The following is a 144,179-nucleotide window of genomic DNA, read 5'->3' on the forward strand; positions in this document are numbered from 1 at the left end:
CCCAAACAATCGCGGCCACTGTGCTGCTGCGGCGGCAGCCAGTTATTAAGTAAATGCATCATGAGGAGGTTCTGGGCCGCTTTCACCAGAAAGGCTGCGGTGCTGTTGTGTTACTAGGACCCCATAACACTCCCCTTGACCCCCCCGCCTCTCAAGAAAACCTCGTGTTCCTTATGTATGCGTCTCATTTCCTCCATGGAAACTATGCTCGCACACTGACCCTGCGCCTCTGTAATGGCTGTAGCTCCCATCTGGGTAATGGAAACCTTATTAGCCGCTGAGCTCACCTAAGGAGAGTGCAAACAATATATGGCTTCATGCTCTCACTGGCCTCCCCTGCCTTCCACTGGCTCCCACTGGACCCTATTGGCCCCCACTGGCTTCCACTGGCGCCCACTGGCCCACAATGGTTCTCACGGGCCTCCACTGGCCTCCACTGGCTCCCATTGACCCCCACTGGCCTACATTGACCCCCACTGGCCTCCATTGACCCCCACTGGTCTCCATTGGCCCCCACTGGCCCACAATGTTTCTCACAGGTTTCCACTGGCCTCCACTGGCTCCCACTGGCTCCCATTGGCCTCCACTGGCTTCCACTGGCCCATACTGGCTCCCACTAGCCCCCACTGGCTTCTACTGCCTCCTACGGATTCCAACTAGCCCCTACTGCCTTCCACTGGCTTCCACTGGCTCCCATTGGCCCCCACTGGCTCCCACTAGCTTCCACTGGCTCCCACTGGCCCCCATTGGCTTCTACTGGCTACCACTAATTCCCATTGGCCCCCACTGCCTACCACTGGCTCCCACTGGATTCCATTGGCCCCCACTGGCCTCCATTGGGCCCCACTGGCCCACAATGGTCCTCACAGGTTTCCACTGGCCCACACTGGCTCCCATTGGCCCCCACTGACTCCCACTGGCTTCCACTGCCCCACAATGACCCACAATGGTTCTTACAGGCCCCCACTGGCCCCCATTGGCCCCCCCTGGCTTCCACTGGCCCACAGTGGCTCCCATTGGCTCCTACTGGGCTGCACTGGCCTCCACTGACCCCCACTGGCTCCCACTGGCTGACTGATCACGCCGTCGTGATGGCATAGGAGTGGCCGTGACACCAGCGGCCGTGTTGAGTGAAGCCTTATGGAGCGAGCGGACAGTGGAGCCGCTGGAGCTGCCAGCACACGCCAGCCGAGGCTTTTGAACGCGAGCGCTAATGAAAAGCGACTATGGAGCCGCTGTAGTGGAATCTGACAAGTGTCCAGGAATAGTCCGCTAATAAAGGCACCCCCTCCTCCCTCCTCCCTCTGCCCTGGAGACAAACCTTAGAATCGGCCCTGTAGAATGTTTGGGCCCGGCGCTGTTAAACAGGCAGAGTCAGACGCTGAGCCTATATAAGGAAGCGGCTCGGCTCCAGGGAACGAAGGCTATTGGTTGGCATGTAAACACTCATGAGGGCACCTCTGGGCACATTCCAGCCACGAGGCCGCTGCTATTCTGACTTTATGTTACAAGAACGCGGTCATTCTATGACACAAGCTGTCGTCTGGGACTTCTTCCTCTTTGATTTGAGACCTGGTTGAAGCTTCCGTCCTCACAGAGAGTCTGTCTGTTTGCTCACATTAAGAGGAGGCTAATTTTAATCAGAGGGGACTTTCTAAGTTCCTCATTCTAGTTCCAAACTGAGGAGCAGAATGAGACACGGTGGGAATTAGAGGAATCCTGTGTATTTATATGTGAAGGAAAAACTATAAAGTTAAATCAAGTGAACTTTATAGTTTTTCCTTCACAAGTTGAACATGAGCTGGAAACGCAGTAGTGTTAATACCTCCCCTAAGTCTCACCATCATAACATAGGAAGACTTGACTTCTCTCCTAACGCGTGGACGGCAGCTTAACGTCTGTGGCGTCGTTATCGCCCTCAAACACACGTCCAGTCCTGTTTCCTACAAAGATTACAGCAGCGCTTTGACCTTATGCTGCGATGGGGCGGCCGAGGAGGAGAACGCACTTCTCTGTTGGTTTCCTCTGTGCTCAGACGTCTAAATGGTCCACAATATAAAGGGCCGAAGCCGGTGTCAGTTTGGCGTGGGCCTCATGTTTCTGCAGACGGGACGCGCAGCACCTCGGGTGAACACCGACTCGCCCGAGGTGATCCGCTGCAGAAATGTGGACACAGTGATGTGTTTTTGCGCGTGGACATTTCCTGTTGCTATTCCCTCCTCGCGCTGGTGTTTATTCAGCATGTTTTACCAAGCGTTTCCTAATAGCCCCGAGGTGGAAGCTTCTCCAATCGAACCACGCGGGACTTTCATTTTAACTCAACAGCTGCGATCCAGGATAAGTATGAGTGGGTTTTTCAAAATCTACTCCTGACGTTTTATCTGTTCGTTCCACGTCCTTTAACTGTTGATGTCGAGCGAAAACAAGCAAATGCAGCGATTTAACTCACGGCAGAGCTTCCGCTGGTTTGCAGCCCGTTCAAAGCGCGCATCCATGAGTTAGGGCCGGGATGCGGATGATCTGGATGTGGAGCGTGTAACGATCAGGTGACGCGACAGCGACTCCGAGCTCGTCCCTCAGGTCCCACTCTCGTATGTGTGTCAGTTGTGGCGTCTGAAAGGCTCGCGAGCAAAGAGGCCCGTCGGCGCCGCGTCCACAAAAAGGCAGAAGCAGGAGAAAAACTAATCTGAGAGAGTCCGATAACAGAAACCCAAAAGGTAACGTTTCTAATCTACCAGTTCTGGAATAGAGCAATTCTCCTGCCACTGATACGCAGCAGCGGAGAAATATTCAACTAATGAAATTCTCTTCATGTTCAACACCTCCGTTTAAAAAGTCAAAGGAGTCATTACAGCGAAATCATCTCCTGCCTCTCACATACTCTCATATGTGATGATAATAAATGACTAACTTTACAGTAGCGCGGCGGATAAAGCTGCTGTGTGTTGAGGTTGCATTCGTTGGGACACGGAGCTAATTTGGCCTGTTTTATGTTCTACGCACACCACATTAATCCAGTGTTTCCCAACCCGCAGGCTCGGCCCTTTGCGGCGGGTCAGGACGTAAACGGGGGTCGTGGGACGATTAATGGAACAGGAAATGAGGAAAAACAAGGCCGCGCCGAATACATTTGTGTCTAATTGTTTGGACTTTGACCCCTTTCGAAGCATCTGAGAACCTCAGAGGGGGATTTAGTGCAGTTATGGATCAAAGACAAGGGCGTCTTTAACAAGTCTCAAATAGACACGATAGAATATAAAACTGTATGATGATGTCAGCCATGGTTTTGTTTAATGCTCTTATCGTCTGACTAACATTCTTCCCACCGATGTCAGCCTGTGGACGACTGTGAGGTAAACAGACAATTACTGCCTGAGGATTGTTTGCCTCGCAGCGCGCTGCTGGCTGTGATGGTTGGAGCCGAGGAGCTGCATCATCCCTGGTCCGGGTCCAGCCGCCAGAACCTCTGTTGCGTTTCCAGTTTGACTCTCTGCTGCCACGTATAAATAAAACATCTCTCGCCTCCGCGAAACCCGGTCGGAGCCGCACTCGACGCAAACCGAGCCGAGAGGTGGAAGCGAATGCGCGGCCGTGCTGTGTGAAAAACGCCAAATAATGCATCGAATACAGCACCGTGTGACGAGAAGACGCCGTTGGCGGCGACAGTCGCAGCTGATTCCTATGAAATCCTTCATCCTGGGCTCCTGGATGACGCTCCTCTGCACCCCCACCTCCCCCAGAGCTCAGCTGTCAGTCTGTTTCTCAGGCCGTCGGCTCGCATCCACATTAACAAGACGCGGAGCCATTAGCTGCCGCGCGTTCACTCCGATTCTGCAGAGACGGAACCTCAGCGTTTACATCTGGAACACAAACAGATATTTATAGCGTGGTTCACAACAGGTCGTGATTAGCTGTGAGAGAGAAGCTCATTAAGGTACTACCTCTATGCATCCGCTCCTTAATTACAGTTCAATAGTTCTGAGAAACTCGGTGAGTGTTTCGACGGATCAGTGCAATAATAGGTGTTTTTCTCGTTTTCACTTGTGTTCCACTCATTAGAACAAACAAACAGTGTTAAGGAGGAGAGCCGCGGAGTTCGTCACATCTTCATGCCTCCCTCGTATCTGGGATTTGCACCAGGCCTCCTGCCTCCATCGGCGGAGGCCTGATGAAAATCAAGCTGTTCGTCAGCCGGCCGCCCAATTAAGCAGCCGGCGCTTGCCAGGCGGCGGCCGAGCGGCGGCGAGCGGGAGATGTGGGTCGCAGCCCCTCTCCATTCAGACGCCTGCCAGGGTCTGTTAGCGTTCCGGGCTCAGTGAGATGTAAAGAGGCTCCGGGAGCGCACGGGGGGCTCGCGACGCCGCTTTTCATCAGCCTCACCCCGGAAACGGCCCCGTGCCCGGTGCTGCAGGGAGACGGGTGAGGAGGGGGAGGAGAGGCTGGTTTCTTCCTCGCGCCCTCCTGGAGAATTAAACAACAGGTGGCGAAGCAGTAACTTTAGTAGGTTGAGATGTGTTTGATCATAAACACATACAAAAATGTGCATTTAATAATACATAGCATAATAAGTGTTATAATAATCAAAATGTCTGATTACGGCACCTGCTGATCCCAGTAAAAGACCATAATCCTTTAATCTTTAATCCCAGTGTGTGTGAGTGTGGGGAATTAAAGCAGCTATAAACACGCTCCATCAGTCCTCCATCAGGTTTGAGTCTGTCCAAGCTCATACAGCAGCCACTGCTTCCTGTGCATGATGTGACTCAGGGGTGCGTTTGGAGCCATCGGTGGCCTGTCGTCACGTGACTGTCTGTGCGACGACTCTGTTTGTGTTGATAATGAGCGTGAGCTTATCGGCTCACGTCTCTGACCTTTACTACACCACTTATGCTGCGTGGCTTATTTGTTCGTCTGATTTATAAGATATTCACAGACTCCACGCCGGCTCGTTATTTACCAAGTGGTTTTCTGCCGACACAGCACTTCAGTGGATAATTTAATAGATAATTAGAGAAAGCCGTAATTAAACAACGAATCCGACAGTAAAACTGCTGATCTGAATGTTTGCGAGTATTTGTTATAGAAAGAAATCTGTGGCTGTGAATAGTGTGTGTGTGTGTGTGTGTGTGTGTGTGTGTGTGTGTGTGTGTGTGTGTGTGTGTGTGTGTGTGTGTGTGTGTGTGTGTGTACTGTATACTGTACTTTAGGCATGGTTTATATTCAGAGATTTATAGCTGAGTACAGTGTGTGCTGCTTCCATGTTTACTGCTCCGTCGTCAAATAAACTGGTTCGCTCTCTAAAATGAGAAAAAATAATGGATGTCATTACATTTTAATAACAAAAAATTGTGTCAAAGTCTGGAGAAAGAGAAATGAACAGATGTAGCACCTTTGTATTCATTACTGTGCGATGGGGAACATGTTTGACTGCTCCGACTGCTGTCAGTCAGCTTGTTAGTGGACCATTAGAACTATTGTGTCACTGCACACGGAGCTCCATTGGTTGCTGTGATCACCAGAGCTACTGAAGTGCTGGAGTCAGCAATAAAACCCCACCATCCCTCCACCCCCCGCCCTCAGGAGGGATGCTTTACATTCATATCTGTACAGTAATGATTAGGTAAAACTAATAATCCATACATAAATAAAATTATATGTAAAGAATAAAATAATTTAAGGGATGTGACAGTATACGACAATGTGACTATAAAACATACAGAGGACCCACAACATGTCACCTGAGCAGCACCAGGCGGCAGTGGAGAGGAAAATCGTTGCCTTGTTAACTCTCAAATTACATTCTCTGCGGGAGTTACTCTGAGGCTTTTAAGGTGGAATGAGTCCAGTCGGTTGTACTACGAGTGCTCAGACGTGTTTTCATGTCTCTATTGGCCAAAACTGAACCTCAGACCCCTCGTCTCTTTTAATGGCCTCCAATTAGAGCTGGAGGTGGAAGTTTATGACAGGAGTTCAGCTCTGGGTTTTAGTTCATTATAACACGGGAACTAAAAGGTGAGAGAAGTTACAGCACGTGTGTAATGAACAGACACTACACAAGGATCAGACTATTTGAATATTTTATTAATATGTAGAAAATGTATTAGAAAAAGGAACTACAGTATATAGTACATGTTTAGGTCAAACTAGAGCTAAATATCCAGGTTATCCAATCAACATGAGCGTTTCAAACATTCAAGATCACATTTTGTCGTCGTTTCCATTTCAAATCATTGTAGTAAACACTTTCTGGTTCATAAATCGGACCAAACATAATGGTAATAATAACCAATTGCAAAAACCCATAAAATAAAGTGGTTCTTACCCCTGAGGCCCCTTTACCTAGAACGAATTATGAAATAAGGACCTCTATGTAACAAGCTCAACAGAACTAATCCAGTGTGAGTTTTTCAGTGTCTAGGACTGATTCAATAATTTTAACTTGTAAAAAACTGTAACAGTGACAACTTGCTTTTTCCTGATTCCAGGGGATAATTTCAGGTTTCTTTGTCTATTTAACCTTCAAATGTGTCAAGGTTTCTGAACGTCCTGACGGCAGAGCAATATCACTAAGGTTATTATACACTAGTGGCTGTGACGGATGTTGGAGGAACAACAGTTTGCTTCTTTCTTCACTGACAGAGAAATAATTTATGATTTTATGACAATTGAATGGAAATAAAGACATTGTAACATACTGTACTGTAAATGTGAGAGAATAATTAGACTTATTGGGAAATTTAAAAGCACCTATAGTTTGCCACAACTGAGATTCCTCACAACACTAAGAACATTCAGCTCCTTTTCTGCAAAGCTTCATGAACCTTTGTTACTGATACAAAAATGCAGCGACGCCGACTTCATCTAAGTAGTTAATAAAAGGAGAATATAGAGAATCGTCTACTCTACTGAGAGTCACTATGGAGGATGAGTTGTCACCTTGACACTGAGACATGAAGCAGACTGAGGAAAAGGTCACAGGCTGAAACAGTTTGTCAGGAAAATTTGAGGGTGTAGTCTCATATTTCTCTCTCGTGAACCGTTTCAACAGAGACTTTCTCCAAGTCAACGCAAGAAATGTGTCAGTAAAAATCAAAATATAAGGTGATTATTTACTATTGGGTTTTTGATTGTGATTCAGTCAACATGCAGCAGACTCCGTCTGTCCCTGAACACAACACCGGTGGAAATACAGTGGTTCAAGTGGAAATGGCTCTGAACAGTCTCTGCTCTAGTAGTGGTGGTTTAGAGGAGAGTCACTATTGTTCTACATATAGTAACACAAATAAAAGACCTACACAGTTGCATGAGCCAGATTTTCGGTTCTAAAGAAATAACAAAGAACATAACATAATTTTTTACAAAAAAAACGAGTCATTCTATGAAATCAAAAGCTGCTTGCAGTGATGGCGCCGCGCAGCCGCTTCCCCGCGGTTACATCTATCAATACACTTTGTTTTTATTGATGCGGCTGCGTGCGCTTTGTCCCGGAGCTGCACAGATCATCCTCCTCCCACGAGCGGAGCCGTTCCCAGAAAAGTGCGGCAGACAAACTGTGGCTGGATAACACACCGCTTGCTGCACGTTTAGCCCGCGCTGCTGGAAAGAACACATTTTCTTCCGCGTTTGCTGATTATGACGTTTCGCCGGGGAGCTCAAATAGCGAAGCAAGTAAAAGAAGGGCACAGGGAAAAAGGAAAGGCTTGGCTCCACTCCACCTTCTGTTCTGCTGCTGTCTTTGTTAAGTTCATGTAGACGAGCAGTGGGTGGGGGTGGGGGAGGCCAACAGTTCTGCACTGTGCCCATCCTGACTTTCCTTTGCATAGAATTTAGTGTTCACATTGCATAAAACAACACCTGGGGACACCATTATCATAGAGGTCCCTGAAAAGTGAGAATCTATTAGGAGGAAAAGGCTGCTTCAGTAACTTTGGTGACTGGCATCCATCCAAACACAAGCGGGACCAGTCTCTTATTATGCAAGTCTTTGGTTAAATGTTACATCTATCAGCACCATCTCTGCAAGCAGTCACTGAGCCTACACCAAGGGTGAACACGCACAAAACACCAAATGCCCACAAACTGGAGAAACAACAGCGAGTTCCCACTACTTCAGTGTAAGACTGAAACCGCTAAAACCCAGCCAGATCGATGCTAATGGGGCTTTTGCTGGTGCACTACTTCATGAATGAGGAGTCCGAGTGTGTTGATGTTCAGTTTATATCTTGTGTCCATTATTTTTTAATTATGTTTAACTGAATATAGGCTGAAGAAACCAAGGCATGAAATCATATTAAATAGATGGACTTTTGTCACAATATCAGTTATAAAAATATATATATATCTTACAGTGGAGGGGTTTTAAGGGCATATACAGTATGTTTTGTGTTAAAAGTGTTACTTCGCTCAGGTTAAAACAACGCTCGTCCTCCTTAAACCCAAGGGAAAGGCAGATCACAGACTTAAAGACAAAACAACGCTTCTTGGTTTGCCTTCCCTTTTTTTTTTACAGCAAATACAACCATTGTCGCTTAAAGTACATATTAAATTAGATACAGTGTCTTCTGTCGTCGGGGTAGAAGTACAGCGGGGACAGACAGCTGGAGCTGAGCAGGAACGAGGATACATGGAGGCCAGGTGCCGGTTCACCTGTGCTGCTATTGTGATGCTTTCATCATGTCCAACAACCTCTGATTGGTGCTAGTTTATTAATAAGGGGTTGAATTATTATTTATTTACCTATAAGACATTAGTAGCCTTTCCAGAGCTTTGGCAGTGTTAAAACAGTAACATGCCTTCACTGACAATGACACAGCTACAGTAGCAGCAACACGTTCGCCCGAGCTCCATTTATCCCAGACCCAGAGCCGGCGGGTTGTTTATACGGGGGCCGAGCGCCTCCTCTTGCTGCTGATGCTGCGGAAGTTGTACGGCCTCATCTTCATCTCCACGAAGGGAATGGAGAACTCGTGGCCTTTCCAGTGGTACCAGTTGATGCCCTGCAAGAGCCAGAGCAGAGATTCAGCAGCCGCTCGGCTCCACCGCTTGTTACAGGACGCGAAGGAGCTTCTGAGGATGTTGATTAAAGTGTGCGTACGACGCCGAGAGGCAACTTCTACCCGCGTGCCTTTACGCCTGTCCATCTCCGCTGCCACCTGCTCCCGCTCCACGTCGTGGAAAGACACAGGGCGACGCCGGGAAACCTTTGTAGATCGGCCTAATCGCGGCTTCACGCGAGAAAATGCGGCGTCAAGCAGCTGTCACAAGGACTCCTCCTCCACTCCTTCCTACCACACGCGCACCGGATGCCAGTCTTTGTACTTAATCAAACATGCGCACGCTTGTTTGGCGCTTTGATAACACTCGGCTTTTCCCGTCGGATGAAGCAACATGCTGCTGAAGGAGTCTGAAGCGGAGCCGATGACGCGAGGCGTTTTGATCAGTTAGCATCAAGCTGCATCCTTCTTCTTAAGTTTAATTAAAACTCCAGCGCAGCAGTTACGGTCGCTCAAATTCTGACCTTTCATTACAGCTATTTCATCAGACCAATCATTATAATAAGTGTGAAAATAAATGTCTGAAGCCAGTTTTGTGTAATTTAATTTATAAATGATTAGCCTCTTAAAATGGGAATTTTGACCTTTAATCACGGCGCCTTAACCATGACAGTTTTTAGTAAAAAGCCGAGGCACGGAGCTAAAATGCCATCCTTTCACATGACAGCTGTGGGTTAAAGGGTCAACAAAAAAAAAAAAGAGAAACATAAGCTCAGTTTTAGTGGATGACTGACCTGACTGTGTCTGGACTCGCCGTATTTGCCGTTCAGGTTGGCCCGGTGGCAGTTCTTGTACCACCAGGCTCCTTTGTAGGACAAGGCACAGTTAGTGACAGCGATGTCATTATCTCTGTCTTTAGTGGAGAAGGGCCGGCCCTGGTGGTAGCTGAGAGAGTCACCTGTGAGCGGAGAAAGAGAGAGGACTTCTAAACGTCGGCTCATTCATTCTGCCGGAGTGATCAACACGCAGGGAGCGAGGCACGAATGGGGAAAGTTATGCTGCAGACGCTCCCAGTTTGTGAATTCGAGGGGACGGCGGGTAATTCTGGCATATGGTCGCGATGGCAGACGGAGATAACGGTGGAGTGGAAATATGGAGGAGAGCAGAGGCAGGTTTCAGACATCAGGGAGGAGATAACGTGATGGAGAAAGGAGGGAGGAGGCGACAGCAGATGGCACAAGAAAGATGAGAGAACACTTTTGCTTAAAGGTTAGGAATAGAACACACTTTGATGTAGCAAAGTATGAAGCGCTGTTTGTGCAAACCCATGTATTCTCAAGTATAAAGCATTAAATGCTTGCTACTTGCTAATTTATTCAAAGACTGTTATTCACAGACCAAAACAAAATAGAGTAATGAAAAGAGGACGTTGTAAAAGGCCCGTGTTCCAGTTTAACCCATTCGGTCCCGTACCCGCGGTGCCGTTGTACTCTCCTATCCTGAGCTTGTAGAGGTTCCTCGCGTCCCCGATGGAGAACTTATCATAGTTGGCGTAGACTGACTCCTGCCCGTCTCTCATGTCGATCCTCAGCTCGTAGCGGCCCTGAGCAGCGATCCTCTGGATGTTGTCCAGGCCTGCAGTCAGACAGCACATGTGACACATGAGACCTGCTGCACGTTCATAAAATGAGGCCTGAGAAAAGTTACCTTTGTCTCAAGAATGATTCAAATCTCTATTAAGAGACAATAGGAGCTGTGATATGAAACAGCATCGACAGTCACTTAGTAGCGAGTCATCTTAACAGGACGCGATTCTCTATGGACACAGCCCACGGCTCAAGATACGAAAATTATTGATATGAGAGAATCGAGGAGTTTGATTGTATGGAAACGTTTTGTCTGTTGAATGTCAGAGAGGAAAAATGGAAGAAGCAAAGAGCCGGCGTTATTGAAAGAGACGCGGCACCAGTTAGCGTGGTGAAAATATTGGCTTCAAGCTCGATTACCTTTATTGTATCTTCACATTTCACTCCAGAGTAAAAAAGAACTTTTGAGCTCGACAGAAACTGTATTTGATTTATATGGCATTTCATTTATATCAGCTGAAAAGGAAAAAGTCCCATCTTTTTTCTCCCAGGACATAGACTGTAGTAGCACTTTCAGCGTTCTGCAGTTGTCATGACAGTATCGAGGACATCTGTCCTGCAGTAGCTGTCCAGATGTTTGCAGCAGCTGCACTGATGCACCGCAGCTACGGTGAACAGCACGGCTGCCACTCCCAGTCAGCTACGCTAAACCTGATCAGGTTCCTTTGTGAAGAAAATCAGGTTCCACGCTGATTAATAAGGTGCTACAGTGTAAAAGGTAAAACAAGGTGTGTAAATTGTGTTGCTGTTGTACTTAGTGACACTCCACTCCCTGCACTGACTCCTTTGTGAAATAGTTTAACTCCCACCTGCAGCTTTCATGGCTCGCGCCCGATAAGCGCCGCGTCAGATGTCTTTGTCAGCTTGTTGTGCTGGACGTGTTGTGGATGTGGATGACTGACATCCTCGAGAGGTGGACACTGTCGCCGCCCCTGCAAACGCCGCGCGTTGCAGTTTCTCTGAAACAGGCGGCTTTGCTCCTTATCTCCAAGGCGGCAGATACGCGGCCCGTCTGAAGTCCGACGGGCGATAAGACCCCACGCCGGCCGCCGCCCGCCCGCGCGTGGAAGTGCTTCACTATCAGATTACAGGAAGCGCCAATTTGGAAAAGAGCCTCATTCCCTGCTTAACCTTCAGCAGGAGTCACTTGTGCACTTGTTATGAACCCAGACATAAAAAAACGCGAGGAAAAAAAATAAGTATTCCTATGCTGACACTGATAAAGAGTCAAAGTCTAGGAGAGGAGTCTCTGCACTGTCAGAGGAAGCAATTCTGTGGTGAGAGTCGTGATAAAATCATGTTTAGCCCTCACACATTCCTAACTATTCTATATACTATATATATACAGCTTTTCTGAAATACAGTAAACGCATTTTGACACAGTACCAGCTCTAGTACCAGCGTGTCATCGTCTCACTTCAATTTAGCCGTTCTCAAATAATTAGACAGAAACAAGAGGGGGGATTAAAGAAGGTGAACGGGTCAGTGAGCCCATATTGCACGCAGCCCCTGGTTTCCCTCTGTTATGACATCACCGAGCTGCCACTGTGCTTCTGTATCTGGCTGAGGTCAGTGAGTAGGGAGAACAGATCGCCCTGCAGCAGCAATAAAACCGGCCCCTCTGAAATGGCTGCAGATAATAATGAAAGCTTCATTTCCGTATTCCTTCACCGTCGGCCGTTTAAGTGGCTCTTGCTTTCGGTTTGCGTGGATTTAATACCATTGTTTATGGCGCCGTGGAGTCCAGTGTATTCCCGCTCCGTGCGTAGAGGCGGCGATTAGCTAAATGCTGAGTAGAGCGATTCTCTGGGCCACGACAGAGACCTGATGTGTGGAAAAACCACTGGAGGCCATTCTGTTCTTCAAATGCGTTACAGAAGAACATTTCCCAACAGCTGTAATGCAGTAAATAATGAGCTGCAGCTACAGCATCTACATCATGTATAGTGATGACTGTGGAGCAGCTTCACTCAGCTGCATCCACATGGAACCTACAAACGGGCCGCCATGTGTTTTATCGTTATCTGTGATCCGGTCACACATGGACAAGACGTCGACGGCAGCAAAGAGCAGCTCTTGATGCTCCACAGCCTGAGGTTACATTAAGCTACATTCACGCAGCACAAAGGCCAAAAACCACAGGCAGGAGGGAGGAAAGCCACTCTTAGGAGTCGCCAAAGAAGTAAAGCAGGACCCTGGAGATGGAGCTGCCCTGGACTGTTATACGCTCAGAATGGGGGGGGGGGGGGGGGGGGGGGGCAGATTGTTACCGATTCAGCTGAAGTGGAAACAGGTCAGATGAAATGACGAACGCAGCGAACCGCACGTTCTCTGGGGTTTTACATTATACTGTACGGACCCTAAACAGTGGAACCGGGACGAAACTGTCGGCGATGTGGCGTCCGAGCCTTTCTCCCATCACGTGTACAGTGGCATCTAGGGAACAAATCATCTCTATCAGGAGACGGCGATCCAGCTTCTCCCGCTGTGATGAGATGCTCCGCAGGTACAGTAGTGTTGTTGAGGGAGCGCAGACAGCGTTACTCACTTCAACTCTCCTAAAATAACCCGTGTAATAGCTAATCTGATGCAGCCTCGACGATCACGCTGCATTACACCGTCAGCTGGAGTTTATTGTCTAAAATCCTCTTTATGCCTTCACCTATTATAACGGCCTTCTCTCTGTTATAATGTGCTGAATAAAGTATCCCCGTCCTGTTAGTTAATTTCTCGAATCAAAAAACATTCTTCACAGGTCCTTGATGAAATATTCATGTAATATTTTACTTTAATCATCTGCGCCAAACAATAACACACAAACTGGCCCATGAAGAAACATGACTCATTTGCACATTTTCTAATGAATATAATTATATTTCATAATGAGATTTGGTGAGGAGGTGAAAAAAAAGAGTCAGCAGTCCATCAAAACTGCGAGGATGTTCTGTTGTTTTGTCTTTGAGTCAGAGCGAAAACAATTACCAAGTCATTTCAGGGAGAGATGAGCTTTCAGAGAATCCAGTAATGAATCAAATAGACTTTGTGAAGTCAAGTGCTGAAAGACGAGATGAGCGAAAATGGAGGATCCAGCAGGACGCTCTCTATCTTCATACAAAGTGGGAAATCTGACCAGAAAGGCCACGCTGCTGGCACAGGACACTGGGAACGTCTTCCCCGCCATAAAATAGATGTATCAATTAAAAGCGTGAAGGCACTGACCCCTTATTGATCGGAGCTATTAAATCCATTTCAGTGACGGGATGACACGCAGATAAAGAGCATAATCCATCCTTCAGAAAACTGCGGTATAGATTGGTGAAATGTCACAGGCCAGAATGAATCACTTACCTTCAAAATGCTGCTGAAATATATAAACGAGGAAGAGGAAAGTACAGCGGCCGACTGCACAGAGGATTCCAAAACTCACAATAAGGCCAAACCTAAATAAGTATTGAGTGAATATTGTATGTAAATAATATATTCAGATTAGATTATCTATTATCTTTTAATCCTATTCCCTCCTCCATGATATTCCAGAATGTCACTTTTGGACCTGGTGACATCATTCACCACGTGAAGCCCTGAAGCCCACGGCACTAGACACTAGAGCCTTACCGAGCCAGAACTCGTCCTCCAGGTTCCCAAAGCCGACCCGATAGTCGCTCCATTTCTTCGAGAAGTCTGTCAGGCCGTTCTGACGGCGCTGGAACACCTAGAAACACAGAATGGATGCGAGGTGACGTCAGCTTCCCTTTCCAAGCGACCAAAAAAGAGGTTTTCAGGTTTGGTCACGGTGACTTACAATCCAGCCTCCTTCATCCGTGGTCATATCACAGTACACCTGCACGCCCTGGCTCGGGTCTCTGTTTATGTAAATGGTGTAGACGCCACTCAGCATCTCTCCGTTCAGCAGGTGTTGAGCACAATTCTGAGGCGTCGCAAACAGACGACTCCCTGGAGGGAAGAGAAGCGGAGGAACGGCGGCAACCGGTCAGAATTTACTGTTCTGAGAGAGTCGCATGCTCTGCAGTGATTTACCCAGGATGCAGAACTAACGCTCGGAATAAAAGGCTCCATTGTTAAACGATACAACAATTATCACTTTCATATAAATCTTTTTTGAGCTCTCCCACTGACAAACCCGTGACGAATCATTACAGTATCAATCCATCAGCTGCATTGATGGCATCTTAAAGCTCGCAGCCGAACTGTCGTCTCTGACAGAGATTATTAAGTGCATCATTTGGATGTTTCCCTCGTGCAGTTTTGGGACATTTTCTTTTGACGTCTTCGCATACATTACGTTTCTGGTGATTAGTCCAATTACACACTGAGCCCATGGGTGACTGACGCACACAGTTCTGTTCCAGGACTGTGGGATATCAGCCTGCAGGCCCAGCCTAATGAAAAAGTCTCCCTCACTGAGCTACGAGAAAGGACTGTTTTTCACAGTGCGGGCCCATTATTGTGCACCTTGGATATGGAGACTTTAAAGAGGAATGCAGTGCAAAGGAAAAGCAAGAAAAGGCTGCCCATTACTGTGGACTGTGTGTGTGTGTGCTGCACCTGTAGTGAAGGTAGTGGACACCACAGCACTGGTGTCAAGTCCCCTCGCAGCCTGGAGCTTGACCGTGTACTCTGTGGTTTCAGCCAGGCCCTCCAGGCGAATCCAGGTATCCTCTGCATCCAAGATCAGCTCCTAACGGTCACACGCAGCAACACACGTAACACCGACCAGAATGAATAATGCAGAACGGCACGTGTGAGTTTTAGACAAAAGACGATGGCAGTATTGTGGAAGCATAATGCTTCCTTTTTGTTCCAGCAGCACATTATTGTCAAGTTGGCACGAGAAAGAGCTGCAATTTCAGTTCAGATGCAGTAACAGACACCTGTTGGTCACAGAACACAGTTTACCTGTCTGTGGTTCCACGCGGACAGACGGACCGAGCCAAAAGAACATAAAAAATAACATAGGGGTGACGGGTGGGAGGTGACTACGCAGAGAGACAGGATGAAAGACTCGTATGAGGCAGCCAGCTGAGAAGCGTCCAAGGACTTAGGAAACCAACGTCGCTATTTTTGGTGAGAAACTCGGTACAGTTACTTCTCTTTGTTTCTCCCAAATCCTCTTTCACTGAGCGCGTCTTAAAGAGCCAAGGCGTTCGACCGGTTTCCCCCTCACATGCTGCAGAACGTGCACATGAACATGCGAGTGTTGATTTGGGTGCATGTGTGTTACAGTTTGGCCTGGACACATATTAAAAATGAACCAGACAAAATAAAATATTTAGCCACTTTGGGGAAACAAATCCAGTTTTCAGGCAATGTGTCCGTGTGAATAATGCAGGGAAGCAGCTGGTAAATGGCGTCTCTGTCTCACAGGATCTGACATTTTCCCCACTGTGTTTTCAGGGTCAAATAAGATTTCATATTATAGGAGATGTGGCCGCTCGCTATCGATTGAACTGCACTGTATGTGTGCGGCGGTCGAACGTCTGCCACAGACACGTTTGTCTCTGTGTGTGTGAATGCTGAGATCTTTATCATTCCATGCAGGACATCACCAGCAGTGATACATGCACTTACAAATGAATGAGTACAGTAAATGATAATCAGATAAGAAATAATCCCACAGCTACTCTGTTTAAACTTAAACTTATGACAACTTCATTATGGTCGTTTCACTGCAGAGGGATGAGGCAATCTTTCAGCCACACCTGAAATAAAACGACAACTGGAGGAACTTCTCAACTGATGCACCTTCATAAGTGGCGGCGGTGACTGTTTCGCCTCTGAGCATCAGTGGAATGACTCATTTGTGGTCAAATCTGAATTGAAGACGCTGCAGTTGTGAGGCAGCTCACGATAACGTGAATTTAATGTAAAAGAGCCCAATAAGTACATGTGATAAGTCGGGAACTGACCTTGCAGAATTCCTCCCATTCTCATTCTCTTCTAGGTAAAAACTCCTCCATAAACGAGGACGTCCTTGTGTTTCTTCCATATTAAAAAAAACTACAAACTAACAAACTATTACTGTGACAGTTGTACTTAACATTGGGCAGCACACCAGCACCTACACTGACTGATTTTAATATATTAATATATTTCATTTGACTTACAGTGGAAAAGCAACGTGGGTTGTTGGTAGAACACTGTGTCTGTCTGACTAACAGATTATGACAGAGTGGTGGAGCTGCATTTTACTGCAAATGTTGTTTAAAATGAAATTATTTGCTTGAACTCAGGGAAGAAATAACAAGCTTTTCATGTGTGTGGAGTGTATTCTGATTGGTTAAGACTAAAGTAGTGAGTGTAATAATGGAACGGTTATATATTAATATATTCCTTCTGGGTATTGATTTGCATGCTGCACTGTCCCAATATGGATAATGTAAAAAGAAAATACATTATACAAACAACAAGTTGATTTAGTTTAAACATGTAAATGTATGCAGAGCCCTGAAAATGGCAAATACAGGAAGGGACCGACATAGTTTTACTTGTGTAAATGTCAGAGCATATTATGCCATTGTGTGCATAACAGCCATTATGCTGAAAAAATATATCACCAAATGGTGGGAAGAGCAAAACATGTGGTCAGTAGTAAGACATAAAGACAGACACCATGTGAGAAGTCTTTCAATCTTTGTGCGTGAGTGACATCCGATGGTCAACCACACAGCGGTGCCTCCCTCAGAGTCAGTGTGGTTCAGCTTCACGGGACCTGTGTCTTCAGAGCATCATTCACAGGCGTGTCATGTCATTACTCAGCCACATCAAAAAGTTTAATCAAGATAAACAATGCCTCCGCTGAGGCACATTAAAGTAATATCTCCATAGGACAGTTGTTTTGACTGTGTAGCCCTCAGTGTGTGTATCAGTGTGTGTGCGTGTCCCCTCCACACATCAAGGGGCTGCATGATTGAAAGATCCCATTTTGAAGTGCTGCTGATAAATTTGTTTTTATCAAATTATTCAATTATTTTACGGAACACTGATAAAATGTAGTTGAATTAAATTGGGAACATATTCTGCTTTGCAAAAACTCAAGAGGAAGCTTGAATATGTGCAGAATGAGCTGCGTTGGTTACATACTTTGCGGTTGCCATCCGCAGACTTGTAGGTAAGCATGTAGTTGTCAATTTCCGCGATTGGTGGTTGCCAGGAGATGAGAGCGCTGCGGTGATTTACTTCGCTGGCTGTCAGGTTCAGGGGCGCGTCCATGGCTGCCGGAAAGACACCAAGAGGGAGAAAACGCTGAAAGCAAGGAATCGGTGCAGAAAAAAACATGCACATAAATCTTAAGCGTTAAAACACTATGGTAATATGTGTTTGGTTTGGCTTCCTTTACACCTGCAGAATAACACTGTGAAACACTCAACAAATCCCACGCACATGATAACAATGATAATATGATAACAAAGTGTTTGGACAGACTCATAGTTTCCTGAATAAGCTGGACTTCATCAGCATTCACCATTTCTAGTCCCAAGGGATGACGCTATAGTTAGCGGTTATCAGGCTTTGCAGAAATAAAAGAGCAGTCCTCTGGGTAATAGGTGGTTTGTATTCCTCACATCAGGCATTCCTCAGTCCATTCAAATGATCAAGGACAAAAAGACACATACATACATACAAAAAACACACCAAACCTAACAAATACTACTGGAAAAGCATGTATGGCCTCAACTGTCCAATCACTTACTGTAAGTGAAAGGATCAGGAATAGTGAACCATTCTTGCACATGCATTGAAGGTATATTTCATGCTGCAGGTAGAATGTGTCAGTAATCATAAGCCTCCGCAGGACTGACTGAAAAGAGCAGCAAGACACTTCCCATGTTTACCATCACGGCTTCAAAAGCATCCGCGGCCTTGATGGCAAGGCCACCCAGGTTTTACCGCACGTTGCATCACACCATTCAAGCATATTCTTGGTCCCTGCACAGATTTAAAGAAGGCTTGATTGTAGTGCCTTTGTTGGTATTTTAACCACATCACAAGGAGGCTCACCTCAATTTCCCCACCTTACATCAGCCGTTTTAAAGTCAATATCTGATGTTCTGACATGGCAGGAGCAGCATTGACACGCTGTAACCTCATTTTGGTGCGTGATAGAAAATAGATGACCTTATATATGAAAATCAGTTTCGCAGAGTTACATCATGACACTGGGGCACGTCGTCAGCCAGCCGCCCGACACAAATCGGTGTGAGGGAGGCAGCGGCGCTGAGGCAAATGTGCCGCGCTGCAAAGCGCCGTGAACATGGGATGAAGATATCCATGCAACGACTTCCTGCCTCCTGTCTGACTTTTATTTCAGGACGTCTGGGGCTCAAGTTTTAGCTCAACATCTGAACCTAGATTGAACCCAAAGGCTCTATGCATCAGGACGAAGGAAATCCCTGGCCATCTACGCTCTCCTCCTCCTCCTGTGTGTGTGTGTGTGTGTGTGTGTGTGTGTGTGTGTGTGTGTGTGTGTGTGTGTGTCTGTGTGTGTGTGTGTGTGTGTGCGCGCGCCCTTATATGGTCCGATCAATAGCAGCTCAGTAATTAACAGCATGTGCCCTCCTTGATAACCTCCTGAACGACGTGTGAGTCGCCTGCTCTCAGACACAGTGATAGGTGGAAACTCATTGTGGGACGCTGATTGAAAGACTGGGATCATAAAGGAAAATGTTCATTAAAAGAAAAAAAGATGAGTGCGATGCTAAATCGTGTCGTCTCTGACCTGCTCTCCATCTCATCTGTGCTTTCCTTCATCCTCTATTGGCTCTTCCCTTCAATCCCCACCACAACCCGGGGTCTCCGTGCCCCTGCATGTGTTTCTCGCCTCCCCTCCCCTCGTCTCGCCCGCCCATCCTTTGTCCACCTGCTCCTTATCTGACAGCCTGCCAGTCTAACTAAAAGTGCCTAAGAGTGAACAGGGTTTATCTTTTGTTCTTTCCATCCCCTCGTCTTGACAAACACTCCTGCTGAATTATGCGCATGTAGGGGACAGATGAGAAACAAGAGGCGGGAGTCGTGTAATAGCCCGTATTTTCTCTGTCCATATCTAGTCATAGTCTGTCTTCTCCTCTCTCGTGCTCTCCTTCTAATTAAACCTGAGCGTGGGGTTTCCAGAGCAGGCGAGCGGGTGTCGTCTACAAGGTTTATATAGTGCGACTGAGATGAACAGGTTGGGTTACATTTTATGTCTCATTAACACACGGCATTAACATTGTGACAACAAAACGCACAGAAGTGCAATGGGCAGTGACGGTTTGTTACAGGAAAACAAAAAGGAGAAAGTTCTCTTAAATATCACATCTGTGCAGATCTGCAGGCAAATAATTCTGCCTGAATGATGTTTTAATAATCTTTTGTATTTATGAAGTCCACTGAAGTTCATCAGACGCCGAATGGACTGAACTCTGAGAGTGAATTCTGATGGTCAAATTAACACCTGGTCACTACTTTTGAGAATATGAATGGACGTGACAGACCATATTTAATACTGGTCTCCATAAGCTCCATACATGCTGTGATGCCACTTCTTCGCTTTGTTTCATCCTTTGATACAAAGCTGGTTTGCATCTTTTGCATTTGCATTACTAAACTGAACTGATTTGTTCGGATGTTAACGAAAGCAACGGCCACTGATGTACAGGAGGCACCCGAGCTTCTAAAGAAGAAAGCGAAAAGTTCTGCGACACCGAAATCTGACACCTTTTTCTGAGTATGTTAAAGCTGAAGCTGGAGGAACAGAAGCCCTCAGGCAAAAAACAAGTGGGAAAAAAATGCATCACCAGATCCAAAAACAGCAGCAGATCTTTGCACAGATATGTGTAAGACTGGTATCATTTATGTCTGGAATCAAAAATAGAGTGAACATATATGCAAAATATTATAATAATAAATGAAAGAACTCACTAATGAAGCTATTACATTATTTTTGTTGCAGCTTCTTCTTATATTACTGGACAGTAGATGCAAATTACAGTCAAAGAGAAACACTTATTTTTATTTCCTGTTAATTAATTGGCCTTATTCTTGACTACATACTGTATGAAGGTTGTATCAGAAACAAACTAAGCATAACTGTATTTACTTTAACAGACTACTGGATATTTACCTGATATGTTTTCATTTCAACTCAAACATCCACCTTTAAAAGTATGAGGAGGCTCTAGTCCCACAATCTCCCCCCTCCCAGACCAAAACTGTTCCTGTAGTTTTTTAGTGTCGTCTTAATCTACAGGAGCAGTACGTTTATTGGCTGGTCTTTGTTTGACTTACTGATTTGTAGATGACCTCTGTCCCGTCCCACAGCAGACAAACAGTGATAGGAGGCTGCTATCAGCTTATGCTAATGCCCGACTCAGTGCTTCAAACAGTAAATTATGATCAGACAGTCTGGTGAGGTGTTTCGGAAGCATGATTTTTACCATAAAACAATTGACGGCACAGATTTTATGGGACTCGAGCTCTTAAAGGCACATTAAACAGTCGAAAAAACCCCAATTGCCTGAAGAATGAAGATTATGTTTCTGTACAGCAGCACTCTCAGCACTTGGTGAACAACTATCAGCCAGAGCTGAGTGAAGCTGCCCGCAGCAAGAATCTATGCTTCTTTAAAAACTTGCCAAGCACCTCTCAGCAAGTGGGCTCAGACACATCTGAGAGAAAAAAGTCCCGGTGCTGCAGCCAACAGGCTTATGGAGACACCCATAGCAAAATCCCTTATTTTCCAGGCCTATAGCTTAAATATCAGCCTTTGGGGAGCCAAGCTGTCTTACTCTGTGTTGAACTCTTGAGGCATGGAGGCCAGACAACAAAACAACTCTCAGCTGTAGTTAAGAGGCTTGGGAGTCAACAAAAAAGCCCTCCAAACCACCAGCATCTCCCAAAAAAAAGCCCTGAATGGCTGAGGCAGCCTGGGCCACATTTTGATATGAGCCAGGCTCATTCTTTTTCCCTCCGACTCCTCTCTCTGGGTCATGTGCATGGGGAGAAGGCACCCTCACCGGAGGAGAGGAACAAGTAACGGCCGGCAACTTTCACCTTTACTGTAACACTCATTTGCATCTGCACAGGTGCTACAGTTTATAACACACGGACTTACTTTTCTCACAGCTAACGACTTTAGCTTGGCTAAACAAGGCTTGATATTTAAAACACCATCCGCGTCCTTCTTGCCTACATCACAACTATTTTCCCAAATCCCTTTGCCTGGGTTTTGAGAAGCCGAGGTACATGACGTACTCTACCAGGCATCTGCTTCTAAATTAGAAGCACTTTAACCTGCCAAGGACGTTTATGCATGAGTTACTATGTACGGCTCTGACATGGTGGTTGCTACACCTAATGTGCCTGAGCGCCGTTTGTGCAGTCTCGCTCTCATCCGTTGTCTTTCTGTTTCTAGCGCCTCATCTTTGCTGCATTGCAGGACAGGTAGCTCTCGTACTCCTTGGGGAATAAAAACTCCTCTGCTGAAAAGTTTTTCCTCTTTCCCTGCAAGAAATCCTAGAAAACAGAGGTACAACTTGGCCAAACTGGAACAGTTCCTTCACCCCTAACTTTTCTCTCAAGAGACTTGCTGATATATGTGGGTGTAATTACGGTGGAGGTGGATCAGCGGGAGATGAAACAGCCAAATGTTAGATTTCAAAATGTAGATAGATGTTAACATTAGTTAACATCTAGAGAGAAACTTTTGATGTGTTTTAAAATTGCAGTGCTGCTTAACAACATGCCTCAAATAAACTATCTCTAACTAATCATATGGCAGCTTTCCGAAAACGGACACAGTTGGGTCGTGAGTCAGCCGAACAAGCCACAAGCATCTGTTGTGGCGTCTGAACATAGTTAGAACTTAGAGCGATGATGAGGACGTTTTTAAAGCTGTCATCACCACCAACCACACCATCCAGGAAACTTTAAACAAAGAGCTGCTGTAAAAAAACAAGGCTTTAGGCTTCAGGTGGGTTTGATTCACATCCGCTGGTAACCATTCTGACATAACCATGGCAATAAGCGGACACATATTTGGAGGGAATCCATGCAAATATGCTCAGGACACTTCACTTTCACACTGAAAGACGCTTCCCACTGTGGGACAGCAGCCATAACCACTGAGTCACTGCGCTGAGAGCCAATAAAAGAAGGCCCCATACGTGTCTGGAGGTTGGTGATGACGGTGCCGCTGGTGAGGGGTCCCTTGGTGGCGTAGAGGGCCACCGAGTAGGTGGTGCTTGGCTTAAGGTTGGACAGCTGGTGCTCCTGCTTGTTGCCTTCCACCAGGAAAGTATCAGCCGTCACTGGGAAACAGAGGTAACATTCACAAAAGCTTCAGACAGTGTGTTTACTACGTTTACACCATCCCACACAGCTTCTGTTTTGACTGTCATTACATTAAATGTGTTACATTCACACCAGGCTTTGAGAAATTGCTGTTTTGAAAGTCAAAGTCAGCACTGTTCAAATATCTTTACATTTTTTTAAGTTCAGAAGTTTCTACACTAATTATGCTTTTACTAAAATATTGTACTGTACTATAATACTGTATTATTGAATACTCTTATATATCTAAATACCAGGAAATAGAAAATGCCAAATCAGTACTAATAAAAATCAGCTTACTCAGAAACAGCTCATATGTACATGTTAGGTCATTCACAATAAATTAATAATCTACTGTATATTTTGTGTTTATTTCAGCTTTCCCTTTTGGGGTCTAATATTATAATCCAACTGGGCGTGTAGCAACTGCTTACACTAACTGTTCAGTGGTTCCACCAAGCACGATGGACTGATACCGTATGAAAACAAAGCAGATGCATGTGAACAGCCTTAACGTCACAGTGCTCTCACAGGCTAATGGGGAAACCTTAATGGCACCTATTACAGCTCCGCATGCCGAATTCGCTGGACCTAAAACAAATCTGCTCATTATGCTTCGACTCCGTGAGCTGTTAGCGCTGTGATTCTGTTCTCAGAGAACAGTGTTTGTCTTTTTCTGCTGCAGCATGTTTCCTAACTGAGATCCCATAGTTCACCTCGAAAAAGAAATCAGTAGAGAAGCTGGTAGTCGGTGAAAGGGCACAGACAAAATCTGGGCATCTGTGAAGCTACAGTGTTGATGATCTCATGCAAATGACTAAATTCCATTCTCTGAGCTAAACCTACATACTCATTAGCTGATAAGCAATTAATAAAACTCACCCTGGTTATGCGTGAGCGTCAGAACGTAGTTGTCGACATTGGACAGAGGAGGATTCCACCTGAGCAGGGCTCCTTGTGGAGTGATGTTCAGAGCCGTCAGCTCCGCTGGCATGTCCATGGCTGGGATGAAAACATGCATATACACCATTACAGCAGGTCGTGAAGGGAGATAATGGCAGGGGGACAACAATCCCCACAGTCCATGGTGTGTAAAGCTTTCTTGTTGTCCAGAGACCAGAGACATGTTCATTCATTTTCTTGTTTAATAATGAATATATAGGACCATCTTATAAATAATGCATTTCTAAGAGAATGGAAAGCAGAGAGAAGCGATGAGGTCACTTCCATGTCAACACCACATGATGCAGATTAATGATTTTTTTTTCCCACAGTGACCACACACACACGCACACACACACACAGTGGCCACTGTCCCTACACGAGTAAATATGAGCAGTTCAAACCTTTTCCCCCCTGAGCTGCATTAATTTAAACCTCTGCCTGCTAGTGCGAATCTGATGCATCAGGAGGGATTGCTGCCGAAGCGACTGACATATGTGACCTCTAGTGATCACAGATGAGCCCCAAGGCCTCGCGCCCGCACGGTGGCTCTGTCAGCAGCCTGCTGGCGATATATTTTTGAGAAGGCTACATGGTCAGGGTCAGTGAAGATGCTCACATGATCTGCAGGGATTGTTTTATTGATACGTGTATGCGTGTGCAATACCAAACACTCTAGATCACTTGATCTCTAGGTTTGATTCTATCCCACGGATTTGTACACAGACTGTAGATTTGTTGTTAATATATGCAAGGTGGCTATGATGTTATACACAGAGGGTTTGATATAATTACAGAGACCAAAGATATCAAAACCACCTAAAAACATTTAGTTGCTAAACATAATCATTGTAATTAGAGTGACAGAGCTTGGCTTTCATGCTGTTTAACAGCAATGTTCATCACTGCTTTCTTTCTAATGCATCAAACAAATGGTGCAGATCCTGTAAAAAAGTCTCACATATTCCTTTGGGCCCACTGTTTCCCCACCCTCTCAATTTCTTTCTCCGACGGCTGGACATGACAAAATTGAGTCTAAATGTAATTATACCTTTAACCTGGGTGTTGCAGGCCTAATCTGTCCTTGGTCACGTTATTCTGGCTTGGAGGAGGGCATGGCAGAAGAACACTGAACACCGCATGTGCTTTAAAGCTCTGCCCAGAGGAGATAATTAATATTGCCCTGTCCTCATCAGAATAAAGAAAGAAATAGTGCGTTCATTAACGCACCATGGTGAGTTATTCTTCCTTATCACAGCCCCAGATGAACAAACCTGATTAAAATCATTAGTTTAATTGCAAAAAAGGTTTAAGTGAATTTAATGGACGCTTGCCAAGTCAATTAGATGGGCAATAAAGATGGAGCGGAGACGGCCAGAAAAGCAGAAAATAAACGGGTCATCCTCCTTCATCAGGGCCTGTGATAATCCAATAATCATTTTCCATTCTCCTGGCTGCACCGGTGAATCACACACTTGAGGCGAATGCGTCACGCTCACCTGCAGATCTGTAGCTGATAGTCAGGCTCCGGTGCTTTAGATAATTGCTCTGGACAATGAAACCCACAGAGCCAAACACAGCGTGTGACTGCCTTGCATCTATGTCTAGAAAATGTACATTGCTCATTTAAATATGCGCCGTTATTGTGAATAGCACTAGCAGGCCCTCACTCCCTTCCTGCTACTGTAACCAAGTGGATAAGTGCCACTAAAAAATAATAGAGCACTTTGTTTAAATGACCAGTGTTGCACCTGTAATTGATGGTAATGTGAGAGGCCTCTTTCAGTACTTGAGCAGACACACGCTGTTGAGACTGTGACACATAACCTGAGAGCTGCAGGCTGCTGCCCCGAAGACCAACAAAGCCTCATCATGGCCTCTTTCATTATGATGTCTGTAATAAAGTTTTACTCACTGGTTCTAGTTTGCCATTTAACAGTAGCTTCATTTTAATGCAGCTTCAGCTCAACTGTGATTTTAGTGGACATTTAACTAAGCATCCGTTTAAACGCTACAGTGAAGGCTCCGTCATCCGTCTTCCCCTTTAATGATCTTTCTCCAAACTTGGGTTTGGGGAAGAGTGATACTTTGCCAGGGGTCCTGACACATTGCTAATGAGCCCCTCATTAGCCTTTAAACAGGTCTTCGCTGAGTCAATTTAGTGTCAGCTCCTGAGTTCATCTTAGATTATCCGTACCTGCTGTGTTGGAGAGATGGAGCGCTGTTCGGATCCCCGCTTTTCCTTCCCCCTCTGACAATAACTGATTAGGAAAGTGAAGTAAGCACCAATTGCAGCGTTATTCAAGTCATTACATACTTGGCTAAGCAACGCTGGATTACTCCGCCAAATCCCCTGTTTATGTATTGTTGAACGTGGTATTAAAATGTCCCCGGTTGGGCATTGTGCAATGTGAGGAAAATGTTATTTACCGTTTCTAACAAGCTCGACTTTGGAGTTATGTTCTTTTCAGGCTATTAGTGCCCTACAGGCTCTGCTCAGTGTAAATACACTGGCGGAGGGAGCGGATGATATAGAATCGGGGGGGAAAGGCAAGACAAAGATGAGAAAGCGAGCGAGAGCGCGTTCGCTCCTGAACCGGCGGCTCCTGGTGAATGGGCTCTCATTGGCATGCAAACACACCTTCTGCTCGCCTCGGCTCGCCAGCGTCGCCGTCTCTCGCGCGCCGGAGATTATTCACGCGGCGCCGGGAGAGCGCTTTAATCTGAGAGTTAGTGCAATTCGTTCGCGGGGAGGAACGGCGCCTCATATTTAGTACGCGGGCGCGTGAGCCTGCGAGTGAGATATTATGTTTGCCTAACTTACGACTGGGTGTTGAGACACTGAAGGCTGAGAGCTAAGGAGCTCCTCCTTATGATGATGAACCAGAGACACGGGGGAAGAAAGCGAGGGAGAGGACTGATTGGAGAAAAGAGCCGAGCGCAGAGGAAAGATGAGTGATGAAATACTACAGAACGGTAAAAGATAAGAGAGGAAGGCAGGGGCAGCGAGAGGAGACTGAGCTGGGAGCAGGTTACCAATTACTGCCTCGTGGACTGGACAGTTTCATCTAGAGCAGCGGCAGATCTGCGCCTTCTGCAACGTCAGCTGTTCCCCGCGATTCTGTCAGATGTCCGTTGGCGTTTATTAAGCGCACAACTGTTATTGTTATGGGGAGAACAACCGGCGTGAAAGGCGAAGAGGACTCAGAGGGATCCTTCATTCACTTTACATAGCAAACATTTTGCCTGTGTGACGCCCACTCGCACCAGCAGCATCCATCAAAAAGCAGCAGCAGAACCAGTGAGGAACAGGATTCAAAAACTAAGCAACGGCCTGAAGGAGCAACGCTGCCAAACATATACTGTAGCTATGTTTATATATACTGTATTTATATATAGATGGCTTCATTTTCTATTAGAAATTGTCCTTTTGAGCAGCAGCTGCAGCTTTTGTTAAGACCTCCCCCAGAATCGGCTGCCGTGAACAGCGGCATCCCAGCATCCCTTTCATTGTGGCTGTTACCTGTGAAGACAGAGGTTTTGACCACTTTGCTCTCTTGACTTTCCCTGACAGCAACCAGACTGATCTCGTATTCCGTGGCAGGAAACAGACTGGACAAGGTGTAGTTGGTCACATCGCTGTCAATCACCACGCTGTCCACTCGACCTGAGGGAAGGGAGGGAGAGAGAGAGGCAGCATAATAATCACCACCGGTAAATTTAGTAATAAAGATGATTAGAATACAAAATAATGACAAAGGCGATAGGTCAAATTAAACTGCATTAGAAGGCATTCTACAGGAAATGCCATGTCCATTTAAGGAAAAACAGGAAGGCAGATTTAAATCACCTCTGGCTGACTGGTACGACAGCTTATAGTATTCAAATGGGGCCATGGGTCTGATCCACGAGATCGTCACAGAGTCCTCTGTCACGTCCGACACCATCATCTCCTTAGGAGAGTCCATGCCTACAGGAGGGATAACGTACGATCAGATGATAAAAACTGGAAATGTACAGCAGGCGTTTCATATGTGCCACTTTATTCTGTTCCCAGAAGTACACAACAACAGGAGCAAATGATATGAAGCGGGTTCCGCCATTTACATAAACATCTAAAAGAACGGTGCCCTTGAAAGCCTCTGCGTTTCCGTATTCTCCGCTCGGTCCATTTTTAATCTCCTGCTCATTACATTTACATAAATAGGCACGTCCTTGGTTTTGGAAGCACATGCATTTTTAATGCAAATTTGTATTTATTGGAAAAACACCATCAAAAGATACTCCAGGAGAATTTCAGCTGCGTCCAGCTAAAAGCACAATGCGCCGCACCACAATGGGGGGACATTAGCATTGAGGCTGAGCAGGGTTTACACAGCGGAAACTCCCCCTCCCCGCTGACAGTTTGTTTTATGCGTCTCCCGAGACGCGGAAAAGGTTAGGACAAAGGCGCGGGGAGGAAACAAGTCGCGGGAGGTCCCCAGCAATTAGTAAGAGAAACAGAGGTATGAGGACGGCTAACGAGAAAGAGACAAAGACGGAGGGGATTATCATCCTCATCTCCTTTATTGCCAGGGGGCGACGCTGGCTGCACTTGTAAAGCAACCGCTCCTCCCTCTTCAAACAATAACCTCTGTTATTCACAAGCACTGGAGGAATTTAATGCTCCACTTATACTAAACATGCTAGCATTTATATAAGCTGTGATTATTCATTCATGTACAGTGTTTCTTACTAATTACAGTGAGTCTGTAACACGGGCTGAGAAGCGTGAAGCTGTTACCCAACACTGTAATCTATGCTCCGCGTACATGTACAGCTGAGTGTGCTCTGTGTAGGCTCATAAACATGCAGACCTCAGTCTCAACTCCATCTAGGCTCCCTTTACACTGATCAGAGTTTATTATCGCCGCCCGGTGAACCACGCCGCCCTCTCAGCAAATCAGCAGTTTGAACAGAGTAAATGTTCAAACAAAGTGGGACACGGGCGTTATTACAGTGATCCGGGCGCGTGGGTCTCGTCCGGGATCTCTGCTCCTGTGTGGGTGAATGTGAGGCGTGGTGCTGTGCGAGGCCGGCCCACAGCGTAGGTGCCTGTGGCTCTGATGCAAAGTTAACGTCGCTATTGTTCGTCGCCGACTTTTCCCTCGTCTCTATTTGTCTCCAGCGCTTTTCTCATGTCATGATTTAGCTGTTGTCCTCCTTTCCGTTGGGCCATTGTCTTTTTCTCTCGTTCACTCGCCCTTCCAGCGAGTGAGAGCTCCTTAATAAAACATTCAGCTACAGTATGGTATATGTGGGAGTTAGAACAATTCAAATCAGGTAGAAAATGTGAAGAATAGATTGAAGAACACTGCTGTTCCTGCAGCTGTGGTTCTGCCCTATCCTGTTCCACATCCTTCTTTTTTATTACTATGCCACACATCAGTAGCTCTAATTTCACTATAATGCCCTTAACGTTTCATTTATTCTACTGTATGTGGCAAACCCCATTCTCACTGTACAAGGGCAAAACAAATTAGGACAAAAACCAAAAATAAAAGCTTCCAAGGCAGAGCTCTAATTACAAAACCCGTTCTGCTGTGGTTCTGTGCAAATGAAATTCTCAACCAGCATTTTTTGCAAATACTTATTTAATTTAAAATCACTTTGCATATCCATTTTTTACTCAGATTTTTCTCCACTTTCCTTTGCCATGGTAATTCACTTCCCTCCTCCTGCCAGAAATCATTTCTTTACAATTCCTATCTTCGGTTTTTCCTGCTTAATCCTAAGTGGGCTTCAGGGACATTAATTTAGATCCCATCTGTCTTAATGTATCCCTTGGAGAAGAGCACAAACCCTGTGTCTGGAAGGGATTAGGCAATTAATTAGTTACTGTGAGACCAGTCAAAGACAGCCAGGGTCCCACAACCAAAGACAGCCTGAAACAATAACTTTACAGTGCCAGAAATGTAGGATGACCATCTCTGAAACAACTGCTAAATAACTGCTGAAATGGTGCTTTGATCAATAGAACATAGATGGAACACACACATCGCTTCACTCACATTGATATTGACCTGCATTGTAGCCCATCATTTACTTTCTATCAGCATCTGTGGCGCAGTAATAATATTTCATGACTACTGCACACACAGAGGATGGCATGATTCAAGGATGAGCACTATGACTGTGTGAACCCAACAGCGCTCCCTGGTCCTTGTTTAAGTCACACTTAAGTCACCAGCGGCACGTTTTCAGGAATGAAGTTGCTCACCTGTGGTGAGCGACGCTGTGATAGGCTCAGAGGTAACATCCCCCTGTATTGTGATTAGACTGACGGTGTAGTGAGTGGACGGCAGCAGCCCCTGGACCAGCGATCTTGTCTTGGAGCCGTCCAGTGTCGCCTTGGACGTGTCCGTCTCATCCGCAGAGCTGTAGCTCAGGATGAAGAGATCCGCGGGCGGCGCCGGGGCGTTCCACGCCACCGACACCGAGTCTGAAGTCACTTCTGACAAGTAGAGGTGGGTTACGGGTCGGATTCCTGGAGGGGCGGGGAGTTCAAAGGTCACCGGGGGTGCTTTCAAGGACAGATAAAAAAGCCAGACAGAGCGAAGGAAAAGAGCAGGCAGCTTCCATCAGGACGGAGACGGAAGACAGGTAATTCAGTGATGGATGGAAGCAGTCCTGGACGGTGAAATGCATCGTTAATACCACAGTTGAGAAGATTAGCCTTGGAGGTACTCTTGATGAGGAAGGTGAGACACAGAGCAAACCACAATCGTGTGGAAGCGATGATTTAATTGTATAAAAAGAGAAACTAATGAGATTAGCCACCACACGGATGAAGATGTGAGGGGGACGTCCACGATTAAAAAAAAGGGGGGAAATTATGATGATAGCAGATGCTGTTGTCAGAAGATATGACCCGAACAGAAGCCGGTGTAATGAATATGAACCAGTGCAACACCTGACACCGCAGCAAATGCAAGAAGATTTGAATTTAATTAGCCACTCGTGAATGTATAAACAGTAGGCATGCCCTGCGCGGGCAGCGGGGCCTCGCGCTGATACTCGCAGGAATCCTTAGAATAAAAGGCACGAATGTGAGTGAAACGGCTAAAAGTAGGCTGAAGTTATGATGAGGACAGAGGATCAAGATGAAGCTGTAGATGGTTTGAAAGGCAGTAAGATGAGGCGGCATGACATGAGGGATCAAAAGACTTGGTTTAGTAGCGAAGAAGATGAAAAACTTCAGTTCCGCAGGTGAAGGTCAGACTACTAGTCATGAAAAATGAAAAAAAGACGCAAAGCATCAGTCACAGTCCTGAAAGCTCTTTGTGAAATGTAACAAAAAAAAAACATTTGATACCAAGTGTCATATGCTTAGAATAAGCTTCTCATTGTTTGTTGTGTGGTGAAAACATTTGAAACAGCGCATCACTACAGTATTTCTCAGTAATTCAGTATATTTTAGTTCCCTTTTCTTGACGAACTGGCAACGCGGTTTATTTAGTATTCATTTATTTACTAGGGTCCCACAATTTGGGCGCTTGTTCAGCTCTAGAAGCTTAAACTTTTAATCTTAATCACAGCATAATGTTAACGAACGGAGGCGACATGAGGAAGGAAGGATCTGCGACTGGTGCCTGAATAATGTGGAGTAAGACAGCTGTAATAACAACGCAATGAATAAATAATGAAAGGTTTTGCAGATAACTACTTAGGGAAGCATACAAGCACACGCTAGTTCCAAGAGCACTCTGGGATTTATGTGACAAAGTTTGAGATTATTTCAGATTATTCACTGGATTTCCCTCCGTATTCTGGGTCCAGATGAGCGCACGCGGGCAGATGTTGTCAGTGCGACCGAGCGGAGGGTGGATGAGAAGATGACAGGTCATTAATAGTTTTCCTCTAATTTATGTGGCCCGTCGGTTTCTCGGCCTCCATCGTTCGTCTCCAGATGGTGAGAGCGACGCTACTGAAGGAAAGCACCGATAGCGGGAGATGACGAGCGCGATAATGATCTGTGTGACGATGCCGATGGTCGGGACGGGGACGAGGGGAGGACGCGGCGGCGCGAGCGGCGGAGAGGCGGACGACAGCTGTGACGTTTCACGCCGACAGAAAAAAAATCACATCAAGCTTCCTGTGGCAAAAAACACAATTCAATAAATAAAGACCCGACAGAGCTGAGCGGGTTGACAGGCAGTCTGACACGTAGTCGGACAGGAAGACGCGCTGTGAGTGTGAGGCGGTGCACGGAGCGGTGGGAGCGCCGAGACGAGACGCGAGACGCAGAGAACGAGCTGAAACACAAACACGCGCGCATTTAGATGCAAAACAGAGGCGCAATTAGGAAACGCTTGCAACAGGCTCATTAGCCGACTTGATTCATTTGCCTCCTTTAATTGCTCTTTTAGGCTCCTCTAGTTTATTTCACCGTGACACACCTTCGCCGCTGCCACTTTCATTATATTCGGCATTAACTCAGCGCCGCTAACGCTAGAACTGCGCTCGGCATTAGCGGTGCGACTGAGCAGGCGGAGGGAATTCAGTTTCGCTGTTTCAGTGAATCACACGGGCCGAACTCCCTTATGGTGATTGTTATTGGTTCCACGCCTTGGTGCTGATGTTGCTGAGTTTATCAGCGTCCGCGTGGAGCATCCGAGCAGTCGCTCTACCTGTGAAGGCGTCTATAGTGGCCGCGGTGCTCTGCTGCCTCCCCCTCCTTGCTGCTACAGTGATGGTGTACTCGGTCCCGGGCTCCAGGTCCGTCAGGGTGGTGGTGGTCACGTCTTTAGGCACGGTCCGCTAGAAGCAGAGGCAGCAGTCAAGCATAGATCCTCCCAGCTACTGCGTGTGTGCAGTAATCTGTGGCGTGTGCTTCGTTACCTCGGCGGTGACGCCGGAGGAGGACGTGTAGGTGACCTTGTAGTGGTCGATGGGGCCCTGCACCTCGCCCCAAGCCAGAGCGATGGTGTTGTCTGTGGAGGCCGTCACCGTCAGATCCAGAGGCACATCCAGACCTGACACACGGAAACAGGATTCAACTAACAGCCCAGGTGCTACCAAACAATTTGTTTCTAAATTATTAAGCAGCGGTTCATTATTTACTCGCTTTTCACGCCATCATTTTAATTAGGCTTCGTCAAAGAGCCAATAATGTTGACAACTCACAAAGTGTTTGTCCTACATGTACGTGATTACCACAGTTCTGTCCTGGCTCAATGTTATTATTTTATTGTATGTATGTGCATCACACACACACACACACACACACACACACACACACACACACACACACACACACACACACACACACACACACACACTATGGAGACAGAAAAATGTGCCATTTTGAAGAAGAAAAGCAGGCGATTATTTGAGTTTACCACAGTGTTGCAGTAAATTCATGCCATTCATTCTTTAAACATTTCATATAAAGAAAAACACTTTAAGCTCAATTTAAAAACAATTATCAAAACGTGTCCTTCCACACAGTGGCTCTTGTGTTACAGGGCTGCAGTGCCTCACATTGAATTTTGATATTCTACATTGATATTTTAACACCACCCAAGATTCCTTGATAGTTTTTATATTATTCAGATTTTTGGTGCAGCGCTGACATCAAAAGAGAAATAATGAAAAATCACAGATTAAACAGTTTGTTTGCAGAATCCATTTTTCCAATATTGCCTCCGTGTTAATTTAGCAATCTCACATACTGTATTTCATCTCTTTGTATTAGATGCATTCCCCCTCGTCCCTGCAGCGATGCCCGTCAGATCATGAATGCTTAATTCTCAGTTAATCTTCTTCCGCGCTGTTTCTTGAACATTCGCTGTTTTTTTGCACCTTGTTGTCAAATGTAGATGATTTTAAAAACGCAGCAGTGGCTGTACAGTAAGTGCAGCCACCGACGATGCAAAGTATTCCTTCAGCGCTCACGTGCACAAGCAGACGGGTGGCGCTGTCATGTGATTTAAAGCTCTTTCGCAAAGATGTGACAGATGTAGTGCTTTTTCCAAGTTCAAAGAGAGTGCACAAAATAGAGGGGGGGGGGTGTTGAAAGAGCCTGTTCAAAAGGCAAATGGAGGCATCATTTGGCAAAGTGCAAAATACCTACAGCCATTAAAATAACAACAGCTGCAGCAGCGACATGCTCGACAGTGGACATGACAGGAAGGAACGTCTCACAAAAGGTTAACCCGGGGCTTCATTTTACAGCCAAACACAATAAAAACTCTAATATCTGATCAAGCAGCAAGTACAAGGAGCCCATTAGTGAAATGGTAGAGGATGTGTAATGGGAACGCTGACTGGAGCTGCTGGTAATAAAACAGCCACACACCAGGCCAGAGCAGCACTAGTCCTGCCAAAAACTCATTTGCTTAATTTTAGTACAATGTTTGTAATGGTTGGCGCGGGGGCAGCGGCTCGCGTGACGAGCAGCGGGTTCGGAGCCTAATCGACAAATGGGCCACATACAGTACGCCGCCGCGGCGCCGCACGTATGCCGCGGCGGCTGGCTACGCGCGGACACTCACCGGTCCTGGCGTTCATTGTCGCCGGCGTGCTCTGGTTGCTGTCTTTCATGGCCGACACTCCGATGCCGTACTCTGTGCCCGGCAGCAGGTCTAAAGGACAGAAAGAGGATTTAACACATGCAGTAATATAACGAGAAGGAACATCACACCCGCCTCCTAACACAAGGCACATATCCATTTGAGGGACTTTGAACCGGCCCAATTAGTAACGCAACGCAGGTAGATTTACATAGAGTATGATCTCTGAATCAGCTTCTCTCTCGTGTGCCAACGGCATAACTATTCAGTGACACAGACGCAGAGGAATGAGCAGGTGTGACAGTGATTATTAGAGGACAGAATAAAGGAGCGGTGGAGAAAGAATCGGGGCACAGAGACATTGATTGCAGTGGCCAAGCAGAAGAAGACAAGGACCTTTAGCTTCTATTCTTATGCTGGCCGTGCCCTTTCCTCCACCACAGCCTTTCAGAATGAACATCCCAGCTGACCCCTGCTTTCTGACAGCCTTTCAATATGCCCGCAGGACAACAAGCCATTCCACAGATACCATCAGTAGCCTGTCAGCCGAGCGTTAGCTCTGCAGATTCTCCTGCCATGTAAAACACGCGTGTACCCGCCGGATCCACCGTGATAACACTGTAGGCATCAGACGCAGGAGCCCTATAGGTGATGAACAATCGAATGCAAACGGGCCGAGTGAAAGGAGAAGAGCGCCGCGCGGTGCTTTACTCACCGGTGAGCGTGGTCTTAGTGGTGGCGCCCTCATTTCGCGGTACGATAACTTTGTCGTACTGGTCTCCCGCTAAGGTGCTGTAGACCACCTGGTACCCATCCACCTGCATTTAAACACACGCAGACACTCACTGCAGCAAACGGCGGGTCATCACTTTAAAATGTTAAAAAATGGATTCAGGCTTTGCTCCGCCTGGCTGGTGGGGCAGAGGAAAACGCTGCATTTTGCACAGGGCCAGTGTGATATTTGGCTCTCTGTCAACACTCCGCAGGATCATGAGGATGCATAAATTTGCAGCACTAACAGGCGCCGAGACAAACTTGTTTCATACGTCTGTGTGTGCAGCAGTTAGTGGAGCCTGGAAATATCACAGTGACTACGGAGTGAAGAAACGGGCTTTAGAACATTTGAATTTTAAGTCAAACTTTAAGTCATCGGCTGCACCCGGAGATGTGTTTGTTCCGTGGTGTTGCCAAGCAAACAGAACACCAGAAGAGCCAGTGCTCTTTGTGGTGAGACTGTACGGCGTTGGAGAAAAATAAGACCAAGACGGTTTGTGGGAGAAATAACGATCTGCTTCTGAGGAGAGGAGTCGAGAGCGAGTGGGTAAGGTCACTGGTGAGAAATTATAGATGCTACAAAACGGACAAAATTCCCTCAGAACCCAATAAGTATTTTGGGAAAGTTCAGACCTTTACACTAAAATATGCAAGCATTTGTCTTTCTGTCATTCTTTTTATCTATGAATACTAGAAGTACTTAAATCTTTTTATATTATGTATGTGCAGTAAATCAAATGCATCTATCTATATTATCTATAACCTGGTATTAAATATCTAACTGAAGCATGTCCTTGTGCAATTACCTCAGCCTCACTATTATCCCATTCCAGCTCCAGGGTGGTGGAGGTCTTGGACACGAGCCGTAGGTTCTTGGGGGCATCGATCTCTGAGAAAAACGATAAAGCTGACAATGTTGGGGACACTGAGACCATATCCCAGAGAGTGTGAACATGTAAATATGAGCATCACACAAAGTATATTAAATATCATCGTACAAGAGTAGAAAATCAAACTACAGTAACGTATCTTTACTAAGGAACTAAGGTTTTTATCTGTGGCTTCAGTGCAGCCAAAAATAAACGAGTAAATACACAAACCTACACACAATACTGGGAAAAGGGTTGTGGAGCCTTTGGTGTTGCTCATGCTGCTGTTTGTTTACTTTGCCCAGTAGCCTTGAGAGCTCATTAACAGGCAAAACACATGGAAATTAAGAAAAAATAAATAAATAGCAAAAACAATCACGCATTTGACTTGAGGCAAAGCTTTTAGAAAACCGCTGTAAATACAAAACACACAAATAAATACAGACAAGAGCTGCAACTAACACTAACGGGAGTGTTTCCGGGGGACACTTAAAAGTGATGAACACGGCGGGGACACCGGGACCGGCTCCGTGTGGCCACTGTGGCTCGTAAAGTGGAAGGCGGTCGTCCATCAGAGGCGTCTCACACTGTTGAGACGTTTAACCTCAGCTCTCCTCAGGCTCCACCTGATTGTTGTTCTCACACCTCTTTTTAAATCCTGGACATTTACTGTCGGCTCGATGCAGCCGGGCCACATTTTCTTAATCTCCCCGTCTTCATTCACAGTTGCAGCTCTTAGTTTGAGCTCTTCGAGCCGCCGGAGTCGTTCCGTACTCAGAGTAATGTTTCCGCGAATAATTCAGTTTCTCCCGCACAAACTTAATGACAGCGACAAACCAGCTTGAGCAGATGCTCCCAACCACATCCAATGCAGATAAACAGTATGGCGGCATTAGGCCTTATGTCATCGCTGTTCTATTCCCAGAGGGGAGCGAGGAGTCTCACACACCATCAGCACATCTGCTTGTTTTCAAACCTCACCGGTAGTAAATTCAGTGGAAACAGATCCGCTCTCATTTCCTCTCCTCACACCGCTGACAGACACCTCGTAACGCGAGCCAGGGCGCAGCACCTTTGGCGTGAAAGAGAAAACGGACAGTTTAGTCTCTTTAATCTTTTTGCATGTTTTTTTTTTTATTTTCATTTTTATCTCCAGACACAGACGGTTGGCTGAGATTAGATTATTTAAACCTAGAGCCAATTCTGGGCAAAAATAAACTGTCAGACTAACAGAAACTGGCTGTTCGGTCCCCAAATGGCAGATGAGTCTGCATAATGTGCCTGTTTAATCAGCTCTGCGACCTCAGGACATGAGCTAAACACACACACACACACACACACACACACACACACACACACACACACACACACACACACACACACACACACACACACACACACACCTGCAGGGAGTACTGGCTCAGCGTGGGCTGCAGGCGGAAGGTCGTCCGCGGCCCCTCTCCTCCAATGAGGCCGTAACGCAGCACGATCTGATCAATCTTGGCTTTCGGCGGCGTCCACTCCACAAACGCCACGGTGTCTGACACATCTCGCACAAGCAGCTGAGTGGGGCCATCAATCACTGTGTGAAAAAGGAGCTGAAGTTATAGGCTGTGGTTGTTATTGGTACAGCCCTTCCTGACTACTGCAATGTGTGATGTGTGATATGTATATTTAGAATTTATGGTCAGATACCATAACCTTACATTTCAGATAGGACTCATTATCAAAACAACTGCCAGCATTTGCGACTAATACAGTTAATCAATTACTGTTTCAATTTACTAGTATTTATCTATTAATTCTTATTTGTATTCAACAACAGACGCTTCTCGAATGTTCAACTTTATCAAATCAAACCTGCTCAGAAACTAAATCTTTCAGTCAAATTACAGTTAAATCAAATGATCAAATCATCAATAAAACAGGTTCTGGGTTGGATGCGTTTCAGTCAGAATTCCCATTCACTTGAAGTGGAGGGATGTGGGTTCACGCTCGCACCGGCTGCCTCCAGCCGCTGCAGCAGGACTGCAGATGGGGATTTGTTATCAGGAAACACTGTTTACAACCAGGCATGAACAACTTATCGGACCTGACACGCTGAGACGACGGGCTTTATCTGCGCAAGGTGGAAAACATAAGCCGTGATTAAAGTCTCTCCGTGCAGATTTAGGAAAACAACATGTGTGAACCGCTGCAAACACACCAGGCGTGATGAGAAAAGCCCGTTTTAGAACTGACACGAGATTCACTCATTTCCAGCATCAGTCACAGTAATGGGCTGATACAGATGGCATCATTAGCACAGTATTTTATTAACCTGTTGATGCTAATTGCCGCCTTCCTTCTGTTGCTTTACACAATTTAACTTGATTTTGATGTACAGTAGTTATTGTTTCATGTATCTATGTAAATTTGATTCCTATTTTTCAGTCTACTACAAAAAGCTGTACTAGTATTGCAGAACTTTACATTTCACATACTAACGTATCTGTCTTATAGTTTTTCTCAGGAGGAAACTGAGATGTTGTGTAGCAGGATGTCAGGGAAATGCTGACCTTCCTTTCTCACAAAGACTAGCAACTTAAGATGCATTCATGCTTTGTTTAGAAGCTTGAATAACTCCACAGTTTAGTTTGAAAAAGGTGGCAAACCATCACTCAATGTCAAAGCTTAAGTTTAAACTGCACACACCTTCCTGTTTGTGACAGCGTAATTAGTCTATGCTGTTGCCCCTGGGGGGATTCTGGTGACTGACATATTTCACTGTTATGCTTTAATGTCTTTCTTTAAACTTCTGAAATCTAAATAAGTTCCAGTTTCCAGCTTCTTGTGTTGCAGGTCCACCTTGATCCTTGATGTATTAAAAATTAGCCCCTTGGGTGTCGTCCTAGAAAACAACCCAAGGTACGTAGACAGCAGCGGAGAACCAGTTCCCATCAGCTGTACTCTCCCTGTGGGTCTCCTCTGACTCCTCGCTGCGCTCCCTCTGTCTCCGAGGAAGGATAAATCGTGCTTTTAAATAATTGAGTAATTTCAAATTTGTCTTTTCCTCTTTCTTTATCCAATAAGGTGTCCTGTAGTGGGCCGTTGTGAAAAATGTATGAAAGCGCAGCATGAATTATTAATAATAACTTAATTACAATGCACAAAATGAACAGAAATCTGACAGGGAATTGATGGTGTTTTGATTACAGACATTGGTTATAGACAGAGCTTGAATTGGATCTTTTACACTTGTCTGGGTGATGTCAGCAGGGGGAGGGGTGATGCTAATACTTATTGCTAGTATATGTTGTGTACTGTGTGTGTGGGAGGAAGTAGCTGATTAGTAGAGCAAGTTTTTCTCTGCCACATGAATATGTGTTATTTAATATTTTTGAACTGTTGAGGTCAAACAAGCAGCTCATAATTGTTATTTTCAACCCTCTTCCCATTGCTGAAAGTGTAATAATACGTTTGTTAATATATGTGCAGTAATTGCTGGGTGCTCAATCTTTAGTGAGGCAGAAAGAGAAAGGCAGACAGGCATGATTTTAAAGCCGTATCATATCCTAATGCAAAGCTGTATCATGCTTCATTGTACATACAGGTGGTGAGAGTAGCGGTGACCGGCTGACTCCGCCCCCGATCCCTGAGGGCCACCAGGTTGACAGTGTACTCCTCCCCTGGCCTCAGACCCGTCTGCACAAATGAGGTGATGGTGCTGGGCAGCTGCGCAGTCATTCCTCCATCATTATCCTGAGACACAGCACAATCACATCAGGGAGGAAAGTGGGACGCTGTTTGCATATTTCAAGTAAATGTCAGCTTCTGTGTAGCACAAACTTCTCCGAGTGAGATGAATCATCTGGCAATTAAAAGTCAATCCTCGCCAGTGTGACACAAACTGTGGCGGCTGCAGCTAATTCTTATGCCATTTATAACTTTCTGATCTGAAAAGTCAGACTTTTTTTTCCCCGTTGACTTCATTTGAAATGTATGGACGGTTTAGTAATTTAAATTCCCAAACTAGGTTACTTGGCAGAAAAGGCTCTTTATGCTACGCTGATAGTTCTCCAGCCATGTTCTGCAGAGGCAGCATTTCCAAAGGCCCCGTCACTCATCCATATGGAGCTCCTGCTATTCCCAGCTGTTCCCCGAGCCTCTGTTGCACATGGACTTCCTGCCAACAGGCAGATGTTACACCTACTGCTGCTCCAAGATCCCCAAAAGCCTTGCTCTATGAAGGCTCGTATTAAAACGGAACACATAACAGCTTGCTCCTTTCCTGATTCAGAACTGTAATTGGAGATGTAATCCATTTAATCACCTCGGCTAAATTAGCAGAGCGGGCAGTAGCAGAACAGCGGTAATGTTCCAATAACAAGTGGTATTCTGTCTCAATAATAACACAGTTAAATACAGGCAATGATGCTAAATTATACAAAATAAATCACTGTGGCCATTCATCACAGAAGCATGCAGCGATTTAAAACCCTCCTATTATTTATAGTAGATGCAAAAAACAAACATAACAGTTATTGTTAGTCATGATTACACTTAAATCCAATAAAAGCACAGCGGACATGTATACAGCAATTAAAAATGATAAGGCATAATGTAAATGCATCCACCTCTGTTGTACTGTAGCTGGCAGCGGTCTGATACTCGTTATAGTAGTTTAGAGCAACTTTATCGATTTATTACAAGGCTGAACTGTGTTGAGCAGGTGGAGGTTAGTTCTGTGAGAACACTGGCAGCGTGGAGCAGCGTTTCCTTTGAAGGTCGCGTATCCACTGTAGCTGTTTTCTACCAGCGCTATCGGCAGCTCACCCTCCCTCCTTCCCTGCCTCTCTGTTTCCTTTTTTACCGGAAAGGGGTTGATCGCAAAGGCCAGAGCTTTCATGCCCGCTTTCATTACGAGATTGTCAAAATTCACAATCCCCATTGCTGGATTGGATCCGCGGTGGTGGTGGTGGGGGGGGGTGCCAACTCGTACTGTAATATGATTTCCCCCGCGACTGGAGCAGCGGAGGGGAAGCAACGGGGAAGAACATATACATGTGCAGAAATGGATTGGGAGAGGGAGAAAGGGGTGAAGGAGGAAGAATGGGGCGGGCGGTACCTGGAAGCGTTGGGGATGGAGGATGGAAAATGAAAGCAATGGATTAGGATGGAAGGGTCACAGTGGGTGACAGATGATAAGAACGACACAGACAAGATTAAATAGAAGATAGGGCCAAGAATCAATCAAATGAAGCTGGGCCCAGGCCCATTTCTTTTTTATTCCCTAATAGGGCTTGGAATAAACACAAAAAGCATCAGAACAATCAGATTTACGGCTTGAAGTCAGACCAAACCAAAGGGTATCTCCCCCCGAGAACACCTTAAAGGAGAAAACCAATTACTGTGAGAGGGCAAGAGATTAGAGTGCAGACACTACCTGAGTTTACAGCAGCTGTCATAAGGAGGAGGGCTTTCGCGTTGTGCCTTTGAACCCGCTCCTATTGTGGTTTTATGAAGGGGTATTCTGGAAAGGGTTTAATGGCTCATCCATCTAATAGCCAATAAGCTTAAGACAATCCGCTTGTCTAATTTGGTACGGGCTCCAACTTGAGCAAACCCCCAAGAATCCACCACGTTATTTTTCCCGCTGCTTCCACACAGACGTTCAGAAAGTCGTTTGGAATTGGATTTGAAAACTTCTCCTTCCTTTAGCTTTTTATAACACTCGTCCTTCAGCAGAGTCCCGCACTGAGACCAACAGTGAGCACATAAAGTGAGCGTTCGCACAGTCTTACTCTACCTTGGGGAGGAAGCTGATCTCCCATCCATCGAAGGAATAGTGAAAGGGCTGCCAGTGGACTTCCACGGACGTCTCTGTGATGAATTTGAAGACTAAACCAAAGGGATTGGACAGATCTGTAGAAGAAGAGACAGAAGGTCTTCAGTGATGCACTCCCCTTACCACTAATCACGATTCTGTGTGCTACTGCAGCTTTTATGTTTATTTTTTTTTACTTTCTCGCTCCTGTGCAAAGAGATTTCCTAATCTAATCATCAGCCGTCATTAGCATTTATAAATTCTGGTTAAAAAGAAATAAAGACAGAGTTAAAATAACCAGTTTGGCTCAAAACACTGTGTGTGAAAAACATTTTTAAAACATTGTACAAAATTGGGTTTTTAATCACCAAGAGTGAGTTTTGATCTTTCATTACTGGTGTTATTTAGAGTAATAGCTGTGTTTAAAGCACATCGTGTCCCGTGAGGCTCAGGCGTTGATGGGCTAACGGCTCATGGGTTGACAGAAAAAGCAGGTCCATGGGGGGGAACAGAGAGAAATGAGTAGTAAGAGATCCGATTTCACTAGACACATCAAGCAGCTTTATTTGCTCAAATTTACCTGAGTAATTAAATATAATTAGTTATTTATTCAACTTTTGCAACACTGATTTTTGGCCTAAACAAATAACACCAGTTTTAATTACAGAATGCAAATGCTATTTCATTCAACATCAGCTGTGCAACTATAAATCTGCCTGGATGATCAAATATTATCTTTCATAATTACTATAAGTTTAATAAAGACAAATGGTCAAATCCCATCACCATTAAGAAATATTTGCTTTAGGCTCAAATGCTCCACTCTGACTTTAAATTCAATACACTTTCTAGTTACTGATTACTTGCAATGTTAATGATGTTAATTTAACCAGCCCAGTAACAGAGCCGTGTTTTGAGCAGTGGAAGCGCATGAAGCAAGTCTTTTTCCCTGTCAAGGTGTGATGAGGCGACATTAACATGACACATTCAACCACATGTGGCTGTGTGTGCGTGTATTGTAGTGTGGCTGCCGCTAAGCAGGTGTTACACGTAAGAATTGCAACCATTTAGCACCAAGCAGCAGCCAGTGTTCTCGCTTGACAGGATGTACCGAAAGTGAGAGGCAGACTGAGCGCACATCTGCATGGCTGACAGAATGGGTCGAGTCGTTTTGGGTGGGAGATGAAATTTAAATTTGAAAAGATGCTTTTGTTGCATCAAGCTAACACGCTAACGCCCAACGAGACCCCACCACCGCCGCCACACTCACAGGTCAGGACGGTGATGCTGTTCGGGACGCTGATGCTGTTGTTGATGACGGCGAAGACGTTGACGTTGTACTCGAGGCCTGCCTCCAGGCCGGAGATCCTGCAGGTGGTGCTGTTCCCTGGCATCCTCAACTCCAGCTGTACGCCTGTGAGAGTAAACACACATCAACTGTGGATTTGTGAAGCTACTGAGAGTTAAATTACTGCACGCGATTTGTTGCTTTGGAAGGCCAACACAGCTCCGCGCTTACCTCCAGGGCTGCTGGGTGTGTAGGTCACCAAGATATCGGTCAGCACAGCTGAGCCCACCCACGCAAGGTCAATAGTGCTGTCTGTTGTGTCCCGTACAGTCAAGTTGATGACGGGCGCCACTGTTAGAAGGGAACAAAATCAACAGCAACAGGTGTAAGCACGAACCGTTTTCACTTTCAGCAGTTCACAGTTGCTCTGTTTTCACATTTAACCTACCAGAGTTAGAAGTTTGGAAATTTGTAAAAGCGACATAAAGAACTGTGAGAAAAGACTCTGCCTGTTCTGTTTTGGATCGCATCAGCTTGCATTTGTATGCTCCTTAAAAAGTTAAAGCAATGACACAGCTCACTGAGAACATCTCACACACGATCAGGTCGCATTCCAGCCCATAAAAGAAGCCAGAGAGGCTGAGCATTGGGAGAGGCGCTGTCATTCATCCAGGTTGAAGGGGAGATTGTCACGCCGTAAAACCCGAGAGTTGGCGCTGAATGTAAATGTGGAGGCATAAACAAGAGTGTTTACAGCTCCCTCTGCCAAGAAAAGACAGTACGAGTGGAAGCGGGTGAAGGACGGCGAAGAGAAAACACAAGGTAGGACGCGTAAAAGTGTAAGCACAGAGGAGGAGGAGAGAGGAGGAATGAGACAGCTTCAGGAGCGTAAATGACTCATGGATGGGGTGTTAAATGAGGCCGAAACAAGAAAGGGGGGGGGGGGCAGGCCGAAGGAATAAAGGAGCAGCAAGCACAATGGTGCCATAAACAACCTCTCAGCCCCTCGTCTCTACAGCCTGTGATACAGGAGCACAGCACCGACTCCTCCTCAGGGAGCCGTCGGGTACTTCAGCAGCTGCTCGGGCTGCTTCCTCGCACCCGCGACAGATGGCTCCATGATGGAGAGCAGCTCAGTCATTACCAAACAGTGAACTTGTGCCTGGCAACGACTCCGGCCGCATTCACTTAGCTGCAGTGGAGTCCCTTTATTAACGGGACGGAGCGGGTAGGGAAGGAAGGAAGGAGAGGAAGCAATGATGCGCAGCACTGTATGATGCTTACAGTAACACACATGCATTAAATCCAGTAGAGAGTCAAGTTCAGACTAAAGGGAGGACTTTGGAAAAGGCCAAAGATCAAATCTGAAACTCACATTCTGAAAAAGCCTCCAGGTAGAAATTAGAAAAAGAATCAACAAAAGCTTGAAAGCATTATCTCAGCTAATTATTTGTTGCTCCACAGACACAGTGTTGTGCTGCGCACAGACCAGATCAGCTTTACTCTAATTCAAATTCAAACGCTCAAGGTTCGTCCTGGCGTCAGTTTCTAGAGGGTGACGCGATGAAGGTTGTTCATGAATCCGGCCTAGAGTGTGTAGGTCTCATTAGAGCTAATCAGCATGCCATCATGGGCACATGGAGCAGGAAGTACTCAACCAAAGCCTTGACAGGGAAACTCCAGCTGTAGCTTCAGAGCGGTCCCTAACCTTGGGCCTGCTTTATGTAAGAGCGTTTCCCTTGTTAATGCACAGACTGCGCTAGGGTTTCACTAGCGAGTAGAGCATTTCTGACGCTACGAGTATTACTGTAAAAGTCATTTTTAAACATGCTGAGATTAAGCAAACTATGAATACACAAACTGCAAACATGCAAAGAGTCCAGTCTATCCACACCACCTGTTACCGTACCATGATTAATTACTGCTGAGAAGTAAATTAACTGCAAGCCTGTGGGGATTTCCTGAGCTGGAATACAAATTTGATTTCTAATCCCACACTTCGCTAAAGCGCCCAGAGGCAGATATTGGGTAAAAAAAATAAATAAAAAACACCCTTCAATGTGTTTCGGGTTGGAAAATGTGGCTTCACACATTGAGGAGGATGCATTGTCACAGAGCAAAAAAAAAACGTTTGGGATTTTGAAGGATTTTTGACACAAGCTGCAGCACAATTCCTGTCAAACTGCGATAACAGTCTCAGTCCTCGCGCTGACGAGACAATAAATGACAAAGGAAAACACCAGGTGCTCTTTGTCTGTGCGGCTCAGCTTAAGGTGTGCGGCTGTATTACTTTTAAAGCGTCTCACGCCCACACACACTGCAAACCAAGCACTCACCAAAAGGACTCTGAACTCCCCGACTGGTTTAGCTTCTTCGTTTGAGTCGTAAAAAGAGCCGCCGCCAGTCCAGAGCCCAAGTTCTATATTTACTGTATCGCACTACTATCAATCTGACAGCTCTCAAACAAACTGACAGTTATTATAAATCCAATAAGGAACCAATGACATACGACATGTTAGTAACCAATGCACAGGCCTAAAAAGCTGCATCACAGCGAAGAAGAACCTAAATATGAGCTGTCACCGGTGTCAGAATGTCACGGCCGCGTCGCAGCCTCTCAGCCCGACGGTGGAACACCGGCGCTGTCACGGTGACGCGCCGCCGCCCGCCGCTCTGCGGGTGGATGTGTTTTCACGTAAAGACGCCGACGTACCCATTTAAATTCAACAGGCTCTGCTGTTTCTCACAGTGGCTGGATGTGGGCCGCCGTAGCCAACACACATCACGCCTCCCTCAGCTTCTGATAACGTGAAATACTTAAGCCGCTCAGCTTTTAGGTCTCTGGTGACTGAACCGCTGCGTTTAGTATTCAGCTACAAGACCGGCTCCTTGAACTTCTAATTGTAAAGACATAATCAATTTGAACACCCCCACTTGGTGCAGGTATTAAACAGAGGGACAGTGCATGGGCGCGAGCCTCAGCCATGTGATTTTCTGTCCCTGTCGTTCTCCAGCTCGCTCCACTGTCCGTCCTCATCCATCACGCTGCTGACAGGCGCCTGAAATGGCAAAGGGGGATGTAATATTTCGGTTTGGAGAGGCGGCGCTGAACGAAGCCAAACACCGCACAGAAAGGGACTCAGCTGCGGCCAGCGCCGCAGTTCTGTCTCCGGATGAATGTGACTTTTGACAAATGAGCGCTGTTACGGCTTCTGCTGTCCAGCGAGTCCCGCGGCCGCCACCTGCGTGTGGACGCGTAATGGGTTTGTTTGTCACGACTGCACGCGTCCTGAAAACGATGCGGCCTGAGAGTCCTGCTCGTATTTTGGTTCTGATCTCAGACACATGCGTGAATCCCTGCAGCAAACCAACACTATAGTATTCTAAATTTCCACAAAAGCCATAATTTGAGCTTCAGGACATGGGATGGATGTTTTTTTTTTATGTTTGAGGATTAAATAATTAATAAGGCATTCACTACTGTACGTACAGTATGTCCTAATGGTACATGGTTGACAGATGGTTTACTGTAAGCTCTTTATTCTTTATCTTAATTTAGCCTGCATGACAAGTCTGCACCCAAACAAACCTCAGAGACAGAGGCAGCAATTTACGGAACGGGAAATTTCCCATCCAGCACTCTACCAGAAAACAGCCGGGAGCCCCTCCATCTAACGCCGGCGCCCTCACTGCTCCTGCACAGGAATTCAGCCTGAACCGTCCGCGGGTCGCGGGTGTCATTTCGAAATCTGTTTAAGGCCGCTTTCACTTGATCCTGGTCACAGTGACAGCGAGCGTTCGGGGAGGACAGCGTGTTCGCTCCAGGGAACCGAACATCAAGTGTCAGACAAACCAGCTTTGGAGTCGGTCAGAGGCCTGAGCTCCCTACCGGAGTTGCAGTCGTCCCCGGCGAAGCCCTCCTGGCAGGCGCAGAAGCCCTCCCTGCACACGCCCTTCTTGCTGCAGTTGTTGGCGCAGTACACCAGCGAGCAGTCCTCCCCCACGTAGCCGGGCCGGCACCGGCACGTGGCGTTGACGCACAGCCCCTGGTCCGAGCAGTCGTTGAGGCACCTGCCGACCATGCAGTCGTCGCCGGTGAAGGCCTCCTCGCACACGCACTCCCCGTCGATGCACAGGCCGCGGCCGGAGCAGTCGGCCGGGCACCTCGGCTCCGAGCAGTTGTCGCCGCCGAAGTCGCGGTCGCACACGCACTCGCCGTCCACGCACGCGCCCTGCCCGGAGCAGTTGTCCGGGCAGCGGGGCTCCGAGCAGTTCTTCCCCGTCCAGCCGTCCTCGCAGATGCAGCCGCACAGGTCCAGGCTGAAGCTGCCGTGGCCGCTGCAGCCCGGGATGAAGTCCAAATGCCCTGAGCGGGAGAGAGGAAGCGTTTTAGGCAATATTTGCGTGGATTCGTCGCGGCCGACGCAGCAAAACTAAGACATCAGAGGAAGCTGTTTCGTTTCTGTCACAGTCCTCCCCAGCTGAGAGTTTCGTCCTCATCCTGATTCACATGGCGACTGCTGGAGATAATCACATTCCCACTGTCGAGATGGAGCGTTTTCAGAAAATATTTGAATGAGGTGACGGTGTCAATGGAGCAGATCCTTCAGCCGTAATGCATCATATTACTCTGTCCATGCCAGTCCCCTAATATTATCATGGCAGCATCTCCTGAATGGGGAACACGTTTTTTTTAGCAGCAGCAAAGGTTTCCTCTCAGCTTTTAGACCAAGGCCGCGCAGCAAAATAAAAAGTTGCCCTCCAACATCAGTATTCTGCTGCCGTCTCTCTCCTCCTCATTCATTGTATAAACAGTTTTCTCTGCCGAGCACCATATACTGAGACTGTTTTGAATGTGTTTCTTCTCTGTCTCTCCGCTTCCAAAAGCCTAATGACTGATGCCACATATTTTCCCTGCGAAGGCTATAAATAAAGTAGTACATACAATACAGTATAAACAAACAGGCAACATAAAAAGGCGCATCCTGCAACTTTGGTGCGGGTGTTTGGAGGGACTCACCCATGGCTGAGCCCTCACCGCAGCATCCGGATCCACACTGAGCTCTGAGCATAGACACCTCCCTCTCCAGCATCTCCACCCTGGTGGCCAGCTGCTGGATGGCGCTCGTTGCCGGACAGGCGCACGCGGCTTTGGGGATGTTGATGCGGTGCGTGAACGTCACCTGAGTGAGCAGGTTTGTCAGGATGAAATGCATTAAATTGACAGCGTGCTATATGAGTGCTTTTGTTTGCGGGCCACAGTCTGATCTCATCCTCTGCGTCTGCTCTGCTTTCCAGTGCTGTCAAACCCATTGCTGCTCAATGTCAGCATCCTATCGGACCAATGATCTTCCATCCTTTCTCTCTTAAAGCAGTCAATCAAATGTTTACATGTCTTTGCAATTGTGCTTGTCGCTCTTTGAGATGCACAACAAACCGCAACTCACCCCCTGTCCATCACCTACACAAGCACCGAGACGCTGTCTTTAAGGTTTACTTGAACTTTTTGCTGCCTCGATGCCTTCATGACAGCGTCAGCTCTATGTTACTGAGATATTTGATTGATATCACCAAGGAAATGCCTTGTGTGAATAAACATCGTGTACAGTGGAATCCTTTCAGCCAATGCTGAAGCACCGACCTGGCTGTCAGCATCCATTGTCTGCTCGGTGTATTCCGTCGGTCCGTTTGGATCCATTGGACTCTCAACAGATGATCTGGATCCCAGCTCAGCATGGGAACCTTTAGAAAAAAGAAAATATAAATGCAGCATGTGTGTGTGTCTTTGAGGCAACAGTGAGTTTCAACCCGAACACAAAGAACCCACTGGTACCGGGGGGCGGCGGCACCGAGGCGTCCAGGTCGACGGTGCACAGAGACTCCAAGGGAACGTTGATGTTGTAGACGTGGTTGAAGATCACGGGCTGCTCCCCCAGACTCTGGTTGGAAGGCGAGGGCGCCCGATCCCCTCCCGCCGCCTGCCTTCGCACTCGGGTGGTGCGAACCAGTTTGTTGCCTCCTGATGGAGCAGCGTGAGCGGCACCCTGGAGCGGGAGACAACATGTAACACAAGGCTCCGCACGAGGTTTGGACTCAGGGGTTTCCAGCAGTTGTTTTCACTCTGTCTCGTGGTTATAGATTAACTGAGCGAAGACGCGAAGAACCAAGGGGCATAGAACAAAATGACTCTAATAGACAGCATATTAGGGATTTTCTTGTTTGCTGCAATGCCAACAAAACAAATTCTTTTAATTAAAAATTTGGGTCATTTGCTAAAGACTGCGGTGCAGTGTTTCCTTCCTTTGTGACTGGCAGGGAGCTCAGAGAATTTCTTTTGATGCGCACAGTAAGCAAGCAATATCCAGAGGGACATGAAAGATAAGCGGACTATTTTATCACAGGCAGACGCGCTTAAACATCGGTGGATCAGTAGCTGAACATACAGACAGCAGAAGAGCGAGAGGAGGAGCCGGGTGGAGCAAAGCTGGCAGAGTTATAGTCGTAGAGGCACTGAAGCCAGAATAGACCTGGAGTGAATGTGTGACCAGAGTCAAGTGATTAACACGGCTTCTAAAAATATTAGATTGCAAATAAATAATGAGTGTGGGGGGAATAAAAGCCCCGGGCAGCTGCAAACAGAACAGAATTGGACGGGGCTGCTTTGTCTCAACCCGTTTTACCTGTAGAGCGAGAACGAGAGCCAACGCCAGGATCCAGGTTGCCGTGGGCACGGTGGCCCCGCGATGCTGCTGCGACAGAGGCATGCTGGGAAGACACCTCAGCACTCCTGTCCACTCGCACCTGTGGAGACATGAGGGAGGTGTGAGTGGAGCTGGATGGAAATGAAGGCTCGGTGGCCGCGTTTTCTGCTGGAGCTGCAGTTACAGTATGTACTGTGTGTGTGTGTGTGTGTGTGTGTGTGTGTGTGTGTGTGTGTGTGTGTGTGTGTGTGTGTGTGTGTGTGTGTGTGTGTGTCACACTGCCAAAAGCTTATCCCCTGTAAATGGTAAATTAATGCCTTTGATCTGCTGTAAAATAATTGGCTTTAGAACAAAAAAGACACTCTTAGAGATTATGGAAGTGACTGAGACCCTTTGAATGTATTTCACTGTGCAATAGCAAATATTTGATCTTTCCACTCGGGAGCCGTATGGAAATATTGCTCAGGAAAGGCGCTGATAGATGTCGTATTTCAGTAGAGACATGGTTTGAGTGATGCTGCTCTAATCCCCTCTCCACCGAGGAAGGGAGCGAGAAAGAAGCCACGCCGATGCGGATCCTTCGAGCACTGAGACCTCGCTCTAAAAAGGCTGCTTGAGAATATCACCTCGTTCCACAGGAGCCAGGTGCGATGACAGAAATGAGTCTGTATTCAAGAAGCCCCTTTCTAACTACAGTACAACACACCTCGCGTTGGTGACGCAGCCTCCACTCATCTGGTGCCACGTGGGATCTCCTTATCCCTCATAACTGGCTCTGGCTGTTCGGTGATCACTGAGGGTGCAAATGTCTATTTGCACATAAATAGAGAAGAGAGAAACCCCCCAGCACGCCGTGCATCCGTTTGAGCTTGTCTCATATGTTTTGTTAAGCTAATGCAGACTCAGGGTCCCTGACGTGCTGCTCGCACAATGAGGATGCTTCACATAGTCACAGCTTGTGTGTGTGTGTGTGTGTGTGTGTGTGTGTGTGTGTGTGTGTGTGTGTGTGTGTGTGTGTGTGTGTGTGTGTGTGTGTGTGTGTGTGTGTGTGTGTGTGTGTGTGTGTGTGTGTGTGGTGAAAGGAAACGCATGACACATATTGTATCACACAGGACCCAAAGGTGAAAGACAGTGGGTTTATGTTCCGATCATCAACATGCTTCACCCACAGCGTCACCGGCGCCTCCATAACGCGCTCCGGCCTCCAGCACACAGCTGGCGCCCGCCGCGTCACGAGCCGTTTAACCGGCGGCGTCGCCGGGCAAACGGGGGCCGCGCGGACGATGAAGGAGCCACGGGCGAAGCCGACTGGAACCGTCCCGTTCGCATCCATTAACCCAAGTAGCGTCTCCTTGGCTCGTCTCCATCAATGATAACAAATGGCGCCACGGTGCGCGGGCGCTTGAGTCACTTCCTGTAACAGTGACAGGAGCGACTCATGGGATCAGCAGCAACATTTGACGGCGATGTCCCCATTGACCTCTGAGTGAACAGATCTATCTGCATTATATTTGCTAGCACCAGCTAGCCGAGCCGCGACAGACCAAGCCTGGCACACGCTGTGTGGTTACTGCAGCATTGCCTGGGCTGCATTTGATTTAATTTGAACAAATTGCAATGTCAATTTGAATTTCATTCAAAAGTGACTTGTGGAAGAAGTGACCCAACCATCTGAATCCATTTGGTTCCTGTTATGGTATATGGACGCAGACTTGCTACCAGATTTTTTTTTTTCTTTAACAGGATGAACACCATTACCCCACACATTATATGTGCATTACCCAAGTACAAACACATTCTTAGACTTTGAGTCCATGATCCTGTTTTCTGACGCAACATACTGTAATAACTGGTTTGTGTCTTCAAATTCTTGACGTTTCACAAAATATTGACTGAGTTTACATATAATATGAATATTTTGTCTGGTTAATTAAATTTATTTGTCATTTATTTCATACTGTATCGTCACCTTGTGCTAGGTGATAATAATTAAGCAATAGGACTTGATTTACCTGCATAACAGGTTCAGATAGGTGGGAGGTCAAACTCAAACATCCTTCAGGACCCATTTGTTTGACAGCACACTGCCACACTGGAAGCCATGACACTCTAAATGAAGATAAGTGTCACTGCGAGGACATTGTCATCAAAAAATGAAATCAACTCAAGTGTTCTGCAGATCCTGATGGGACGAGAATAAGAAGAGGGAGCTCTGTGTTCAGCCACAGATCCAGAACGCTCTGCTGCTGTCACAGCGAGTCTGAATTAGTGAGCAAAGCCAGTGATACAGTAGTAGAAATAATACTAAGAACTATAGTGTCTGTGTATGTTTTTATATATATATATATATATAAATCCACTGGCAAAGTCAAAGTCAGTGTGATTATACCTTAGTCACTGGGTCATGATGAAGGCAGATGCCGAGGAACATTTCCAGGCACAACGACAGGGGATTTTTCACGGAGGCTCAATTAAGGACAGACCCACTCGTTGGGAGTGAAGCACATGCTGCAGGCGCTAAAAACCTGCTACATCTACTCTCCAGTTCCAATAAGAGGACACGCGCGCACGCACTCCAACGTCCACGGGAGTCGAGGCGCGTGTCCTCGAAGCGGAATGCGTCCAACGCATCGCACGCGTCCTCGCCTTTCATTTCAATAACAGTCCATCTGTCTCCGTGCTAATTAGATCTGTCAGCGCGGAGCCTCTCAATCCTGAGACGCTTTCCACAGGTGTGTGTACATAAACCCAAAAAAAAAAAAAAAAAAAAAAAACGTCTGTGGAGCATTTAGGTGCGTCTCCTGTTTACTCACGGCTAAGTGTTGTGGACGTGGAGGAGAATATCATTTTAATGGCTTTCAGAGCGCTCGAACAAGGCTGTCACTTCACGTTCCGCCAGGTGATCTTCACGAGAGACGCCGGAACGAACGCGCCCCCCGCACGGCTGAAATTAAACTGCCCGTTCCAATTATGACACAGACACAATCCCCCGTCACAGAAACCAGCTTGGTTAAAAGATTCCTATAAAAAAAGGGCTTTGAGCTGGTTTTTCATCTTTGTTAGATTATATTTATCGTTTTTCTTTTTTTTTTTTTTTTTGGTCTTTCCCAATATCTTTTCCTTTTGTTCACAATGTGTTTTACAGCCTGGTGAGTTGATATGAAAAGACGATTGAATTTAAATATCCGTGGTGTAATTACACTGAGATGCTAATCCAGTGATTTGTGGTGTGGCTGATTCAAAGAGGCCTTTATCGCATCCAGTGGTGCAGAGACGGATTCAAGGACGGCAACAACTGGCTACACACGGGAGGGAAAAGCAGCCAAACCCCAAACCCACTGAGCAGGTGAAAGACTGGAGAAGTAATAAAAATGATCAACCGCCGCCATGAAGCCTGATTCTGTGACGAGCCGTTTACTGTCTGGCGGTTCATGAGCTGTGACCGTCCAGTAAAGGCGTCACCGTCGGACAGACTCTGGGGATGAATGGAAGGTGTGCAGTGTTTGCACACGGAGTCAAAGCTCCTGCTCCGCGGCGCTGAGCTGCTCTGTGCGTTCCTGGAGCTCACGCGAACTTATCTGACCTTGACAGACGCCGTGAACACCCCATTACGCACCTCCACCTGGTGGACGGGACCTATCGCTCACCGCTACAAAGACCATTTACCGAGCTGCTCATTAGGGAAATATCGCTCCGGTCCATAATCTTTTAGGCTTTTGTTCGATTCCAGTTTGCCGACTCGCAGCTCGGCGCAGACAATGGCCGTTCTCTGAATCACCCGCCGATGATTCACCGAACTCCTTTCTGTCCTCGCGCTTCCTGGCGCTTCTCTCCTGCGGCCGCTCCGTCGACAGCTTTATTTGTGCAGAACTGCCACCGACTGCGTGTTTTTTTGTTTAATACTTTATTTGCGGTAAAGTCCATATATTGCGCCCCCCGTCTGGCAACAACAACCCTGCGTAAAATCACACATCTTGCTGATTTTAATCGTCAGTCGAGCGTGGACGCGAGCCTTTTGACCCTGTCTGCACATTCAATGCGCTCGGCTGCTGTCGCATTATTCACAGCTTAAACATGCTGGCAGTTTCAGTTAATGTTAAAGTTGACCCAATAATAAAGTATCCAGGGGCCCTGTGTCACTCAAGAATGATAGCACATCTTTTTTGTTGTTGTTGTTGTGTCTGTGTGGTGTCACATCAGAGGGGAGCTTGAGCACAATGAGACTCCATGATGCCGTGCAACGTGTTGTCTTTCAAGGCCTAAACCAAAGGATGACAGGTCATTATTACCACAGCAGACCCAACAGCTGCTGTGAACACTACCCCCCCACCACTAGCACCACAATGATTCCCTCACCACGGATGCGTGAAAGGAGCCATGACTTGTGGGAGTGTATTGTGCTCGTAGCTCCCCAGCGAAGCATGCTGCAAAGCAAAATTCACAGCGGGTCATAACGTTTCTATTCCCGTGGGCTTTTTTCCCATAATGTGATGTGTGCACGGTAATTTGCACCTGGTGGAGGACGTTCAGACACGCGCATGTATTCACTGTGTATATATACACAATATGCAGACAGTATTTAGTGAAAAGTGGGAATAAAAGGGAGAGAATGTGAGCAAAAAACAAGAAGGAACAACAAAAATTAGCACAAATAGGAACAAAAGGACTGTGAAGGCAATTATTACAGAGACATAATAATTAGGAAAAGAGTGGGTTAATGAAAAGGAGAGGTGAAGAACAGAGGCTAAACAAGGTGAAGCGCCGTGTTCTCATCCAGCCAGGTGCATCATGAGCTGCTCCTCCCACACACTGCTCATGATCACAGCCCCTCACAGACGTGTGGGTGTGCGTATTAGGGGGTGTTTTTACGGTTAGGGGACCGTGGGAGATTATCGTGCCTGCTGGATTATACTGTGGAAAGCTTCATTAGCGCTCACAGTGTGCGTGCGTGTCCTTTTCCATGGCCACGGGGCTTTTCAGACCGCCGCCTGCCGACTAAGTGCTCGCTGTCTGCCCTGTAGACATATGTCTCAATGTGCGGCCCTGGAGGGCTAAGTGGGAACAAATAAGTCAGCCTTGGGAGCAGTTCACTGTCACCGTCCCTTTATGAGACGAGGAGGAGGCCGGCGAAAGCGCTTATGGAGCAGTCGCCGTGTGTAATCCGGCTGCAGTCCCAATCTGCAGCACCTCTGGAGCTGGAGCTGAAGCCGGAGCTGAAGATGAAGAGCGGCGAAGGGCGGCCGGAGGACAGAAAACATCCACATCGTGTGGGAATCTCACCGCTGTGTCATAATGTGGAGTCAGGAGAGGAGCGAGCGGCCAAGTGGACAATTTTCTGCCACTCTCGCTTTCTCTCGCTAGTGATTCTATTCAACTTTCAGAAAAGCACCTTTGCTCTCTTGCTGGTCCATTTTCTCCTATTTGCTCCTCTTATTTTTCATTATCTCTAGATGTCATTTTCATCTCCTTTTATCTCTCTGACAGGGTTTTCATTTTCTCTCTTTCTCTGAGGATTTCCTTTATCCCTAAAAGTCATTTTTGCACTCTGCACAGTAAATCTGTTCTTCCAGTGATGTGCTGTATAATGATGGTATCTGTGGAAGCCACATGCTGGAGAGATGGAGGCACTGGATTTCCGTTCATTGCTTTCTGTGTCTTTCTATGCCACCAGCTCTGTTATCCCCCCCTGTCTCACCTCGTGGAAGTAAAGCCATAACCTCCATTTGCACAGGTTAATGTGCAGCCACCTCAACATGAACACAAACCCAATAGCAGGTTTCCTTGCGTGGGTGATTGCTCACTCTCTCTACTGTGTCTTGTGTGTTCCTCTATTCCTTCTTTGTCCCCGCGTCTCTTTTTAGCTCCCTCTGTTTCGCTCTCTCTCCCTCTCTCTCTTCACCTTTTAAATTGGACTCTGGCAACATTACGATGCTTTTCTCATTATTCCCATCACTCTGGCCAAATTGCCTTGTCTTTCAGGACCATTGGGCTCTGTTCATTGGCTGCTCCTACAATCAGGAGCCTGCACAAGTCTTTTGCAGTCTCAGGGCTGTTCCAGAGCAAAGATGGGACCAAGAAATGGATTCAATTCTATAGCAAATAATAAAACCTCGGGCCACTGATGACGACTCATTCCACACTGCACACACACACGCTGTGACCGATTTATCTAGGAAGATGAACATGCTCGCAAGGAGCTGAGATAACACACAGTAAAGCTGTGCTACCTCGTATCCCTTCTTCTGGAAGTTTAAATTAAATTTATTCAGTTTAGATAAAAAAATTATGACAAAACAGCAACATCTACATAAAGACACAACATTGTGCAGCAACAGTTGCCAGAGGCTTTGGCTGTGGCACAAATACTGAAAACTTTCCATTTTCTAACAGGAAGAAGACAAATGTCTATCACTGAATCAATCAGCTAAATATTTAGCCTTTTCTCTGTGCATGTGATACATGCAGCCTAATCAAATGTCATTTATACAGTATGTCCTGTAGCTGGATCTGACTCCTTTATTATGTATCAAACAGCCATTAAGTGTGATAAAGTTTAACAATAGTATGCAGAGTTAAATTAAACTCAATAGGAAGCTTGTCATTTATTGCGAGTCTCATCTGCATTTGTTTGTAATTACAATCATAAAAACACTCATGTTCACGTGCCGGCACAATCAAATCCACCTGAAAAAGTTTCATCTTACATTACCCATAAATCGAATGAATCTGTACGAAATCTTTACGTCTTAAATTTGACGCATTCTTAATAAATTCTCTTGCACTGATTTGGTGTCAGACTTCTTGGATCAGGTCACCTTTTCGAGGCCTACCGGCGACGGAGCGGCTCTCTCAACGGGAGCAGACAGAAAACAGGACGCATTAAGACGGACGGCACAAAAAGAAAAGCACTGAATCAAAACTGGGAGACAGTGGCCGAGATGAAAAGACGACCGGAGGAGGTAGACAAAACGTGGACGAGAGAGATCTGGGAAAAGAGCAAAGCAGACGGGGGAGCGAGCGGGCGAGCGGGAGAAGAGTGGATGAGCGAGCGAGAGGGGACAGTAAAAAATGTGGAGTGGAGGTAAATGCTTTAGTCCTTTTGAGTTCACCCAGCTATGAGTCAGGACGAGCTGAATAGATTTCCTCTCTTTCACTGTCTGCTGCAGCTGAATACCCACTGCTTTGCTTTTCTCTTCTGACACAATACACAGCTTTTAGCAAAGCCATTTTCCATTTCAGAGCTGCCTGCTGGTCATTTTCAACGGAACAAAAACACAAACTAATAACGAAAACAGAAAAAACTGCAGAAGTCCCAGTAAAATAACCCAAAGTTGTATTCTGTGCAGAGCAAAACAAACAACTTCTTCTTTTCCAATTGGGCCCAGTTTGACGGGTCTATTTGTATTTGTGTCACCGGTTGAGAGTCAGGTGCCGACTGTTGTCGCTCTTTTGTTGCTTCCTGTCCTGCGTCTGCCGGAGGTCCCCTCCTTCACGGGGAGTTTTCCTCTCCTCTGATGCCGAGTGCTGCTCATGTGGGATTTGTGGGGTTTCCTAAATAACTCCATAAAGGCGTCTCTTTTATTTCACATGGTAAAGCTTCTTATGCCTGAGCTCTGCGTCACTTTGCATCCGTCTCCCTATAAGGAACCTGCGTAAAGCACATCAAACGGGCCGTCAGACGGCGACGCGCGTTTGTAGTCGCTTCCCTCTCACTTTCTCTAAATCCCCCTCCACTATCTTTTCTCTCAGGCATGACCTAAAACAAAAAGGGACCAAAAACTTCAAAAAGCTATCACCTCGTGAGCCGCTGTTGTCTGCCGGGCCCCTTCCCTTTTTTTCTAGCGAGCCATTCCCCTGCTTTCATCTTCCTCTTTCAAAGGCTTCCGTTTCCTGTGGGACAGAAGTGACAACATATTCTCCTGTAGCTTTCATATACAGTAAATAAGGGGGAGAACCCCCCCCCCCCCCCCCCCCCCCCTCCGCTATCCGGTTTTCTTCTGTCTTCTGCGATTTAAAGGTGGGTTGAAATGACAAGCAAAAAAAAAAAATTTTTAAATCCTGCAGCCTGAGCTGTGAGGGGACGATAAAGCGGCTATGAGGGATCAAAAGGACTGACACGCTCTTGTGTCGCTGCTGTCTGCTCAACGCCACGACAACGAGGTAAGGAGTGCTCCCGGCGTTCACCGGGGATTGCATTCAATTAACAAATAAACAGCTCAATGGCAGCGCAGCACAAAAGGCGGCATTATGCTTTATTGACAGGAATTATTATGGGTATTGGCTTGTGCCGGTGCTGACATTAAACTGCTTTTATGGAGCCCGTTACTATATAAACACACACTGCGGCGCCAACAAAGAGCATGTTTCACACATGTTCGAATGACTTTGGGGATTTCTGTCAATACTGTGCCCTGAACTCCCTGAACTACAGAAATAGTATAACTTAATAATTGAACGCACACAGATTATCCCAGTAGCAGAATCGGTTAGATCTGGGTCATACTCAGTCCGACTGTAAAGCATATACATTATTGATCCACTTATGATTGGAGCGCTAAGACATTTATTATTGATTAAATCTAAGACTGTTTGGACAGAAGAGCGAGGCTGAGATTGGTTAGACCTCCACTACTGAAGGGATGTGAAACCTTCAATCCGTTACATGTAGACAAATATGTGGATTGCTCAGGTCTTTTGACTGCTGCACCGTTTAATGTTAGTTACACACAAGAGCACAGGACTATGTCCAAGTCCAAGCTTCAGGGATTGGTTCTCCGAGTGTCAGAATGCTCACTCAGTAAAGGACTTGTTGTTTCATTCTAGACAGACGACTGTGGATTATCACACATCCTACTAATGAACATCTAATCAGATCAGGCTTTTAAGGTAGGGTTGATATTTTGCAGCACGCTGCAGTTCCATTACTGTTTTGACAGCATTGTGCTTTTGTCACTTTGTTGCAACTTCCTTTGATGTCCTTTTTTTTTTCTGAGAGGCTAAATCTTTTCAACACCAAAAATGAACCTGCACACAGGGAATGTGCTTGAGAGGTGCATTCATTCCATTCATCTCTTAGAACATTATCCCCACGGATCCTTTGTCGCTGTGACTTTAGTTGAAGCCAGACTAGGAGACAACTGCATTTTAATTAAAGACATTTGTTGCACTTGGACACTGCACGGTAAAGAAAAGCACTCCGGCATCGCAGCCGCATTTTAAAGAAGGAAAGAAGTTCAGGTTCTTAAGGGGTCGGGTCACGCTGTTAAGACATCTAGAATCGATTGAGCTACCGCAGGGTCAAACTGTAGGAGCTTCCAGTACAGAGAGGTAAGGTCAGATTGAATGGGTTATCTCAGCTACATCTCTGTACCAGGACATCAGATGGAGATGCTATCGGTTCCAGGAATAGCCTGGTGAGAAAAAGACACAAAGGTCCAGTTCATTAGCAGGCGGCCTGTCACAGTGACGGAATGCTCCCACCGTTTTCTGCCGCAACATCTTAAGCAAAAGCACACACAGAATAAAATCTCACCAGAGAGGGAGCAGCTATAAATACAAAGCATTATTTAAAGGGCAGAATTACTCAGACGTTCCTACAGTATGTAATGAAAGTAGACAATGTAGTTTTGTTATAGTATAATTCTTCTTCAGTATTAATAGAAGACTGTCAATTTGAAACACTGAAGGTGGAAGTCCTCCTCGCTGAATCCCCCAAATAAGATGTAAATGAGTCGGAGCACTAGTTACTGTAGTTACACTCTACTCTGCGTTACAGTGTTGACAAATTCCCAGCGGAAACAACCTATTATATTACTAAATCCGCCAGTAAAAAACTGACAACTCCCCTGATGTACGTGGTGAAGTCTGACTTGTTTCAGTAGAAGCTGAAAGAACTCCACCTTTGCAGACATGAAAAGCGTTCTCCTGCGTGTCTGTCCTCAGGTTGTGGTTTGCAGCCTCGTGTAACGTCATGTTTCCTACAGTGTCACAGACTCACAATGTTTACTCCCTGTAGTAAAGACGCACTCCCACGGCGCTTGTAACAGCCAGAAGTGTTTTTTTACACCCTGCTTGATTGTGTGACATGTGGGTGTCATGAAGACTTACACGCCGGCGTCGCACTCTACTGTTTCCTGCTATGAATACCTGAGTGCTGTCAAACGGAGACGTCTGATTGGACGCCTTTAGCCCGGGCTGAGCGGACGTCTCCTCTTTGGAACCAGGTGCTGCTCGGGATGCACGGCTCTCTCCCGGCGCCGCTGCCATTATCAGGACTGACACAGGCACACGGGCCGTAATCCCCATTGATTAGAAACCTGAGATCAAAGGCTTCCACCGCTGTCACTCTCACCTCCTGGCTCCCTTTGCTAATGCTGCCTCTGTTTTTGCACAGCCGCCCTCCTTTCACTCCCAGTCTTTGTGTAGATGGTTTTATGGCCCTCGCTCCTTTTGCACTTGATTAAATGCGCTGTAGAGGCCTATAACCAAACACTGAGCTTAATTAGAGCCCCTCCATCAGAATAAACAGACCCGTTCTGAAACAAATGCTCTCCGACCACATAATATTTAGTAGCTTTGCAGATTCCAAGTCGTGGCTGGCTCTGCGGGAGGCTCCTTGTCTCATATTTGAAAGCTGCAGGAGTTACAAAACCATTTAATCAATGGGAAGGTTTGTATTAAATCAACAACAGTAAAACAAATGGGAGCCATCGTGGTGCTTACTCTTTCATTTTGCTTTCTGTCTTTTTCTCTGTCTGCTGCAATTGATGCCGCAAGTAGCCTGATAATAGGATAAAGATGTCAGCGATGTTGCCCCAGCTGCTTTCCATGTTCACTCCAATACTGCCAGCTATTGGAGAACCAATCTATAAATATATTCGCAGGCACACCACAGCAACTGGCTGATGATTGGTGTTAGCTTCATGTGTTTGAGTTTAAACTAGCCAAGTACGAAATGTTGAGTCCTCCACTGAAGAACCATGTGCTGTACAGGGTTGTAATAAATGATAGCTACACTAATTTCTTCTGTTTGGATTTTTCTGGATACAGTTACAGACAGTACAATGTTAAAAACTTAAACCTGTGTGGAATATCACGACATCATGTCTCTACTTTGTCCAGTCCTTTGGCTGAAAACTTAATTAAGCAACGATGACGCCTTAGCCGTATAACCTGTGTGTAATTAGGCCTATCCCCAAACCAAAGTGACACATGCTGTCGCCTGGTGAAGCTGCTTTAAGTCATTGCTTATGGGTTAAGATGCAGTGGACATCTCTGCCAACTGCTCTACACCTCTGGTGGGTTATGTGGGTGGAAATATTTACTGTATATTCTGTGCCAACACTATCAAGACGCACATAATGCAGCACCTCAGAGTGCTATATTAGATTAAACATACTGGAACTATGCAGCAGGGAACACTTAGCACAAACATCTAGTACTACAATGTACACAGTTAGGAACAGGTGGGTTGGGTGATAAAATTCAGCTCCAGCAATCAGCATTCATGTTATTAATTTGAAACAGAATTAAAGAAACAAATTAATTGGGGATTTTGGAAATGGAAATATCTAAAACATCTTTTGACGATCTCTTTGCAAAAACAAACAACCCCAGATAACAAAAAGGAGTCAAACACAGGGTCTTACAACACAAACAGCCGAACAAATGCTCTCTCAGATCAGGTGCTCATATCACATTTGTCTTAGTTTGACACTAATCCTCCCTCTGTTGGTTCAGTCAAAGGTGTGTGAGTGTGCGTGTGGGTCTGTGTGCGTACCTTGTGATACCGAGGTGACAATTCATTTGTGTTCTTATTAGACAGCCAGTTGTGGTGATGAATACATACATGGAAATTAGTCCGAGATGAGGGCTAATTGTCTGATTAGATGTGCTTCAGGTTGATAGATGCACAATAAGCCCATGCACATAAAGTAGTCATTAAGGAACATTAGACCATTAAATTGAACATTACAATATAGCCAGAGGGAAAAATATGGATGTTCATTAATGTGTCTCTCCACGTAGCCGTGTGTGTTTATATGTGTGCGTGTGTGTGTGCGTGTGTGCAGTACCTTTTCTGAAGACTTTGTTCTCTTGTTGCCACTCTCTCTGACTTTGCACCTGTCCAGGAGAGGGGAGAGATGAAATTAGCATTACCCCAATTACACATTTGAACTGCATTCTCCCCGCATTAAGAGCTCAGCGTTCCCTGGGAGTGACTTGGAATGCAAATAGCTCAAAGCCGTAGCACCTCCAGCACGGCGGAGGCGTTTATTTCCCCCACACGGCACATACAGTACTGCAACACCCACAGGTAGGAACAGTCATTCACACTTCACTTGGTCCTCATAGGTCGGCACGTCTGCTAAAACACAGAGATGTTACTGTAAACTATCAAAGCAGCAAACAAGTGCTGGCTCCGCAGAGGAACAACGCGGCGCCGGAGGGGAAGAGTAACACACGTCCGTGTACCTGGGCAGACAAACGCTCACAGACTCAGGTGCGTCCACTGCCGACAGTATGGAGATCCCTCCACCGACATGAAAAGCATGCAGTGCATCCTCTCCTCTTTGCGTGTGCTGCAGAGGCGCCTTTGTCGCAGCCACCTGCTGAGGCCTGGGCACACAGCAGCGCCGTCGACTCAGAACCGGGCCCGGCCCGCTCCTGAGGGCTTCGCGTTCACCCTCCGAGAGATAAAATGACACGCTTTGTTGGCCAGGTTGATTTCAGCTCAGAGGAATTGCAAATTCTCTCAAATAGGTTTTATGTTCACTGGTGTTCACCAGCGAATAAGGTCGATTAGGCGAACCATGCTCTGCTGTTGGTTCCTACTATGTAGTACGGTAACGGCAGAAATTAACATATAAATTAAGAGTGTTTCATATCATCAATGACATTTGCACATTTTAGATCTTAATGGATTTTATTTATTTTATCATTCATACTTTATGCTGTATTTTATTTCACAAAAGCAAAACATCTCCTGAGAGATAATAAAATATTATTATATATAACGTTGTTCTGAGGAGGTTTACAATTTATAAAATATCATTTGACAGCAATGTTCATTAATGCAAGAAAGCAGAGGGTGGAAAAAGAAATAGTGTTTATACTGCAGAAAGAAAAATGTATGAACACATCTGCTACACATATACAGTATGTGTGTGATTCTATAGATGGTCCAGAGGTCCAGAGGCTCTTTACATAACTAGGCTGCATTTGTTCACACACTTTTTATCTCCTGATGGACTTTAATTCTTCAGCACAACCATGTACAGGTCATGTCAAATGATTAGAATCTCAGAAATAATCAAGTCAGCTGCAGCCGTGAATTTGAAAAATGCATAAAAAAAACCTAGAGTCAACAATTCCCAGACCCATCTTCCACCATAAATCACTCATGAATATCAAATCTGAAAGCTTAAAATCATTTTCAGTGCCACGCACGCACACAAATGCACACAGGCTTTTTGTATTCCTTTTATACGCCGTCCCACTGAGAGGGGAGAGAGTTACAGATGATCCTGTTTCCTTTCTCCGACGCCTTTGTAGTTGTGAGAGCAACACAGAGGAATGCTTGAATATAAATCATATTGTGTTCTGGCAGTTTATTTGCTTGCCCAGCACCCATCCAAAAATGCTGTGGTGGCGAAAAAACACAGGGCTTAAGAAATGCAGAACGCAAATGAATGCGTATATTTAATTTCAATCCCACCGTCGCGGGTTGGAGCCCGTCCGAACAGCGCCAGCGAGCGCCGGGGGAAAGTTGAGAATGGGCTCCTGAAAAGCATGTGGCTCCCACAAAACACGCGCGAGGGAGCCGGGCTCCCGGAGTCTCGGAGTTTGCACAGTGCGGCGACGACTGGGGGTGAAGAGCTTTATTGTCCCTCCGCTTGTTGACTTGCTTCACAGCTCCATCTGCTTTTGTTTGACGGCCAATGCAATGAGCAGTTTGTTTTATTTAATCAATGACAAAGACAAGTGACAGCAGACGCAGTCAGCAGAAAGCGGCATATGCCAGGAGCAGCCCATGCTGCAGCGCGCTGTTTCATTTGGACTGAATAAACTCAATGATACTATTTTTAACTTTTTACATCCTAAATGCACATTTTTTAAAACTTATTTTATGGAATATTCTTGGATTAAAGGCTTTTTTTTCCCCTAAGGGAGTCCTCGAAGGCAGCAGCTCCCATTGCTTTTAAAACCCTGTGGTTATACAGTACATCTCCTATAAAATGTTTAATATACTGTACAGGTTTGCAATCATTTTGAAGAAAACGCAATTCACACGTTGACCTGCTGCGTGCAGGATGTCCTCAGCCTGAGCAGAGGTGTTTCCTGCATCACAGCTTTTTAATTTGACTGACACAGGATTGTCCACACGTCAGATTTCAGCGGATGAGCGTGAAATATTTCCTACGAGCATCATTGTGCGCTGGGAAAGTCAAACATCTAAGTGGAGCGAGGGAAGGGGATAAAGCTGGCAGTCTCACAGTTGCGAGAGTCTAATGAATACTAAGTGGCGCAGACATGGTGTTTGACAGCAGTTTGTGGAAAACGGATCCGGGTCCCATTTCACTTATCGATTTCACTACATATTTTGTCGCTGCTCTGTGGCATTCAGCTCTGTCCGAGCTCATTGCGCTTTCGCTGCAACAGTTGCTCTACATGTACACCGGCGGGTTGAAGCTGAAGTTAAGACAACTGTGAAAACATGAATTCACAACATTAGCTCAATATGCGCTAAGTACTGTATACGGTATTCTACTGTGGTTTTAAATGAACTATGCACTAGAGGCATGCACTGTACACAACAGGTCGCAGAATCCGAGCAACCTGAAGAATCTGGACCCTAAAGATTCAATAAGGGCTTGTTGGCTGCAGAGTTATTTTACCAAATTAGCAGAATCCATAACCACTGTGACAAAATTTTTGATAATTAAAAGCAAACTGAAGTGCAGTCAATTAATTGGTTCAGTGGTTTCAAACTTTCTCAAGAACAAAAATAAAATAAATGTCTTCTTTTTAATGTGCACATAAATCTAAAAACACAAAAAACTGATATTAACGTCTACGTTGGTAAAGCTTAACATAATTCTGTACCCAAGCTGCTGGAGCCACTACATAAATCATATTGGCTTTATTGAATTGAGGAAGTATGAAATATCTCAGATGATAGATAGTTGGTATTTAGTGAAGATGGCACATACACAGCCACTGGTGAATTCTATTGTGTGTGTAAAAAAAAAAAAAAAAAAAAGGAAACCATAGAGAGATACAGATAATAAGACTGAAAGGCATCCGCTCTCTGGCACACACACACAAACACCGCACACCATTGTACCCTACAGTAGGTTTGGCTCTCGTCTCAGCGTCAGGCTTGTCTCTCAGTGTGCAATTTTCTATCAGTGGACGATCCCATTTCCGTTGTTTTGATGCAGCAGATGGATTCCCTCCCACTAACCATTCATCACCTGCCACGCTCAAACCTTCCTGTGCCCCCTTTACGTCAATGAAAAATGGGTTTCAGACCCTCTTTTTCCTCAAGAAAATAAAAGTTGTTTGCCATGCCATCAAACGGGTCTCATTGAATGGTCAGGCTGGAACTCCTGAGCAGCACAGGTTTTTATTGCATTTTGTATTTCACAGCACTGCAGAGGGACCGTCCAGGATCAAATAATGGTCATGGCTTAGCCATAAATTAATGAAAAGACATTTAACGCAAACAGGCTGCATGCCTTTAATTATAAAGAACTCATTTAAAACTTCCCTTACTTTTATATTAATAAAAAGGCCAACTCAGTTTAAATTATTCCATAAATTATTATTAAAAAAATGAGAAGGATTTATTTAAGTAAACACTGTTCATAACTCACAACAACAGCGGTGGGGGTAACAGGACAAATATAGCTTTCCTATTTCGACCGGCGTAATTAATCAGTTTGTTGAATACACGCAAATGTGTTTCAAATGCCAGGATTTAATTTAGAAATTGCTCCACTGTGTCGGTAAAAATAATGAAACCAACACTGTCAGAGCCCATTTATGGAAGTGAGGGCAGCTGAAAATGGGACATTTGCTATCTCTGCAGAGCAGGAAATGGGATTGGAAGTTAACTACACTTACAACAGCGGCTGTTGCTTAATCTTCACGTGAAGTGAAATTTCAGTGATGGGAAGCAAAACTTTGATTTTGTGGCTTTGAGTTCATATGCAATGAATAAGCAGTATAGGGGAGCAAGAGAAACTGTTTTGTTCTGTTCTGTTGACTCTTGGGCAGGGGGTGGGGTTTGTGGTGCCCAGGTAGCTCCAGAGAACCAGGGTGGGTCCAAGCAGACCCAGGAGTATATGGGAGTGGGTGTTTTTTGGTGTACTGTGAAAAGTGATGACTGAACTTCATGACTTGAAGAGTTCTGCCAATGGAGGACACCAGGAGAAACTGCATCCATGATTTTTGACCTTAATGACCTGAAAGATGCACAATTTAAATAGAGTATGATGAAACATAATTTTGCATCTCTTGATGAGAACTGTTACAGGCAGTTTGCTTGATTTGATCACAAGCCAAAAACCCCGAGCCAGAAAATAACAGCTGCAACTTAGCAGAAAGTTGGTGAGAATCACTGTGATTCGACCGTGTTGCCTCATCAAATTGCCTTGCAGTGGTTGCTTTTTAGGCTTATTTACTTCCTAATCATGCTCAAACTGGGATGTGAATGCTTTTAGCTATTAGGCACATTTTCAGTGTAATGAGCTGCAATTTGTTCTCAAGTTAGACTCCTCAACTTCTGGAAGTTGAATTATCTGATGCTTTATATCACTTACTGTGACGATTTAATCTGATTTGTTTTTCAGTCATTCATTCTCTGTATATCTGTTTTCTAATGTGATCAGAAATTATCTAAATGCAATCTACTAATATGCACAATTCTAAAGTGCCACCTTATTTCCTTGTGCTAGAATATATCTGCCTCTGGCCAAAGCCTTGCAGCCAGATACATTTCCCTGTTCAGATGATGTAATTTGCAGACCGTTGTGGCCAGGACGACATTCTAGTTTGAGCATTCAGACAATCTGATGCCAAAATGGCACCAAATGACATCATGTGCCAAATGCAGAGACAGGTTTTAATGCAGAGTAGATGGTAGGAATCAGGGCAGAAACATGCTCTCTACTAATAGGAAACACAGAAAGTGCCCACCAGACTCTTAATCGGCACATTCCTAAAACACTCCAACCACAATTATGTGTCATGTGTCCACAATGACTGTCGTGAAACTACAATGTAAAATATAACAGACTGGAGATGTGTGGGTGAAGTGAATACTTTATTGTGCATTAACATGATTAAAACGGCAGCATAGCTGCATCTCATTTCTTCCCACACAAACCGTACTTGCACTGGCTCGTACCGCGATACGAGTGTGTGTGACTCCACAGGCTTTGACTCAGGGATGAGGGTGGTAACACGCGCTGGTCAGGGCATGAAGCAAATGTATAGGCATAGAAGAACGCAGGCAGATACAGCACAGAGCATACTGTACACAGGATTATATTTTGCTGTATCAGAATAAGTAATGATGTCACTGCATCTGCACAAGATAAGTGCTGTTCACGTGACGACAGTTCCCACATAAATCTCTCTTTAAATCGCAGCCACCGAACCCAAATCCTTCTTGTACCAAGCTTGTCTGCACTGTTGAGAAATGACTGAGACAAATCCCATCACCGGAGGTAGTGGCAGGAACACTTTCTTCACCCTTCGCCCCCTGTGAAGTCAGATGATGAGAAGCGCTGACAGTGGAACAGAGATGTGTTTTTGAGTGAGGCTATTTCTTTTAACTAATCAAAGATTTTGTTGCAGCTCCTTATTTAGAAATGATTCATAACTTCGGGAGCTGGCAGACCCATATGACAAGACTGGCGTATGATTCAATCGAAAATCTGCTGTTTTCACAAACCAGTCTCTGATTATTTCCAACCAGCAAGTCATCCTCAACAGAACTACCTAAAAACCATAAGCGCGTAGATGGATTTGAGCCTTACCACAAGGTGAACGCTGACTTTCCTTTTCATCTGCCTTCTCTCTTTGTTTCTTCCAAGGCTTTTAAGTATCTGCTCTCTAATGCACTTTTCTATCACAGGCCGGCAGACAGAGGTCAATACAGCAGCCATTTAAGTTGTCACGCTAACTCAAAAACCTTCTCTGCAGGTAAATACTTTGGATGAAAGCCCCATTTACCTTTCACAGCCGCCTCATCAAACACATGTTGTAGGACTTAGCATTAAAAATGGGAGAATTAATCCCCTTTGGTTTCTCAGATCTATGTGGTTTTAGACATACAATGCAACCAAGCAAGTCTGGCTGTGTTTGCTGCTTCAAATTCAAAACGTGATCAATCAAGGGGCCGCGCATCACGCCTTCATGCCTTGTACCAAAGCAGCAGTGAACAACCAGTAATCTGAAAAAAGTCCTGTATAAAGGTGCGAGGGAAACTTAATTGAATCAAGACATTAACTACATCGTCAGTGCTGAGATGAAAAATGGCGGCAGAAGGAAACATCAGTTCTGGAGCGATGAGGAGACTGTAACCTTCTTCTAATTAGTACACAGAACAAACAAAAATGTCACACTTCTACTGTGTTCTCCACACACAATGACATTTCTTAGAGACTGATGACTGCTGCTCTTTTAATTACGCCACCTCGGGGTGCATACTCTTCCGCACAGCCCAGAGTAATTTAACCTTTTTTAATTTACTATGATAAACACGCACGCAAGTTTAAGTTTTTTTGTGTAATTCATTAACCCTGAGCTTGTGATCTGCAGTTGAAACAGTAAAAGAGGCACTTTCCGGCTGCGCTAGCATGAGCTCCGGTTGGAGTAGCAACATGCACTGTTCCACATATTACACACAAAAGGCTCCATCGACCTCCCCTGTGCTCGCTGGCTCTCACACATACTCATCACGGTTTTATAAGACAGGACGCCGTTGCCAGAGCAGTGTGAGGAGGTTAGGGCTGCAGGTCTGGCTGTGGGTATCCTGCAGGATGACTGGGATTGTAAAGGGAGCGTGGGAGAGAGGTGGAGAGCACCACTCAATCAATTCCTATTGAATGTCACTCCAGTGGGAACATAAGTGATACAGACCTACAGGATATAACAAGTCTGGGCATTTCTTCACATCTGAAAAACAGCGGCCAGCTGGGCTTATACTAAAACTGAAATTGCTTCAGAGAAGTCCGACCACTACAACATTTGATAAATGGCGATTTACCTATTACGTGCTATTGTACAGCATGCAGGGGCAGCACTTGCTTAGTCGATAGTGCGGTTGTTAGAATCGCTGGGGTCAGAGTGTGGGTGAAGGCATGCACACACTGTGGTGTGTGGAAAGCAAAGAGATCCTTTTTAAACCGCACAGATACAGATAGTAAACATAAAGGTCTAAATTGTGCAAGCAGAGCTTCATTTGGTTTAATCTGGACAATCTCCACCCATCATAAAACTCATTACACTACACTTTATGCTTATTAAAGCAGAGGGGAGTGAAAATATTGAACTGTGGAAAGAGAAATGAGAGCTTGAGGAACAAAATACTGTAGGACAAACTGTAAGTCAAATGTTGGGGCTGGGGATGTCAAATCCAACACAGTTATGAAATGAGTTAATCAGGTTCTGGAAAGGTTAATCATGTTCTAAATGCAGCCAATTAGAAAAATTGGTCTTACAATAGTTATACAACTCAAAGTGTTTAATGGGTAAAAATCTCTTGTTAAATGCTCTTGATTTAATAAAATCAAAGTGAAACCTGTGATGCCTGCTACAGCTGAGCCTGGACCCACCATCCAAATACATGTTCACTCTGTCCTGATGGAGGAGGCGAAATCTGATTTCTGATGGAATTATCAACAAGGATTTGATTAAACCTAAAACAAAAAAAAGAACCTTTACCTAAATTCATGACACATTCACAGGCTGAATTCAATTTGTGGTTAACCAGGCGTGACTCGATCACAGCCGCCATCACTGCGGTTGTCTGATGTGGAGGGGAAACTAAAAGGACGCAACATTAGCATCATGCTCAATCAGTTTGGTTTCAGAAGGAAGGAGCAGAGCTGTGCAGCATTGTGCTGTACAGTGTGTGCATCCTATTACCAGAGTAACTAACAGGTTAAGAAAGAGTAATGGTGTCTGAGAGCACAAATCCAAACTGAACACGGGCTCAAAGTCCGTGTAGACCCAATAATTTACTTTCCCAGTGTCCACCACACTTTAACAACCGCAGGCACCACTGAGCACGTTCAACAGCTGTCGAGCATGCAAATTCCTCTAAATCCTTAACATTCAGAAATATCATCACTGCCGCATGGAGGCTGCTTGACAGCTTAATAACACAGGAATCAGCCTTTTTCCCCCGAAACATTGAAAACCGCAGCCACTAAAATAAAGATAACATTTAAATGAGTCAAACAAGACAGAGTTCAGGTGCAGCGGCTCCGACTGCTGACGCCTTGAATCTTAAGATTCTTCTGATTCATTTTTAGACAAATCAAGAGCTTTCGCATCAAACCCTTAGAAGTCTACTTCTCCACATAAATGCATTACAGTAGATTAAAGCTTCGTGCAGCCGTCGAAATTAAGAGCAACAGTGGAAGACAACAAAAGGTCTGATAATCTGAATACATCCCAGTTTTGGTCTGAACAGAATATCTGTTCAGTCAAAATCAAACACACACCCGGGTATAACCGCTCTTAGCCTTTTGGCTAACCAGATGAATCACCTGCTGTAGATGTGGTCAGGTTTTTATGAATACATTAACTGCTACATTGGGCCTTCGCCAGAGCTTTAAAATCGAAAATACGTGAACCCAAACTGAGTGTCAGGTACGACAAAAAGGAAAAGGAGAGCTGTATATGAACGATATCCTTTTCCTCTAACAGACTTTCCAATAATATCCAGAGATGCCTCAGCTTGAGCAAAACTGTAAGTGTAGTGAGAGGGAGCTTTGATAAAACTTTTTCTATTACCTCAGTCGTTGAAGCAAAACCAGTGAGTAAACGTTATGGGTTTTATCGATTCCTAGGAAGCTTTTAATTCGTCGAACAGAATATATATTCTTATTTTCAGTGTGATGTCAAGGCTTTTTAATGAAGCTGCTTAAAACAGGAGTGTAAGAATGGGGCTGCTGTCTGCTCAGTATTATACAAGTCTGCTTTGCAACAGAAGTCTCACAAACAGAAACTTTTAATTTTCGGGCTTTTGCTTGGTTTTCCAAGTCACTTTGTATAAAAGCGTCTCCCAAATGACTAAAAATTGGCTCCATGTGGTGTCTGACAAACTATTATAGTTTTGAATAGCCCAGAAATACACACACGCTCGCCTATAAAATCAATGATACAATGATTAAAAATATGCAAATAGTAACTTCTGAAACCACAGATGAAAATCAGAGAGCGGCTCCCCCCCCATCCCATCCCAGTTCACTCACTCCGGTTGCCTGTTTTTGTGCTGTCATCTTGCTTCAGTGATATTTGCCACCACACAGAACAGAGATCAAGAGCGCGTCTGCACGGATTCGTTCGCTTTGTTATGACACAGGATTCTGCTCCGGTGCTCTGTGCTAAATGAGCAAACGCGCGCAGACACTGACGCGCCGTGACAGATAGCTCTGTGCGCACAACTTGATAAAAGACGGTGTTATTTTTAGATTATTGATTCGCCAGTTACGCAATGAAACTGGTCTTTCAGAAGCCTCCCCGCAGCAATCAACTTTAACACGCAGCCCCGTTCGGCGCATCATAATATGATCAATATATCATCTAAAGTGCTGACGACACAGAAACACGCCGTCATTATCTGGAGAGTAATACAAGAATACATTAAAAACCACGCCGAATACAACAACGCCGCTGCGAGATGACAATGTTTTATATGTGAGATTCCTGAGATGGAGCCAGTGGAAGCACACGGCTCCTTGGAAAATCATCCATCATCCCAGCATCTAGAAAAGAATGAATACATTATTCTATTTTTAGGGAGGGGTTTCTGCATTGTGGGGTTACACTACATGCTTCCATTATCTCCCAACAAAAATGGAAGCGGTCCAGATGATACACAAGGCAGCAAATTATCTTATCAGTGAGGAAAGTCATTTACAGACGGGGTCAGAAGTAATGGAAAGTCATTTCCACCAGGGGCTGTTTTCCATGTAGGATAGCGGCCGCGCTGCCATCTGAACTAGGACAAATGGCTGCCTCTCGCCCAAATCACTACAGTAACCCAGACTAAGGAGCTAAGTGGCCCCAGCTGAAGGCTTGGATGGCTAAATGCTTCCCTTGGTCACAGCCACAGTGCTGTCGGAACAAGCTGCAGTGTGAATTACAGCACAAAGCATGTTTGCAGGCTGTAAAGGCCTGCTTTATGGGGATGCTACTGTACACAGAAGGTGTTTGAATCTACAGTACAAACAGGAGATCCAGATCAAGTTTCAAAACTGGGGTTAATATTTATACTGAGCATTAACTAAGCATTAGTAAAGACAAGTGATTTTTGGCAAGGAGACCAAAACCAGCTCACGTGAACATTCCCATCAGTAGCAAAAGCTGGAAGCAGATAATGAGTGACAGAGGTCCTAGAAAAGAAAAAGCGAAGGCTTGAATATTTTAATGCTGATGTAAAAGTACTGGACATTTTAATATGCAATGCAAAGCACATTTTTGAAGGGACGTAGTAAATCTGCATAGTTTCATACATTTTACTAGATACATTGAAGCACAGTTGTCATTTTGCTCTACCTAAGCTCTGACACTTAAAATGTTTCCTGATAAAGCTTAGAAAATATTCAAATAGTATTTTAGTCAAGTAATGTAACTCAAACCAAAACATATTGTGATCTTACTAGCTTCATAGTTATTGTACATAGTTCATAGTTATTTTATTATATTATGCTATGACCTGTACTTTATGTACAGTATGAAGTATGTTTTTTATGGAATGAAATATTTGGCTGTAAGCTAAGAAATATTGATACTGACTTTCTGGAGGAGACGTTTTAGAAAAGACGTTAATTAGTTCTAAAAAGTTCTGAAAAGTATAAACACAAATTCAAAGAGCAAACATAAATCAAAAGTGTTTAGGTAACAAAGTAACTCACTGAGTGATGGAGATGTAATAAGTTTCGATTTACCTCACAAATGATGATGGCAGTAGTGACGGGGTGATGCATTAACACTGACAGGGCACAATTAACACAATAATCAAATGGCTCATCTAAATTCTGTGGGCATCGCTGACAAATGGTCTTCGGGAGTTTTTCTCAGCTCTGCCATTAATTCTACTGTTACAAGGTTATAATATCTCAGTTTTTAAGTTGGGACTTTATTTATTGTTTGAAGGAATAAATCACAGCACGCTGTCTGTCAAAGGCTGAGAAATGCTGTCAAAAGCCCATCATTTTTGATGCAGGAGCTGGAAATAGAACATGAGGCGAACAACAGAAGAAATGCGCCGACTGCCTGCAGTACAAAAGTCAGAGACCGGACCCGTCTCCTACGGTCTGACATTCATAGACAGGAAATAAACTGCACGCAGTGTGTGAGTAAATAAGACAAATTAGACCTTCCTTTGATTTCAAATTGCAAATGTTTTTAACTAGATAATGAGATCCTCTCAACAGTTAAGCAGTAAAGCAAGTAATTGCTTTTTCATGGACTCAGATTCTGAATTTCTATCATGTGGTGAGACTAACAAAATCCAATCACTTGGATAGCAATTAAACTCCTCAGTGGACTTCTGACATGGTTCAGTTCCAAGGTAATCGCGCAGCTCACCGTGATCCATATGGAATTTCCATACAGGACATGCATGATGTTTTCTATATTTAGCAGAGCTTACGTTTATTTAAGCCATGTACTGCTGCCTTGTACAATGACTACGTACAGTACACCATGCAAATAAAACTCCTCTTCAGTACAGTGTTAACTCAGTGTCTCTGTTTGCACAAATTTGCATTTGAAAGAAAAAAGTGAACTGATAAAATGAAATAGTTAAACTTAAATATGAAATATTCATGTCAGAATAAAGTTGCATTAGGAAGTATGAGAAACACAATTTGCTGTTTACGGAGGTAATGGGCGTGCGACCATTCTGTTGGACCACTGACTCATGTAATCCTTGGGACCTCCTGCCGTTTCCATCTTTGAGTCTCCCTGTGACCACCCACATATGCTGGGCTGTCCAACAGCAGGAGCAGACTGCATTACTGGGCTGGTCCCAGCGAACGGCTGCTGCTTCGCTCTGACCCCTTCACGTGCGCTTTCCTTTGCCTCCGTGTCTATGCCGGTGCCTATTTGTGTATCCGTGTGCCCTGACTGAGTTCAAATAAGGAAATGGAATCCATTGTGGGATTTTTCCCCCACCCCCAGCGAACCATTTTCTTTTATTACTTCACCTGCACTTCCTTGAGCCACTGGGTGTGCTCCCACGCTGAAAACCCCGGACAAGCATCAGCAGCATCTTTCTTGTGGACAGAAGTGCTGAGTGCCTATTACTTCTCAGCAGACCACATAAAAACCACAGCAATTAAATGCTATTGGCCCATTCAACTTTGTCTTCTTCGAGGAAAAAAAACGGGCGTGAGTGAGCGGGAGAAGAAAGGCGAAGAAGAAAGTCAATTTGAAAGCAAGAAAGAAAGAGGGGCCTCAGCTGATGCTGCTTAACAATGAGAAAGATTTTTATGTCAGTTGCCTGAAATGGTAATAGAGGAATTAAAGACTGTGAAAGTAGCTGTGAAATTAGAGCTGATGAAATACAGCACCTGTTCTCAAAGGGACATGAGAGAGCTCCTTAAGGTACAGTGGGAAGTAAAAGTAGACTGCAGCATGGGAGTTACACTAAAGCCTCCACTTTTAACTAAATTTATACTTGAAGTGATTCTGCTGGTGCTGCATTGTTTTTTCCAGCTCAAGTAAGAAGCACCCTTAGTTATTTCTGTAGGAAACAGCGAAGGAGGGCTGGTGGCAGGGTGTACAGCACAGTGAGCTTCAGGTCATCTCTGCCTGATCTTCAGCGGTAACTTCACAATAAACCAAGCAGCTCCATCAACAGACGCAAACGTGCTCCAACTTTAAAATACCGGCGCCGCTTCTAATCTGAATGCCGTCAATACGTTGTTGATGAACTGTGTGTGTGTGTGTGTGTGTGTGTGTGTGTGTGTGTGTGTGTGTGTGTGTGTGTGTGTGTGTGTGTGTGTGTGTGTCGCTCCACACGCAGCGCCCCGCGGTCGACAATTTCAACAATATAGAAATGAGCTGAGAGAAATATATCACTAACAAATCCAATATGGGCTGCGCTTCTTCTGCAGCTTTACCTCAATGACCCCCAAACTCAAACGCCGAAACTGAAATACTGCCTATCGCCTTTCTTCAGCTGTGCTGTGTGCTACAGCTCCCGTAATGTAATGGAATATCCAAACAAAGATAAGCAAAAATCCAGCACATACTCTGTGAGAAGAGTGGCACAGGGTCTCATTCAAAGCTACTTTTGTCTGTGATGTTGTCAGTCCTGTGACCAGTGGCCCGCCCAGGACGAAGCCCAGCGTTTGTGATTATAAACCATGTCGTAGCAGGATTATTGTCAACACTACAGCCGCTGCTGTACTGTAACCGTGGCTGCTGCCACGCTAGAAGACGGTTCTCATCCGTCACACTGTGCCCTCCTTCAGCCCAGACAGCTAAAAATAAACGCCTCCAACCTCTCGCTAATCAGTGCATTCATGTGAACGCAGGTACACAACGCACAGAAAGCATAAGGAGCCGTACTGAAGATTACTAATGGCTCCTTGTCTCATTAGCAAGCGGATCGCATTAGGTATGCTTCCAAAGCCCGATCTAGACGCTGCTTTGTGTGACCCTTCTGTTACAATCAATGTTTTAATCCATCTCTTTCTTTGTCCCGTGGCATGTTCGTCTTGTGCCCTTTTCTTGCCAACTTTCTGAAGTATTTGTCCCCGTGCCGTTCTCTGACTGAGTCTCTGTCTTTGTCACAATCCCCCTCTGCTGACCAGACAGATATATTCAAATGGAGGTAAAGGACACGGCGCTGCATTATTCAAACCCCCAGATAGGAAGAAAAGTGGACAGTGACAGAATAATTCTGCAGGTCATTTGCTGAGACAACAAATCTGAATACAACAGTAAAGCAGGCGAAAGGCTACCGCACCCAGGAGAGGAGTTAGCACATATTTTAAGCTTTTGCTTCCTCTTTATTTAACTATTTGGCTAGCTGATGTTTTAAGGCATTCTAGAACAAGAACCAAACAACCTGTTTATAATAGTTAACTAACAGATTGGGTCTGTCACTGAGTTTTAAGCACCAAGCACACAGTCAGAGCTGGCGAATGTGTGCTGTGATATCAGGGGGAAAAGCGAATGCCCAGTTAGCTGGCAAGCACTGAAACTGCTGTGAGCCTCAGTTGAAACACTCTACCTGCCATATCCTCCAACCTAATGTGAGAAACCAAATGAGTGGAACCGATACCTTCCAACGCTGCCAAGCTCGTTCAGGTCACATGACGAGGGAGCCTCTGGTTTCAAACGCTGTTTGCGATTGACATAATCAGGATGCCGCTAACTTCTTTGAAAGATCCCAATGTCATACGTGGTGGTTGAAAAGTAAAGAGTGAACAGCTGGTTGCCTGCTCGAATTAATTCACTTTATTTAAGACTGCCTACACCATTTTTACACATGAGTTAGTGTAATAGGGTTTGGCTGTCGGGATGAGTGACGTATTCAAAGCATCTGTCGCGCCTACAGCTTTTCAAGGATGAGCAACAAGCAGTAAAAATAAAAAAGGGTGTTTAAGAACAATGTGGACTATTCTTTAAATGTTACCAGGAGATAAAGGGAAGGATGTGAACAGAAGGAAAATGTGTAATTACTATAGGACATTGGTAAATTTGAAATGTAAATTGCAGGAAATTAATAAATGTTGGGTTTAATAAGAAGGATTTGTTGTGTTTTGTACTTGGTACAGTTTTATCTCAATATGTAGAATGTGGGAAAGATCATTAAGGGATAATTAAGGTCTGGATTGAACGGTGGCATCCTCTAATAAGTTATTATCAAAAATATTGAAATGGAATATCTGATTAGTTGTGCCTCCTGACATGGTGATCTGTTCAGACCACAGGGGGGGAAAGCTTCTGATTTTATCCGATGAAAACAAAGAGGTTGCCAATAGCCTTTGGCTATCTCCATGTGCAAGTAAGCACACTGTTTCCTCACAGTCGGATCGATGCTTCTCGATTAGGCCGCCCTGGCCAAAAGGAATGCAACCGCTTTCCCATTCGTCAGTGACTCAGACCTTCCCCATTAATAAGTGCACACATACTGTAACAAAGCACACCGAAGCTTGTGCCTACACACACACACACACACACACACACACACACACGCGTACCTACGTACCCGCTACAGCGGGTAAACAGGTACCGATATCACAGGCACTGATGTCACAGGCATCAGTGGCACGCAGATGTCAGTTGTTCCATGGCATTTAGCACAAACGTCAGATAGCGCAGAGCGCTGGGTAAAATCAATGGGCATTTGCAACAATCAATGGCCGGGGTCCTATGAGAAGTAATTAGAAAGGCAAACATGCAATGTGGGCTTCTTCCTCCTCTCTGTCTCCGCTTGTGCCCATGGATCCACTTTTGACATATTTGTTAAGATGTGTTTAGTAAATATGACTGCACACTGACTTGGTTCGGCTCCTGTCAAGGTATTCAACCCTCGCTTAAATAAAATATGATCCCTGTGCAGCTTGATTCCTTTTACAGAACTATTTCAAACAATGAAAAGCTTCTTGTTTTATACATCAAGGCTCTATACTTTTTAATGAGCTCTTGAGAAAAAAAAAACTCACCTAAAGCTGTTTTGTTGCATTGTTAGTTTTCCTTTTTTACTTTGACAGACTTTAAAGGAGCCAGAATATTAAAGGAACGGATGATTGAATTATTTTTGTATCCCGGTTCTCACTCGTTGAATCATCAGGTCTAAAGTATTTTCATTTAGATCACTTATTCCCTTTAGTGCGAATGAGGCAGTTCTTATCAACATGAAGTAGATGCACATTGATTGTTTGATAACTGCTTATCCTAACAATGCTGATGGAAGGTTTCACCTTCTGAAATAAGGTTTGGAATAACAAAACATGTGTCTTTTAGCTGTTCTAAGTATCTCCTACATCAAGTGAAAAGAAAACTGCGTCCCACAAGGACCATTCAACTGAAGCACACTGAATTTCTATAATGGCCACTTTGCTGGACTACCCAAACAATCACAAAGACGCAGCACCATTACACGGAAATGCAGTCTCTTGTTATTTAACCCTTCCACATGCCCTGATACGTAGCAATCAGCCCAAACCTCCGAGTGTATCACTGTAATAGACAGCAGAGAGGAATTCACAGACAGACACACTTAAATCAAATGAACACGGAGCTTTGCCACGAGGCAAATCAAGCAGTGCGGAGTCGTCACTTTATACTTGGTTTCCTAATTCTTTACAACTCGGAGAAAGTGTGTCTGCCTCAGGGCTTCTCTACGGCTAAAAAGGAGGCTGTACATTTTGTTTCTGGTTAGGAAACAAATAGATGAGTGTCACATCCTTGGAATTAACAATGTGGACTGCATCTCACGTGGAAGGGCATAATGAAAACCAGGAGTTAATTTTACAAAAACAGAGGCATGAATAATAAGGAATATTATTAGCTAAATGTGCTAAATGCACTTACTACATACTGTATATCTGATGGATTAGAAGCTGTTGCACAACTCAAGTGTAAAAGATCTTTGTACTGCTGCAGCTCAAAGTGAATAAATCACCGTGCTAGGGTGAGCTACACAGTAAACCCAGTACAAGAGGAGTAATAGTGTCTCCAGATCGTTAAGATATTTAGCTCATAGTGATCGGAACAACTCCTCAAGTATGTGCACCGATGCTAATGTGTCTAAAGAAGGTATCCAGGGACACAGGCAGACAGCAAATGGACCCTGGCTTATCTAAAACACGTCTAGCCAAGTTCCACACAAAGCGCCCAAACTGTGATAAAATATAAAGGGGCTTCAGCAGGCTTTAAAGATCACCATAAAGAAAGAAAGCGGCAGCCTCTGATAAAGAACCGTTAATATTGGCACTGAATACCAAACAATTATTGTTTTGTAGTCGCATAAGGTGGCGTGCTGAGCTGCTCTTCATTGTGCGAGCACATTTTCTTGCATGTGCATACACTTTAGGAGGAGAGCAGCGAGGAGAGCGTGCCTTGTGAGGGAAGGCAGCAAAGAGGCGCCTCACTCGCACGGAGGTGCTGCACAAAGGCTGCGCTGAAGTCACTACTCACCTTCAGAGCCCGTGGACGTTCTCCTTGGACCGCTGGTCTACGGAGCTGCAGCTGTCGACACAAAACAGAGATGAGTTAAAAGGTGAAGTCTTGTTTTGTTGTTGTTGGCCTTTTTTTTTTCAATGTAACTTTAAAAATACTGTACAAGTCAGGATAAAGCTACCAGATGCACACCGCCTACAATCAATTCATAGTTCTGAAATTATCTGATTGGTTAACAGGGAGCCTCACTCGAAGGGTTTGGAGGCAATATCCCAGCAATGAAGGTGATGCTACTGTCAGTTCTCATAAACACATTCTGCATCAGTGACAATAAAAAAGTCCTAATCTGTTTCCAATCTATTAACAGCCCTCTCTCTTGGCCATTGCTCCCTCTGTAACTCATACCGTTGTGTTACTATGCAGGCGCGCTGTACACAACCATCCATTAGCATGTATAATTGTTTTAGAGGACACTAGAAAGGCTGCTCATCTTACACTTGAGACTCTCCATAGACGCAGTGGAAACATGCTTGGTGTGGTTGGCAGGATCTGCAATTACAGGACATGACCTTCCCTGTTGCATGAAGCACTTGTCTTATGAGCTTCCTCCGTCGCCCCCTAATTATTGTCCTGGCACTTAGACTTTACAATCAGTGCTCGGTCGAGTTCACGTGTTCATTAAGCACAAGTATAAGTGGAGGTCTGTGTGCGCTGCATCCTAGTATGTGATGTATGCAACGAACATACTACTCATACACTCAAAGCTAGAGAGAGAGACATGATGTAAAGAGTAACTATATCTTATACAGTATACAAACATCCATTTATTTCGTGTTTACTTGAGTTGCAACCACTATAAATGTTACAGCATTGTGGCCCTGATCTGTCTCACTATTGAAATACCAGTGTCTTTTAAACATAGTGACTATGTAGAAGTAATGCACGTGATTTATGACTGCAATGTCACGGGGGGCAAAGTTTCAAACCTGCACAGGAGGACTTCCACACTGACCGCATGATATTTCTGCAACTCTACAAACCACACACACGCACACACACACAAAATAAAACAAATACAGAAATATATTGTTGTTTTTCTACTGCATTCACTGTGCTCAGCAGATCTGTGCTCAGTCCCTGATGTCCCTGTGCCTTTGTTTGGTTTGGTTAAACACATGAAGCGCCTCTACATGACTTGGGGAGACATAAGTACAGGAATTTACAGATGGTGATTATAAATTTTAAATTCCATTACACAAGGACAGAGTGAGAGGGAAAAAAGCCTGACAGTCCTGACACGAGATGCAGTCACATCTGCTGTCGCAGCAGACAGGCCTTCGGTGCGAGGGAGCGAGCTGGTGTGTGGTTGGGGGTGGTTATTATTTTCACAGCTTTCAATTCATCACGTCATTCATTTCTGAGGACATCCAACAGCTTGGGGGGAGCGAGCGGAGCAGAACAAGAGAGGGAGATGAGTGAAGCTCGAGAGTGTGGGAGGTGAGACGAAGACTTAAAAGAGAAAAAAAAATCAGGGCTAAAAAGGAAGAAATGATGGCGCCCGGTCCCGCAGTGACACACGTGCTTCGTTGGACGGACGCAGTTTGGACGCCGGCCATCAAGGAAATCTGGCAGTGGCCGTAGACAGCAGCTGCCACATGCACCGTGCTCTACACATGTACTATCTGTGTTTGATATCTGCCAAAATCACCCACGTAAACACACACGGACGGATCAAGTCTATAGTGGTGTACAGTAATGAGGAGGAACTGGACGCTACTACTCTGTTAAAAGGACATATACAGTAATACTGTACACAGAGGAACTTTCCATTTAAACCTGCTTGTGACGGTTGAATACACTTTTATATTTGCACTTTGCAAAAAGTCACTCAGTTCATTTTGTTGTAATTAATAATCCTCTCAGGGAACGTGGTTTACTCGCTGTTAACCTCATCATTCATACACAAAAGCCAGTTGGCACAGGGACATAATTGCCAATACTGAGATTAAACCGGGAGCAAATGATGCCTCCCCTGAAAGAAAAAAGGTCCAGCGCCCCGTCGTTCTCCTGACTTGTTATTCCCTTCTTCAATTTCTCACTAAGGTGACACAGTGCAGCCGACATGTCACAGGAGCACAGTATTGCACTATGCATATTTCCCTGGCCAGCCCGAAACCTTCTGCCAGACGACAAACTTCTCAGCTATTTGTCCTCATTACAGAACAGCCTCCGACTGCCCACCTTAATTCCCCCGCCTGTCCCTCCCGGGGCTCTTTTCCACCCCTGCCTGGCATGAATCATTTTTACAACCGTCACTTGGCCCCCATCGCCCTGAGACGCGCATGCTTTCAACTCAGCAAGGCAAGTAAATCTACAAGCTTTAATTAAAATAGGCCTTTCTGAAGCACTTCCTGCTCTCTCCCTGTCCCCTTTTCCCCGATGACATAACGGTGCTGGGAACCTCCCTCTGCTGGGGCTGACCCCTAGAAAAAAAGACGGTGTTTGGCACAGTTTTGCGATGATTCTGCAGGAAACAAGCCACATCGTGTCTTACTTTCTTCCTTCGACCTGGTTTGGTCGGAGAGATAATTATGGAAGTTGGGCCGAGGTTCCAATGACGAGAAATGACTCATCATAATATAAAATATGCAAGAGAAATCGATGAGCGAAAGCCTTCGATTGTGGTTTCGCGTGGATCCGGCAGATCTGACGTAGAATAAGTTTCACACAGTGTGAAGTGACAAATAGCGACCTTGTTGTCTTTCAAGGTCAGCCCGTCTTGGGGAAGTAACGATTTGTGAAGCCGAATCAATGAGGCTCATTCAAGCCGTTTTCCTACAATATTGTTCAGGGACTAACTTTGGTGCCATTGATTAGCTGATTTATAGCTTGCATCTGGTCTCGGCTCACAGTGAGCTGCTCATTACAAGAGAAGAGAGAAAAAGGGAAGAGAAGAGAGTGCATAGACTGTCTTAAGCAGATGTTTCAGAAGTCTCAGACCTATTTTACAAAAGACCCAACGCTGGTAGAGACTCAGCATTTTGTACTACAGTACATACAAAAACTTGCAGGGTACTGTAAATGTAGAACCTGGAAGGGAGTTGTAGCAAATCCAATGACCAAAAAAGATTCCTTGCTCATCGTAATCCATTTCAATGTCAAGCTAAAGCATCAACTGCATTCTCAAACATATCCAGCAGCTGCTTGTTTGTCTAATTAGCTAAATATTCCCGCTCGTCAGTGACCTGAGAGCGGCGTGATCAATATTTAGCTTCCTGTCACGAGAGATGAAAACAGTAACATCCGTCAATTCATCAATCTATTCATAGATCCTTAAGTGTATTCTCATACTGATTGATGAACTTTTTATCGTTCCAGCTCTACAGTAAATTATGCTCATGCCATTCGTGCAGGCAGGGAGCTAGCAGGGAATCAGCCCGCCCGCTCTGAGGAACCTGCTCTGTAGGTCTAAAAATGTGAAAGCCTGAGGAAGTCAGAGTTATTTTTGGGCCGAATGGGAAGCAAGATATCTCGGATTAAAGGTGGCACTAGCACATTTCCCAGTTCTTTGTGTCCAACTGGCAGTGAAGTATACTATGAACATATTCCTATGATTTAATATATTCTGGGATCGTATCAAACACTGATTGGACAAACCCATTTTCTATTTCCCCTCCTCCCAGACTTTTCATCTACACTTTTGTCCCCTCTTCTCGCAGGTCAACTCTTTCATCCACTCAAAAAACAGGCACTCGTTGCACAAACTCGCCACCCTCACTTCTCTTTCTTTCTCTTCTGCTTCTCTTTTATTTCCTCTCCTTTCTTATCTGTGCCCCTGAAGGAGTTGTCTGTCTCCTAACCAGCTGAAGCCTTGCTTCCGCTGGCCTGCGCCTGGCTCCTATTATCAGAGCATGACAAGGAGCTGCAGTGTCGACTTGTCAGCCTAATAAACATCCTTTATGGCACCCATCTGTGTGTGTGTTGAGGGAAGTCAGCCAGCCACCGAGCACTGGACCATTGATTTCATGGATGGCACACAGTGCTTACACTTACACTCGTCTATTACGCAGTGGACAGGCTGCAATTGTTTTGCCATGCAGAGCCATACTTATGACACTCATACTACTAAAGGCTTCCCGTTTAGTTTCGGACATGGTTATAAAAAGGAAGGCAGAGAGATAAAATAAATAGGATTAAAGACATGTAGAACACAGGTCACGCAGAGCAGCACAAGCCCGGCAGTAAATATAATCACAGACTAATTTTTACAAAACAGGTCGGGGTCAATAGAGCTTTTATATTTCCCTCCTCATCATAATGTAATCCCTTATTTTTGTTGGTGTGGCCAAGGTTAAATGTCAGGCCTAATAATCATGCAGTGATCTCCATTTCTTTAGGAATCCTGAGCCACATTTACTGGGAGCAAGAACAGCAGGCCACATGTTCAGAGGAGTGTGGGAGAGAAACCATCACCATTAAGAAAACTAGATCAGTGGTTCAGCACCACGGACAGCGACATCTCTCGACTACTAATCAAGCAGAAGAACTGGAGCCAGTAAACCATAATCAGAATGTGCCTCTTTAACCTTTGTCCGCCGGCACGTTATAAATATTCATAACAGGTGGGCAAAGCAGATTTGTCATCTTAGCAAGCAAGCAGCGTAGGATGAACCTGAAAGTTCATTAATATCAAACACGATGAGGAAAATTATAAAATATTCATCCAATTCTCCACATATCTTGATCAGACATGTGTTGTTTTGTTTTTATAGCTGTGAATCAGTCAGTAATTGTTCGAGCATTCATAATATGTGAAATTGATTTCAAAGCTTCCCCAAACATTTATTGTTATTGTTTTTGACAATATACTGTAGGAAGCTCCATGCTAAACCATACTCTAATGGCAGTACCTGGGTCTACAGAATGGTAATGCAGCTTTTTAATTCATAAGCGGCCAGGGTAGCAGTTCGTATTGGAACAGGAACAAGCATTCAGTATTTGTAATCCTCTGAACAGGCCGTCACAACACAACACACAGCATTACAAAGCACTGTGAAGCTAAAGCAGTAAGGCAGGCAAATCCGCCACACCATCAAAGTGTCAAAGCGACCTTCACTTACCCTCAGTATTGATGGCCCAATCATATAGAGAATATGAATTAGTACCTGCAGGGATTTCTTAAAATGGGGCATAATTCTTGGATATGTCTTAAGAAACAGGAATAAATCAACTTGTGACTTCACGGCGTCACCCAGAGAGCTAAGGAAGATGAATTTCAAAAACACGGTTTCCTCCTACCCCCAAATGTACAGGATGCTGTGGTCAGAATAGCGATTAGAGCATCAACTTCACTACAAAAACTGAACGCATAAAAGGCGAATGTGTCCTGTCTGCGTGTTTTCATACAAACACAACAGAACATATAAAATTTGATGCTGAACTGCTAGTGGGCATCTAATGCTTTTATCAAGGCTCTGCACAGCAAACGTTTCATGGCCCCCGTTTAGCCCTGGGACATTCAGGTTCACAAGCTATTTTTATATAATTGAAGTGAATGTACATGTGCATTAATCTACATATTTCTTTTTTAGATGTGCAGTACACAGAATGAAAACATCCAGTATCCAGTTTGGTTGATTTTCTCAAATCAAATGCATATAGAAACACGATTTAAACAGAAATCAAAACATGAGATACATCAGTACTACACTGGAGCTTTTAAAAAAACAGCCAGTGGCTCTTCTTTCTCTGTCCTTATTCAACTTTTCCATCCAGCGATCCACACTATAAATAGATGTCAGTGTCCTTTACTGTTTCTGGTCTCGTAGCAGCTCTGTTATACTTCTGTAGCTCTTTGTGAGCTTCTCTATGTTTGCCTTTAGATCTTGGGTGTACTCGACAAACCAGAAAATGAGTCGAGAAATGCTTTGTTAGGAGAAGGGATGATGGTTTATGGGCAATTCGTGTTTACTGTAATGGCTAAAACTGCAAAAGCCACTAATGTGTTCCTTAGAGATATACAGTATATGTCTGAAACAGTCTGTGCTGCACACACTGTAAGGTAGCCATCAAAAAAATCCATGTGATCCTTAATAATGACTGACTGTTTCCTTCCCCCACATTCTAGGGAATGAATGTAGCTGGACCACAATTTGATATAACGTCTGAAGAAGCCAAGAAAGATGTGATTTAATGTTAGGTGTTTATTTTTTTTCCGAGCGGCTGGGTCACAAACAGAATGACTCATAATGAGCTTTAATTCTCGGATATAAAAGCAAAGATCAAGGCATCGCAATAATGGCCTCACATTATAGTGTTAGAGAAAAAAGCAAAGACGAAGTACGACTGAAATGGAAAATCTCAAAATTGCTCCTGTAGACTGGTGGGCATTTTCATATGTAGATGCATTATCTATGATTACAAGGCACTTGGGTTGAATATAAACAGGAAAACAAACAAAACATAGAAGTGGCAGGAGTGTGGAAAGTGCATCACCATGTAAATGTTTTGTATACAGTACATTTGCACAGTGTTGTCAGTGTCAGCAGTTTGGTAATCACACTGACAGGAGCAGCAGAGCGGGTTTCACTGGGACGTCAGCCTATGCATTACCTATCCAATCTGCTGACAACCTTAGCCGTGGCTTTAGGACACGTCTAGCATGGAAACCCATGCGTGTACATGCATGTACACTGTCCTACCGAGGCCCGATAAGAGCTGAGGCGGTTGTTTGCTCGGCACAATGAAAAGAGCAGCACCATATTCAGCTGAGTAATGTGCAGGCTTCTAATTTCTGGCAGGTGCAGACAGCAAATATGCAACTGAGGAGTTTATATTTAACAAGATGACAAAATCATTTGTCTCAATCTTTCCATCCATTGGATGTCTTTGAGTGATGAGCAGTGGCGTGGCTATGATTTTTCACCACTGTTTCTAGCATCTTGTTAAAGACTGACAGACTATGACCCCATGATCATCTGCCTCCAGTGCTCAGGCTTCCACACTCATTCCTAATCAAGGCCGGTTCTCCAGTAGTTCTCCTCAATGGCCAGATGAAAAAACATTACTGTCCTTTTCTGAGCTGTCAGGAAATCCTCAATATGAAGAATGACCTAACTTTACTTAGCAGGGAAAAATAGTATATAGATGAAAACAATATTTTTTTCTAGCAAACTTTAATAATTTTACATGCAATAGATCTAAGCTCTGAAATAAACAGCCAAACAAAAATGTTCTTGACTTAAACTGGCCTCGGGAAGAATTAGATAGATAGAAAATGAAAATGACTGGCTGAAAACACTCTAAACTGTTTTATTTTTTTATTCATTAAGTTGTAAACATTAGCTCAACATGAATGGAAAATGCAACCTCAAGGTTATAGTGCGTGCGTTCCCCAGTAATGACAGGAACGCTTACATTGCTTCTTTGCTACATGAGCTTTTCCATCCATAAAAAAAGAGCAAAAGAGGACGCACACGTAGAGTCAATGCCGTTTGGTAAGCTGAGTGTAATGACATTAAACAACCTGACAGTGATGAATCCTTTTCATAATCAAACAGTATAGTTATTGACAGGCAGGTCATTTGTCAAACGTATGCGTATATTGTAGTCGTCTCCTCTGTAAAGGTTGAGTCCTCATTGACCAGCGATCTGTCAACCTGTAACCCGACTGTTTTAGGAGCCCCTATAGTAAAAACACTTTCACTTTACAAAAGCTTGATCAATGACGCTTCTGACATTGTTAAACTGGAGTTCTATTGACCTGTTGTGTCGATTTATTGATCAGCATGATGACTAATGAGAACGATGCTATTAATCAAATGTAATTGTTTTAGACCTTATTGAAAAGAATGTCAGATGCCTGGGTTTGACAGCGTCCATACAATATTACAACAATACTAAACAAGCATTTTTCAGGAAGGCTTGTGTAACATAATGTTCTGAAGCTGTACTGATATTTATGCACATTAGCAACAAATGTTCTAGTTCAGAGTGAAAAACAAAACTCGCTATTGAATTCCACTTCTTTTATTTTGGCTTCGCGATGTAACAGATCATTGATTTTTTTTAATACAAGGACATCTCTATCACAAAAGTGCACACAATTCAACCCTTATGATTACCGTGCTCTCATACGACATTATTTCAATACATCTATCGAATCACTCGCGTGTATTTTGTTCAAGCTCCCAATAAAGTCACCTGAGAGGGGAGCCACACTTGGATCCACTGGGATAAACAAAAGATCAATGACAGGGTTATTTTGAAAACAGCAGGGTTGTCCTCAGGCCGGAGAAGGAGATGATCTATGTAGATCTCATTAGCCTCCTATAATGATAGACGTATGACCAAATGATTAATGGCCAGCTGGAGAGACTGGAGAATTATTGACGTGACCTTTAGGCATGCCTCTGTTCAGGAGCAAACGGACCAACATGTCTTCCCGTGAAACGATCCACTTTGACATTTACATCTTTTTCTGTCTTTCCATCCTCCCCTCTATGCTTCTTCTTGCTCCCGCTCTCTTTTCGTCTGTCTAGAAAACAGTCCAGGAAACCCAGACAGTGCTGTCTGATCTGGTCAGATTGTGTATTTCAGAAAATTGCTCAGTCACATTTTGTGCCAGGATTGATAATATTCGTTTTGTACTACAGTATTCATCAGTATTATTCAATACTCATAACGTATTATATTCATGTTTAATGAAGCTACAGATGAGTAGTCATAGCCAATTAGATTTTATGGAGATATCCTTTGTGAAGACAAAAAAAATGGAAGTCAATAACGGCAGAGAGTGTCATCTGTGATGATGAGGTTTTAATGATGGGGAGCTATCCAGTCACCTTACTATAACCCCCAGAGATACAGGACCATTAACAGTGAACAAAAACCTCGGGGAGGAATTAATTCAAAATGTTGTGTGTATGTGTGAGCCCGTGTGCGGTGGAAGGGTGCACAGGTGGTGGAGATAAGACATCAAAATGGCAAGGAAGGATAGGAAAGGGGGAGGATACAATAAAACTATCTTTTCAATAAAGTCCCATTATGTACAAAAAGAAATGGCACAGAAAGGGCATTTGGGGTAATGAAAGAGACAAGGGGTGGAGAAGGCAAGGAAAAGTGTGAAGGAGAGGAAGCGTAAATAAAAGCATGAGCAGTGAGAAGGACAAAGACAGGTGACAGGCAGAGAGGCAAAAATTCCCGGGAAAATGAAGATGGGAAGCTGTCAAACGTTAATGAAGGAGGAGTGGAAGGCGGAACGTTCAAGCCATTGCAATTAATTGGTTTGAACGAACACAGATGTTTGCATTTCGCCTTAGGCCCAAGCTCGACTCCCCACCGTCCACGCCTCTGTGGTCCAGATCATAATCGATACAGAGAAAAGCTGCGCGATTCCCGTATCGCATTCTGAGCATCCTGAACTGACAGCTTCAATTGAAGGGAGTCAGCAGCGCCGGGGTCGTTAATTTGACTTTCCCCATGGGAGCTGCTTAAACTGTGTGAAACAAGGCAACAGGCTGAGCAAAACTACCAGAAACATGAAGGTTATACAGTCATTTTATATTGCACATTTTGAATAGTTTAACAATCAAACGCTGTAGACTGTAATGTTATGCTTTGCATAAATATTTAGATTGCAAGAGCTGTGACCATGCAGCACTTTACAAATGAGGAAATGTCAAGGTGACAGGGAAAGGGTTTGGACAAGCAGATTATAAAAGAAGCACATCGAGATTTTGGATCAAATTTCGCTTCAACTCATGGTACAAGCAGCTAATTAATAATACAGCAGGAACGAAAAGCATTAAATAATGAACAGTTTCCATGTCCCAGCAGGATCATTGTCCAGAATATGAAACAGCCGTGAAGAATAATTCAAACAAAATACTCTGACTTTATTGCTAGAGAAAAATTCTGACCATTAACTGCAGAGTGTACTTTTTGTTAAGAGGCACAGACTGATTCATTTCCTACTTCACATGCAGCCCACTGCAATTTTACTTTACTTCAGTATGTTTGTAAATCAAATGGCAGACTTAGACAAATCTACACGTGTCACAGCATATTTTAGGGGAATTTGCATGAACAAGTAATGAAATCAAAAACCATGGAGAGCAGCAGCATACAGCGGGTTTCTATTAAACTATTTTAATGGGACAGTATCTGACTTTAGCTCAATTTATTCATTAAATTGCATGAATACTGTACATATATGTAAATAATATAGGCTGTTTTTTGGTAATCATTGATCTAAATTTGCAAGACGATCTTTTGGTATAATGAACACAAACATTTGTCATTTTGGTTTATGGCAGTTTGGGAGTTACTGTGATTTATCATAAGGTGGTAAATTTCATTTGAAGTGTATTTTTATTAAGCTAGTCTTATGTCCAGTCTCCCAGAGGCCATTGTCTTTATTGACAAACAATACAGGAGTGATATGTCTTACCCTTCAGTGTAATGGGGGGCCTGGGGCTTACTAGTGTGCTCTGCCGCCTCGGACACGCACCATAATATTTCTGGTGTTGTGAAATTGAGTGCAGGTCCCAGCTGTGTCATATAAACATCTCTGTGTTTCCATCCATCTTTTCGCTCTCTTTCATTCACCATTAAATAGAGATGCCACCGAAGCAATAGCGCCACAAAGAATGGAGGGCTTGGTTTCATCTGCTCATGCTTGAAGAGCATAGCTTAGTACTGTGAGGGCTTTCATTTTGAAAATGGCTCTAAGAGCAAGTGTTGCTGTAGATGTGCTTTCAAGCCTTTGAAAGGAGCCCAGATAAATTCAGTCCTGCTGGTTAGCCTGGTGTTCCCAGTAGTCTTTAATCAAAGGCTCGCTGTGTGTCAATAGTTCTTTGAGATGGGTGGTTTTTTACATTTTTCCTTTTTTGTTTACATTTGTCATGACTCACTAACGCAGAGCCTCTGGAGATTAGGGGCTCTGAGAGAGAAGATGCCGATCTTTTGCCGGTGATGGGAACCCAATGAGGAATAGAGTCAAATAAAGGTGATAAGTGCAACAGAAACATTCCTCCCCCACAAAATCCAATAAGCTGGGGAAACAAGTCTGAACAAGAAAAACAAGGCACCGCACTCAGGGCCTATAGATGAAGAAGCCAACTTACACCACTACCGGATACAGTATGTTCACCTACAGTATAATGTGCTGTATAATGTGCTTACATGAGTCTGAGATCGCATGTTAAGTATGTTTGAAATCCAAGAAAAGAAAGAACTGTCTACCTTGTATATTAGATCAATTAACGTAGAACTAATACTGTAGCACAGCTAGGGTGATTACGTTTGATGAGGCGACAATTAGTACAAAACAAAAAGATTTCATCATGTAAGTAAATTAAACTTTTAACATCCATTTACAGCTCCCACTCGCTATGACCAACACCAGATAAAGAGAACAATGGGTCGATGAAAGTGATAAATGGCTCATCTTGCTACCGTGAAAAGGTCAGAGCTCTTATTATTTAGAACATTGCATCTTTGTCATGGCTCACTGACACTGACCTTGCATAGGTCCACCATCGCTGTCTAGATCGGTGAGTGTGCAGGTCTTCATTTATGGGCCCTACACTCCATACTGACAGTTCATTTCTATGCACACACACACACACACACACACACACACACACAAACACCTTCTAAAAACACAGAGCAGACCTCAAGTCACTGGGCTGACCTTGGTCTACAGCAATCCTGGAGGAGATGCCCTCATTCAGAAGTCCTCCGATCCACAGTGTAATTACTATTCAAGCAATATTTCAGTAAACAAGCATTTGGATTTAGCTATTATTAAATTTTCTTGATGATCTTGCCAATTATTTTGACAAAAAACTTATAGAACAGTACATATAGTAACTATCCAAGCTTTATAATAATAATAAATGTTTATGCATGTTTGTTACATTATTAAAGAAGTAAATGAACATGTGGTTGCTGTTCAGCTGACTGAGATCTGTTGCTGTAACTATTGCTTTATATAGACAATATTCCCTCAAGTACAAACATGTTGCATGTTATACAGGGTGTGAAATATTTTAGGTATGTTCCCTGTGGCGTTTTTTTGTTGCTTTCATTGACTAACAGCAAACTAAAAATACATGTAATACACCTTGTATTTGGACAAAGGTGTGATTTTAAATCCTTTTGTATAGTTTGTTGTCTTTCTAAGATGGAAAGTCAAATACTAAATAAGTAACTTGCCTTTTAAAGTTGAAAATCATTTGATTCATCTGACCCAGTAATTCAAGTTTTATTCAAAGCTGATAATGGCAGTAATATGGTGCCCTGGCTGGATTACGTTGGCTAGTTTATGAACACAAGGTATCAATCATCTATGCTGTCCCCATTTTAACTACTTCCACTATCTATATCTGATGATTCATGGTAATGATACGTTTAGGATTTTTCTGATCATAGTGCTGAGGCAAGCAATCTCAGCCAACTGATGCTGCACCCTGTCATTATGTACAAGGCAACCACAGTTTACATCGGCCGTATCTTCAATGTCAAAACCCTAGGTGTTGTTTTGATTTGGGACAAAACACGTCCTTGATGAGTTATGCACTGCAGAGGCACCCTCTGGATTTATGGGTTGAGTCCAGCTGCATGCAACAGTGAAAAATGGCAAATCAGCATATAAATGACTGCGTTATTGAGAGCGCTAAGAAAAACATCAACCCACAAGTCCATTATATTAATTGGAATCGCCCTTTTCATGCCAGGCAATGGCTCCAGTCGAACTGGGGTCGAGTGGTGATAAATGAAAAGCTGGAGTATGAATATGGCCTTGGCCAATGATATAGCAGAGCATTTGAACAACTGCTCCCTTTTGTTTATACTGACCTTGTAATTAATCAGGCAGTGGCAGGCATGGAGGAATATGTATAGGAGATTGGGGGGAGGGGGGGGGGGGGGGGTGTAGAGTGGAGGAGAGGGATTTATGCCCATAAGAACAAAGCAAAGAAAAAATACTACAGGTATCCTACTGAGGTCTATGCTCACGTTCTTTAAGTATTAAGTGCCATGCCCAAACAAAAAAGCATGTTTTTAGCAAAGGCACAAAAAGCCAAGCCATCAGCAGAGCTGCAATTAATTGATTAGCTTATCAGGCAGGTGATTCATTGACAATCGTTTGTCCATTTACAGGCTCTTCAAAAGTCACAGTTCGCTGCTGTCCTTCTGTTAAATTACCATAAACTGAATATATTTGGTTTCTGGTCTGCTGCACAAACAAAAAATATGTTATGAAGTTACTGGGCCTTGAAAATGATGACAGGCATGTTTCACTTTTTACTCCTGACAGAACAAATGTCGAATCAAGTCATCAAAACAATAATCACCAAATTCAAATATGATGACATACAGTACGAGGAGTGACCCAAATCTTCCACGACTAGAGATTGTCTTATTTATACATCCATTTTCTTGGCCAAGGGACACCAGTCTAAGCACAGAACCACCAGGTCCAGGGGGAAACCAAGGCACTCCCAGGCCAGCTGAAGAAGCCCTTCAGGAGGCATCCCAAACAGTTGTTTGAGCCACTTCAGCTGCCTTCTCAAAGTCGGGAAACAGCAGCTCGGCAAGCGCCCACTAGTGTGTGATCAAAACAGACCTGTAGAAAATCCAACCAAAGTGGACATGCTTGGAATAAATAAAAACCTTCATATTAATCAAAAAGATATTTGCCTGCTGGCTTTCACTATTACTCAGATATGCTTGAACAGACCTAAGCAATGAACACAGGCCAAGCTGGTCAAGAGCTTTTTGGTTCACAAGAACGCTTTAGAGGGATGATATTCATCCCTGTTCATTTCAGTGACTTTTGGGAACACATCAGCTTGGTGTAATGTAGCAGGGGACATTTTACTTTACACCCCCCTGCTTTCAGTAGCATCTTTTAAATGCCATGGCCTTACTGGGTATGGCTGCTGACCATGTTCATATCTTGACTCATCTTCTGATGGCTACTTTGGGATAATGTACCTGTCACTAAGTTAAAATAATCTCAAACTGGTTTCCTGAACATGACATTTAGATAAATTACTTAAATGACTCATACACAGTCCATAGAACTCAATCCAAAGTCCCATAGAGCAGCATGTGAATGGAACAGATTCACATTAACAATGTAGTGTGTGATACCAGCATGTCCATATGGACTAAAATCAAAACAATTGTTTACAGTGTCTGCCTGAATCTACGCGCAAAGACAGTTCTGACTATTAAAGTAGTATTAAAGTATTAAAGTAAAGTAGTAGAAGTCCAATAAAGTGGCCATTTACACTACTGTATATGCAGCTACAATTGTGGCCCCAACACTGAAAAGCAAATAAACAAACTGTGGGGTTTTTGCGTCTGCAACATTAACATTTTGCTTATTTTTAAATGCTCATCTCAAAATTCATTACAGTAGCTAACAAGGTCAAATATAAAAAGTATTTTGCATATAAAATAATTGGGTTTACTTTTTCTATTATAAAAAATAATAGGATGTAGTACTGTGACCTCCAGAATCATTATCAGGCTAAGGAAAATAGACTAATAAAAAGCAAACAACCATAAAAAGATAAAAGTGCCAAGTGGCTTAACCAATAAGAAGCATTAGTCAGAAAGACACACAGCAGAGGAAGAGATGCAGCTTTATTTAACAGAAATGTATTTCAGCTTCCTAAACACAAGTGTGGTGAATGTATATAGCAGAACAATAGTACGGCCAGAAAAAACACATCCAAGCATCAGAAGAATTTATAATCAGGCCATTGATGAATATATAGACTCCAGTAGCTACTGGGGGTTGATAAACAGCATAATGCTTATAAAGCTGATTAATTGTACTGGGCTGTTAAGCAAAATTACGTCCTCTGATTCATTTCACAAAGTGCATTTGAAGAAGAATACACTCACATTTATATAACAAAGTATGTCCTCACTTTTATTTCATTCTATCCTCTTATAAATTCTCAACATATTTAAAAAGGTTGACTTCTGTTTTCAATCGGTTTTCTTTCCTTTTCCTATCGTGCCTCAGTTGGTACTGTGACTTAGAGTTTCACTAAGAAGCCTGACAAACCTATTGAAATACAGAAACAGCCTTTATTCCTGCTGGGCCTTGCCTTTTAAAGTTCTGTTACTACGGACTTTATAATTTGACAGTAAATAGGAAGCATCTCTGGGCAGAAAATCCTTTAATGAAACAAACCACAGCAATAACAAGCCTCTGTCGTCCCAAGGGCCAAAACTTTTCTAATACGGTGCACTGTTTACAATAAAAACTTCATATATTGGCAAACTGTCAAGGCCTTCACTGCGATCAGGCTTTTTACAATTCACTGGCTCAGTGAGTTGAAGTCGTAGAGTGGAGCAGGTTTTCAGTCAAAATGAGGCTTGACCGTGTGTGTGGCTGCGTTTGTTAGTTTATCAGCTCAGCCTGAGTTACGTTCTAGCAAGAGTGCATGTTTTTGGTTTAGCATTTGTGGAGCTTCAAACCCCCAAACCACCTGTGTTTGTTTCTGCACATGTTTGTATTAATTAAACTACCCCTTGCCTTAAATAAGCATCCTAGTCCGTCCGGAGAGTTTCCTGTGAGTTTATGCATCCTCTGGTGCTAATGTGCCTATTCTTTATGGCTGTGTGTGAATGTGTTTGTCTATGTTAATGCACCTCTGTGTGTGTGCTGTCCACTCCAGCCGGCCAGAGTAATGGAGCAGCCCCATCTGGGCCTAACACATGGCCCAGACAGTTCGACATGTCAAGGGAGGAGTGTGCTCCTGAGGGGTGTCTGTTTTTGTGTGTTTGTACCAGACATCGAGGCCATGAGTGCTGAGCCGAGAGTGAGCGGGAAAACCTGCACCTGTTACTGCTTCCAAGACAGTCCGGAGAGAGAGATGGAGAAAAAGCCGAGATGTGGCGGAGCAAAATGCTGTTGAGAGACATAAATACAGAAATAGGTGGAGACAGTGACAGCGGAATGAAGAGCTCGGAGGAGGAGGAATGTGTTAGCTGGGTTTGTTTGACTGTCTGTGTACTTGCCTGTGTCTCTCTCTGTTGTGTGTTTTGTGGATCACAACAACGTGATCAAGGCCTAACTGTATTATGGTGGCAGCTTTTGGCTGCGGTTGAAAAGGCTGATCAATTTGGCTTCTCCTTTCGACGTAGCCCTGCCATGCTGCCCATGACTCTGCAAAACATTCAGCTGCTTGGCAGCACAAAAGAGGCTGGCGGGCACCGAAAGAAGCGAATTGTAGCTTTGGAAAATGAGGACTGTAAGCCAATGAATGAGCTCATTTTCTGCCCTCTCGCACCGTCTCATCTGCACCGGCACAATACAGCACTGTGATGTATATGCTACCACAGAGACGTCCAACTCTGCGAAAATTATCACCAATTTCTCTTTGTAATATTCATAATTCAAAGAGCGGTGCCTATAAACCAGGAAGAGGACTAAATAATCATGGCTGGTCTCAGATTATGATTTAAATGTAAATGCCTTTTTCACAGCGTAAGTTATCTCTGCATTTGGGGACGTGTGGACTCATTTGAGAATGCAGGGCTCATAAAACTCGGATGGGTAGAGAATATCCACCTCATTTCTCATATCAGGAGAAAAGCGACTGCAAGGTGGCACCACAAGTTTAATAGACTTCAGAGCTACAAATTAAAAATGAGCGTTTTGTTAAGTGTTGCTTTGCCATCTGCTTGATTCACACTGCGCTTCCAAAGAGCCTTTCTGAAGTCCGACACATAAACTGACTTACAGTATCTCCAACAACAACAGAGCTCAGAGCCACAAAGCTTGACACCTAACCATTTCTTTTTCTGCAGTAAAAGCCTTGATACTCAGCATGATACGCAACTAACCCCATGAACTCCCACGAATGCGTGCAAATAGACACATACAGAGTGAAACAATGACCATAAAAATGTTGTCTTTTTACTACAACATGAAACATGAAAACATGAAACGCTCACCAAAGGTAGGCTGGGAGCTGAAAGCTGCTGTGGGGGAATGATTTACCTGTTGAATTGGAAGATACCATTCCTAAATACACCATTTTTCACTGGGAGCTGACATTTATCTCCCAGAGATTCATAAAGGACCAGCACTCAGACTCAAAGCATAGCTCACTTCCATGACTGTGTCCGGCTACTTTACGATGCTTGATGCTGTTCTAGTATAATGTCATAAATACATGTGTAGCCCAGCTGAACACTGTCATGAAGCAGTCCGGTTGATCCTGATGATGACTACACAACAGCTTAATTCATATCTAGGGGTAATGGTCTAGTAATATTACTTATCTGCTACCACAATGTTTCTTTCTACCGTCCCTTATGTAACAGGATGGACAGTAGTATTATTTATATTGTCGATTGTGATTAGCAAAATGTTCTCCATGTTAATAGTCATGTAATGCAAATGTTACATTAGCAATTACATCTCGCACGATAGTATTTACAGCGTGTGAGTTAAACTTACACTGTTTCTAAAAGTCACAAATTATCTGGGTTGTTAGCAAATTTGTGTAAAATTATTCATGGAGCAGCTTCCCGTGCGGCTAATAGTTTAGTGTTGCTCATCGCGGTTGCTGGTTTAAATGTCAAACAGAAGGTCAGATCAGCTGTCGCTAACATTAACTTTAATTGATGGCAAGCCAAAATTGAACTTGCTGTGTTTGTGTGATCTCAGAAAGTCTTTAGGGAAACTTTGAGATAACAATAGCGCTGTTAAGCAGAGGCATCACTGTGAACAATCACAGTAATGTACTGCCAAATCAGCTTTTATATACAGTAGTTTCTATCCAAACTCTGGAGTTCAAGTTTTAGACTTTGCCTGATCCATTGTTTTGACTTTGTGCATCAGCATCATGTCGATTTGTAATTAAACCCTTGACCATTGAACTGTTTTTAACTTTCCCGTCTCTCCCTGGTTCTGGTTTATGGCCACTGAGCAGCCTAAGCTTTCTTCCCTTCAAGCCTGCAGTAGCAGCACCCATATGTCGACACAAAGTCAGGAACACAGGGAGGGAGGGATGTGGGAACACTGCTGCTGCCACAGAGCTGAGCTTTAGGAAAGGGCCAGTTGGACTTGCTGAGAAGACTTGGCAGTGTCTTACTTGTTACATGATTTGGCCTTTATGGCTGCAACAGAGGCTCATTCAAATTCATGTTTTTATCATATTCCCATTCAGATGACTTCAGAAAATGTTTTTAGTCAGTTCATGAGTACTTACAGTAGGAGAGATGTAATAGAGATAAATATATTAGTTAGTGTAGTTCATTTTTTTCAATAATGACTCAGTTATAACATGGTTGCCTCCCCAGTCAATGCAGATTCAGGTCAGTTCACTGAGCCCCCTATATAGATCAGAAATATTTACAAATGGCTGACATGGACCATACAGATTCAATTAACTCTCCTATACTGTATAGTATAGTACAGCAGACCTGCTCCTGAACAGCTGTTAATCTGAATCAAATCTTCAGGTAAAGTGTTATAAGCCCTGATCCCAAGAGTAACCCAGTGCTTTGTCTTTTTATTTTTCTGAGCTTTTTTTTTCAACTTTTTGCAGTGTGTAAAAGAACAAATCTCCTCTAATAGCCTGAATGTGCTCAGCTGTTCACAGTGGTGTTGATACTTTCTCTCTTTTACACACACACAGGCACGCGCGCACACACACACAAGCGTGCACACATTCTTTCAAACTCCAGTGCCCTTCATCTGGGCTCTGACACCTGTTCCCATGGAAACACTATCAATAGGGTACCCGCCAGGGTCAGGAAGTCTCTCTCTCTAATTCTCTCTCCTCTGTGCACTGGTCCTTACATTTGGAAATCTGTCTCACTGTCTACCTGTTCATCACTCTATGAAGTTCAATCTGCTGTACCTCCTTGTCTTTCTTGTCCATTCAGTCAGTCTAAAGCAACTTCTATGCACTGATACACAAGTACATCATCACAGAGACCCTTCCCCTATTGACATCCAACTCTCTGTAAAAGGGTTTATTATAAAATACTGTTTATACAATCACAAGCAAATCACTTGACAATTCTGTTGAATGTCATGCACAATCATATATCTTGCTATAAGAAATTAACACATTCACCTCTTCAAAAATCTGACATTGCCAAGTTTTGTAAATACAGTATAAACTAAGCCATTAAAATTCAATTTTGTGAACAGTCAGGAATTTATTCGGGTGGAACTTGACTTAGTGGATTAGTATAGATGGGCATAATTATGAAGTGAATGCAACCATATAATGAGCTTTGGCATTTTAGACAATAGTCATTTAATTAATAAAATAAGAATTGAATGCACGGTTTATTTTTCTACTGTAGATGAACGTGCCATTAAAACATTTTCAATTAATAATATAATTATTGTCTAGAACATAGAATCTTTTCTAAATAGCTACTCAAGAGTAGTAACAACAGTTTCTGTGAGAACTTTTATTTCATAGAAAAATACAAGATGGATAAAATTTGAATTCGGGCAGTTTGCGCCACAGCAGCTGACTGAATCAATCAACATCCACCAGTGACAGAAGGAACAGGAGAAAAGATCCAATTCACACAACATACAAAGTGTGTGCAATAAATCAGGGGATGGTTAGAGTTGTGTCAATACTAGTCCCACTTTTTCCTACATAGAAACTGGTGTCCTGGTCTGAGGTAACCCAGTTTAATCCCACTCCCTGTGGTATAGTGCAGCGCAGATCGTTGGAGAACTGGCCAGTGGCTGTCAGGCAGCCACCTGCCCATGGGTCTCTGACTGGGGAACGGCTGCCGGGTCAAATCCCACTGATTGGGATATTTCTGAATCAGACCTTCTCTTCATTTCCACAGTTGTGATTTTTGAAAATTTAAACCGGACGACAGACCTGAAACAAAGAGGCGTCATTCTAAATCACAAGCAGAGATTTCAAGAATACGGTAAAGAAGCAGTTGCTTTGATTCATCTATTGATATATTATATATTAAAGTTTAGTCATTCTGCATCACAACAATAATTTGTTTGAAAAAAGTGATCATGCTAGGTTTGTTTGCTTGACTAAATATTTCCTCACACAAAAAAATGTATTAATTAACCCCTGGTTAATGATTTCTTTTTTTCCTGAGAATTGCTAATCTCATTTATTCTAGTGAAAGATGAAGGACAGTCTGTTCTGTTTCCGGTTTTGTGCTTATTTGTTTATACTGTAGAGACGATTGCATGAGAACCTAATTTATATTTGGTGCTGAAACAATTAGCCAAATAATGAGTATAATTTTTTATTACGGTACATTACAAATGTGACATTATAGTCAAAAAGGTGAATACCCAGTATACCCAGATATGCAAGCCAAGCAGTGACCAATTCCAATAAGGCGCTAACAAGGCATAGTGTGAACAGCATTAATGTACAAAGCTGAAAATAATAAAATAATTAAAAACCACAGAAGGGGACTTTTTCCAATCTAGATGCGTTTTAAATATTCCTCGCGCGAAGCTTTTACACTATCGCTGCCACTCAGACAGCTTCTGCCACACAGTGGTGGTGCAACCAAAGTACCACAAGACTACACAACAAGGCGACTAGGTGCTAATGATATAGAAATATACAGTAGCAAACAAATGTGAGTTCAGGTAAATACTGTAGAACTACCTAACTACCCCCACAGATAATTTCCTCAGTTCCAGAGGTTACTGCCTCGTATTTATTGATTGCAGAATCACGGAGGTAAAACGGATCAGATTCATCAATAACAACAAGCGCTGACCTAACATTTAGAAAACTCTTAAGGGACTTCACTGCAAACAGCTTCGAGTGTTCGTTTGAGTGGAAAAGCCTCAAAACAGACATTATAAGGCAGTGAATAAAACAGGGTGTAATAATTAATGATGCAGCAAGCTCTAAAAGCTCTCGCTAGAGCAGCTAAGACACCTGTCATCCCATTTCAGAAGGCTGCCATGTAATGTCATGCTATCTATCTGGCTCTGCAGTACATTTTGATTATCTATCAATGTGAGGACTCGGTTGTTTCAATGACATGACTGCATCGCTCCCTGATGTCTGCCAAATGAAAACAGAACAGTGCCATCCCCAGAGGAGCTTAATGATCCACAAACACACACATGCCAACACAAAGAGGTACATGTGCTCACACAGTAACCCACACAGGCACAGAAGCTTATTGATCACTGTCAGATCTGTCTATACACTGGAAACAAGCCTCTAAGCAAGACAAAAATTAGGACACTGATGATTTGTTAGTTAACACAACTATGCCTGACACCCACCCACACATTTACCACACTGTCCCTCACTTTGGCACACTTACGCACATTCAGAGGGAATCGTCAATACCCCCAAACACACACACGAATGCAGACACAGTAATTGACTGATATGGAACAGTGAACAAGGAGTTCTTGTCTGTTTTTGAATTATGTCTGGCACTGGACAATTGTAGATGAGTCTCTGGCCGAAAAGACAGTGTGGGTGTCTGGGAGAGAAAAACAGAGAACAAGGGGAAGAGAGAATCAAGCATGGCAACTAGAAAACATTCTGGCCGAGAGGAGTGAACCGTGTGAACCCCACAACTCCCGCCCCAGGTCTCCATTGTGCCACGCAAATGCTACGCTGGTCAGACAAAGACATAAAATATGAACACACAAGAAGTGAATGAAGGAGATGCTCTTAGCCAAAGTGGAACCAAATAACTTAAGTTGTCAGGGGCATTTTGAGATTTTGGACGAGCCCGCCTGGTTGTCTGGGCACAGAACTGACTGCCACACTCAGTGTAAAAGAAGGCGCCAGAGAAGTGGCAAGAGGGATGGGGAAGCAACGAGTTAAAGATCTGATGAGACAAAGAGGGTGTGAGAGAGAAAGACCAGGACAGATGCTGTCTCTGTGACGCCAGTTGGAACTAACAGCCAAATGGCCCAAAGAACAAGGGAATTAGTGTCCACAGTTACTAGTAACAGGTTGTTTCAGGTTTGTGTTTGAATGGACAGTGTGTTAAATTAAGTAGCGAATGAGGTTCTTCATATAACCAATAAAGTCCTACTGATGTTTTACTTCTCTGCCACTAACACAGAAAAACATCTTTGCATTCATTCACTGTAAAATAAAATGAAATGTAATTACTGATATAAACTGTGGACTCCAGGTTAAACAAGCAGAACAAATAATCAGAACTCTGCACCAGGCTTGTAATAGTATACATTTAAAATGTGAACAGGTATATTATCACATTTGCGGAGTACAACAAAGCAAAGAGAGGAAGATGTGTAGGGACCATGAGGACTGAGGAACGACACATACTGTATCAAAATAAATACAACCCTTGATGTGTGACTCAACGCTTTGAAAGGAGACTATGGAGAGTCTGCACAAACACAGTGGCAGAAAATGTAACGCTTTATCCGGAGCTGTTGACTTCGATTCAAACAGATTTACAAGAAGTTGTGAAAATGAAAATTACACAATGTGACAAAAAACATTTGCACCACTGCTTTTATTTTGCCAAGTATTAAGCCAACAGAAATGTGTGACAAACTAAAGAGTTCATTTTCTGTTTTACAAACAGTGGAGGTTTAACATGGAGGGCATCATTTTAATGAAAGACCTTTTTTTGGGGGGTTCTCCACTTGACACTTGACTGGCATCAGACTAAAGTGTCCCCAAAGAGCAAGTCAAGCTCCATACACCCTGACAGGTGATTTGCAGGTGAGAGGTTTTGTGATCCCGAAAACAGAAAGACACACAAACACACACACACACATTTTATTGCCTCCAGAAAACTATAGTCTCCTAAGCCCAAGTTTCAATCCTCACCGACTGCACCTTTGTGGGTTATACTGAAAATTGCAGCGAGTCTGGGTAAAATCAGTGACCTCTGAATTTTCTTAGTCAAGCAGAGTGGTGCTGCCAAACTGTGCATATAATGAAAGATCCAAACCCACTAATAAAAGGCCTTATATGCAAAGAACTCCATGAGACACAACAAGGGGAAGCAAGAGAATTAACAAAAGCAGAACACAGAATCTCCTATGTGCTGGTAATGTGCGATTTCACCCAATTTCAAGCATGGCTGGCTCAGTAAGATCCCTGCATCCCATTTAAACATTCCTCCAGAAATAACATTTATCCAATTTTCTTTCATGGATTCCTGCTTCCATGCTCTCATCTCACACATGCCTATGGCAACCAGCTGGAGTAGCTTGGATTGGATTTTAAAGGCACGTTCGGAAGAAAGGGATGGCAGAACATGCTTAGATAATGTGACATTTGTAGAATGTATATACTTCAAATTAAATGTATTACACTAATAATACTCAAGTGTGGTGTGTGCATATGTGAGTGTGCCTGCGTGGGTGTGTGAGCGAGAAGAGGGTTTGCTTTATTTCCATAAGATTTCAGGTAATAGTTTCACACAAATGTATCAAGGACGTAATCACCATTCTCACATTTTCGGTTCCCTTTGGCCTGCTGCTCCCCACTCACTAAGAATAGCACCATGCTGTGCCAGACACCTTTTTATTTTGCATTTTTTTCTGGCTTCACTTCCTTCTGAGTGACCACAGACGATGCTGCTGGATGCAAAACCACCACTGTTTCCAGGCACGGGGCCTATCTCAGCCACAACACACAGAAAAACACAGAACCCATCCAGTGAACAGCAACCCTCCCTACTCCGCTACATTCCCTGTACTGCTCATGCCACTAATTAGAAATGAACTGGGTAATTAACCACCTTGTCTCATGACTGGAGATGGAGTATGTCCCACAACACGTCGGTTTTGTCAGCTTACAATGACAGCATTTTTTGTTTGTTTTTTGTGCGGATTCCACTTTAAGCCACCAACCACAAGAGCTTATATTCAAAACCGTCTCGAACTTGGGATGGATGGAGAAGAGGCAGAAAATGGCAAAGCTTGTTGTGTGTGATGGTTCCCTGCCTTATCGCAGAACACAGCTCTCTCGTTTGACACAACTACTTATCTCTGCTAACTGGCATTTTCACACCAGCGTGCTGCTGAGCAGGTAAGGAGACTCTGACGTTCTTTATTGTTAGCAGAACTGCATTTATGAGGTAAGTATAGACTTCTAATCAGTGAAACCCTCACTATTACTTCTATAACATCTAAAAAGGGTTGGATTTATTATTATGTAGGTTAAAATGAATCAGATACTGTGTGTATGCGTTTTAGTTTCAACAGAAAAATCTGTTACTGTTACTATAGTTCACGAAAAGCAATAAAGGTGAAAGTGCCTTTTTGAACGACTGCACTTAAGTTTCTCACATTCACATTTACGGTCCATTGTGATACTGTAGTTATAGTCTAGTTTACATGCCACTATAAACGTCAATATTATTTCCATAATATTGTCATTTTTAATAAAGCTTGCTCTTCAAAGCTCAACACTGTATAAATAAAATTTTATGTCATCATTAAAGTACATTTAAAATGTGAAATTAAAATAATTTATAGAGTCAGTGAGTGTAAACAGAAACAAGTCACAAGAATAACGCAGGAGGGATGTTGTAAGATCATGAAATTACAGTGAGATGGTCTCAAAGTGAAAATATTTTCCTCTTTAGAAAGAATCAAGGATATGCACAGTAGTAGGTCATACAATATGTCCTGGTCTAGTTCTGGCCAAAACTGCGAGAAACCTTCCTGTTATCTTTTTTTTATTTTATTGATGGATATCTAGTTTGATGTGACATGACAGAAGGAATATGCCAGTTTTGACCCTCAAGGTTGAAACTCTGGCAGCCCTCTGACGATCGTGAGCCGAAGAATTCCTACAAAATTGAAAATGAGCTCCGTGCGCGATACCAGAAAGTCAGTGTTATCACTCAGCACCAGCCTGAATAAGAAACAAAAGCGAACCTCTGTGTCTCCTGAAAGAAAACGCGCTTTCACCCAGCTTTAGCTCCCCTTTCAAGCGAGGCCATTCCAAATAATACAAAAACATTTGGGTTTGTACAGCATTGTTGGTTGTCTTTGTGCGACGTGATGAGAGTGACACTCAGACCCGTGGAGCTGAGATTTAATAACAAGGCACTGTCCTCGAAATATCAACCTAAAAGTATTTGATGGATGGATGGATGGATGGATGGATGGATGGATGGATGGATGGATGGATGGATGGATGGATGGATGGATGGATGGATGGATGGATGGATGGATGGAGTTTCATCCGAGCTCAAGCCAACTCAGACCTGACACATGTTTAGGTAAATACAGGAAATAACATAATTTAAAGTGAATTTAGATTGATGGCAAATGTAACAGTAATGAAGACAGTAACAGTGAGAATAAAACAATCTGCTGGCCACATTAGCTCAGTGAGGGAGTACAAGTACCTGATAAACACTGCTTGCAATTAATAGCGTTCTGTTTTTCTGCCTTATTGTGTATTTGCTTGTAATCTGTGTGGCGTTTACTCCGCTTGCCCACACTGGTGTGAGAAAAACAACACTAGCAGAGACAGACAAACACCCACAGCATGCATTTGCATTTCATTCCTCATTATATGTATTAACCGAGCCCACCTTAGTCATATTAATGCATTAGTGTGTATCGGTGACTCACTGTGATCCAGGCCTAACACATGCGTCCTAAATGGTGCACGTTGTACATGATTGTTTTCAAATTCTTCCACACCACATTACACGCACACACAGTCATAATCTAGGACACGCATACACGTTCCCCTTCGATCGCCTTGTCAATTACACAGGGGAAGTGTGGCAGAAAGAAAATGAAGGGAGTCAACAACGCATGGAACATCGATGTGTCCAACCACCACTGTCTGTTTAAGTGGAATTGACTTCTGCTCATTTCCCAAATTACACATATCTGACTGGCCCACCACTGCAGGGGCTACAGGATGCAGAGGGACAGACTCCTGCGCACACACACTCTCCATTTCTCTGCAGGGAATCAATGTCTGCTTAATTATTGGGTGAATTTAATCAGCGACACAGCAGTACTTACTGCCTTGTGACCCAGTAGCTGTCAGGAAGTCATTTGGTTTCCGCCAGTTAGTGTTCAAATACCACCACAATAATTACAAGAACAACAATTTAATTGTTGCAAAGGTGTAGAGATAACAGAAGAACTACCTCTGTATCATGGCCGCTTTGTCCACAGCCTTTCACCTGAAGGTACAGTATTTCCCTGCTGCTGCTGCTGCTGCTGCTGCTGCTGCTGCTGCTGCTGCTGCTGCTGCTCACGTTGTGTTACTGGGAATGGCACAAACTTCTGTATCGCTAATCCTTGACCCAAACAGCAGGGTAATCATTAATAATAGGAATTACTGTCCCCAAAACAGCCTGTTAGCATATCCATCCTGCTAAGCAGAGGCACTAAATTGGCCATTTATTATTATCAGCATTAGCTGTTCATTTTCGAGTCGAGGTCTTGAATTTATGTTTTCACAATATAAAATACAAGAAATATTAGTAATCTCATTATGTGAAAATGTGTCCACCGGTGTGCTTGCCAATTAAATGGCATAAACACATTTCACTCAACCTCTAACATACTCAACTTAATTGAGTGGGGAACAGGATGTGTTATAAATGATGGCTTTATTTTAGACAGATCCTTCATTCCCACCTGAATAAAAATGTCAGTCCAAGAAAAGAATTCTGCCCCAAGCAAAGAACCAAAACTTAAGCCTTGCTTTAAGGCCTTTAAGACAGACTCTCAAAAATATGAAAACTATTTGTCTTCTCACCTATCTCTCTGCAAGAAATCAAATAAGAATGTACTGTAGTTGTGCAAATCCGATGATATACCACAGCACAGTTTGTCGTGCAAACAGCACCACATGTAAGTTGGGTATCGTGCTTTAATAGTTCCACTTCCAAAGTCCCAGGGCGTCTTACTGGCTTCCAAACGCTAGCTCCGACACATGTTGTAAAGACCTATGAATGTAGGCTGAAAAATGTCTCAACACTCTCCAAAGGGATAAATATTGTTTGGGAGAAATCAATGAAAAGTCTTTAGGGGTAATATCATTTAGGTTGGTTCAGCAACAAAACAACTAACAGAATACAAAATTTGTTTCTGTGTAAGACCTGAGATACTGCATTGATTAATGTCACGATAAATGTTAGATTCCACACTGTGGACTATGAAATTCTCTGATCTAAAAATACAATGCAGTCTACAGTAGTGTTCCCCTGTAGGAGTGAGGGGAACAGCAGTGGTGCTGTAGGGCAGTTGTCCAACACCAGACCCATGTTCACGCCCGTCTGATATATCATACATGACACAATTAAAAGATTAAACAACTTCCTGACAGTCTGAGACACAGGTCTATCAGTCATACTTGTTCATCTTTAAACATTTACCAATCCTAAATCAACTGACTGTCTGCATTCATCAGCTTCTGAGGGTTTCATTGCTACAGTGAAACGATATTGAATAATATCAGTATTCCACTCCTGTGGCATTAACCACAAATCTGTGTTGCTCGAGTCAAGCCAATTATTAGGTATATCCCCTGCAAACCAACACACAGTTGCTCTGTTTTGCATATTAAGTAGAAAATCTAATCTATCAAAATGCATATTCTATGGAACTATGTTAATGGGACAACTGGAGCATTTATAATTGCTCCGTGTGCTAGGAATGAGAATTAATTTTTGCATGGGCTAAGGACATATTAAGTTAATGACAACAGTCTGGTAAATGGCAGACGGATGGTTCACTGCCTCAAAGAACCTTGTGAGTTCTTAATCAAACGTGCAAAGGTATTAAAGTTTGGGCTTGTGGAAGCCATGTGGCATGTGTGATCTGAACATTCCATCACACAAAGGGGCCACTCCACCTCCATATGAAGTATCTACTGTACATCCAGACCATTGCTGGCCCAGTCATGCTGGATGATGTCACATCAAGCATAATGGGCATCTCCACAATTACTCAAGCCTGTCACATGAGCCAAGTGTGAGTTTGCTCACGTCTGCTAACAGAACTGGGCACCAGTGACGAACCAGCCCGTTCCGGTTAATGCTGCCATGTGCTGGGCTGTAAGAGCAGATTGTACTTGTAGACATCAGCCGCTCATGCTTGCCTTAGGTCTTTACTGACAGGCGGGTCAGAACCAGTAGCCTGCTAAAGCTAAATATTTAGCCTGGTCCCAGAGCTCCTTCTGTTTTTCTTTGCACAAGAGAGCAGATACCAACCGTGCTCTTGGGCTGCTCCTCTCTATGACCCGGCCAAAACCTGCCTCCTGATAGCTCATGAGACTGTGCTGGGACACAGATGTACGAATGCACCGTCAACTTACATCTAGGACAATATCTGTTAATAACAATAAATAAAAGTAACATTTAGTGTTTTACAATACAAAATTTACAATCTGTTTGTGGACTTTATTTGACAGAACAGAGGCATGAACATGACTTGAATCACTCTGAGCCTTGAGTTGGACTTGCTCCAAAGGTTTTGAAAACAGCGCTGGCCTCCAGGCTTTCCACACTATGCTCTCGTTTTGTGTCTACACTCTGACACTAGATGATAGTTCTGAAACATCAAAGAGACATCTATGTTTTCTCCAGCCTCTCACACTCACCAACAGTGTGGAAATTAAAATGCCAGGTTTGCCTCCAAGTTGGAGAGGTATTTTTGTCGATGTGTGTCCACAGAGCAGACAGTTTATTGGTTCATTGTGTCTGTTCATATGGTGACAGTTGGAGAAGTTCATTAGGAGCACAGCATGCAATAAGATCCCTCTCATTTAAATATAATAATATTTCAACCTTGTTAAAGTTGTTTTTTATTAGAACAAAAAGAAGGACAAAAAAGTAAAAAAAGAGCTTAGAAAATACATATTTCTATTTGTGTCTTTATGCAATTTCTCCTTTTACTAAGACATTTGACTAATAAAGTTTAAAGTACAGTAGATACGTTCCAAAAAGCCCTAAATGTTAACTTGAAGCAGGTACAGAAGCTGTTCAGCTCAGACACACCCCTACTACAGCAAAACCAGCAGACTTTAACCTTTTCCTACATCAACGAGACATCGCAATTAGGAAACTGCACAAAAATGCAAATTAGACACATTTTAGCAGAACGCCGAGAACCTGTACATCCGGATAATTCATGTATTCAGGACACATTTTAGGGCACATTATTCTCCCTCAGTGTGCAGTGTGACTTCCCTCTAAATAAAGGTTACCAAAAGAGGGGATATTTAGATAAGTATCAAAACGATGCTGTGTAGCAGCCTGGACTGCGCTGGATCACATAATCCCCAGTCAACTAGGTATCAAACAATGTCTGCCTCTGACTGCAGCACACTTATATAAACAGAGAGGAGCATATTTACCCTTCAGCTAAAGGTGTCTCTTGAGCCGACATGTTTGTATATCTGAACATCCTTCACAGGTTGCCTGGAGGGGGCTCACGCCTGAACTTTAAGCTTTTTACTTCACAGCAGGGGTGAAGAGGCAACGAGCATGAGAGGTCACCTGGAACACTTCCCTCGCTCACGCTCGCGCAAAGCAGCAACGTGCACATTCGTGATCACAAATACATGAACCTATTCAAACAATCAGGTACACACCAGCGCCCAGGGACCTGCAGTGTACAGTATGAAAAAATATATCTGAGGAAGAAGTTGCAAAACTGTTTCCCAGTGCAGACACTCAGGTCAGAGGAGGAGGAGGAGGAGTAAAGACTGCAAGAGGAAAAGGGAGCTGGAGGAGGAAAAGAAATATCTGGTGGTTTCACAAGGAGGAAAAGGAGACAGAAAAAAGCAAGAAAGGCAGAGAGGAGTAGAAGAACAACACCAAATGTGAAGTAGCATTTGAAGTGGAAGAATTCCAGTTTGGATTCAACCTCTTTGGCTAATGAGAATCATTAACATGGTGTGCCCGGCTTCTCTAAACGCTGGGGGGGATTGGAAGACGGGGTATAAAAATAAAACCTCTCAAGCATATCCCCACAAGAGTCATAGGCCGGGAGCTGGTAAGAAAGATGTAGCAAACCCTGGCTGCAGAAGGCACAACTTAATGCAGCAGCAGATGCCAAGGATGCTGGAAATGGCAATACTTATGCAGGAAGAACACTCGGCTGAACTCCGAACCCTTCAGACTCGGTTTGAAGCGTGGCGGCAGAAGAAGCAATTTAGATGCAGGTGATTTCAAGGATTGAAATAAAGACTGGGGTGAAAACGTCTGTGTAGCACTCTGCGGCGTGATATAAATCAGAGGCTTAGATCAGTCTAACTATGTTGTTCCGTGTGGGAAACCTGCCTTTTAGGAGCATGATGGATCGGAATAGGAAAGGATCTCTAGTCCACTCGAACAGCAGTAAAGCTCACCGACGTCACAGACACTATTTCAAGTGGGCAGTGCACATTCCTCCCTGCTTTTTATGATCCCATCGGATTTGTCATTTTCCCTCTCTGCACATGCGCTTAACAGTAAAACAAAGCCCCCATGGGGTTTAAAAAACAACCCAAGTGTCCTGCTTCTGTAAATTATGAGTGATATATAGTCCACATCTTTTTTAAACACTCCCGCCACTTTTAGCGCACGATCAATAAAGTGGTTAAATCAGGCAGGATCAAGCTGAAAATACAAATGTCCTTCGTCAGTGGTCCAGAATATCGCAGAGAGCTGCGTTCCTGGACAGCCTGCCATCGATTCCTGCTTTTTCCACTCTCAGCACTGTCACTCTACACCGGTGGGGGGGCTGCATCCGTGAAATTTACAACATCTCACTGGATCGGGCTTTCCCAACCAGCAAACACTGCAAACCTGCTATTCCATCAGGCCTTCTGTCACACTGCAATTGCTTTTCCTCACTTATTTTGTTTCTTATGACAAAAAACAAATATGCACATACACTGAGAGTCCCAAGGCAGTGAGACAGGAAAGGGTCTGGATAAGGTCAGCATAATTGGCACTGTCATTCTTTCTGCTAATGAAGTGCATTGTGGCTGAGAAATCATCTGTTGGTATTGGCTGGTATTGGAAATCAAATACATTAAAAAAATGCAAGAAATATATGTCAATATTACAAACATGAAATATGTCAGTATGCTGTGCAGTACCAGTACTACTGCTACTACCTGATCAATCAAACAAATAAATCAAACAAAAAATGTCTCTATGTGTACTGAAACATGCTGAGCATAAGAAATAGGGAACCAACATAACATAAAAAAGGTGAAAGCCTTTAATATACAGGGAGTGGTTTAATCAGAAAGAGAGAAGCTGTGTTTTTGTGGTGCATTTACAACCAGAGAAGGAAAACCCGGGTAAAGAGCGCTGCCCTCTACCTGCCGTTTTATTTTCTCCTACTGTGTGTAAATCTGTGCAGTATCTGATGGATGATGTAGTCGCTAATGAGAGCTGGATATGTCCACATTTAACTGTCTCCCTAACGATAACTAATGGCCGTAGCTTAGCTAACACAATTAACACTGGCGCAGAGGAAAATAAAATTCCCCCAGAATGAAGTATTATGTAAATTATTAATTACCACACAGACGATTGCAATCTTGCTTAGCTGCCCATTGGCAGTCGAATAAATGTAAATGATTTAGAGACAGAGGAGGGAAAACAGTGAACATAATCCTCACACAATGAAAATGTGCGAGAAATTTTAGCAAATACCACCTGCTTCTTAAGCAATGTGGAGAAACTAGTCACCAAAGAAGGATCATATGCAGAGTGCAGTGAAACAAATGGAGGACAAGATGTGTGATGACTTCTATTTTATTAATTCTACATTTGATCTAGAAAGTACAAACTATATAGCATCGAATATTATGCTCGTTTAAATCTGGTTTACACACTTTATACAATAACTTTCCACACAGGAAAAATGCTGCATTAATCTGTATTTAATTAAAATTTATGTGGCCTTTCTGCACAATCTCAGCCTATTTTCAATGAGCGCTGCATGTTTCATAAGCTACAGCTTGCATAAAATTCCATGTTCTCCTTGTAGTAACAAGAGGGAGTGAGTAGTACAGATAAAGACACAGCATAAGGTGAAGTCGGAGACAAAAAGAGTTCAGTATATCCAGAAAGAGAAAGAGGAACGGAGAGGGAAAGTGATCTCTCAGATTCAGTGTCTCCGCTTAATGACACTGGATCCACATGGGAGAGAGCCAAGCGCCGTGCAAGATATGATGAATCCAGAGAAAGATAACCTCGAGCCTCCCCACTCGCATGCTCCACATACACACACACGGCAGAAATCATCTGCTCAGCTCTTTTTCAAATGTGGCTTTTCTCACCTCTTCTGCTTCTGCCGTCTTTGTGACTGTCACTTTCTATCTTGTTTTTACTTAAGCGAGGCAGCCAAAACATTAAAAGCACCCAATTAGACTTCACCGCTCTGTGATTTTCAAAAGTAAACATACACTGGAAATATTACTTTCCCACAGGTTCTACACAACACTGACATTCTAATCGTGGCATTACAATCCACGACAGAGCTGTTGTATTAGGCTGCAATAGATTGTAGGGGGGGTCCTGAAAAAGTGGCCAATAAATGTGAAGTTCTCTCAATACCAGACAGTGGCTTCTTAAACCCCCCCCCCCTACTGTGAACAGTGACAATATGTCTGGCTTTGCCAAATTAACCCACATCAATATATGGCAATAACCTTCACCAGATGACATGAAAGGAAAAGAGGGAAGCGGGGGGAGACTAGTGGTGGGCAATGCTATGGAAATGGGAGTGGAACTGGGAATCTGAGGCACAAACTGATGGACGATGGGACATTTCATAATGTGGAGCAGCACTAGAATACTTAGAGAAATAATGCACATGTTTAATATCACCATGCATCAAAATGGGCCAGTACATCTGAAATACACTGATTTACGTACCTGAGCAGAAAATGCATGTGATCGGGCATCCAAAGCAAAACTCCTTAAGCTGTCAGTGACTGACAGAAGAATTTTACCATTTTATCCCCTGAATCTATAACATTCACGACAATCCTTACAGTCAACCTAGTGCTAAACAAGTCAGAAAGTGTCACAGTATCCAATGAGCTCCAAGGACATGTTCAGCCAAATCCAGCATAACGTCACAAAAGAAAAATAAATTCACTGACAGTTGTTTATCCTAACAATAAACTGCTCCTTTAAACTATTACCCTGCCGATGACAGTTGCAACTGATACCATGCAACGGCATCAATTCATTGTCTCATAGCACATTTTTATTATGACTCTATTAAACTACTTGACTGGCAGCAGACACGTCCACCTGCTAAGACACGCATCTCCCGCAACACACTTTGAAACACACACGCACACGCACGTGAACACATAAAGCAGCAGGACAGGGTCGTTAGGCAGCTATTGTTGTGTTCCTCTCTGCGCAGCATGATAACAGTGTGATTGATACCAGGGTTCCGCCGTTAATCACCTAGCTGGATGACTACCAACGCACAAGCGTCTCGAAAGTGAGGCGCGCACTACAACGGGACACAACTACAAATAAATGTGCACAAAGACGCAGCACTCTCGCGTACGCACACGCACAGGTCAACTCACCTGCTCGGAGTGGCCGGCTGAAAGCTTTACAATTCGCCCCGGATGATTTTCTTCTTTCTAGCTCTCCTCACGCTCGGCGTGCCCGTGGCTTGGCTCTCCCCCTCTGTGGCGGTGCGCGGATGTCCTGCAGGTCGCAAACCTTTCCTGCGTTGCCTGGCTTGAGTGCATCGATCTCTTGGTCAAGTGGTACGTGGTCCTGCTGTTTCCACGGGACTCGGCGCTCTCTCCTCTCCGCCACTCACTCTGCCTCACACAGCTGCAGAGGGAAATATGAGGACAGGCAACGTGGTTGAGTGGTGTTCCTCTCTCTCTCTCTCTCTCTCTCTCTCTCTCTCTCTCTCTCTCTCTCTCTCAGGTTGTCAGCTGGTGCGATGCTATCTCTTCCCTCTTTTATGTTCAGCTGAACTGCATGCTACCTCACCATGCCAGTTTTGCTGCCTTTCCACTGATTTCTCTGGCTTTCTTTCGCCCCCTACCTCATTACTGAATCTATGTATCCGTGTCTTTGCTAGTGCAGCCTCTAGTGGCAGGCTTCTCTCCATGCTGCTCACAGAGCTCGCGGATTTTCTTCACATAGAATTATGAAGGTGTGCATCAACGCCGCCTAAGATACATTTATTATCATTTCTGCATCTGTGCTACCCATTTGAAAAAATGTCTGCATGTTGGTGGCATTTTCATTTCCCACAATTCCCCGCGGCTTTCACACCAAGTTACAAATTAAGAAAAGTATCAAATCTGAAACAATTTGAGAGGAAAAGAAAGGTTGTTAACTTTTAGAACGGTAAAATATATAAAGTATATTTTTACAATACCCAAAACATTCAACCTATATTAATTTACCACCAGATGTTATTTTTTAATGAGCAGTCCCATTTGTTCTATTCATGATTGTTATTTCGACCGTACTTAATGACTCCTTACTGTCTATTGTAATATTGACAGTGACTACTTTTACTGGTGAAGGAGCCATTTGGGCAGAACAATTTTATCTATAAAACAAACCTAGGCAATAATGCTAATAAGATTTAATCTGTAAAACCAATAATGATTACTTGTATAAGAAAATTAAGCTAATATATGACAGAATGCAGTAAATTGAAGCGGACTGCTAGCTGTTAGCTGATGAGCTAACACTTCTCCAGCTTGCTAAAGTTCATATCAGTTTAGAAGGACACATTACTGAGTTTGACATAACATTACAGCTGGTTTCACAACTGGCTTCGGAAAGATTATAACATCGCAATGTGGATTAGAAACAGTCTAAACAAGACAGAATAATAAGAGCGTCTAGCTAACAGCTTACCGTTACAGACATGACGACGATTCAGACACCAACTTCAATCAACAAGGAAAACTGCGAGGAAACGTCTCAGGAGATTTTCGGATAAAAAAATAAATGCAGAAGTACTGGATACTGCACTTTAAAAAATAAAATACAAGTACGATTGTTGAATCGGAACTGTACCAGTTATTATTATATTACATAAAGCTACGTTGAAACCCAAAGTGTGCCGTCATTCCTGGACTGGTGCTCACTATCTCCCCCTAGTGGTGTGAATGGATGTTTACAGGACATATTTACATGAAAAATATCTATTACTATCTGCTTTATATAACAATAGACACATATTACCTTTTACAAGCAGTAATTTATGTCAGTTTAAGATTATAATGGACAGCGTAATAGTTTTTCTCAGCTAGTTACAGCCTTCTTCAGCTTTGCTGGGATCAGATTCAGTTCAGTATCTATTCATTTCCACACTTTCACACATTTACAAGTGAAATATGATGATTAACTAAATGAAGGAATGGATTCCACTGGAAATAAAACTGCATGCGTCATGAAACAAACACTGGTGGCAATTAGGCTGCTATGCAAACATTAAACCAAACTGTATTAGACCTCCCAGATCTTCGAATTGGCATCAAATTGTACCCGCGCAGTTCAGAAAAATCATTACACTACTGTATTGTTTTTAAGTGTCTCCTTTGTGTTCTCGTACAGCAGTTAATCACATCTCCACGCTTCTCATATTTGCTCCACTCATGAACTGCTTTGATTTATTGATAGAACCATTACTGTGTTCGTTCAATTTTGTGTTTCAGTACACGCATAACAGATGCCTGGTATAGTAGTATAATAACTACATTGACTGAATAATGGTGAATACAGGGGTTGAAATTCGAACATTTTTTATTGTATTGTATAGATCATCATCGCTCCCAGCACCAGAGTGTACTGCATGTCTTCTTGTCAAAATTACTCCAGTGCCTTTTTGTGAACTGGCACAATACATGTTCTTTTCCACTTTAATCCAGTCAACGACAAAAGGTCTCAAGTCTATTCAGTTTTGCAAAGACTGGTGGGCAATCGCAAGTTTTAAAACATTTTTAAAAGCTTTTCCTCACTTGTCATGTCCTTATAAAAGCTTTTTCGCCAGCCTTCTATGACTGAGGTGTGCATTTACCATCAGTGTAGTGTTTTTGGTGACAAATGCAGAGCTGTCTCCTTCTCCTTCAATAGCAGTGGTGCTGTTTGAGAGCAACCCACCTGTCAACATATACTGATCAGACAAAACATTATGATAAAGGGAACCCCTGCTAGTGCTGGGATGTATTGGGCAGCAGGTGAATATTTCAGAACCAGAACTGGATCACGTGGGTGCAGCTGTGTCACTTATCTCGGGGACACATGGCACAAACATGCCTCTTTCAGCAAGATAATGCTGCCAGCCACAAAGCAAAGATGGTTCTGAAATGGTCCGAATAGCAAACAACGCGTTTGAGGTGTTGACTTGGCCTCCACGTTCCCCAGATCTTGATCCAGTTGAGCATCTGTGGGATGTGTTGGACAAACAAGTCTGATCCACGAAGACCCCACTTCACAACACACAGGACCTCAGTGATGTGCTGCAAACATACAGGCCTCTATTGTAGGAAACCAGGCCTCGGGTCAGGGCCGTTTTGTCAGCAGGGACCCACATATTAACAGGCAGGTGGTGCGGGTAAACCTGTGCAAAGCATCACTGGAGGGTCCGGCTCCAAAGCAACAAGAATGCATTTATTTATTGAAAATAAAGTAGTTTAGTGACTAATTCACTAATGGACTGCCAAAAATTTAAATAGGTCTATTTGCATGATTGTGGGGGTGTAAAAGCCAAAGGCCAAGTGTTACTTTGCGTCAGTGAAGGGAATATTTTCAGGGATCACACCTGTGAAAGAAAAACATGTTTATTATGTTCTAGATGTGTTTACTGACTGTCAGGTTATGATATAGAAAGGACCCCGGAGGAGAGGGGAGGTTTTATTCTTAGCAAGTCACAAACGTGTGTGTATAAACAGCATAACGTGACAAACAACATCGCTGTCAAAGCGGCGTCACACAAAACAAGATGAAGCAGCCAAAAGGCATCGAGCTTCCAAAACAACAGGGCAGATCATTAAGAAGGTAAGAATAACGCGCGTTCAGCGCGGTAGAACCTCAGTCTAGATAAGGATCCAAAGGCCCATTAGCCCGGAATAGGAGGAGAACCTGACGCTGGCTGTCAGAGCTGATGAACACACTCTGGAGGAGATCAGTCAGCGGCTCACGCAAAGCTCATCAGAGTGAGCTAATAAGAAATGCTCCGCTAGAAAACCCCAGGAAAAAATCAACACACGCTAAAAATCACGCCTCCAGGCACACACACACACACACACACACACACACACACAAAATGGGTTTTCACCCAGTACACGTGCATTTTCAGCTCTCAGCTCCACTGTTTGAATTATCCACAGGAAATGTGCTTTAAAAATAAAGTCAGGGGAAACTTGATAAGATCACAGCCCCCCTAAAAATCAAAGCTCTGGTCTGAATAATGGGTAAATAGTAAAAAGTTCTCCTGTTCAGTACTGTTTGAAGCGGTCCTAGAAACGTTGAAAATGCAGATGTGGCCGTGTTCGCTTGCGTTGTGAGTGGTCAGCAGAACCTTGCAACACCGAGCGTGATGACGCTGCAGAAAGCGCCTTCCCACAACATGCATATACAGTATTTAGCCTCTCGCATTCAGCTGTGAGTCATGCCTTTATGTTCTAATATAATGTAAATGTTATTGGCAAAAGCATCAGATTCATAAACACACAGACTGGCTTCGTGTGGGTTACGCCGGCCCACGTTCTAATACATTGTCTCCACTTCCTGCGCCACAAATGAAAACTGTGATTCCCGAATAACGGCAGCCGCGCGGATTATTTAAAGCAGCCATTTCCATGCGAAACACAATAAACAAGCCGCACTGAGCGCACATCGCGGCTCCAGCGGGCTTTCAATTTATTTACCTCTTGCGAAAGAATTTATAGGGGGAATAAACGCAATAACTGCGTCGTTTCCTGTGGCGTCCGGTCGCGCGTCGCCTCATTGTCGTCTGTTGGAAAGTGGGCGACTTCATGAAGATTGGAGGGTAGAAAACGATTTCAATCACACGCAGACGACCTCGGCCTGTTTCCCCAGTCCTCATCTTCCCACCGAGTCTGGAGCCTTTATTGTGAACGAATGGGAACACGCTACAGTCTAGGAAGGGAATTCCTTTTTAGAACCACAATATGACTGGGCTCGATATTCAGTCTGGTGCCACTGATGCCACATTATGCTCCACGTGTGTGTGTCTTTTAGAATATGAGCGTTGCTGACTGGAGTGACCCCCTCCCTCATTCAATAAAGCTTTGTGTTTCTTTAATCAATAAAGCTTTCTAATTGCTGAAGCGCCAGCAGACCAATTAAAATGTGTCTGGTTGTGAGGCTAATAAGAGCAGGATCGCAGGAAGACGCTGACACCACAGGTAGGTTCCGGCAGGTTTTAATGAAAATAAGTATGAGAAGGGAGCGCGAGGAGGAGCTGGAGGCACATAAAGGGCGCTTTAGCGGCAAAGAGGCTGAGGATGAAGGCCAGAGAGCGGACAGGGTCGTCGGGCAAATAATCGGGTCCAGACGAAGGCAATGTGATCCGACCCGTGCGTTGATGCGGTTCTGTTGCGTTCAGGCGCATCACGTGCCGCCGCCGCACAGCTCGCCGTCTCACCCGCGGTTTGTGCGTTTCTCAGTGGGGAGCGTGGAGGTAGTTAGATAGCTGACACCACGTTCTAGTGCCGGTGGCAAAGCGTCGCCTTCGCGCTGCATCAGTAAATGTCAGCGATTCGTCATCCGCAGCTCGTAAACGTAGTGAACTGTGTCTAAACGTAATTCCGCCGAGGCTGTTGTGGAGAAAACCGTAAAACCTACAGTTCCGTATATTTAAAAGCCCTCGTTGCTATAGGGGCTCCGCTGTCACTTACTAGAAGCGGCCGTTTGGGCCACGTGGTGGTGGAGGGTTGTAAAACCACTTTTACATTTGCCCACTTCTCCTCTTTTACGGCTCTTTAAACCTTCCGACACACTTTGCACGACTAACATGAATAATTGCAGGACGGACGCGAGCGCGAGCCGCGCCGTCGCACCGATGAGCCGCAGACGAAAGGCGGCCCCGGAATCTGGGCACTTACAGGGCGAATATTCAGAAATGGGAGCGTGGTCCTAACATCTGTCACAGAAGTTTAATTGCCCAGGGAACACATCCAGGCTTTTCACCACGAGAGAGGAAACGTTGGTTTCGTTACTTAATTAAAGATGAAAAGCTTCTTTCTTTCGTCTAATTAAAGAACCAGCGAGTTGGGCGACTGCAGAAATCTCAGGTGCCAAAACATCTCCACACTTCACTCCTCTTCTTTTTAGGGCCGCACCAGCAGCGGGAGAGGGTCCATCACTGACTACTTGTCAGCGTTAAACAAAGGGGAGGTGAGGGGGGGGGGGCTCCGTCACCAGGATGCTCTGATTTTAGAGTATTTTTATTCAGGAAAAGACAGAACAGAGACGAGGAGACAACAGAAGATCATTAGAGCAAAGAAACAGGCCAAGTGACACTTAGTCATAGTATTGAAGGCGTTACACCTGCTCACAGTGAGCTGACACTATACGGCACCAGCGTCACCCAGCAGACGACTGGAAGGCTATTTCAAGCAACCCATAATTGCTTCATTAACAGCTTAGGTGTTAAAGAATAATCATTTAAATTTGTTAACAGACGGAGACACGTGTCACATCACAAAGAGTGGGAGTCACCGCTTGTGGAATCTCTCATATCAGACTTTCACTGCGGTTCTACGTCATCAGCACCACGGAGGACTGCATACGTTCCAGTGGACTGAAACGTATGGATTGCGTGGGTCGTGATCGAGGCTCTGTAGCCACAGTGCGAATGAAGTGAGTCAGGGAAATCGAGGCGCTACGAACACGAGGAGGAGCCCCCGTCGAGACCGAGTGGCTCTCGTGTGTGTACAGTTAATTAGTTCGGCCCGTTTAGTCCCACGAAGCATGGCATCAACATATTACGGTGAATGGCAGGAAGGCGGTGGGGTCGAGAGAGGCCTTGAAAAGGACGCGTCTCTGCGTAACAGCATTAGAAGCTGCTCCTCATTCCACCGCTGTCATCCTTCGAACGCGTTGCTTAACCTCCTCCGTCACAGAGCAGCGTTTCGTTAACTTTTCCCCCCTCTCGTTTGAACGTTCCCCGCCTCGCTCACGCAGCTCCTTGCTCTTATTGCTATTTTTATTTATCGCCTTCATTTCCGCCTGGATAAAGCACTTTGTAACTGTCCTCAGAAAAGCGCGGGGGCGAAATCAGAAATGATGAATATGCTCAATTGTTGAAAAGTCTAGAGGCAGAGGGAATGAAATTGGATCAGACTGTACTCGGCCCGTGCTCAGACTGAAGGACAGTGCACCGGTCTCGCGCTGGCAGCGGCTGTCACTGCCTGTCAGACAGCACAGCCCACTCCTGAATGTTTTATCCGCCGGCTTGTGGCTCAGCGTGTTATAGCCGAGGGTATGTCATTTCTTTTTGTCGTCCGCGGATTTAATCCCCCGCTCGCTCTGAGACGGGCTCCCTCGTTCCCTCAGACGTTCCCCTAAACTCTTCACCTCGCCATCCTGCATTCATAACAGGGTTAAAGCTGCTTTCACAATTATGAAATTATAAAATTATGAATTTTTCCTTAACTAATTAGATTTATGTCATCTAATTTTAACTCGATGTGCGTGTGCATTTGCTTGTATCCATGTGTGCAGAAATAAATAATAACAATAAAAACTGTGGCTCGCTATGTGACATTCAAAGGTGGTTGGAAGTGGTTTGCGCATATATTGTTAAATTGCTGTCACTGCTGTATGTATGTGGTAGAGTTCAGCTCAGACACAGCCTGGGGGAAGAAGCTGACTCTGTGTCTGCTGGTTCTGGGGGCTATGGCTCTGTGACGTCTGCCAGAGGGGAGGAGTTTAAACAGTTTTTGTGCAGGGTGTGTGGGGTCAGCAGTGATGCTGACAGCCCGTTTTCTGAGTCTGGCCCGGTGCAGGTGTGTGTCCTGCTTGGTGGCCGAGCCAAACCCCACAGTGATGGAGGTGCAGAGGACAGACTGGATGATGGCCGTGTAGAAGATGGTCAGCAGCTCCTGGGGCAGGTTGTACTTCCTGAGACGGCTCAGGAAGCAGCTCGGTTCTTCCTAAAGTCCACCGTCATCTCTACAGTCTTGAGCGTGTTGAGCTCCGGCTGGTTCTGACTGCACCACTGGACCAGCTGCTCCAGCTCCTGTTTGTATACAGACTCATCATCGTCCTGGATGAGCCCAATGACGGTCATGTCGTTTGAATACTTCAGGGGTTTCACAGACGGGTCTCCTGAGTTGCAGTCGTTTGTATAGAGGGAGAAGATGGTGCCAGACGTGATGCTGCCCAGCCTCACCTGCTGCCTCCTGTCCGTCAGGAAGCTCCTGATCCACTGACATGTGGGATTAGGGACAGTGAGCTAGTTTGTGGTGGAGTGATCCAGGGGTGATTGTATTAAAGGCAGAGCTGAAGTTTGGGGGCGTTAGGTCTTAAGTCTTTGTTGTTGTGAATTGGCACCATTTGAATAAAACCGAATTGACTTAAATTGAATATGAGTTCCTGCCAAAGCGTGTTTCTATGCAAATGTAAAACCGTGTGTCCAATTAAAGCCTCCTCTCTGCACCCCTGCTGTGTCTCACTGGAAAACCAAAAATCTGACAGCAGGTGAAGAAGAAGAAGAAGAAGAAGAAGAAGAAGAAGAAGAAGAAGAAGAAGAAGAAGAAGAAGAAGAAGAAGAAGAAGAAGAAGAAGAAGAAGAAGAAGAAGACGTTTGTCCTTTTCATTATCTTCTGCACGGTGATCCATTCACACAAGCCAAAGCAGATGCAGCCACACAAAGACTGATTCCAACAGACACACAAAACACAAATAGGAACACGCTCATGCATAATTTTCCCAGCTTGTATTTCAGCGGAGTGAACCCACACGAAAAGAGATCAGCACCCACGGTGAGAGCGACACGGAGCAGTGTAAGAGTGACAAAGCGTCGCACAGACGCTGTCACGTGCGCTTTGGTTTCACGGGAGGCCGAATGAGGAGGTGAGCCGTGCTGAGCAACAGCAAGCGGGCGGCTCCGAGAGAGTGACGAAATCACTAGACCTCTGACCCCGCGGCACAAAACCAGCGACACGAGATGCGCCGAGTCCAATTACTGGTTGCAACACACTCCACAGCCGGCGCCGCTCACAGGGAAGAACTCCGCGTAATAACATTATGCACTCGCTGCAGCTCATTTTGGTGATTCATGCCCAAAGTCTTTAGAACCTTATGGCGCTGATCGCTTCGTATTTAGTCATACGCAAACAAGCCGTGTGAGGTTGGCCTGTAATACAGAGATAATGCCCCACAGTGTCCTACATACTGTAAATAACAACCAGTCAGTGACACTGTGCAGCCTCAGACCACAGGGAGCCCACACAAACACATGCAGCTGGTTCACAGCACAGCTGGGCAGGTCCAGTCTTGAACTCCTCCACCTCCAGGCCAGAGCGCCCCCTAGTGTTCCCGTGTTCAGCCTCTAGTGTTTATGGCAAACACACATGAATATTTGCTGCAGATGAACTGGTAACAGGTGACTCAACAGCTGATTTGTGCTGCCGCGGTGCCGGTTTTACTCACAGGTCCGAGCGCGTGTTAGTGCACAAACGTCAACGTCCTTAAATGTTGACCCACTGAATAAATGAATACTGAGCGATGATGCCGGGTTATGCGGCGTGGCCTGTGTGGGTCCTTTCTGCTTTCTAAAAGGGGATGAGTCAGTGAGAGGAAAAGCAGCAGCTCCGCGGCCCACTGAGAGGCAGAAAAACAGTCCACCCAACCGCTTTGCAATGCTGCTAATGAATAGCTGCTTCAGAGACCGATCGCTCCGCTGAAACGCAAAACTGCTCGGTCGGCAGGTAAACGTATCGTATAGTGTAAAAGTGCATCACGAGGAGGAAAGAAATGAGACGAGGAACAACGGGAGGCGAAGAGCGAGAGAGAAGGAGGAGACGAAGACGAGGGGAGGACGGGTTCCTTCCTCCCCAGATAACGAGAATATCAGAATATCAGAGCTCATACAGAGGTGGAAGAGGCTTGAGAGCAACATGGACGCCTTTCTGAGCAGCTTAGTGATGTGCCGGAGGAGAGAGCTCGCAGAAAATAATTGGATTTCGTTTTTTGGCCCCGCAGGAGAAAAAAAAAAAAAAAAAAAAGCAGATGCCCGACGCCTCCTCAAAGCGTCAGCTCCAGGTAAAGTACAGGCCGAGGATGATCAGAGTCCCGGAGCCCAGAGGAGGCGCCTGGTCTTCATCCACACAGCGCTGGGGCTGCGTCGGGACTGATCAGAGATGCCGGGCCGGTCGTGGGGGACGTCGGTGTGTCTTTGCGGCTAAGAACTGCCTCATTCCTCGCAACGAGCTGTTATTTGCTCATCAGCACCTGTTGTTTACTCTGAGAGCGCGGCGGCGCGGCGATTAGCATGCGCAGAGTAGCTCCGCGTTAGCCGGCTCCGCATAATGACGCCGTAATGACCACAGTCAGAACATCTGCACCGAGAACGGGCGAAATTCCCTTTAAAGCATCCATCATGGGCTGGTTTCCACCGGCGTGGAGCATGATGGGACGGCTGCTAATGGCGCATGCTAGCACGCGGCTCCTTTTGAAGCGCTATCACAAACGGCCCCCTTTTCGTTTTATTCATCGTACCGAGACACCACTGCATTTTACTTAGATCTATACATGAGATATCAGTCGTTGCCAAGAAATTAATGCTAAAATGAACTCACATCCATGTCAGTTCAAATCCGTTTAATCGACAGACGTTAGCGCTTTGTTTCTGCCAAGTGTCTGGTCAAGAGTCTGCATTTGAACCTCTCACTAATGTTCCTTTACCGCAGCTTCACAGCTTGTTTCAGATCTTCATCTTCAGACAAGTCTGACTTCTGCTTTTGATATAAAGGCCGTATCATAAATATTAATGTGCACTTCCTACAAACATTAATGGGGGAGTCAATAAATTCCACTGATGGAAATTCCCAGTCTCTTACAGACACTATTTTCCCGGGCGCAGCTGATGAAAAATAGCTGTTTAGAATTATAGGACGTAAAGTAGCCGTCTGGGGACACACACATTTTTACAGTCTATTAATCTATGAATAATTAAAGGCTCTCAGTAACCCCAGAGGAGATTACAGCACTTTGTCTTTCAATACAGTAACTTGTTTAGCGGTGTCCATGTACAGCACGCCGCAGTCTCAATTGTCAGGAGGCTCCGAGCATAAAAAATGAACACCTGCACTAAATTTTACAAACAGCCGAACAAAATAGGTCAAAAAAGAGGCTGCGGAGCTGTGATACCGCTGTGGTTTCACCTTTTATTTTTATTGCGAAATGACAAAGGATCAGCGTTCGTTTCCTCTTAGAGGTGAGGAGGTTTTTCATCCCTTTTACTCAAGAAGGTATTAAAATCATCTGTCATTATTGTGGCACAATCACGAGGCGGGATGGATGACACGGAGGCTCCTCCTCGGCGGTGGAGCGAGGGCCGGGCAGCTGCTGTTATTGCTGCTTTGTTTTCCTCGGAGATCTCCAGCGCTCGTTCCCGGCGCCGGTGACAGCAAACACGGATGCTAAAAACAAACAGCTTCCAATCCCGTCAAAGGTGCCCGGACGGAGACGGATCCCGGGCCAAGCTACTGCCGGCGTCAAGTGTCTCACAGATGGAATGATCCCACGTCAGAAATGGGTCCTCCTCCACTTCCACGTCGACCTGTTGCCGCAGATGTGACCTTTGGGTGCAGTTATTCTCGGTGCGGACAGCGGTGGTGATTATGATGAGAATGATGTCGCCGAAGCGAAAGTAACAGCGCGATAAATAAGGAGAGAGCGACAGCAGCGGAGCGGAAGGAACATAAAGAGAGTGCTCGCACAAAGTGAGCTTTAAAAAGATGATTTAACAGATTTGTCTGAGCGGGAGGGAGTAAACAGAACGGAGGGAATCAATATTAGCAGCAGACTGTGAGGGAAGACAGCTGTGAGAGGGAATACGGACATGGAAAGGTGATAAAATAGTAAATGCAGTAAACAAACTTGATGGGGGATGACGTCTGTGTAGTTTTTGCTGTGATTATTATGGTTCGCTGGTTGAATAGACGTCAGGTCTGGGGTCAGTGTGGGGACTGAAGGGAAGGGAGCCGAGGTTCTTGGACCGAGGTGGGTGTTTAAAGTAGATTAAATAGGTTAAATGCAACTGTTTATGATGTGGCTTGAAATAATCCATAATACAAGGCAATAGATGATATGGCTGGTTTCACTGTAGGCTGAGACCAGCATGGATCAGAATCTTACTGGGAAGCCTGATTACCAACATGTTTATGGCTGTGAAGTAGCACTCAGATTGTTCACACAGCCACATCAGAGGTGGTTTCCCCATTGCCAGACTCCACTTCAATCCACCACAATGAATATCAGCAGAAAATCTAATTACACGTGATGAAATTGGAAATGAATTGTGGATCATCTACCTTTACTGTGTAATTTACGGAGCAAATGGATTCAAAGACTCAGAAGTGATGATCCACGTGAAGTAAACCCCGATACGTGTCCTCATAGAGCTGAAAGTATAATCATGCAATAACATGCTTAAAATAGCAGAGATAGAAAAATTAACATCATTTTACCAGAGAACCAAGATAAACAAATTACGCTGATTATAAATGTGAAGAGGGAGAAAAGCAATTACAGTCCACATCAGTAAAAGGGAAAAAATGACAATTATCACAGCTGACAAACAACAGGTGCAGCTGATGAATTCAGATGTAACAGTATCAGGACTACAAACACATGCAGCCGGTTGATGCATTAGGGCCAAGCAGGTACATGCCAGAACAGAAGACGGGCACGAGCGAGTGTTAAAGGGGTCAGAGATGCCGGAGCGTGAAGCCCTGACACTAATTACTGTAATCTTGGTGTCCGGCACAGAAATGTTTAACATAGTGTTTATTGCCTTCATGTGTCAGGTTTTAAGCTGCTTTATTCTTTATTCACAGGAGAGATTGTGTGTTTTTATCTTTATCAACTGAATAACGGAATAAACTTTGATATTTTACAGAGAACATGAAGTTAGTGTGAAGCAAGAGAACTTAAAAAGATAAAAGAGCTTGTTTACCAGAATAATGAAGAGAACCCTTAAAACCTACATCAGCACTACGACGTTTGTTAATGAAAAAAAGAAAGAATAAAGATGAAGTGTTTCTGCCAAATGTTATTGCTCCAAACTGCAAACAAGATATTTATGTATAGACAAATAAGAAATAACAGGAGGAGACATGCCGAAAATGTGAAAAACAAAAAGAAAGGTAAAATACACTTTGATGTTTCCATATTGCAGATTGACTGTGATCAGGACCAATGCCCTGAAAAACACAGCCAGAAAAAAAAAACAACAACAAAACACAAAACAAGTGTCCACACTTCAAATCACTGGAACACAAAAGCCTCCCTCCTCCCCCCAGAGCCTCAAAATCATCAGAACTGGAACCGAGCCAGAGACGTATTCATGAAAAATGTGGAAGAAAAGCGCTCCCGCAGCGAGTGCTTCATTTTTCTTCAGCATTATCAGCAATTAGCTCCTTCCATTTATCACACAGGGTTCAGCAGACGCACACCAACAGACACACACGTACCCGCTCGCTGGCGTCCTCACAGACACGCACGCATTCTAATTACCAGGACGCATGTAGTGGTGTCAGCATGGACACACACACACGCACACACACGCACACACACACGCACGCACGCACGCACACACACACACACACACACACACACACACACACACACACACACACACACACACGCACACACACACACACAAATCTACTCACACACACATACACACACACACCTGACTGAATCTTGTTTTATCTCACACAATAAAGCCCATGAAGAAGAGGACGTTCCTGCAGCAGAACACGTGAACGCTGACGTCTCCTGACAGAGCAGATCCTTTGGTTGCGATAAGCTCCGATGTTGAAACCTAGTGATTGTTGTTTAAAGGCTGACAACTTTGGACAACGCGGGAGATGGTGTTTGATGGCAGCAGCTGCACGCAGTGATGGAGGACAGTAACTGTAGCGCTCACACACTCACAGGGGAACTAATGTGCTCAACTTCAAAATGTCAGCTGCCCATTATGTGTCTGCGACGACAGCGAGTCGGCCGATCAAAGGATATCCAGGAGCACTGGGGTCGGCCCAGCGCCCAAATATGAATTAATAAAAGTGCCAACAGCAAAAACACAGACGGATCACTTCATTTATTCCCAGGACCTTCACAAGACTTTTATTTTTCTGCTGTTTTTCTATGTTTTCATTTCTTCCAGGCTGCAAAGGTTGGGAAATCCAACACTGCCCCCTGAAGTTAATTCAATGTGCAGGATGACGAATGCAGATGAAAACATTATTGACAGTGATAGTGATAATAGAATTCATGGATTTTTAAAATCTGTTTAATTCTGATTAAGTGATTAAAAATACAACAAAATAAACAACCAGGAGGCCTGATGATCAGTGGGAAATCACCTCCAGCTTCATTTAGAACCAAAACATGAGGCTTATTTTTATATTTCATTGAGGAAGCTGCAAAATTATAACTGGTGACCTTTAGATGTTAAAGGACAAGGGTCTTGGGGGCAGATGTGCTGTTGGATCAGATGGAAAGCAAAGCATCGCCTGCAGTAGCTCCATACTCTGCACCCTATCGTGCAGGTATCGGTGTTGGTGTTGGACTGGTAATGAAGTGTCAGGTGACTGGAGCGCTGGGAGAACTGGTTTCTGCAGGGGCAGTGTGTGTGTGTGTGTGTGTGTGTGTGCGTGCGTGCGTGCGTGCGTGCGTGCGTGCGTGCGTGCGTGCGTGCGTGCGTGCGTGCGTGCGTGCGTGCGTGTGTGTGTGTGTGGTCCGAAGGGACCGGGTACAGTAGCAGAGATGAATAAGACATGAATAAATGCAACGTGACAGCTAGAAAGAAGACGCTGAAAAACTAAATACACACACACACACACACACACACAGACGTAACACACAGCTCAACGCTGTAATATGACAACGCTCTGGAGACATCAATAGGCTCCTCGCAGCAGCATCCAGCTGACTTCACATGATTTGCATCTCTCCTGAAGTGCTGAGTGAAGACTCATCTCCTGAGAACGCAGCAATTTGTCTGCATCAGTAATTAGTGGAGTTGCACATAACAATGTGAGGTTTTGCGGCTTGTTCGGGGAATCAGATAAATAAGCAGGAATCGGAATCTGTGGCCTGGCTGCATTTCGCTCGGCGCTAAATTAAATGTCAAGTGCATCACAGATGCTGTAACAGATTTTCTCAAACGTAATAATCAACACAACTGGAGATCCGGAGACGTGGCGCCGGGGTGTTCAGCATGTCTCGCACTTTTCCGCGGCTGGAGCCCCGGTGCGATGCTCAGATCTAATTCCAGCCGCGTTTGCGTTGCCTCTCGGTGTTGGAGCGAGCAGCGGGGATTTCGGCCACCGCCGTGTAACGCCGGAGGCTTTTTCTACCGGGCAGCTCTGTTCGGCCTCGCGGTCCCATCTGGAAGCAACAAAATGTACACCGCAAACACTCAGCTGGCTCAGCTGGATCATCCAGTGTGCATGAAATCCTGATAAGAACTAGATTTGAAGGAGGAGAGAGTTATGAAGGCATGATCCAACCAAGTGGATAATCAAGTGTTGTGCTGTTTCTTTCCATTTAGCAGGAGATGACAGGAAGAAACAGGGAGAGGGAGGAAGATTTCTCACTCTCAGAAAGTGATGGAGATGAACTGTGAAAGGTGTCTGCACACCTTACGGGTGGTCGCAGGCCCCAACACGGAGGACGCAACGGCCTTCGTCATTTTTCGGTGAGTGCTGATTAAAAATGTGTGGGTGCCGAACGTGTCAGCCAGGAGGGAAGGAGGAAGTTCAGGGGAGGAGCAGCAGCCGCTCTGCTCTCACGTGGGACGTGTGTGTGTGTGTGTGTGTGTGTGTGTGTGTGTGTGTGTGTGTGTGTGTGTGTGTGTGTGTGTGTGTGTGTGTGTGTGTGTGTGTGTGTGTGTGTCTGTGTGTCTGTGTGTGTGTGTCTGTGTGTGTGTGTGTCTGTGTGTATGTACTAAGGTTTTTATCAGCGCTGACATATCTCCGCCCTCCTACTGTATGTTGCCCTTGAGGTGGCTATTTGCATTAGTGTCAGAGCAGGACACATAAGCTATCTGACATCAAGAGAGTGCGTGCGTGGGTGGGAAAGAGAGAGAGAGAGAGAGAGAGAGAGAGAGAGGGGCGCACACACACACTCAACACGATGGATTAAATGCTTTTTGTGCATTAAGGAGAATTTCTATTATTAAACTGCATAAAATGACACATCACACAAAACATGCTATTACCTCAATACAGTTAGCGTATTTTTTGAGGGTACACGAAGCCGTAGGTCACATGTAGGTCAGGAAACAGAAAGAAGATTCTACAGTATCACTGAGGACCTGGGACCTGCATCCAGGGCCGCTGTTCGGGCCTTTTGCTCGGCTTTGGGCTCCACCAGCGCCGGGCTAACGGCCGGCGCTCCAGCTGCCGTAGCGCTTCACCAGCTGAAGCGCGTCTGACGAGAGTCCAGAGACCGGGCCACGGCCGCCCAGCTGTGGCCCATAAATCCAAAAACAATTTGGGGAAAGATGACAAATGCTCTGTAGGGCTGCGACGGCGGAGCTCGGTTCTGGCTCCCAGAGGGTTCATCACTGAGATTGATACCGTTCTCGCTACACATTACAGGCTTTATCACGCAGAGTTAATGTGAATAGAATGGCTGTGACTGAAAAACCAGTCCAGCTGGCGCTGTCGCATAAACCCAGTATATCCAGTTAATAATTATTCAAACACTAAATATTATAGGTCTGATAATCCAGGGAGTCATTTCCTGTGATTAGCCTATTTCCTTCTGTTCTATTTTTTTATTCTTTCTATCACTGCAATTAAGATTTGTTCTCTATTTGACTTAGTTACATTGAGTCTATCAGGCCGTCACTGTTTCATTAATAGGACCACGCTATTACTATGGAGGATTTCCACTCATTGTAGGTTCCCACCCTGGCACACCAAAGCTCTGCTCCTGTGGGCTTTTCATCAGCAACGTGGCCCAACACTTCTGGTTCTTGCAGCAGGAGGCTCCTGAACAGAAAGAGAGGTTGACGTGAGGAGTCTCAACAGACCGCTCGCGTGAATGAAATGCAGCTGTGATGTCTGAGCTGTGAAAGTCAGATCACAAGAGGGCAGAGGTCTCAGGGGTGAAGTCACAGGTCATGTAAACAGTGCAGTCTAATGACAGTCTCATTACTGGGCTGTGGTTCTGTCTAATGCTATGGCCTCGATTTAAAGGCAACACCATCTTTGTGATGAGCATAACAGCGCCCCCTAAGGGTCTCACTGTGTCCACGACAAGGTGTAGAGAAGAGCGAGCGGTGCCGTCAAACAGCGGAGCATGAAACATGGAAGATTGGCCTCCACCGTGTAAGAAGGAAACCACTTCAGGAGACGTGGGTGACGGGAAAAGAAGTGAAGCAGAGCGGGAGCGAGGAAATGTGCACGTCCCACAGTTGTAATTAGGCGACCTTGGGCCAAGGACGAGGCATCGACAGAGGCTGCTGTGCCTGCAGGCCGCCGCGCAGGGGAACACACACACGCACACGCACACACACACACACACACACACACACACACACACACACACACACACACACACACACACCGCTTTAATTAAATTTACACATGTCAGAAGCCTGATCACGAAAGCGAATCCCCCCCCTCGCTCCTGTCACTCATCCGTCCATCTATCCCTACATCCGTCTGGGCTTATGACCCGCGAGGGCGCCTCCAGCCGCACACACACACACACACACACACACACACACACACACACACACACACACACACACACACACACACACACACACACACACACACACACACACACACACACACACACACACGCTTGTCACGCTCACATGCCCACTGACACACAGACAGACACAGCCAGACAGCTATTGATCTGTTATGAGGCTGTCAGGACAGTAACGAAGGTCCCGTAGAACAAACGTCCTCCGACCGCTTGAGCTTCGCATTAGTCTGCGCTAACTTTTCCATCTTTGCTGGACGGAGATCCCGACTCCTCCTCACATCCCTGTAGCAGCCACACTATGTTACTCCTGAGCCTGACGGGGTCATTTTAGCTCTTCTCATCTGTCAGAGTCAAAGTTCATTTCACTCTATGGGCTGCAGCCCCCCCCCCCCCGGGCTGAATGAAGATAAAGCCCCCTCCGCGTGTCAGCTTGGCTTTCTGTACTTGTCAGACACTTACATGGATGACCTGCGGCGCCGATAGGCTCCATTACACTCGCCAAAGTCCAATGAAAGCCAACGATCAAGAAACAACACGACGAGGACCGACCTTGCCTCCTCTCTGCTGAGACCCAGCTCTGCCTCTACCTCCTCGGCCTCCTCAGCCATTAGCCTAATGGCGCCGAGGCGAAGTCTGACAGACGCGGAGGGTGCGCTCATGTCCCTGACACCTCCCTTGAATCCAGAACGGAGCCCATCAGGCTTAATGTGCAGCTGTCCGTCCGGCGGCAGCGACACCTGCAGTATTTGTGCGTCAGCGCTGGAGGGAAGATAATGGGACCTAATGGAGACGAGGCTCGTTCCCATTTGAATTCTCCGCCCGTCTTTCATCCGTCCTTTCTCGGCCGCTCTCGACCCCTGACTGACAGCTGAAATGCTACAGAGTTAAGACGTTTGGCTCTGGGCGCCCGCTCGGCGCAAATCTCCCATATTCCTGGAGGACGCGCAGCCGCCAAAGACCCGGTTTAAAAGTGTGAGAGCCAGAAAGCACCTGATTTCCCGATCAGATTTCATGGGAAAGACGAATCCAGGCAGAAACTCACATGTATTAATTTGGCCTGTCTGCTCTCTCCCCTCTACGATAATAAGCTCTTAATCCACTTAGGTGGTTTTTTTTGTGTGTCACTTAAAGCCCCTGCAGTAGCTGCGACTTGTCGAGATCATTCCACTCCGCCCCCAACAATGTGCATAATCAAAAACGGGGAAAAAACACGCCACTTATGAAAAACGCTCGCCCTCTAGTGATAATGTGGAGAAAATAAACCATGAGAAGTGCCTCAAAATAATCAACAGCTCACAGCACAGACGGTTATAGACATCAGCGCGGCTTAAACGCACACACGGGGGGGTTCATGGAGGACTCTAGAGGCTGCTTCAATAGACGGGGATTTACCTCCAGGATTTGGAACAAGAGCCCTGTAATAAGACTCAAAACAGCGAACCGAGCCGGGCCCCGGGCAGCGCCGTGTGTTCGGACCCGCGTTATCAATTCAAGCCTGGAGTTCTTCTCAAACCCGACCCGTCCTGAAAATAAATGTGAAATAGACCCAATGTGTTGGTTTATTGTTGTTGTTGGAGTTAAGAGCAGAATCCTGAGTTTATACGGACTTAAACTTCATGGGAATAATTCTGTAAATATCATGAATTCCACTCAGCTCCTGCGCTGAGTGACACGCGGATATTTAGGCAGACGCGCTTTGAGCTGTTTGCGGAGCGGCTGTTGGTGCCGAAGACGCAGCTCCCGAGTGGAAATGAAACGGCGCCGCTTGCGATAGAGTATCCACTCCGTTCACCCACGAGCGGGAGATGTGCTTCAAGCCCTCTGAACCCGTTCCCACCTCCACCCGCAGCGTCATAAATCATTTGGACCCAACTTTCCCACTTTATTCTTACTTCGAGAACCCAAGTGCAGCTCCACATCAGGCGTTAAGGCAACAAGGTCACATGGGGCCAATCATATTCATTTCCAGGTGCTTATCAAACACCATTACACACACCACACACTCTTTTATGTGATCTGTGAATGGACTCCACTGAGGGAAACGTCCACTTTGTCCTTGCTGTAACAAGACTGCGCGCTGACGGAGGCGCTGCTACAGCTGATGTATTGCGTCCCTCTCTCTCCTCCGCCACGCGGCCGAGCGAGCCGCTCGGGAAGGTCACCACGTGGCGAAGGAACGGCCCGTTGGCCTTGAGGAGGTGTCATCCGGGAGTAAATAATATTCAAGCTGCTCATATCACTCACAGCCTCCACAAACCTTCAGGGCGTGATGTACAAGCGCTATTAGGAGGAAATGGAGATGGGCAGTGTTAACAACGCAGTTACTGCCAACAGTATTATTACATGTATGCGCTCTGCGATGCAGAACGCAGCTCTCAGGGGTCTCGTTGTCGTCCGGCCGCTGATAAAAACATCTGGAAGAAGCCCTGAACATGTCCAGCATCTGCAGCAGCGAAGTGACCATTACAGCTTTGGATGTTAGCGACTGCGCGGCGCCATTTTGTTCGCTGTTATCAGCAGTCAGCTGTGGCAGTGAAGGAGAATGATATTTTATGCATATTCATTGTTTCCCATGGTGAATCCTTCGCGTGATTTCTAATTTGCCGACTCATCTGCCTCCTCTCTCCCACGCACGCGCACGCGGCTGAGCAGCCGTCTGAGCAGCGCGCGCGAGCCAACAAACGGCGATTTTTTTTTTTTCCCGCCCAATTCCAACCCAATTATTTGTTATGCGGCGGGTAAAGCGTGAGAATGAGGACTGGTGGACTGATACAAAAAATCAAGCCGAGAGCGAGAAAACGGCGGGAGAGAAGGTGAGATTGTGTAAAAGAACAAAAGAGGTCGGCGTCGGTCCCACAAGAAGACGGAGAGGGAGCAGCGACGGGATCGATCCGCGGGGAGAGTGAGTTATGACGGCGTGGTGAGAAGGACACGGACTGGAGGAAAGTACAATAAAAGTGAACGTCGTTGAAGTACAAGGAGGATCCGAGCATTAGTCACATCCAATTTGTAAGACAGAATAAAAGACAAGAGAGGTACAAAGATGAGCACGTGACCCGGCCGCTCGCTCGTTTGGCGGCTTTTTAGCTGATTCAGCGTTTATTCGCAGTATTACGAATATTTAAATTGTCATTAATATTTCAGAACAACCAGCGACAGACAGGTGACGGTTTCCGCACGCACGCGTTTGATCCGACAGGGACGCGTTAATCTGGAGGAGGACTGCGCCTTGTAGAGTTAGGCGTCGCCGTCGCAGCCACTTGAGAGCGTCTGTCACCTCCGATTTTTTCCACGGGCTTCTCCTCCACGGGCGCGCGAGCAGCGGCGGCATTAACATTTAGTTGGCCGCGTCCCATTTCTGAATCAAGTGACCGTAACTCGGGGATGAAGAGAACGGGAAGCAGGTGTCGGGTCTCACCGACGTCAAGTCTCCTTGGCTTTTCCTGCTCACGTGTGTGTGTGTGTGTGTGTGTGTGTGTGTGTGTGTGTGTGTGTGTGTGTGTGTGTGTGTGTGTGTGTGTGTGTGTTTTAAAGCATTTTGAACAGAATAATCCTCATAATCTCCTTTTCTTCACATCATAGTCTCGTTCATTATCTCTAACGCGACAAAGTCTCTCCATCAGCTCGTGAGGGTCGCGTCCCTGTTGAGGAGAGCAACAGGCGCAGAGGCGCTGCAGGAACACGAGACACGACGTTATCAGCCAACACTCGTTAGTGTCCATCCACGTGCACTCTGCTGCCTTGCTTAGAAAAGCCGACCACCTTTTTTTTTTAATTACATCTCTCGGCTGCAGCCTCGCGTCTTCACATTCCAGTGACACGCACTGATTAATTAAGGCATGAAATTAGCACTAGACAGCGGCGCGCGCTGTCCCCGCTGCCGGCGATCCGAACCCCTCGTGTTGCTGGTGTTCACTGGCTGTTATGAATATTTCATGTAGAGGCTGCCATTACTAAATATAAAAGCACGGCCGCATGGCAGCTGCGGCTCATACATTCACTTCCACGTCCATCACTGGAGCTGCCTGGAACACAAACACGTTGTGAAGCATCCTCAGGTCTGGATTCCGCTCACACGCGCGTCTCTGACTGAGATCCAACGCGTCTCCCGACTCACGCTTCCTTCACGTAGCACTCACCCGCTGCTTGGGACCGGCGACAGAGGGAGCGAACTAAAGCCGGAGGAGGGAAGTACCAGGAAACAAATGCAGTGTGATTGATAATACCGCACAACTGTCTGGTGTCTCTAAATCTGTGAAAACCGCTGCACGTCCTATCTACAAGAGCGGAAGCAGGTTATTAGTCTCCCATTAAAGGCGCAGTTCGTCATTTCGGGGGGAGGGGGGGGGTCTCGCGCTCATTCGCATTCTTTAATAAACTGATACGACCCCACACAACAAACGTGGCAGCCACGACCGGAAGTCACGGCATCTTTCCAGAGGCAATCTGCCTGCAAACATCCCGCATTTACGCTGCAGGCTGGAAACTCAAGCTGTTCGTTTATATGAAGGGTTGCGCACCTGACTATGAAAAGTAACGTTCTGCTGACTTTACACCCAGGGAGCCTGGCTCCGTCCAAACAAAGCAGAACCTGTCTATCAGTTCAACACACAACCTCCCTACGATGACGGGTGCAGGAAACCCACATAATCCTAATGCTTCGCAGGCGCTGGAGGTGGAGGTGGAGTCGGTTGCCTTTGAGCAGAGACAGACAAGTTTTCCCATTTTCCATCCTCGTGCTCCAGTCGTCATCAGGTAACTTGGGTGTAATAAAAACGGTTGCTTTAAAAGAAACACTAATTGCCACCAAGTAGATAATTACAAGCGTCTACGGCATCAACATCACTTACAACCACAGCCTGGTTGTAATTACATGTGTGACTGATTTTAGCCTGAGAGGTGCTCGACAGAGCAAACACTGGGTTTTGACAAGGTCGGGAGTTTGCGAGTTGCTTCAAACTTAACCGCTGGAAGCCAAACATACACTGAATATTAAGCAGAAGACGGCAAAGGAGAACCGTCCAAAGGTCAAGTATATTTCATTAACATCCACGTAATGCAGAGAAAGTGAGGAAATGCCATTAGGCCCAGGTGGACTCCTGTTCTGTGGGTTTTGACATTTGCATTCTGGTTCCTGTGGGGCGAATCCGGTTCCAGATCTGATTTCTGAGCCAAATAAGGAGCGCATAATAAATCCAAACTCCAGTATTTCCGACTTCATAATCAGGTCTACTGCCTCGTGCTGCGGAAGTGATTAACAGAAGCACCTGCTCACGAATCCCTGTGACTGAATATTACGCTCGCGCTGACGCTGGCGTCTCGTGCCGACGAACATTTCCTTCCACGTGTGCTCAGGTGTGCCTCGAAGCGTCAGTCGGCTCAGATCACACCGCCGCAAACGCAGGGGGGAGCGGAGACGCATTTTCTTCTGACATTGGGAAATGTCAGCGCAGCAGCACTTTCCATTGTGGGGATTTCGACGCCTATAAAATTCAGATTATCCTCCTGAGCGGCGGCTTTGGGATATCGGCAGGACCAGGAGGTGAGGAGCGTGGAGTGGACGAGATAAAGCGCTAAACGCCCGCGCGAGTGCTGTGGAAAACAAAGAGAGAGGAGCGGAAGACAGGTGATCCCGCAGGTGCTCGTTTACAAGCACGGCCCGAGAGCAAGGCAGCATTTGTGGCCCGAGGACGACCCCTGGTGGCGCCGCTGAGACTTGCAGCTGACGCGAAAGCGCAGGCGCCGCTTCATGATTGATGACTGTGACTTATTGGCTCAAGCGACTGACCTTTTGTAAAGCAGATTTCAGCGAATGGCCATTAACAGTGTTCTCTGATCCCATCCTGCTCGTGTTATCTGATTCATAATAACAAACACACTAGGTTTTAATTAAAGATTCAATATGATGGATAAATCTTTTAGCGATAATCTGTGCTTCATCATCTCAGTCACTGCCCAGACTAATCATGAGTCAGCGTTTTCATTAGCCTTAGATCCTTATCAAGCTTTTTCTTCATCATTCCAAACACTGTCTATGTTGTCTGATTTTCATTTTCCATCTTTTAGTCTCCTCCCAACTTTCTCTCCGTTTCATCGTCTGCCCTTTTTATGGTTCATTAATCTTCCCTCCTGCATTGCCGGGTCTACGTTTGTGCATCCACTTTTAGATCCACTGCCAAAACCCACAGGTTTATACACAAATCACCGCACAAAGTCCAGGCCCAGCTGGTTAAGCGACACATACAGTACAGAAAGTCTAATTTCTTCTATTTCAGACATCCAAACCCTTGTTTGAGCCAAATACGGGGTTTTTCTAATCCACTTAGCAGCCTCAGGTTTAACCAGCAACAGACAAATGCTGGAAAAGTTTCTCCAGCACTCTCAGATAATGGGCCTTGAAGCCGAAGCTTAAGCACTAAAGTAGCTGTGAGGGACGGGATGAACATGCAAGTGTTGATCAAAGGGAAAGATCCACACAAACAGTCTTCTGGTAACACACTCAATCCACTGCAGCTCTATTTTTTATGGTTTTATTAATAAACTTGACACCTCCCTTCCTCCTAAATCAGTGTAAAACTCACAAGCATTTTCGTTTCTTTATTAAATGAAATACATTTATCAGAAAGTCTGTCGCTTATATGAATTTATAGCAACTGAACTGAGCTATCATTTAAGAGAGAACATGTTTTATTAAAAGCTAAACCTTGGACCGTGACAGGACGAAGTCCCACCATCAAACACAGGCTGATGACTTCAAAGACATTGTGTGAGAAAACCGATCTCCGCGAGCGAGTTATTGGCCAGCAGGTAAATTCTGTCAAAGTGATTTCAGAAACAAAACGTGAGACCGAGACCAATCCTTATCTACTGGCTGCACATTTTATTGATGTCAAATCATCAGAGAGGGTTTGGTGACAGCTAGTCAGACCATTTTTATGTCCACGGGCCTCAGAGTCTGATCAAAAAAATTAAAAAAAAACATCAAAAGGTTCTGGTTTATGTTTTCCAGAACCATTTGATGTTAAATAATTGAATAAATAATAATCTAATTCTTTGAAACTGGAGCTTTTATCGCATTTTACTGCATGTTGCAGTGCTACAAAACATCTTAAACAAACCAAAACCAACACGAATGGAACTGGGAGCGTGGAAAAGTAACATTTCTGTTATTCTTTACTCATATTGTGCCTCACAGCATTTTATTTTGCGAGGTGGTAGGCCCGAGAACAGTTTCTGATCTTGTCTCTGGTCTTGGAAGTGACCGATGCCGTCCCGTCTCACGTCGGGGGGGGCGTTACGGTGCAGTTCCTCTTGTGTGGGGGGGGGGGGGGGGGGGGGGGGGGGGGGGGGGGGGCAGCTGCTGCTGCTGCTGGAGAGGACAGCGCTCGGCCGCACACCTTGCCCTTTCCCGCGCTGCTGAGAGAGGTGGCGACATGAGCCTGAAACCTCCTCAGGGGAAGGGGCTTCTGGCTGGATTTCAGTTCCTCCAGGTCTCTTTTGGAGCGGAGCCAAGCATTTATTACTGCCACCGTGACAGTGTGCCACCAAATGTATAGGTACCACCGTCGGGATCGGAAGTTGTACTTGTAAAGTGCGGTTAACATGTCAAGAAGCCCCACGCCCCCCATGAACCTGTGGAATGTGTCAGCGATGGCCGGTCTGGGCACCGTTGTGTGTCTTTTAGCGTTCCGATCCCAGCGCTTCGCATTTCCAAGTGGTTCAATGCCGACAAAGGAAGAGATCAGGGTCACAGCTCTGCTGTCGCACCATCTCACGATAATGATGCCGTCCTGATTTACTCTGAAATCCAGAGACCCTCTGCCCTTTTTCTTCAAGTCCTTCTCATCCATCAGTGGGCAGTTTTTTTACCCTGTCCGAATCTGCTCAATTTCTTTGGCATTTGTGTGCACCGACGTTCCATCTTTCTGCACACTGTACGAGTTTGTTTCTCCCGCAATTCCTTGTAGCATTTCCTCGGTCACAAAATCTTTGAAATACATATACGGTGTCCAGGTGAGCCTGTCTTCAGAGTGTTCCTCAACACATTCCTCAAACTCAACAGCTGGAGCTTCAAACCTTTTACTCCTCCCCTTTCACTTTGCTGCTTGTCGACTGCTTTGCTTTTGTGTCATTTGGATTTGTTGTGTCCTCTTCTGAATCTTCCTCCTCATCACTACAATTAGATTTTTTCTCCATCTTTGCAGAAGTAGACCATTCCTGCTCCTCCTCCTCCTCCTCATCATCATCTTCCCCTAGCTGCTCCATGTCACTAGCATTACCATCCAGAATCGTGTTCGTAGCCTCTGCCACACTGTGATAACTTGCCATCTAAAAACATACACACACACACACACACACACACACACACACACACACACACACACACACACACACACACACACACACACACAGGACCATAAAAAAAAGATCATTATGTATTTTGTGTAACTTATTTAAACCAAAATAGCAGAAAAACTCTAAAACGTCCCTCTCCTGGCTGCTGTACCTCTTTATCCTTGTTTTTTTTTTCTAAATCTAAATCTCCTGGTTTGGCTTTTAGTCTTTTTCTAGGTCTCCTAGCGCTCTTCTTTTCCGTTTTTTCGTTTCAAACCTGGTGTTTCACGACCGAGTGCCTCCGCAGGTGGTGCTCGTCATAAAACCTCCTCCCACGAACGGCCTCACCTGACGTCCGCCTGGGTTCTGTGATTTGACAGGTGGGCGCTGCGTTCCTCTCCCGATGGATCAGCTCGTGCTTCAGTTTCAAGTCACATGACAGAAGCTACAGGGGTGTTCATAGGTCTCATTGTGGGTTAAGCTTGGACTTTTCAGAGACAACTCAGTGACACATCGTTTGCTGCAAACATTGCAGGGCCTAATCTTTTCTAGACATTAAAGAAACATCCACAATTTTGAGGCCACTCACGGAAATAAAATCTTCCTCCTCTTCTTTTTTCTCAACCGGACTCCACCCCTCCTCACTTTCGTCATCACTGAAGGTACCGATCTTTGAGACACTTTCCTTGCTGGACCTGTCACCAGTTGGCTCTGCCTGTGAACAACACAATGACTGAATGAAGGTGAGAATGAAACATGTCACGTCTACGCTGTTATCTGCAATAGGCTCCAGGCAGCTGACACAGGGAACGAGCGAGTACTTCTAGAGGCAGGGGTGTCAGGGGACAGCGTTAAGGTCTCACCTTCTGGGCTGCGTCTGCGTTTTCTTGGCTTTGCCACTGGTTTCTGTGCCCACAGCGCGAGCAGCGCTGGTTCAGGATGATCAGCAGGCCACGCGTGACCTTCCCGTGTGCAGTTTGCAGCCGCACGACGGGCACTTGCGTCGAAACAACTGGAACAGGCAGCGTTCATTCACAATAAACATCTGTTGACAACTACAAATAAAGAAATGAACAGAAAAAGATTAAACCAGGTGTTAGATGGAAATAAAAAGTAGAATGTTTAGGGACAACTCACTTCTCCTTTTTCATACCATTGCGCTGCACGAACATGTTTTCAACCTAACAGAATCTAAAACACAAAATTAAAATAACCGTTAATGAACTACGGAGAAACACATTCACCCGTTGATTTTTCAGAGTAGAAAGTTGGAGGATGACGCGTGCTGTTACTCTGCAGAGCGACGTCCGTGGTGTCCACAGGCTCATATACGACAGCATAGAAGAGTTGGGGATTAATCTTCGTTCGGGCCGCTAATGCATAAACCCGTCATTGATAACGGTGGGTTCGGCTGAGCACTCACCCCGGACTCTGGAGGCTCCTCCGGTTCTGACTTGACCCACAGTGACGGTGCAGCTCTGGCGTTCAGCTCCACGGCGCCGGTCCGCGTTTCAAAGCAGTCCGCGGTAAAATGCTCGCTGCAGATGCTGATTTTGGTGCAAGACGACTCTTTAAGCCGCTGTCCGTTGACTTCGAGGATAAACTGGACCCACGCGAGTCTCCGCTCCGGGTCCTCTGGCAGGTTGAACCGCCCCGCACCGCGACGCTGCGAATCGCATCCGAGGACGGAGCACATCCCGGCGTTCGTTTCAGGTCCCCCGGCTCCTGAAGACGTCGGACATCGGCCGAGTTATGTGCGATAAAACTGCTTCAGTATCAAAACATTGGTAAGCTAGTTAGTTGCTAGCCAGCACGATTGCTGGTTGTGGTGGGTTCGCTTGGTTTAGTGTCCGGCGTAGAACGGCAGGGCGAACACTTAAACGCTCTGCTTGGTAAGTAAATAAATTCCCAGTAACGAAGTAGATATTTGCTACGCTATTTTGGTATAAATTTATTTCTTTACATATATCCGCATAAAAAATGTACATTGGCGCACTTAAAGTTTACACCCCGCAAGGTGTCCTGCCTTTACTTCCGGGTTTTCTCAGTCCCTGAGCCGTTTTCAGAGATTTAATGTAAGTGAAAATGAATAAGTGTAAAATATGAAACAACCCACCAGAGCTGGAAAAAGCGCTGTTCACTTCAACACAGACTACATGATTTGGAGAGTTTAAACTTTATGAAGAAGTGAGCACAAGTATGTGCATGACAGCATAGGTGAATGTATAACAATGTTGGAAAGAACATTTGCAGCGTAAAAGTATAAAACAGCTTTGAACGAGACATTTATTATGAAATAACAAAAACGGGAGCTCAGAATTAAAATGTGTGTTTTTCCATGGTGTTTCTCTTTTTCCAGGTTTCCATATGAGGATATTTTTTCTATTTACTATACGAACCTCTTTTTCAAAAAAAAAAAAAAAAAAATGAAATCAATTAAAATAATTTTTTCTCAGACATCCCCTCTGAGTTCACTGCTGTTGGCGTTGCCCTTTTTTGTGTGTCTTCTGGACCAGATTCGGAGTCACTGTGCAAACAATTTGCTGGTGTCGCAGAGTTCTCTTCCTCCTGTGCTGATATAGAGGATTGGTGGCCGTCACTGAGCTCATCCTCATTTTCTTCATTACTGCGTTGTTTATTCTTTGTTTTCTGTATTTGCAGTTTTTTATTTTCACTGTCTGTTCCTGTGCCCTCTGTCTGAACTGTAAGAACTACATTGCCAGATGCACAGTTCTTTGGTCTTCCTTTGGGTCTACCTGTACCTCTCTTTCTTCGCTTATACATCTTCCTTACCACCACCACCTCCTCCTCCTCTTCCTCCTCCGTATCCAGTTCTTCATCTCCATTGTCAGGCTCAGAATCTGTAGCTCTTCTATCCTCATCTTCCAGCGTGTCACAACTGTAACCTGCCCCTTGATCTGGCTTTTCCTGTTCATGTCCAGATTTTGATGAGTGGTAGCGTTGGATGTGACTCTTCAAGCTCACGTTGTGATTGAAGCACTTGTCACAGTGCTGACACTTGTAGGGTCTCTCTCCAGTGTGCAGGCGCATGTGAGACGTCAGGTGGTTCGACTGTGTGAAGCTTTGTTGGCACACTGAACACTTGTATGGCTTCTCTCCTGTGTGCACAAGAATGTGTCTTTGAAGAGCACTGTTATCAAAGAATTCAGTCCCACAGATGTCACATGTTAGTATGTGAGGTATATGCTTCTTCTGGTGTGTCCTGCGCCCTTTAAGTGTGGAAAATGTCTCTGAACAATCAGAACACTTGTAGGGTTTTTCATCGTTTACGTGAATCTTCTCATGAATGATCTTGTCTCTCTTTGATTTGAATGTAACATTGCAGTATTTGCATCGATGTTCGTAGCCTTCGCTGTGAATTCTGTTATGACTGTTTAGAGCAATTTCGTTAACACACCTCTTGCCACAAAGATTGCAAGAATAGGGCTTAATTTTGTACTGGCAAGTGTGTTGTGATGTCTTGCGGAAAAACACTCCACAATCTTGGCAGAGGTGATTGCGCATGAGATCTGAATAGTCACTGCCTTTCTCGCTGTATTCATCATCAAGCTCAGCGGCATCCATTAAATCCCAATCCTTATCTGAATCCATATCATCTTCAACTGAATCATCAATTTCATCCATGTCATCGCTTTCCTCAAAGCTCTCAGACTCATCTGTGACGATGCCGTGGTTGTGATTTGTTGATGCTGCCTGTCAGAGACACAATGACAATCGGCGTGAGTCGGATAACAATATTATTCACTTCAGCTCAAAATGTGTCTTGAGTCATCCTACCTCGGCAACTAAATTTGTTTCCTCTGTCAGGTGTTTGGCTAAAGCTGCTAGAACGCTGCCGTTAACCTGTCTGCAAAACAATGGGAGATGTTGATATTCATTAATAATAAATCCACAATCTCCTCATTATGTAGAACAAATACATCAGTTTAAAATAGTGTTAAAATGGGTATTTTCCAAGTTTTGAATTCAAAATACATTTGCGTAAATGCCTGAATAATTTTTGTTATTACATCAACATAAGGTGCCCTAGCCACTGGAGGTGTTCATGACTTCAGAACCTGTTCCGGTGGACTATTGTGTGTGTCTGATCCTCATTTTTCCAGACAGTCTATTGTCAAGATTTACTCTGCAGTTACACTGGGCAGAGACTGCTTATTGAATGACATTGCAGACATCACATACAACCAAATCTGTCTGATTCCAGTTCAGCCTTTGACACTGCAGATGCAGCCTTTGAAGTAAGTCCATTTTGAATGAACCAAGACATGTGTGAAAAGTAATTTCACAATTACTTGTATGTATTGGCTGCTAGTTCAGAGTCAGATCCCTCCAAAGGAGTATCGTCCTCCTCCGAATCCAAACGCTGCCTCTTAGAGGAGCCATTAATGGTTGTGGATTCCTGGGAAGCTTGTCGAGAAGGCCTGGAAGGGCCTACACCAATTTCCCTGGTTAACACTGTAGTCTGTGTGCCTAACGAGAAAAACAAACAACATCAGAAAAATGCATAGAAACTGTATAGTTGCATCATGTCAAACGTTAAACCTAAACAGTGAATCTAAACTCCACCATTGGCCATCAAATCATTGTACGGTTGTTAGGGTTACATACTTTTACTCCTCACGTGAGGATCAAGTGTCCTCCGAGACAACTGTGTGCCAACGGACCGCACGGGCATCTCCGTCTGACAGGCAGCATCCTGTCTTTTGGACAGGCGAAGGGATTTCTCATCATACTGGTCCTGTTCGAACGAATAAATGAATGAATTTATGAATTTTATTTATGAATGAATGCGCACACACATGCGCGCGCACGCTAGGCTTGACCTAGCATCAGCTTCTTATCCCGGACCCACAAAAACCCTCCGCCTCAAACAATTCTTCGCCAGTTGAAACACGTGTAAAAAGAAAACAACGGCTGTGACCGAAACGGAGTGGGCGGGGTTTCCCGCCGGGGTCGCTGGGTTTCGCGCCAGGCGTATCCCGTTCAGCCTAAGGCCGTGTCTACGTAAGTTACCGCAATACACACCATAGGTGGCAGTGGTGCGACGTTGAGGACGCAATCCACCAGAATTCCCCACAGAAGAAGAAACCCCACTACAGGATTCACGGCATGCACGGCAATCGAATACTTTCCAATAGAGCACCGAGTTCATGGCTGGTGACGATCCACACTCCCCAGGTGCGTGGGACAGGACAAACGCTCACTGGCTGTAGCCGCTAGCGTGTCACTAGCCGTTAGCTTGCCTCACACATGTGGGTTAGGACACTTTAAACAGACTAACTAACCTAAAGACACCACATGAGTGTCAAGCATGTACTCACTGCAGCGAGGGGATGGCGGACTGTGGGAACAACGCCTTTCTTCAACAGGAGCCGTGAAACAAACCCAGCAGTGAAGGCGCCCTCGTTCTTGAAGCAGTCCGGCGTGAAGTGAAGCGCACACACGTACAAATACACAGGCGTTGTTGCTGGCGCCGCTCCGTCATAAATAAAGTCTAACCACAGAGTCCTCAGGTGTTGATCTTTTGGCAGGGTAAATAAGCTTTTGCTTGGGTTAGAACACCCAAGAACGGTGCACTTTCTATGAGACCATGAGACTGC

The 144,179-nt window shown here is 44.9% G+C and overlaps 2 protein-coding genes and 1 long non-coding RNA gene across 9 annotated transcripts in view; all 3 read right to left on the reverse strand.

The window, feature by feature from the left end:
* Positions 1-6,060: 6,060 nt before the first annotated feature.
* Positions 6,061-114,373, reverse strand: tnr (tenascin R (restrictin, janusin)). Of its 6 annotated transcripts, XM_029130807.3 has the most exons (33): positions 114,148-114,373; positions 112,842-113,097; positions 79,306-79,356; positions 61,974-62,022; positions 57,696-57,789; positions 49,879-49,999; positions 49,032-49,242; positions 48,840-48,940; positions 48,219-48,381; positions 47,088-47,564; positions 43,430-43,549; positions 43,181-43,324; positions 41,893-42,008; positions 39,695-39,845; positions 37,508-37,686; positions 37,086-37,176; positions 36,042-36,142; positions 35,177-35,279; positions 34,444-34,533; positions 32,789-32,922; positions 32,578-32,707; positions 30,168-30,434; positions 27,759-27,878; positions 27,432-27,575; positions 23,849-23,968; positions 22,801-22,944; positions 17,741-17,871; positions 15,206-15,338; positions 14,442-14,593; positions 14,255-14,351; positions 10,467-10,628; positions 9,788-9,951; positions 6,061-8,996 (listed from the first exon to the last, which is right to left on the reverse strand). In XM_029130807.3, the coding sequence occupies exons 5-33, from the start codon at positions 57,761-57,763 to the stop codon at positions 8,877-8,879; spliced, it is 4,254 nt and encodes a 1,417-aa protein (XP_028986640.1). In that variant the 5' UTR covers positions 57,764-57,789; positions 61,974-62,022; positions 79,306-79,356; positions 112,842-113,097; positions 114,148-114,373; the 3' UTR covers positions 6,061-8,876. The 6 variants fall into 6 exon arrangements, with proteins under 6 accessions (XP_028986640.1, XP_028986642.1, XP_028986641.1 ...); XM_029130809.3 differs by lacking the exon at positions 114,148-114,373 and having other exon boundaries at positions 48,237-48,381; positions 112,842-113,297; XM_029130808.3 differs by lacking the exon at positions 114,148-114,373 and having other exon boundaries at positions 36,042-36,124; positions 112,842-113,297.
* A 22,433-nt stretch (positions 114,374-136,806) lies between these two features.
* On the reverse strand, positions 136,807-139,881 carry LOC114844752 (uncharacterized). The gene is made up of 5 exons (XR_008693080.1): positions 139,696-139,881; positions 139,422-139,613; positions 139,148-139,273; positions 138,907-139,003; positions 136,807-138,552 (listed from the first exon to the last, which is right to left on the reverse strand). It is a non-coding gene; the product is annotated as an uncharacterized LOC114844752 (long non-coding RNA).
* A 1,087-nt stretch (positions 139,882-140,968) lies between these two features.
* The window catches only part of LOC114844727 (zinc finger protein 354C-like), a 7,384-nt gene continuing 4,173 nt past the window's right edge, over positions 140,969-144,179 (reverse strand). The window contains exons 2-6 of one of the 2 annotated variants that reach the window (XM_029132304.3): positions 143,901-144,179; positions 143,188-143,317; positions 142,872-143,049; positions 142,357-142,426; positions 140,969-142,272 (exon numbers count right to left, since the gene is read on the reverse strand). The exon at positions 143,901-144,179 is cut by the window's right edge and continues 280 nt beyond it. In XM_029132304.3, the coding sequence (XP_028988137.1) occupies positions 140,995-142,272; positions 142,357-142,426; positions 142,872-143,049; positions 143,188-143,317; positions 143,901-144,179 (1,935 nt within the window). In that variant the 3' untranslated portion in view covers positions 140,969-140,994. Of the gene's footprint in view, positions 142,273-142,356; positions 142,427-142,871; positions 143,050-143,187; positions 143,318-143,900 lie in introns of those variants that run through there. The other variant, XR_008693079.1, reaches the window with a different exon arrangement.

This window comes from Betta splendens, chromosome 17 (genome assembly GCF_900634795.4).
Source record: "Betta splendens chromosome 17, fBetSpl5.4, whole genome shotgun sequence".
Taxonomy (NCBI): Eukaryota; Metazoa; Chordata; class Actinopteri; order Anabantiformes; family Osphronemidae; genus Betta; species Betta splendens.

Excerpts from the sequence above, each read along its gene's own strand:
- tnr (XM_029130807.3), bottom strand. The coding sequence starts at position 57,763 with ATGAAAGCAGGGGAATGGCTCGCTAGAAAAAAAGGGAAGGGGCCCGGC. Across the intron at positions 30,435-32,577 it reads CACTATAGACGCCTTCACAG|GAATCCGACCCGTAACCCAC; the intron begins GTAGAGCGACTG and ends CCGCCCCTCCAG. Across the intron at positions 27,576-27,758 it reads GTCGTACCAGTCAGCCAGAG|GTCGAGTGGACAGCGTGGTG; the intron begins GTGATTTAAATC and ends CCCTTCCCTCAG.